The sequence below is a fragment of the Scaptodrosophila lebanonensis genome, unplaced genomic scaffold, assembly GCF_003285725.1.
Source record: "Scaptodrosophila lebanonensis strain 11010-0011.00,11010-0021.00 unplaced genomic scaffold, SlebRS2 tig00000339-arrow-arrow-pilon, whole genome shotgun sequence".
Classification (NCBI taxonomy): Eukaryota; Metazoa; Arthropoda; class Insecta; order Diptera; family Drosophilidae; genus Scaptodrosophila; species Scaptodrosophila lebanonensis.
Genome location: NW_022060654.1, coordinates 1,890 through 146,068, shown reverse-complemented (window position 1 = coordinate 146,068; position 144,179 = coordinate 1,890). Strand labels below are relative to the sequence as shown.

General features: G+C 37.8%; 26 long non-coding RNA genes across 26 annotated transcripts; all 26 read right to left on the bottom strand.

Annotated features, from left to right (window-relative positions):
- Positions 1-39,756: 39,756 nt before the first annotated feature.
- On the bottom strand, positions 39,757-39,987 carry LOC115630183. Its single transcript, XR_003996053.1, has 2 exons — positions 39,925-39,987; positions 39,757-39,865 (listed from the first exon to the last, which is right to left on the bottom strand). It is a non-coding gene; the product is annotated as an uncharacterized LOC115630183 (long non-coding RNA).
- Positions 39,988-46,975: 6,988 nt separating this feature from the next.
- LOC115630151 lies at positions 46,976-47,555 on the bottom strand. Its single transcript, XR_003996022.1, has 2 exons — positions 47,306-47,555; positions 46,976-47,246 (listed from the first exon to the last, which is right to left on the bottom strand). It is a non-coding gene; the product is annotated as an uncharacterized LOC115630151 (long non-coding RNA).
- Positions 47,556-50,703: 3,148 nt separating this feature from the next.
- LOC115630152 lies at positions 50,704-51,270 on the bottom strand. Its single transcript, XR_003996023.1, has 2 exons — positions 51,028-51,270; positions 50,704-50,968 (listed from the first exon to the last, which is right to left on the bottom strand). It is a non-coding gene; the product is annotated as an uncharacterized LOC115630152 (long non-coding RNA).
- A 3,155-nt stretch (positions 51,271-54,425) lies between these two features.
- On the bottom strand, positions 54,426-54,995 carry LOC115630173. Its single transcript, XR_003996043.1, has 2 exons — positions 54,751-54,995; positions 54,426-54,691 (listed from the first exon to the last, which is right to left on the bottom strand). It is a non-coding gene; the product is annotated as an uncharacterized LOC115630173 (long non-coding RNA).
- Positions 54,996-58,145: 3,150 nt separating this feature from the next.
- LOC115630171 lies at positions 58,146-58,719 on the bottom strand. Its single transcript, XR_003996041.1, has 2 exons — positions 58,471-58,719; positions 58,146-58,411 (listed from the first exon to the last, which is right to left on the bottom strand). It is a non-coding gene; the product is annotated as an uncharacterized LOC115630171 (long non-coding RNA).
- Positions 58,720-61,826: 3,107 nt separating this feature from the next.
- On the bottom strand, positions 61,827-62,403 carry LOC115630158. The gene is made up of 2 exons (XR_003996029.1): positions 62,158-62,403; positions 61,827-62,097 (listed from the first exon to the last, which is right to left on the bottom strand). It is a non-coding gene; the product is annotated as an uncharacterized LOC115630158 (long non-coding RNA).
- A 3,149-nt stretch (positions 62,404-65,552) lies between these two features.
- Positions 65,553-66,119, bottom strand: LOC115630166. Its single transcript, XR_003996037.1, has 2 exons — positions 65,877-66,119; positions 65,553-65,817 (listed from the first exon to the last, which is right to left on the bottom strand). It is a non-coding gene; the product is annotated as an uncharacterized LOC115630166 (long non-coding RNA).
- A 3,184-nt stretch (positions 66,120-69,303) lies between these two features.
- Positions 69,304-69,704, bottom strand: LOC115630179. The gene is made up of 2 exons (XR_003996049.1): positions 69,473-69,704; positions 69,304-69,412 (listed from the first exon to the last, which is right to left on the bottom strand). It is a non-coding gene; the product is annotated as an uncharacterized LOC115630179 (long non-coding RNA).
- Positions 69,705-72,878: 3,174 nt separating this feature from the next.
- LOC115630165 lies at positions 72,879-73,441 on the bottom strand. Its single transcript, XR_003996036.1, has 2 exons — positions 73,203-73,441; positions 72,879-73,143 (listed from the first exon to the last, which is right to left on the bottom strand). It is a non-coding gene; the product is annotated as an uncharacterized LOC115630165 (long non-coding RNA).
- Positions 73,442-76,415: 2,974 nt separating this feature from the next.
- On the bottom strand, positions 76,416-76,854 carry LOC115630182. Its single transcript, XR_003996052.1, has 2 exons — positions 76,747-76,854; positions 76,416-76,687 (listed from the first exon to the last, which is right to left on the bottom strand). It is a non-coding gene; the product is annotated as an uncharacterized LOC115630182 (long non-coding RNA).
- A 3,288-nt stretch (positions 76,855-80,142) lies between these two features.
- On the bottom strand, positions 80,143-80,705 carry LOC115630164. The gene is made up of 2 exons (XR_003996035.1): positions 80,467-80,705; positions 80,143-80,407 (listed from the first exon to the last, which is right to left on the bottom strand). It is a non-coding gene; the product is annotated as an uncharacterized LOC115630164 (long non-coding RNA).
- A 3,126-nt stretch (positions 80,706-83,831) lies between these two features.
- On the bottom strand, positions 83,832-84,385 carry LOC115630175. Its single transcript, XR_003996045.1, has 2 exons — positions 84,156-84,385; positions 83,832-84,096 (listed from the first exon to the last, which is right to left on the bottom strand). It is a non-coding gene; the product is annotated as an uncharacterized LOC115630175 (long non-coding RNA).
- A 3,157-nt stretch (positions 84,386-87,542) lies between these two features.
- LOC115630168 lies at positions 87,543-88,109 on the bottom strand. The gene is made up of 2 exons (XR_003996039.1): positions 87,867-88,109; positions 87,543-87,807 (listed from the first exon to the last, which is right to left on the bottom strand). It is a non-coding gene; the product is annotated as an uncharacterized LOC115630168 (long non-coding RNA).
- Positions 88,110-91,163: 3,054 nt separating this feature from the next.
- LOC115630172 lies at positions 91,164-91,736 on the bottom strand. Its single transcript, XR_003996042.1, has 2 exons — positions 91,494-91,736; positions 91,164-91,434 (listed from the first exon to the last, which is right to left on the bottom strand). It is a non-coding gene; the product is annotated as an uncharacterized LOC115630172 (long non-coding RNA).
- Positions 91,737-94,886: 3,150 nt separating this feature from the next.
- LOC115630163 lies at positions 94,887-95,459 on the bottom strand. The gene is made up of 2 exons (XR_003996034.1): positions 95,217-95,459; positions 94,887-95,157 (listed from the first exon to the last, which is right to left on the bottom strand). It is a non-coding gene; the product is annotated as an uncharacterized LOC115630163 (long non-coding RNA).
- Positions 95,460-98,591: 3,132 nt separating this feature from the next.
- Positions 98,592-99,176, bottom strand: LOC115630159. Its single transcript, XR_003996030.1, has 2 exons — positions 98,924-99,176; positions 98,592-98,863 (listed from the first exon to the last, which is right to left on the bottom strand). It is a non-coding gene; the product is annotated as an uncharacterized LOC115630159 (long non-coding RNA).
- Positions 99,177-102,314: 3,138 nt separating this feature from the next.
- Positions 102,315-102,898, bottom strand: LOC115630161. Its single transcript, XR_003996032.1, has 2 exons — positions 102,646-102,898; positions 102,315-102,586 (listed from the first exon to the last, which is right to left on the bottom strand). It is a non-coding gene; the product is annotated as an uncharacterized LOC115630161 (long non-coding RNA).
- A 3,138-nt stretch (positions 102,899-106,036) lies between these two features.
- On the bottom strand, positions 106,037-106,616 carry LOC115630156. The gene is made up of 2 exons (XR_003996027.1): positions 106,367-106,616; positions 106,037-106,307 (listed from the first exon to the last, which is right to left on the bottom strand). It is a non-coding gene; the product is annotated as an uncharacterized LOC115630156 (long non-coding RNA).
- Positions 106,617-109,741: 3,125 nt separating this feature from the next.
- Positions 109,742-110,325, bottom strand: LOC115630162. Its single transcript, XR_003996033.1, has 2 exons — positions 110,073-110,325; positions 109,742-110,013 (listed from the first exon to the last, which is right to left on the bottom strand). It is a non-coding gene; the product is annotated as an uncharacterized LOC115630162 (long non-coding RNA).
- A 2,956-nt stretch (positions 110,326-113,281) lies between these two features.
- Positions 113,282-113,865, bottom strand: LOC115630160. Its single transcript, XR_003996031.1, has 2 exons — positions 113,613-113,865; positions 113,282-113,553 (listed from the first exon to the last, which is right to left on the bottom strand). It is a non-coding gene; the product is annotated as an uncharacterized LOC115630160 (long non-coding RNA).
- Positions 113,866-116,822: 2,957 nt separating this feature from the next.
- On the bottom strand, positions 116,823-117,402 carry LOC115630157. The gene is made up of 2 exons (XR_003996028.1): positions 117,153-117,402; positions 116,823-117,093 (listed from the first exon to the last, which is right to left on the bottom strand). It is a non-coding gene; the product is annotated as an uncharacterized LOC115630157 (long non-coding RNA).
- Positions 117,403-120,525: 3,123 nt separating this feature from the next.
- Positions 120,526-120,946, bottom strand: LOC115630176. The gene is made up of 2 exons (XR_003996046.1): positions 120,694-120,946; positions 120,526-120,634 (listed from the first exon to the last, which is right to left on the bottom strand). It is a non-coding gene; the product is annotated as an uncharacterized LOC115630176 (long non-coding RNA).
- Positions 120,947-123,892: 2,946 nt separating this feature from the next.
- Positions 123,893-124,442, bottom strand: LOC115630169. The gene is made up of 2 exons (XR_003996040.1): positions 124,223-124,442; positions 123,893-124,163 (listed from the first exon to the last, which is right to left on the bottom strand). It is a non-coding gene; the product is annotated as an uncharacterized LOC115630169 (long non-coding RNA).
- Positions 124,443-127,099: 2,657 nt separating this feature from the next.
- On the bottom strand, positions 127,100-127,675 carry LOC115630167. The gene is made up of 2 exons (XR_003996038.1): positions 127,431-127,675; positions 127,100-127,371 (listed from the first exon to the last, which is right to left on the bottom strand). It is a non-coding gene; the product is annotated as an uncharacterized LOC115630167 (long non-coding RNA).
- Positions 127,676-130,803: 3,128 nt separating this feature from the next.
- LOC115630155 lies at positions 130,804-131,386 on the bottom strand. The gene is made up of 2 exons (XR_003996026.1): positions 131,134-131,386; positions 130,804-131,074 (listed from the first exon to the last, which is right to left on the bottom strand). It is a non-coding gene; the product is annotated as an uncharacterized LOC115630155 (long non-coding RNA).
- Positions 131,387-134,511: 3,125 nt separating this feature from the next.
- LOC115630174 lies at positions 134,512-135,084 on the bottom strand. Its single transcript, XR_003996044.1, has 2 exons — positions 134,842-135,084; positions 134,512-134,782 (listed from the first exon to the last, which is right to left on the bottom strand). It is a non-coding gene; the product is annotated as an uncharacterized LOC115630174 (long non-coding RNA).
- Positions 135,085-144,179: the final 9,095 nt, after the last annotated feature.

The following is a 144,179-nucleotide window of genomic DNA, read 5'->3' as shown; positions in this document are numbered from 1 at the left end:
TTTGAGGAGCATTGCAGAGCCCGAATGGCATGACCTTAAAATGATATAAAGGTCTACCTGGTATGGTAAAAGCGGTTTTGTCGCGAGAGGCGGTATCGAGCGGGATTTGCCAAAAAGCATCTTTTAAATCCAAGCTCGTTATAAACATTGCCTTTGGTAGCCTGCTTAGTATGCCATCAATTTGTGGCAAAGGATATGCATCCTTTTGCGTAACTGCGTTCACTTTTCTACTGTCTAAGCAGAGCCGTACTTTGCCAGGCTTTTGGACCAACACCACAGGTGAAGACCAGGCACTATCTGACTCCTCAATGACATTTAGCTTCAACAATCGATCGACCTCAGCATATAAAAGTTTTTCAACCGCTGGCGATACTGGAAAATGTCTTTGCTTCTTGCCTTGGCGTTGCCCACATCTATAGAGTGAGATACCAAATGTGTTTTACCTAAACCTGCTACGGCAAACGATGGAAACTGCTCTATAACATTCTGCAATTCCGATTGCTGAGCCAAAGTCAAATTGTGTGTACCCCTATCTACTTCTGCCAATTGCAAATTAGATGGAAGTAACCCAAAACTGTTCCAAAAGTCTATGCCCAAGTATAAGTCTTGACTAAGAGAAGGTATTATATGGAATACAATTTTCTTTTTCTTATCATTGTATTCAATTGGTAATGTCACTCGTCCCAAAATTGTTTGACTACTGCCGTCCACAGTGCAAGCGTTGCCAAGTATCTTTTTGAGTCCTATCTTGCTACGTATAACTTCCTGGGCCAATTGTCCACTAATACAGCTCATTGATGCTCCTGTATCTAATAAGCCTGAAACAACTCGACCTAATATTTTAATCTCTGCATACGGACGTTGGTCCTTAGCATTTTTGCCAATTGCCGAGATAACTTTCGCTGCATGCCAAAACGATTTTAGTCTGGCTGTGTTGCGCGAACGTTTACCAGGATGAAGATACGTTGGAAAGTTGGCGGATTCTTTTAAAATATGAATTCGGTGAGGCCAGCATGACGTAATGTCAGGCATAGTCTCAAAATGTGGTACGTCCGGTATATTTTCAACAATAGCTGAGTTCGTTTTATTAGGATTCTGGTCTACAACTCCGTGTTTGTCGACCGAGAATGGTGAGCGATCTGAGGCGGTCGACTGCCTTGGGTGTTCGCTTTTGCGTTTTTTGAGCATCGCTGACATGCTGGCTTGTAGGTATTTGCCACTCCACAACCATAACAAAACACTTTCCTTTTGGCAATACAGTCCTGATAGCGGTGACCCTCCTTCCTACAGTTCCAACAGACTAATGCTAACGCTTCTATATCTAAAGCAACTTCGTCTTCACCAAACTCCGAAGCCTCTTCCCAATTACCTCCATTGACTACTTCAGCTACGTTAGTTCTGAACGGAAGTGCTTTACGATAAGTCTGCGTGCAATTAATGCATTCCAAAAAGCATTCGCGCCTGCGACAAATTTCCCGCAACTGCTCAACAGAGTTGATCTGCAGATTCAAAATTTCATGCTGAATTTCTGGTTTTAAGTTGCGCCTCAAAACCTCAAATAACGTTTGCTCCGACAGTGGAGTTTGCAATCGGTCAGTCAGCAGCACAATCGCATCATAAAATGCATCAAAGCTTTCTTTCTCGCGCTGCTTCCTATCGCGTATTAATTCGCGGATATCCACGTCTGTGCGAGTGTCCCTAAATTGTTTGCGTAAGGCCACGCATAACTCTGGCCAACGTATATGTCCACTGGACTTGTGAAAACGCCAGAAGAAATCGCTAGCTTTTCCCTCAAATAGCGTACTAGCATTTCCGAATAATAAATTGAAATTTCCTTCCAAAGTTTGATGAGTCAAAGCCTCAACCCGGTATAAGAAATTATCAATAGACAAACTACTTCGTTCACCAGAAAATCTAAGTTTCCAGCTAGTAATGATTTGGCCAACTTTATCGGGTCTACTCAACAAGCTAGAATTGATCGAACGAGGCGATGCATTAGTTCGCCTTGCCTCACTGGACGTGCTAGCCGAACCTTGTTGTCGAGATTATGCCCTTGTGTTGTAATCCGAAGTTGTTGGCTTTGCCAAAGGCTTACTTATGCAAACCTCTCTGCAAACGGGACATAAATTTGAGGCATGGAAATGCGTTGTAATGCATGCCTTATGGAATATGTGTCCACAAGTCACCCTATATGTTTCCAAATCCTGTAAGTTGCCCTTGCATAAAAAGCAAAGGTCAGTTGCCGATTCGGCACTGGTTTCTGTAGACCGATTTAGTGGCATCTCGAAGCTACTATTAATACTTGCAAGAATAAATACAAAACAGTATCCAGAATCAAAACAGAGAAACTAAAATGTCAACAACACTAAAAGAATGCAGTTGTTGTATGTACGAGAATAAAATTATTGCTGCAGATCATAAGCTGCATAAGTACAACAACCCAAAAGCGAAAAACTAAAAATTAAAACTAAACAATAAATATAGCGAAACGGTAACGATCAAAAACCAAAAGTCTATGATTTCACGCTTAACCATCATCATATGTAGAGATTCTTATCAGTGTTTATCAGCCTGTGTACGTATATGTCTGCTTCCCAAAGCGGGGTAAGAGGAAAGAACACTGGTGTTTGTCGTAAGAACAACAACGCCAAACTCAACGCAAGCCAACGCTTGGCCGCTATAACGGTGTTATTCTGATGCCAAACCTACGTGACCTTGTCTTCATTATGAGCCGTGGCCAGGCGGCAATTACAGAAAATTAACCCAGCCTGTATTCCTAAGCCCCCCATAACGCAAACAAAAAAGTCTTTAGAAACCAATGATATTGAACTTTTTTTTACTATTTGAATGCCTACATTATCCCTGGTCAGTAGTCAGCTCTTAAAGCCGATCGTACTGAATTCCTATGCGTCTAATTGCAGAAACTCATATAATAAAAATAGAAAAAGGAATTGGTATCGCTTTAATTCCTATCAGCCGTGGCCTGCTGACATTTTAAAGAAACTATTCACCAGTATTCCTATGCATCTGACAGTCACCAAAGCGGTACACAAGAAAGGACAGAAGAAATGGTTATAGATATACAGTGTCATTGCAATTTAAACAGTAGCCGTGGTCAGGCGTACCCTCTGTAGAGAACCAATACCCTGCAGTCCAATGACGTTAAAAGAGATTTATTTTTCCTTACGATAGTTGCAATTAAAAGAAAACATAGCGATAACGATAAACAAAAATGTAGCTAAACTACAAAAGGAAAAATAAATTTAATTGCGACTAACGTACGAGAAGCTATTGTTGGAAACGACTAAAGATTTTACTGCAGGAAAGAATGAAAAGTGAATCAGTCATATTTATGTTCTTGTGAAGCCTAACATTTGAAAGCCAAAAATACGAAATAAAATTGACAACTAAAAGTTGGGCGCCAAAATAATAAATTAAATTATATCTTTAACGGGTATAGGGCATATCCCAGTAGAGTAGGCGAGGTGGTGTGTGTATGTTGGAGAGCGCATGCTATATGTTCCGGCTCGGGCTCGTCGGCTAGTGGGTGGTGTTCGATGTCTCTCCAATCATACGGCCTTTCATTAAGCTTATTATTTAAAGTTAAAGCGTGCTATGGTGAAAGCCAAAAAAAACCGGTACAGATATACATGAATATGACTAACAAAAGGATCGCTGGTTGGCAGACCACGTAACACAAGTGAACACACATCTGGTATTCCTCTGTTGGTGTTGAGGAAGTATTGGCCCACCCATCCTTGGTCATTTATACCCAAAAACAATTATGCAAATGACCCCTTTGAACCTCTACCTGCTGTGGCTAGCAGAAATCATAGTTAAGGAGAATTTAAGCGAACATTATAATTTTTATACCCTGTACCCGTAGGGTAAAAAGGGTATATTAGGTTTGTGCAAAGTATGTAACATGCAGAAGGAAGCATTTCCGACCCCATAAAGTATATATATTCTTAATCAGCATGACGAGAAAAATCGATCTAGACATGTCCGTCCGTCTGTCCGTCTGGATGAACGCAAGGATCTCAGAAACTATAAAAGCTAGAATAACCAAAGTTGGCATCCAGATTCTCCTAGGTCCGAGTAAGGACGAGTTTATTTTATTTTTTGAAATTCCCCCCCCCCCCCCCCCTTCCACCGCTACAGAATTTCGTCAATAGCGTCTATATTTCAAATGCTACCTACCAACCAAACTTTGCACACATAATTTATTTATAATTGTCTACTGTTGTTCAAAATTTTATTCAATTCGGTCAATTCTAAGAAAAGTTATTAGCAAAACAAATTCTCGCCAGTACAACCCCCCGAAACTGCAGCAACAACTTCGCTCTTCTTCTTCCTCTTTTTGCTGCTGCTATGGGCGCATATAACTCAGTGACGGAAGTTTACCTGGGTACAGGGTATTAGACTGTCGGGCTTGCTCGGCTGTAGCCATGAAGGCGGGTAATTTTAAGTTCGTGAGTTCTTCTTTTGGTCCCGCCCAACACGCACTGAAGCACGGGCTGCATTTTGGATTCCTTTGAAATAAAACACGTGGAGAAGTTTTGGCATACCGCCCTCTTTTATTTGTTGGACACCTCGGCACTTTGGGGTGCCTAATTTACTAATTTATTTCAGCATACTCTGGCCGGCGAGCATACCCGCGGCAGAGTAACAGCGTTACAAGTGGCGCCTGAGCAGGGACCCCAAAGAAGTTTGAGGTTAGATCCGACCAAGTAGGGAAGGGAGCGTGGACCTACGATGCTACGAACGAGGAAGGAACGGAAGGAAGAGCTCAGCACGGTGCTACGCGAGTTCGACATCGAGGAGACCGGCACCGTGGAGGCGTTGCGGGTGCGGCTGGCAACGTTCGTGAAGTCGGCCCAAGAAGAGTACCGACCCAGCCTGGAAGAACTAGCGGCATATTACGAGAACATGTCGTCGCGTACCGCGGCGACAGGTCAGTTGAGCCCGGTGCCCGGCGGACGGCTGGGAGTCCCGAAACAAGAGGACGTACCGGAGGGGCTGCTCGTCGTGACAGAGGCAAACACGACACCGCTAACTCCTGCGACAGTGCCGACCATTTCGGTAGCGGTCGCGGCCTCGCCGGGAGCTACCACGGCAGCCTCAGCGACGCCAACAGTGGCTCCAGTGCTCTTGACGGCGGACCTGACACAAGCGATTGCCGATTCGGTGACAGTTGCGTTGGCTCAGTACACCCACCGGTTGGCCCAGGCTATGGAGGATGGTTTCCAGAAACTGTCGAGCCAGGTCTGCGCTTCCACCGCGCCTGCTGGTAATGCGCCTGACGAAGATGACCCAACAGCACCGACTCCAGCGTCATCGCTCGCAAGCGCGCAGGCGGTGGCATACAGCCGGGTCCAGGGCGCATCAGAGGGCCCTATCGAGTATGTCCGAGCGATGCAACGACTGATGCGCGGCGCGGAGATGACTGCAGAGGAGCAGCTGAGACTTGTCCACGCCAACGGGCTACCAAAAATACGCGCCAATCTCCGCCTGGCAGGCGAAGAAGTGAGCTCAATCGATGGGTACGTACAGGCGGCACAGGGCGTGCACCAAGCAATCTTAGCACGGTCACAGGCGGCCGGCAATGATGAGACGAATGCCACACACCCTACGCCGATCCCACAGCCGGTGGCGGTTGGCCCAGCGGACACGCATCGTCGCCCACCCATCTGCCGACGTTGCGGGATGGGAGGGTACAGTATGGACGCGTGCCCAAACTCTCAACAGCCAGGGGGGCTCGTCCCACACCAACAGTCGGCGAGCCCACGCAGGCAAATTCCAATTAACAACGACACGCAGGGTAGCGGCCGCGCTACCAGTAGACTGTGATGGTGTACTGGTAGAGGCGGTCGTGGACACCGGAGCGACACGCAGCTTCGCGAGTCCGAGGCTGGCGCAACGCCTGCGGGCGCCAGACGGAGGAAATGTACGGTCCGTGCGCGTGACTGTGTCCATGGCTGACGGGACACAGAAGACGGTCCGTGAAGAAACGAAGGCGACGGTCACGGTGGGCGACAGTCGCGTAGTACTGCCGCTGCTCACACTCCCCGGATGCATAGATGAGCTCACATTGGGACTGGATTATGTCCAAATGGCCAACGGGGCGGTGACTGTGGGCGGCCAAACTGTAGAATTGCGAACGAATGATCCACGGCCACGCAGACGGCGGAGGCGAAATCGCAGAGCCCGACATGCAGCCTTGGTGACAAGCGAACAGGCGGGGCTCACTATAGCCGCTCACCTGACGGAGCAGCAGACCCAGACGGCCGCCAGGTTCCTCGAGGGGGAACTGGCAAGCTTTGAGAGCATCACAGGAGTCTCGTCGGCGGCGGTGCACACAATCCGGATGAAAGACGAGCGTCCCATCAAACAGCGGTACTACCCCCGGGAATCCGGCCATGCAGGCAGTGATCAATCAAGAAGTCGACGAATTGCTGGCAAAGGGCTGCATCGAGCAATCCGACAGTGCCTACAGCGCACCCATCGTGTTGGTGCGCAAGAAGACAGGCGCCTGGAGGATGTGCATCGACTATCGGCAGCTGAACGAACGCTCAGAACCAGATGCGTACCCAATTCCGCGGATCCAGCACATTTTGGAGCAGCTGCGCCAGGCCAAATACATAAGTAGCATCGATTTGCGGAATGGGTACTGGCAGATTCCGATGGAGCGCGAAAGCCAGCGATATACAGCGTTCACGGTGCCAGGACGCGGGCTGTTCCAGTAGCGGGTGATGCCGTTCGGCCTGCATTCTGCGCCCGCAACATTCCAGAGGGCGTTGGACAGCGTCATTGGCCCGGACATGGCACCGCACGCGTTTGCATACCTCGACGACATAGTGGTGGTCGGTAGGACGTTCGAGGAACACTTGAGCAACTTGCGCGAGGTGTTCCGGCGACTGCGAGCGGCCAATCTGCGAATAAATCGAGATAAGTGCGAATTCTTTCGTAAATCCATTAGGTACCTGGGGCACCTGGTGACGGAGGCGGGCATCCAAACGGATCCGGAGAAGGTAGCAGCCATCCACGAGCTGAAGCCGCCATCAAATCTGAAACAATTGCGGCAGTACATTGGAATGGCCTCGTGGTATCGACGCTTCGTACCAAATTTCGCCACAACGGTTGGGCCCCTTACCGAACTGTTGAAGAAGGGCCACAAGTGGAGTTGGGGAAAGCAGCAGCAGGAGGCATTCCAGTGTATCCAGAAGCAGCTGATGGAAGCTCCGGTGTTGGCGTGCCCCGATTTCTCTCGACGACGCCTACAGACGGAAGCCAGCGAGTATGGGCTGGGCGCGGTTCTGACGCAAGACATAGACGGCCACGAACACGTAATTTCCTACGCCAGTAGGAAGCTGCAGAAAGCGGAGGTCAACTACAGCGCCACGGAGAAGGAGTGCCTCGCAATTGTTTGGGGAATCCGAAAACTGCGACACTATTTGGAAGGCTACCATTTCACTGTCGTGACTGATCACTTGGCGTTGCGTTGGCTCAACTCGATTGAGAGCCCCACCGGCCGCATCGCACGCTGGGCTTTGGAGCTGCAGCAGTACACCTTCGATGTCCAGTACCGAAAAGGAGCCTTGAATGTGGTGGCCGACGCACTGTCACGACAACCACGCGAGGTGATCGGCCGTGCACACGTGGAGTCAGAGGCAGCACCAACTTGTAAATGGTTACAGCGGCTGACGGCAGCGGTGTTGGAGAGTCCCAGCAAGTACCCAGATTATGCCATACAGAACGACAGGCTGTACCGCCGCATCGCTCACGTGCTAGGAGAAGATGAGGTGTCACCATGGAGGCTATGCGTGGCCGCGCCTCTACGACTGGAGGTGTTGAGAGAATGCCACGACGACGCAACAGCGGGCCATATGGGAGTACGCCGAACCTGTGCACGCGTTGCAGACCGATACCACTGGCCTGGTCTGTATCGCGACGTAGCGAAGTATGTGCACCAGTGCCTGTTGTGCCAACGCTATAAAGCCCAGCAACAGCTGACGGCAGGCAAGATGCACTTCAAACCAGCGGAGGCAGCGTGGGACGTCGTCTGCGCCGATTTTGTGGGGCCGCTGCCGCGGTCCAAACGGGGCAACGCGTATCTACTGGTCCTGGTCGATAAGTTCAGTAAATGGGCAGAACTGGTCCCCATCCGCAAGGCGACGGCAGCGGCAGTGAAGCTGGCCTTGCGAGAACGGATTCTGGCACGGTTTGGCACACCAAGAAAGCTCATTACAGACAACGGAGCCCAGTTTACGAGCCGCGCGCTGAAGCAGTTCCTCGCCGAGGCAGGCATAAAGCAACAACTGACGGCACCATACACACCTCAGGAGAATCCCACTGAGCGGACCAATAGAACGGTCAAAACATTGATTGCCCAGCTGGCGGACGGGCAGCACAACACGTGGGACGAACAACTGCCGGAAGCACAATTGGCCATTAATACAGCAATTTCAGACGCAACGGGCTACTCACCTGCTTTCATCCTATTTGGGAGAGAACCACGGCATCCACACACACTGTACGGTAGGGATCCTGATGCCCCTGAGGCAGCACCAGGTAGCCCAGAAACACACGCGACGCTGCTACAGTTTGTTGCCCGCATAGCAAGAAGAAACCAAGGGGTGGCCAGCGAGGATCAGGCACCCCAGTACAATCTGCGGAGACGCGAGTGGCGACCCAAACTGGGCGACGAGGTGCTCGTGCGACAACAACACCTGTCCAACGCAGCCGAGCAGTTTGCGGCCAAGCTGGCGCCTTGCTTCGATGGACCATTCACGGTGCGAGCATTTATATCCCCAGTCATAGTGCGTGTGCGACCAGTGGCGGGCGGCAGAGGTAGAACGGCACATGTGCGGGATCTAAAAGCGGTGAATGCAGAAGACAGCGAAGCCGACGAAGGCAACGACGACAGAGGCAGCGACGACAGAGGCAGCGTGAGTATGGTCACCAGGGCCACGCCACCGACAGCTTCACAGCAGCCACAGCAGGCCACTCCTCAGCGTCAACAAAAGCAGCCACAGCGGCAGTCCGGGCAACAAAATCGGCCATATCAACGAGCACGACGACAGCAGCCACGGTCACGACAGCCACGACAGCAGCAACAGCAACCAGGGCTTCGTAGCAGCCACACCGACAACAGCAAAGGCAACACCACCGGCGTCCACCAAAGCGGGAACAGCAAAGCTGCCGTTCTAGCCGAAGAAGATGCCCATGTAAGCCTACAAACATAATTAAACGCAGTTTGTTGTTACGTTTCAGGCCATGTGAAGCGATGTAGATTACCGCACCGCCTGAGATACACACTCAGCGCCGAATATACCAGAGACGCAGCAGATGGGCGGTATGATAATTCCATTGGCGATCCCTAAACAGCTACGGCAACAGCAGCCAGTCCCACAGCAGCCACTACAGCACCCATTACAGAACCCAGAGGATGACGACACGTCAGCACCACGCGGCGGAAATGCAGAAAACAACAATGCGACCGAATGACAGAGCGAACAGCTGACGGTGAAGGTACAGGTGGCGTTGACAGGTGGCCAAACGCGAGGGGTAGCAGCGCTGCCACCCAGCTGCTACGCATCTGCCGTTCGATTATGGCGCGGTGAAGGAAAATTCGAAAAAAACCACCGATCGGGCCGTTCGACCCCTTGGGGAAAGGGGGAGGTGTAACGACGCGTTGCGCAGCAACCAGCTGGGCGTCATTACGAGTAATTTTAAGCTAACAAGTAGTTGTAAAGAATAGTAAGCCATGAAGGCGAGTAATTTTAAGTTCGGCTCTAGTGAGTTCTCTTCTGGCTCATGCCCAACGCGCACTGAAGCGCTCTGCATTATATATTGGAATTAAAGCAACGTTGCAGAAAGAAACACGTGGAGAAGTTTTGGCATACCGCCCTCTTTTATTGGTTGGACACCTCGGCACTTTGGGGTGCCTAATTTATTTCAGCAGACTCTGGCCGGCGAGCATACTCGCGGCAGAGTAACAACGTTACAGTGCAGTAACATATATAGCTGTAGATGAGGAGGACGTCAGATCAATAAGCCCCACACCAAAATCGCCAAATACGGCGTACATAAGCATAGTTTCGGAAGAAGATTCCAAAAGTGGACTTACTCCCAACAACAGCCCCGCAAGAAGCGAAACGGCTGATAACGTTAATTTAGACCCAACTATTTCGCAATTGCCAGATATGTCGCAAACAAAGATTCAGTTTATAAAGACAGCGTCATCGCTGATACCAGAGTTTGATGGCAAGGCCGAAAATTTAAGAAGCTTCGTGGACGCGTTGCAGTTGGTGGACTCAATTAAAGAGACACACGAGGCAACGGCAGTCCAATTGATAAAATCAAAGCTTAAAGGCCACGCACGCAATTTGATTAGCGATGAAAACTCAATTGCACAAATTGTGAGCAAACTGTCTGCGACTGTAAAAGGAGAATCGGTTGAAGTGCTATCAGCCAAACTCCTAAATTTGCAACAAAAGAGCAAAACTGCCAACTTCTATACACAAGAGGTTGAGCAGCTAACAAAAGCCCTTGAAGGCGCTTATATTAATGATGGACTAAATTATGATCTAGCCACCAAATATAGCACAGCTCGAGCGGTTAAGGCAATGACCAAAAACTGCGCAATTGATAGGGTAAAATTTATCATGCAGGCAGGCACATTCAATAACATGAATGATGCCATATCAAAATTTGTTGATAGTTGCACAGAAGCTACAGGGCAAACCAACACTGTCTTGTATTGCCAGAATTACTCTCACCGGGGCGGAAACCGCGGCAGAGGTAATTACAGGGGCCGACCATACAACAGAGGCGGCTTCAGGCACAACAACCAAGGTGGTAATAGGTACAATAGTCACAGCGGCAATCCTCGAGGCACCTCTTACACAGGGGGCCAATATAGAGGACGCGGACAACAGTATCGGATCCGAGTTACACAGAGTAACTCGGAAAACCAGATAAACCCCTTGAGCAACCAACAGTGAAAATTCTGAATATAAATCTAAGTCTCAGTAGTCTCGTTAAAGTAAAAAATGAAAAAAATAATATTCTATTAACATTACTGGTAGATACGGGGCAAATGTATTGATCTTAAAAAACAATAACGTAAATTCAAATATCAATCAAAATTTTAAAACAAATATAACAGGAATTGGACAGGGCACAATACAGTCACTTGGACGATCGACAATTGATCTACTTTTCGATTACTTCGTAAACAGTCACGATTTCCAAATAGTGTACGATGATTTTCCCATACCATGTGATGGAATTCTTGGACTAGACTTCATTAGAAAATTTAATTGTATAATAGATTATCACCAAGATGAATTCATTATGAAACCAAAATCGCTTAATTGTCAAATACATGTACCACTATTGCATACCGATGTTGACAATTCAATATTGTTACCAGCTAGATCAGAGGTAATGAGAAATATTACGCTACTGACAAATGAAGAAATTGTATTAATACCAAACCAGGAAATTCATCCTGGGGTATTAATAGCTAACAGTATAGTAGCTAGTAATAATGCGATGGTTCGTATTTTAAATACAACAAATGAAAATATAAAAATATTGAATCCAAAAATACAATTTGAGTCAGTACAAAATTACGAAATTAAAACACTATTTACAAACAAAGACAAATCAAGTAGATGCAATGAAGTTTTGGAAAAACTAAATTTTCCTGAGCAATTCAAAAAGAAATTAACTGATCTATGTACTGAGTACAGTGACATATTTGGTTTAGAAACAGAACTAATTTCGAGTAATAACTTTTACAAATAGAAATTAAGATTGGCAGACAAAACCCCTGTATATATTAAAAATTACAGAAGCGCAGAGACAGAAAGGCCAGAAATAAGTAGACAGGTTGAAAAACTAATAAAAGATGGTATAGTTGAACCATCTATTTCCGAATATAACAGCCCACTTCTCTTGGTACCCTAGAAATCCCTTCCAAACTCCAAGGAAAAAAAATGGCGTTTAGTAGTTGATTATCGCCAGATAAATAAAAAACTCTTAGCAGACAAATACCCATTACCAAGAATAGAAGAAATCCTAGATCAATTGGGACGAGCTAAATATTTTTCATGTCTCGATCTTATGTCTGGATTTCACCAAATAGAACTAGATGAGAAATCTAGAAATATAACATCATTTTCCACGAACTCCGGTTCTTATCGCTTCACGCGATTACCGTACGGGTTAAAGGTAGCTCCAAATTCGTTTATGCGAATGATGACACTCGCATTTTCCGGTCTTGAACCATCACAAGCATTTCTCTACATGGATGACTTGGTAGTCATTGGCTGTTCTGAACAGCACATGTTTAAAAACTTGTCAAATATTTTTGACCTGTGTAGAAAACACAACTTAAATTTAAACCCAGAGAAATGTTCCTTTTTCATGCATGAAGTTACATTCCTAGGCCATAAATGCACAGACCATGGCATCCTTCCGGATGATAAAAAATACGATGTTATAAAAAACTATCCAGTCCCGACTGATGCAGATAGTGCACGACGATTCGTCGCGTTCTGTAATTATTACAGACGATTTATTCACAATTTCGCACAATATTCACGTCACTTGACTAGATTGTGCAAAAAGAATGTTCAATTCGAATGGACAAAAGAATGCGATGGCGCATTTAATTATTTAAAAAAGGCACTAATGAAGCCAACATTGCTGCAGTACCCTGATTTCAGCAAAGAATTTTGCATAACCACAGATGCAAGTAAACATGCATGTGGTGCAGTACTATCCCAAGAGTACAACGGTATGCAACTACCAATTGCATACGCGTCAAGATCTTTCACACAGGGAGAAAGCAATAAATCAACTACAGAGCAGGAATTAGCTGCAATTCACTGGGCAATAAAACACTTCAGACCATATGTTTACGGCAGGCATTTCTTGGTTAAAACAGATCATAGACCACTAACGTATCTGTTTTCAATGAAAAACCCAACTTCCAAACTAACGAGAATGAGACTAGATTTAGAAGAATACCAATTTACTGTTGAATATCTCAAGGGGAAAGATAATCACGTAGCAGATGCGTTGTCTAGAATTAACATAGACTCGCTAATAGAAATGAATAGGAACATAATTATGGTCCAAACCAGATCATCAATATGACAGGAAAACATCTGCGCAGATGATAAAATAAAATTGCAGAAAAAACAAAAAAAGCCCAATGTCTATGAAGTCTATGAAGTATTAGCAATAATGACGTAAGAAAATTTGTGAAACTAAAAATCGGTAAATCGAATTGTTTGTTTAAGCAAGGAAAACGAATTATTTCACAATTTTCAATTAATAATTTGTACTCCAATGAAAAGTTCGACTTAGGTCAATTTTTTCAAAGGCTTAATTCAGAAGCCGGATTACATAAAATTGTTAATTTACAGTTGTCACAAAGTGAACAAATTTTCGAATTTGTATCACTAAATGAATTTAAAAATATGGGCAATAATTACTTGAAAACATTAAAAGTAGCGCTAATAACAAAAGTGACACACATAGACAAAAATGACGAAAGTCAAATTAATGCAATACTGTCGAAGGAGGCCATACAGGGATTACGTGTACCCTATTAAAAATTAGGAAATACTACTATTGGCCCCAAGACAATTAAAAAGTATGTCAAAACTTGTATGAAATGCCAACAGGCAAAAACTACTAGACATACTAAAGCTCCCATGATATTAACAAATACCCCAAACACAGCATTTGACACTGTTATAATAGATACAATAGGACCATTACCTCGTACAGAGAATGGCCATGAGTACGCAATAACCATATAGTTACAATACCAGTAGCAGATAAAAGTGCGAAAACAGTTGCTAAGGGTATATTTGAATCCTTTGTATTAAAGTACTGTCCTATGAAGACGTTCATAACGGACATGGGTACTGAATACAAGAATTCACTCATAAATGACTTGTGCAAGTATATGAAGATAAATGATATACACTCAACAGCACATCATCACCAGACACTTGGAACAATTGAAAGAAGCCATCGAACATTTAACGAGTTTATTTGTTCATATATTTCAATTGACAAAGACGATTGGGACATATGGTTGAATTATTTCACCTATTGTTTCAATACTCCATCGACAGTACACGAATACTGTCCATACGAACTCGTCTATGGTAGATTACCTAGACAGTTCATAGAATTTAATAATAAAACAAAAATTGACCCCATATATAACATAGATGATTATGCTAAAGAGTTTAAGTTTAGATTGGAAACAGCTTATAAAAGAGAGAAAACTTTAATAGAGTTAGAAAAACAAAAACGAAAGATAGAATATGACAAAAAATTAAATGACATAGAACTAGAGATAGGAACTTTAGTACTATTAAAGAACGATACAGCCCATAAGCTAGAAAAAAATTTAAAGGTCCCTATAAAGTTATAAGTATAGAAGGGGGAAACGGGGGGGAAAACGGAAACCACAGATAGTAAATAAAAACCGGTTAAAATTATTCAAAAGTTAGATTAACCTGAACTAGAATACACTCAAATTTTATGCATGATCGATCAGCCATAAAATAAACAACAAATATATATATAAAAAAAAAAAATAATAATAATAATAATAATTAGAATAAATATATATATATATATTAAAAAAAAAAAATAATAAACAAATGTATTTTCCAAATTATACTTATTAGTACGTAATGTATAATTTTAAGTAAAAATAACTACACTATGTTACGTCATTTTTCAAAAGGAGGGAGATGTAGTATGCGCATATGTCGAGAGTGCACTGTATCCAGTGCCCGTCAAATATATACAACAGCAACACTTTGTTGCTGCATAAACATAATTTAAACAGCGACACTTTCAAGTGCAATGACTTGAAAGTAGCTGGCGCAATTAGCTGCGTCAGCATTCTCATGCATTGACCGCTCATGAGACATATATGCATACCACTCTCTTACGTTATATATAAGGCTGCTCTGCCGCTGCCTTTAGGCGAAGAACATTTTATACATACAATGGAATTGAATAAAAATCACCAAACAAAGCAGAAGTGTGTTTTTAATACTAATCGAAGACCAGACGTATTTCATGACAGCTGCAATCTTCGGATGATGTTATTAATACAGAAGAAACAAGCAAATGGGGAGAGAAAACTCCAGTAAAAAATTAAAGTGAACCCTGCCGTCGATGAAGAAAAAAGCAGCCGCTCTTCTACGGAGGAAAACCTACAGAAAAATGTTGTATGGAAAAAGATGAGAGTGGCATTATAACGCGCTGACCAACTACCACAACAATGGAAGGAATTAAAACAAAAGTCTGAGTGAGTAGAGTGCTAGTGATGTGCCAAGAACAAAAATAATATATATATATATATATATATATATATATATATATATAAATAAAAAAAATGAAAAATAGAAGAGGGGGCGTACGCCGGAAAATAGCTAAAAGAATAGCAGAAATAAAAACGGCTTTGAATACGCAACAACACTTTGTTGCTGCATAAACATAATTTAAACAGCGACACTTTCAAGTGCAATGACTTGAAAGTAGCTGGCGAAATAAGCCGCGTCAGCATTCTCATGCATTGACCGCTCATGAGACATATATGCATACCACTCTCTTACGTTATATATAAGGCTGCTCTGCCGCTGCCTTTAGGCGAAGAACATTTTATACATACAATGGAATTGAATAAAAATCGCGAAATCGCAGAGCCCGACATGCAGCCTTGGTGACAAGCGAACAGGCGGGGCTCACTATAGCCGCTCACCTGACGGAGCAGCAGACCCAGACGGCCGCCAGATTCCTCGAGGGGGAGCTGGCAAGCTTTGAGAGCATCACAGGAGTCTCGTCGGCGGCCGTGCACACAATCCGGATGAAAGACGAGCGTCCCATCAAACAGCGGTACTACCCCCGGAATCCGGCCATGCAGGCAGTGATCAATCAAGAAGTCGACGAATTGCTGGCAAAGGGCTGCATCGAGCAATCCGACAGTGCCTACAGCGCACCCATCGTGTTGGTGCGCAAGAAGACAGGCGCCTGGAGGATGTGCATCGACTATCGGCAGCTGAACGAACGCTCAGAACCAGATGCGTACCCAATTCCGCGGATCCAGCACATTTTGGAGCAGCTGCGCCAGGCCAAATACATAAGTAGCATCGATTTGCGGAATGGGTACTGGCAGATTCCGATGGAGCGCGAAAGCCAGCGATATACAGCGTTCACGGTGCCAGGACGCGGGCTGTTCCAGTAGCGGGTGATGCCGTTCGGCCTGCATTCTGCGCCCGCAACATTCCAGAGGGCGTTGGACAGCGTCATTGGCCCGGACATGGCACCGCACGCGTTTGCATACCTCGACGACATAGTGGTGGTCGGTAGGACGTTCGAGGAACACTTGAGCAACTTGCGCGAGGTGTTCCGGCGACTGCGAGCGGCCAATCTGCGAATAAATCGAGATAAGTGCGAATTCTTTCGTAAATCCATTAGGTACCTGGGGCACCTGGTGACGGAGGCGGGCATCCAAACGGATCCGGAGAAGGTAGCAGCCATCCACGAGCTGAAGCCGCCATCAAATCTAAAACAATTGCGGCAGTACATTGGAATGGCCTCGTGGTATCGACGCTTCGTACCAAATTTCGCCACAACGGTTGGGCCCCTTACCGAACTGTTGAAGAAGGGCCACAAGTGGAGTTGGGGAAAGCAGCAGCAGGAGGCATTCCAGTGTATCCAGAAGCAGCTGATGGAAGCTCCGGTGTTGGCGTGCCCCGATTTCTCTCGACGTTTCTGCCTACAGACGGACGCCAGCGAGTATGGGCTGGGCGCGGTTCTGACGCAAGACATAGACGGCCACGAACACGTAATTTCCTACGCCAGTAGGAAGCTGCAGAAAGCGGAGGTCAACTACAGCGCCACGGAGAAGGAGTGCCTCGCAATTGTTTGGGGAATCCGAAAACTGCGACACTATTTGGAAGGCTACCATTTCACTGTCGTGACTGATCACTTGGCGTTGCGTTGGCTCAACTCGATTGAGAGCCCCACCGGCCGCATCGCACGCTGGGCTTTGGAGCTGCAGCAGTACACCTTCGATGTCCAGTACCGAAAAGGAGCCTTGAATGTGGTGGCCGACGCACTGTCACGACAACCACGCGAGGTGATCGGCCGTGCACACGTGGAGTCAGAGGCAGCACCAACTTGTAAATGGTTACAGCGGCTGACGGCAGCGGTGTTGGAGAGTCCCAGCAAGTACCCAGATTATGCCATACAGAACGACAGGCTGTACCGCCGCATCGCTCACGTGCTAGGAGAAGATGAGGTGTCACCATGGAGGCTATGCGTGGCCGCGCCTCTACGACTGGAGGTGTTGAGAGAATGCCACGACGACGCAACAGCGGGCCATATGGGAGTACGCCGAACCTGTGCACGCGTTGCAGACCGATACCACTGGTCTGGTCTGTATCGCGACGTAGCGAAGTATGTGCACCAGTGCCTGTTGTGCCAACGCTATAAAGCCCAGCAACAGCTGACGGCAGGCAAGATGCACTTCAAACCAGCGGAGGCAGCGTGGGACGTCGTCTGCGCCGATTTTGTGGGGCCGCTGCCGCGGTCCAAACGGGGCAACGCGTATCTACTGGTCCTGGTCGATAAGTTCAGTAAATGGGCAGAACTGGTCCCCATCCGCAAGGCGACGGCAGCGGCAGTGAAGCTGGCCTTGCGAGAACGGATTCTGGCACGGTTTGGCACACCAAGAAAGCTCATTACAGACAACGGAGCCCAGTTTACGAGCCGCGCGCTGAAGCAGTTCCTCGCCGAGGCAGGCATAAAGCAACAACTGACGGCACCATACACACCTCAGGAGAATCCCACTGAGCGGACCAATAGAACGGTCAAAACATTGATTGCCCAGCTGGCGGACGGGCAGCACAACACGTGGGACGAACAACTGCCGGAAGCACAATTGGCCATTAATACAGCAATTTCAGACGCAACGGGCTACTCACCTGCTTTCATCCTATTTGGGAGAGAACCACGGCATCCACACACACTGTACGGTAGGGATCCTGATGCCCCTGAGGCAGCACCAGGTAGCCCAGAAACACACGCGACGCTGCTACAGTTTGTTGCCCGCATAGCAAGAAGAAACCAAGGGGTGGCCAGCGAGGATCAGGCACCCCAGTACAATCTGCGGAGACGCGAGTGGCGACCCAAACTGGGCGACGAGGTGCTCGTGCGACAACAACACCTGTCCAACGCAGCCGAGCAGTTTGCGGCCAAGCTGGCGCCTCGCTTCGATGGACCATTCACGGTGCGAGCATTTATATCCCCAGTCATAGTGCGTGTGCGACCAGTGGCGGGCGGCAGAGGTAGAACGGCACATGTGCGGGATCTAAAAGCGGTGAATGCAGAAGACAGCGAAGCCGACGAAGGCAACGACGACAGAGGCAGCGACGACAGAGGCAGCGTGAGTATGGTCACCAGGGCCACGCCACCGACAGCTTCACAGCAGCCACAGCAGGCCACTCCTCAGCGTCAACAAAAGCAGCCACAGCGGCAGTCCGGGCAACAAAATCGGCCATATCAATGAGCACGACGACAGCAGCCACGGTCACGACAGCCACGACAGCAGCAACAGCAACCAGGGCTTCGTAGCAGCCACACCGACAACAGCAAAGGCAACACCACCGGCGTCCACCAAAGCGGGAACAGCAAAGCTGCCGTTCTAGCCGAAGAAGATGCCCATGTAAGCCTACAAACATAATTAAACGCAGTTTGTTGTTACGTTTCAGGCCATGTGAAGCGATGTAGATTACCGCACCGCCTGAGATACACACTCAGCGCCGAATATACCAGAGACGCAGCAGATGGGCGGTATGATAATTCCATTGGCGATCCCTAAACAGCTACGGCAACAGCAGCCAGTCCCACAGCAGCCACTACAGCACCCATTACAGAACCCAGAGGATGACGACACGTCAGCACCACGCGGCGGAAATGCAGAAAACAACAATGCGACCGAATGACAGAGCGAACAGCTGACGGTGAAGGTACAGGTGGCGTTGACAGGTGGCCAAACGCGAGGGGTAGCAGCGCTGCCACCCAGCTGCTACGCATCTGCCGTTCGATTATGGCGCGGTGAAGGAAAATTCGAAAAAAACCACCGATCGGGCCGTTCGACCCCTTGGGGAAAGGGGGAGGTGTAACGACGCGTTGCGCAGCAACCAGCTGGGCGTCATTACGAGTAATTTTAAGCTAACAAGTAGTTGTAAAGAATAGTAAGCCATGAAGGCGAGTAATTTTAAGTTCGGCTCTAGTGAGTTCTCTTCTGGCTCATGCCCAACGCGCACTGAAGCGCTCTGCATTATATATTGGAATTAAAGCAACGTTGCAGAAAGAAACACGTGGAGAAGTTTTGGCATACCGCCCTCTTTTATTGGTTGGACACCTCGGCACTTTGGGGTGCCTAATTTATTTCAGCAGACTCTGGCCGGCGAGCATACTCGCGGCAGAGTAACAACGTTACAGTGCAGTAACATATATAGCTGTAGATGAGGAGGACGTCAGATCAATAAGCCCCACACCAAAATCGCCAAATACGGCGTACATAAGCATAGTTTCGGAAGAAGATTCCAAAAGTGGACTTACTCCCAACAACAGCCCCGCAAGAAGCGAAACGGCTGATAACGTTAATTTAGACCCAACTATTTCGCAATTGCCAGATATGTCGCAAACAAAGATTCAGTTTATAAAGACAGCGTCATCGCTGATACCAGAGTTTGATGGCAAGGCCGAAAATTTAAGAAGCTTCGTGGACGCGTTGCAGTTGGTGGACTCAATTAAAGAGACACACGAGGCAACGGCAGTCCAATTGATAAAATCAAAGCTTAAAGGCCACGCACGCAATTTGATTAGCGATGAAAACTCAATTGCACAAATTGTGAGCAAACTGTCTGCGACTGTAAAAGGAGAATCGGTTGAAGTGCTATCAGCCAAACTCCTAAATTTGCAACAAAAGAGCAAAACTGCCAACTTCTATACACAAGAGGTTGAGCAGCTAACAAAAGCCCTTGAAGGCGCTTATATTAATGATGGACTAAATTATGATCTAGCCACCAAATATAGCACAGCTCAAGCGGTTAAGGCAATGACCAAAAACTGCGCAATTGATAGGGTAAAATTTATCATGCAGGCAGGCACATTCAATAACATGAATGATGCCATATCAAAATTTGTTGATAGTTGCACAGAAGCTACAGGGCAAACCAACACTGTCTTGTATTGCCAGAATTACTCTCACCGGGGCGGAAACCGCGGCAGAGGTAATTACAGGGGCCGACCATACAACAGAGGCGGCTTCAGGCACAACAACCAAGGTGGTAATAGGTACAATAGTCACAGCGGCAATCCTCGAGGCACCTCTTACACAGGGGGCCAATATAGAGGACGCGGACAACAGTATCGGATCCGAGTTACACAGAGTAACTCGGAAAACCAGATAAACCCCTTGAGCAACCAACAGTGAAAATTCTGAATATAAATCTAAGTCTCAGTAGTCTCGTTAAAGTAAAAAATGAAAAAAATAATATTCTATTAACATTACTGGTAGATACGGGGCAAATGTATTGATCTTAAAAAACAATAACGTAAATTCAAATATCAATCAAAATTTTAAAACAAATATAACAGGAATTGGACAGGGCACAATACAGTCACTTGGACGATCGACAATTGATCTACTTTTCGATTACTTCGTAATCAGTCACGATTTCCAAATAGTGTACGATGATTTTCCCATACCATGTGATGGAATTCTTGGACTAGACTTCATTAGAAAATTTAATTGTATAATAGATTATCACCAAGATGAATTCATTATGAAACCAAAATCGCTTAATTGTCAAATAAATGTACCACTATTGCATACCGATGTTGACAATTCAATATTGTTACCAGCTAGATCAGAGGTAATGAGAAATATTACGCTACTGACAAATGAAGAAATTGTATTAATACCAAACCAGGAAATTCATCCTGGGGTATTAATAGCTAACAGTATAGTAGCTAGTAATAATGCGATGGTTCGTATTTTAAATACAACAAATGAAAATATAAAAATATTGAATCCAAAAATACAATTTGAGTCAGTACAAAATTACGAAATTAAAACACTATTTACAAACAAAGACAATACAAGTAGATGCAATGAAGTTTTGGAAAAACTAAATTTTCCTGAGCAATTCAAAAAGAAATTAACTGATCTATGTACTGAGTACAGTGACATATTTGGTTTAGAAACAGAACTAATTTCGAGTAATAACTTTTACAAACAGAAATTAAGATTGGCAGACAAAACCCCTGTATATATTAAAAATTACAGAAGCGCAGAGACAGAAAGGCCAGAAATAAGTAGACAGGTTGAAAAACTAATAAAAGATGGTATAGTTGAACCATCTATTTCCGAATATAACAGCCCACTTCTCTTGGTACCCTAGAAATCCCTTCCAAACTCCAAGGAAAAAAAATGGCGTTTAGTAGTTGATTATCGCCAGATAAATAAAAAACTCTTAGCAGACAAATACCCATTACCAATAATAGAAGAAATCCTAGATCAATTGGGACGAGCTAAATATTTTTCATGTCTCGATCTTATGTCTGGATTTCACCAAATAGAACTAGATGAGAAATCTAGAAATATAACATCATTTTCCACGAACTCCGGTTCTTATCGCTTCACGCGATTACCGTACGGGTTAAAGGTAGCTCCAAATTCGTTTATGCGAATGATGACACTCGCATTTTCCGGTCTTGAACCATCACAAGCATTTCTCTACATGGATGACTTGGTAGTCATTGGCTGTTCTGAACAGCACATGTTTAAAAACTTGTCAAATATTTTTGACCTGTGTAGAAAACACAACTTAAATTTAAACCCAGAGAAATGTTCCTTTTTCATGCATGAAGTTACATTCCTAGGCCATAAATGCACAGACCATGGCATCCTTCCGGATGATAAAAAATACGATGTTATAAAAAACTATCCAGTCCCGACTGATGCAGATAGTGCACGACGATTCGTCGCGTTCTGTAATTATTACAGACGATTTATTCACAATTTCGCACAATATTCACGTCACTTGACTAGATTGTGCAAAAAGAATGTTCAATTCGAATGGACAAAAGAATGCGATGGCGCATTTAATTATTTAAAAAAGGCACTAATGAAGCCAACATTGCTGCAGTACCCTGATTTCAGCAAAGAATTTTGCATAACCACAGATGCAAGTAAACATGCATGTGGTGCAGTACTATCCCAAGAGTACAACGGTATGCAACTACCAATTGCATACGCGTCAAGATCTTTCACACAGGGAGAAAGCAATAAATCAACTACAGAGCAGGAATTAGCTGCAATTCACTGGGCAATAAAACACTTCAGACCATATGTTTACGGCAGGCATTTCTTGGTTAAAACAGATCATAGACCACTAACGTATCTGTTTTCAATGAAAAACCCAACTTCCAAACTAACGAGAATGAGACTAGATTTAGAAGAATACCAATTTACTGTTGAATATCTCAAGGGGAAAGATAATCACGTAGCAGATGCGTTGTCTAGAATTAACATAGACTCGCTAATAGAAATGAATAGGAACATAATTATGGTCCAAACCAGATCATCAATATGACAGGAAAACATCTGCGCAGATGATAAAATAAAATTGCAGAAAAAACAAAAAAAGCCCAATGTCTATGAAGTCTATGAAGTATTAGCAATAATGACGTAAGAAAATTTGTGAAACTAAAAATCGGTAAATCGAATTGTTTGTTTAAGCAAGGAAAACGAATTATTTCACAATTTTCAATTAATAATTTGTACTCCAATGAAAAGTTCGACTTAGGTCAATTTTTTCAAAGGCTTAATTCAGAAGCCGGATTACATAAAATTGTTAATTTACAGTTGTCACAAAGTGAACAAATTTTCGAATTTGTATCACTAAATGAATTTAAAAATATGGGCAATAATTACTTGAAAACATTAAAAGTAGCGCTAATAACAAAAGTGACACACATAGACAAAAATGACGAAAGTCAAATTAATGCAATACTGTCGAAGGAGGCCATACAGGGATTACGTGTACCCTATTAAAAATTAGGAAATACTACTATTGGCCCCAAGACAATTAAAAAGTATGTCAAAACTTGTATGAAATGCCAACAGGCAAAAACTACTAGACATACTAAAGCTCCCATGATATTAACAAATACCCCAAACACAGCATTTGACACTGTTATAATAGATACAATAGGACCATTACCTCGTACAGAGAATGGCCATGAGTACGCAATAACCATATAGTTACAATACCAGTAGCAGATAAAAGTGCGAAAACAGTTGCTAAGGGTATATTTGAATCCTTTGTATTAAAGTACTGTCCTATGAAGACGTTCATAACGGACATGGGTACTGAATACAAGAATTCACTCATAAATGACTTGTGCAAGTATATGAAGATAAATGATATACACTCAACAGCACATCATCACCAGACACTTGGAACAATTGAAAGAAGCCATCGAACATTTAACGAGTTTATTTGTTCATATATTTCAATTGACAAAGACGATTGGGACATATGGTTGAATTATTTCACCTATTGTTTCAATACTACTCCATCGACAGTACACGAATACTGTCCATACGAACTCGTCTATGGTAGATTACCTAGACAGTTCATAGAATTTAATAATAAAACAAAAATTGACCCCATATATAACATAGATGATTATGCTAAAGAGTTTAAGTTTAGATTGGAAACAGCTTATAAAAGAGAGAAAACTTTAATAGAGTTAGAAAAACAAAAACGAAAGATAGAATATGACAAAAAATTAAATGACATAGAACTAGAGATAGGAACTTTAGTACTATTAAAGAACGATACAGCCCATAAGCTAGAAAAAAATTTAAAGGTCCCTATAAAGTTATAAGTATAGAAGGGGGAAACGGGGGGGGAAAACGGAAACCACAGATAGTAAATAAAAACCGGTTAAAATTATTCAAAAGTTAGATTAACCTGAACTAGAATACACTCAAATTTTATGCATGATCGATCAGCCATAAAATAAACAACAAATATATATATAAAAAAAAAATAATAATAATAATAATAATTAGAATAAATATATATATATATTAAAAAAAAAAAAATAATAAACAAATGTATTTTCCAAATTATACTTATTAGTACGTAATGTATAATTTTAAGTAAAAATAACTACACTATGTTACGTCATTTTTCAAAAGGAGGGAGATGTAGTATGCGCATATGTCGAGAGTGCACTGTATCCAGTGCCCGTCAAATATATACAACAGCAACACTTTGTTGCTGCATAAACATAATTTAAACAGCGACACTTTCAAGTGCAATGACTTGAAAGTAGCTGGCGCAATTAGCTGCGTCAGCATTCTCATGCATTGACCGCTCATGAGACATATATGCATACCACTCTCTTACGTTATATATAAGGCTGCTCTGCCGCTGCCTTTAGGCGAAGAACATTTTATACATTTTATACAATGGAATTGAATAAAAATCGCGAAATCGCAGAGCCCGACATGCAGCCTTGGTGACAAGCGAACAGGCGGGGCTCACTATAGCCGCTCACCTGACGGAGCAGCAGACCCAGACGGCCGCCAGATTCCTCGAGGGGGAGCTGGCAAGCTTTGAGAGCATCACAGGAGTCTCGTCGGCGGCCGTGCACACAATCCGGATGAAAGACGAGCGTCCCATCAAACAGCGGTACTACCCCCGGAATCCGGCCATGCAGGCAGTGATCAATCAAGAAGTCGACGAATTGCTGGCAAAGGGCTGCATCGAGCAATCCGACAGTGCCTACAGCGCACCCATCGTGTTGGTGCGCAAGAAGACAGGCGCCTGGAGGATGTGCATCGACTATCGGCAGCTGAACGAACGCTCAGAACCAGATGCGTACCCAATTCCGCGGATCCAGCACATTTTGGAGCAGCTGCGCCATGCCAAATACATAAGTAGCATCGATTTGCGGAATGGGTACTGGCAGATTCCGATGGAGCGCGAAAGCCAACGATATACAGCGTTCACGGTGCCAGGACGCGGGCTGTTCCAGTGGCGGGTGATGCCGTTCGGCCTGCATTCTGCGCCCGCAACATTCCAGAGGGCGTTGGACAGCGTCATTGGCCCGGACATGGCACCGCACGCGTTTGCATACCTCGACGACATAGTGGTGGTCGGTAGGACGTTCGAGGAACACTTGAGCAACTTGCGCGAGGTGTTCCGGCGACTGCGAGCGGCCAATCTGCGAATAAATCGAGATAAGTGCGAATTCTTTCGTAAATCCATTAGGTACCTGGGGCACCTGGTGACGGAGGCGGGCATCCAAACGGATCCGGAGAAGGTAGCAGCCATCCACGAGCTGAAGCCGCCATCAAATCTAAAACAATTGCGGCAGTACATTGGAATGGCCTCGTGGTATCGACGCTTCGTACCAAATTTCGCCACAACGGTTGGGCCCCTTACCGAACTGTTGAAGAAGGGCCACAAGTGGAGTTGGGGAAAGCAGCAGCAGGAGGCATTCCAGTGTATCCAGAAGCAGCTGATGGAAGCTCCGGTGTTGGCGTGCCCCGATTTCTCTCGACGTTTCTGCCTACAGACGGACGCCAGCGAGTATGGGCTGGGCGCGGTTCTGACGCAAGACATAGACGGCCACGAACACGTAATTTCCTACGCCAGTAGGAAGCTGCAGAAAGCGGAGGTCAACTACAGCGCCACGGAGAAGGAGTGCCTCGCAATTGTTTGGGGAATCCGAAAACTGCGACACTATTTGGAAGGCTACCATTTCACTGTCGTGACTGATCACTTGGCGTTGCGTTGGCTCAACTCGATTGAGAGCCCCACCGGCCGCATCGCACGCTGGGCTTTGGAGCTGCAGCAGTACACCTTCGATGTCCAGTACCGAAAAGGAGCCTTGAATGTGGTGGCCGACGCACTGTCACGACAACCACGCGAGGTGATCGGCCGTGCACACGTGGAGTCAGAGGCAGCACCAACTTGTAAATGGTTACAGCGGCTGACGGCAGCGGTGTTGGAGAGTCCCAGCAAGTACCCAGATTACGCCATACAGAACGACAGGCTGTACCGCCGCATCGCTCACGTGCTAGGAGAAGATGAGGTGTCACCATGGAGGCTATGCGTGGCCGCGCCTCTACGACTGGAGGTGTTGAGAGAATGCCACGACGACGCAACAGCGGGCCATATGGGAGTACGCCGAACCTGTGCACGCGTTGCAGACCGATACCACTGGCCTGGTCTGTATCGCGACGTAGCGAAGTATGTGCACCAGTGCCTGTTGTGCCAACGCTATAAAGCCCAGCAACAGCTGACGGCAGGCAAGATGCACTTCAAACCAGCGGAGGCAGCGTGGGACGTCGTCTGCGCCGATTTTGTGGGGCCGCTGCCGCGGTCCAAACGGGGCAACGCGTATCTACTGGTCCTGGTCGATAAGTTCAGTAAATGGGCAGAACTGGTCCCCATCCGCAAGGCGACGGCAGCGGCAGTGAAGCTGGCCTTGCGAGAACGGATTCTGGCACGGTTTGGCACACCAAGAAAGCTCATTACAGACAACGGAGCCCAGTTTACGAGCCGCGCGCTGAAGCAGTTCCTCGCCGAGGCAGGCATAAAGCAACAACTGACGGCACCATACACACCTCAGGAGAATCCCACTGAGCGGACCAATAGAACGGTCAAAACATTGATTGCCCAGCTGGCGGACGGGCAGCACAACACGTGGGACGAACAACTGCCGGAAGCACAATTGGCCATTAATACAGCAATTTCAGACGCAACGGGCTACTCACCTGCTTTCATCCTATTTGGGAGAGAACCACGGCATCCACACACACTGTACGGTAGGGATCCTGATGCCCCTGAGGCAGCACCAGGTAGCCCAGAAACACACGCGACGCTGCTACAGTTTGTTGCCCGCATAGCAAGAAGAAACCAAGGGGTGGCCAGCGAGGATCAGGCACCCCAGTACAATCTGCGGAGACGCGAGTGGCGACCCAAACTGGGCGACGAGGTGCTCGTGCGACAACAAAACCTGTCCAACGCAGCCGAGCAGTTTGCGGCCAAGCTGGCGCCTCGCTTCGATGGACCATTCACGGTGCGAGCATTTGCATTTGCAGAAAGAAACACGTGGAGAAGTTTTGGCATACCGCCCTCTTTTATTGGTTGGACACCTCGGCACTTTGGGGTGCCTAATTTATTTCAGCAGACTCTGGCCGGCGAGCATACTCGCGGCAGAGTAACAACGTTACAGTGCAGTAACATATATAGCTGTAGATGAGGAGGACGTCAGATCAATAAGCCCCACACCAAAATCGCCAAATACGGCGTACATAAGCATAGTTTCGGAAGAAGATTCCAAAAGTGGACTTACTCCCAACAACAGCCCCGCAAGAAGCGAAACGGCTGATAACGTTAATTTAGACCCAACTATTTCGCAATTGCCAGATATGTCGCAAACAAAGATTCAGTTTATAAAGACAGCGTCATCGCTGATACCAGAGTTTGATGGCAAGGCCGAAAATTTAAGAAGCTTCGTGGACGCGTTGCAGTTGGTGGACTCAATTAAAGAGACACACGAGGCAACGGCAGTCCAATTGATAAAATCAAAGCTTAAAGGCCACGCACGCAATTTGATTAGCGATGAAAACTCAATTGCACAAATTGTGAGCAAACTGTCTGCGACTGTAAAAGGAGAATCGGTTGAAGTGCTATCAGCCAAACTCCTAAATTTGCAACAAAAGAGCAAAACTGCCAACTTCTATACACAAGAGGTTGAGCAGCTAACAAAAGCCCTTGAAGGCGCTTATATTAATGATGGACTAAATTATGATCTAGCCACCAAATATAGCACAGCTCAAGCGGTTAAGGCAATGACCAAAAACTGCGCAATTGATAGGGTAAAATTTATCATGCAGGCAGGCACATTCAATAACATGAATGATGCCATATCAAAATTTGTTGATAGTTGCACAGAAGCTACAGGGCAAACCAACACTGTCTTGTATTGCCAGAATTACTCTCACCGGGGCGGAAACCGCGGCAGAGGTAATTACAGGGGCCGACCATACAACAGAGGCGGCTTCAGGCACAACAACCAAGGTGGTAATAGGTACAATAGTCACAGCGGCAATCCTCGAGGCACCTCTTACACAGGGGGCCAATATAGAGGACGCGGACAACAGTATCGGATCCGAGTTACACAGAGTAACTCGGAAAACCAGATAAACCCCTTGAGCAACCAACAGTGAAAATTCTGAATATAAATCTAAGTCTCAGTAGTCTCGTTAAAGTAAAAAATGAAAAAAATAATATTCTATTAACATTACTGGTAGATACGGGGCAAATGTATTGATCTTAAAAAACAATAACGTAAATTCAAATATCAATCAAAATTTTAAAACAAATATAACAGGAATTGGACAGGGCACAATACAGTCACTTGGACGATCGACAATTGATCTACTTTTCGATTACTTCGTAATCAGTCACGATTTCCAAATAGTGTACGATGATTTTCCCATACCATGTGATGGAATTCTTGGACTAGACTTCATTAGAAAATTTAATTGTATAATAGATTATCACCAAGATGAATTCATTATGAAACCAAAATCGCTTAATTGTCAAATAAATGTACCACTATTGCATACCGATGTTGACAATTCAATATTGTTACCAGCTAGATCAGAGGTAATGAGAAATATTACGCTACTGACAAATGAAGAAATTGTATTAATACCAAACCAGGAAATTCATCCTGGGGTATTAATAGCTAACAGTATAGTAGCTAGTAATAATGCGATGGTTCGTATTTTAAATACAACAAATGAAAATATAAAAATATTGAATCCAAAAATACAATTTGAGTCAGTACAAAATTACGAAATTAAAACACTATTTACAAACAAAGACAAATCAAGTAGATGCAATGAAGTTTTGGAAAAACTAAATTTTCCTGAGCAATTCAAAAAGAAATTAACTGATCTATGTACTGAGTACAGTGACATATTTGGTTTAGAAACAGAACTAATTTCGAGTAATAACTTTTACAAACAGAAATTAAGATTGGCAGACAAAACCCCTGTATATATTAAAAATTACAGAAGCGCAGAGACAGAAAGGCCAGAAATAAGTAGACAGGTTGAAAAACTAATAAAAGATGGTATAGTTGAACCATCTATTTCCGAATATAACAGCCCACTTCTCTTGGTACCCTAGAAATCCCTTCCAAACTCCAAGGAAAAAAAATGGCGTTTAGTAGTTGATTATCGCCAGATAAATAAAAAACTCTTAGCAGACAAATACCCATTACCAATAATAGAAGAAATCCTAGATCAATTGGGACGAGCTAAATATTTTTCATGTCTCGATCTTATGTCTGGATTTCACCAAATAGAACTAGATGAGAAATCTAGAAATATAACATCATTTTCCACGAACTCCGGTTCTTATCGCTTCACGCGATTACCGTACGGGTTAAAGGTAGCTCCAAATTCGTTTATGCGAATGATGACACTCGCATTTTCCGGTCTTGAACCATCACAAGCATTTCTCTACATGGATGACTTGGTAGTCATTGGCTGTTCTGAACAGCACATGTTTAAAAACTTGTCAAATATTTTTGACCTGTGTAGAAAACACAACTTAAATTTAAACCCAGAGAAATGTTCCTTTTTCATGCATGAAGTTACATTCCTAGGCCATAAATGCACAGACCATGGCATCCTTCCGGATGATAAAAAATACGATGTTATAAAAAACTATCCAGTCCCGACTGATGCAGATAGTGCACGACGATTCGTCGCGTTCTGTAATTATTACAGACGATTTATTCACAATTTCGCACAATATTCACGTCACTTGACTAGATTGTGCAAAAAGAATGTTCAATTCGAATGGACAAAAGAATGCGATGGCGCATTTAATTATTTAAAAAGGCACTAATGAAGCCAACATTGCTGCAGTACCCTGATTTCAGCAAAGAATTTTGCATAACCACAGATGCAAGTAAACATGCATGTGGTTGCAGTACTATCCCAAGAGTACAACGGTATGCAACTACCAATTGCATACGCGTCAAGATCTTTCACACAGGGAGAAAGCAATAAATCAACTACAGAGCAGGAATTAGCTGCAATTCACTGGGCAATAAAACACTTCAGACCATATGTTTACGGCAGGCATTTCTTGGTTAAAACAGATCATAGACCACTAACGTATCTGTTTTCAATGAAAAACCCAACTTCCAAACTAACGAGAATGAGACTAGATTTAGAAGAATACCAATTTACTGTTGAATATCTCAAGGGGAAAGATAATCACGTAGCAGATGCGTTGTCTAGAATTAACATAGACTCGCTAATAGAAATGAATAGGAACATAATTATGGTCCAAACCAGATCATCAATATGACAGGAAAACATCTGCGCAGATGATAAAATAAAATTGCAGAAAAAACAAAAAAAGCCCAATGTCTATGAAGTCTATGAAGTATTAGCAATAATGACGTAAGAAAATTAGTGAAACTAAAAATCGGTAAATCGAATTGTTTGTTTAAGCAAGGAAAACGAATTATTTCACAATTTTCAATTAATAATTTGTACTCCAATGAAAAGTTCGACTTAGGTCAATTTTTTCAAAGGCTTAATTCAGAAGCCGGATTACATAAAATTGTTAATTTACAGTTGTCACAAAGTGAACAAATTTTCGAATTTGTATCACTAAATGAATTTAAAAATATGGGCAATAATTACTTGAAAACATTAAAAGTAGCGCTAATAACAAAAGTGACACACATAGACAAAAATGACGAAAGTCAAATTAATGCAATACTGTCGAAGGAGGCCATACAGGGATTACGTGTACCCTATTAAAAATTAGGAAATACTACTATTGGCACCAAGACAATTAAAAATTAAACAATTAAACTTGTATGAAATGCCAACAGGCAAAAACTACTAGACATACTAAAGCTCCCATGATATTAACAAATACCCCAAACACAGCATTTGACACTGTTATAATAGATACAATAGGACCATTACCTCGTACAGAGAATGGCCATGAGTACGCAATAACCATAATATGCGATCTCACTAAATATCTAGTTACAATACCAGTAGCAGATAAAAGTGCGAAAACAGTTGCTAAGGGTATATTTGAATCCTTTGTATTAAAGTACTGTCCTATGAAGACGTTCATAACGGACATGGGTACTGAATACAAGAATTCACTCATAAATGACTTGTGCAAGTATATGAAGATAAATGATATACACTCAACAGCACATCATCACCAGACACTTGGAACAATTGAAAGAAGCCATCGAACATTTAACGAGTTTATTTGTTCATATATTTCAATTGACAAAGACGATTGGGACATATGGTTGAATTATTTCACCTATTGTTTCAATACTACTCCATCGACAGTACACGAATACTGTCCATACGAACTCGTCTATGGTAGATTACCTAGACAGTTCATAGAATTTAATAATAAAACAAAAATTGACCCCATATATAACATAGATGATTATGCTAAAGAGTTTAAGTTTAGATTGGAAACAGCTTATAAAAGAGAGAAAACTTTAATAGAGTTAGAAAAACAAAAACGAAAGATAGAATATGACAAAAAATTAAATGACATAGAACTAGAGATAGGAACTTTAGTACTATTAAAGAACGATACAGCCCATAAGCTAGAAAAAAATTTAAAGGTCCCTATAAAGTTATAAGTATAGAAGGGGGAAACGGGGGGGAAAACGGAAACCACAGATAGTAAATAAAAACCGGTTAAAATTATTCAAAAGTTAGATTAACCTGAACTAGAATACACTCAAATTTTATGCATGATCGATCAGCCATAAAATAAACAACAAATATATATATAAAAAAAAAAATAATAATAATAATAATAATTAGAATAAATATATATATATATTAAAAAAAAAAAAATAATAAACAAATGTATTTTCCAAATTATACTTATTAGTACGTAATGTATAATTTTAAGTAAAAATAACTACACTATGTTACGTCATTTTTCAAAGGAGGGAGATGTAGTATGCGCATATGTCGAGAGTGCACTGTATCCAGTGCCCGTCAAATATATACAACAGCAACACTTTGTTGCTGCATAAACATAATTTAAACAGCGACACTTTCAAGTGCAATGACTTGAAAGTAGCTGGCGCAATTAGCTGCGTCAGCATTCTCATGCATTGACCGCTCATGAGACATATATGCATACCACTCTCTTACGTTATATATAAGGCTGCTCTGCCGCTGCCTTTAGGCGAAGAACATTTTATACATACAATGGAATTGAATAAAAATCGCGAAATCGCAGAGCCCGACATGCAGCCTTGGTGACAAGCGAACAGGCGGGGCTCACTATAGCCGCTCACCTGACGGAGCAGCAGACCCAGACGGCCGCCAGATTCCTCGAGGGGGAGCTGGAAAGCTTTGAGAGCATCACAGGAGTCTCGTCGGCGGCCGTGCACACAATCCGGATGAAAGACGAGCGTCCCATCAAACAGCGGTACTACCCCCGGAATCCGGCCATGCAGGCAGTGATCAATCAAGAAGTCGACGAATTGCTGGCAAAGGGCTGCATCGAGCAATCCGACAGTGCCTACAGCGCACCCATCGTGTTGGTGCGCAAGAAGACAGGCGCCTGGAGGATGTGCATCGACTATCGGCAGCTGAACGAACGCTCAGAACAGATGCGTACCCAATTCCGCGGATCCAGCACATTTTGGAGCAGCTGCGCCATGCCAAATACATAAGTAGCATCGATTTGCGGAATGGGTACTGGCAGATTCCGATGGAGCGCGAAAGCCAACGATATACAGCGTTCACGGTGCCAGGACGCGGGCTGTTCCAGTGGCGGGTGATGCCGTTCGGCCTGCATTCTGCGCCCGCAACATTCCAGAGGGCGTTGGACAGCGTCATTGGCCCGGACATGGCACCGCACGCGTTTGCATACCTCGACGACATAGTGGTGGTCGGTAGGACGTTCGAGGACACTTGAGCAACTTGCGCGAGGTGTTCCGGCGACTGCGAGCGGCCAATCTGCGAATAAATCGAGATAAGTGCGAATTCTTTCGTAAATCCATTAGGTACCTGGGGCACCTGGTGACGGAGGCGGGCATCCAAACGGATCCGGAGAAGGTAGCAGCCATCCACGAGCTGAAGCCGCCATCAAATCTAAAACAATTGCGGCAGTACATTGGAATGGCCTCGTGGTATCGACGCTTCGTACCAAATTTCGCCACAACGGTTGGGCCCCTTACCGAACTGTTGAAGAAGGGCCACAAGTGGAGTTGGGGAAAGCAGCAGCAGGAGGCATTCCAGTGTATCCAGAAGCAGCTGATGGAAGCTCCGGTGTTGGCGTGCCCCGATTTCTCTCGACGTTTCTGCCTACAGACGGACGCCAGCGAGTATGGGCTGGGCGCGGTTCTGACGCAAGACATAGACGGCCACGAACACGTAATTTCCTACGCCAGTAGGAAGCTGCAGAAAGCGGAGGTCAACTACAGCGCCACGGAGAAGGAGTGCCTCGCAATTGTTTGGGGAATCCGAAAACTGCGACACTATTTGGAAGGCTACCATTTCACTGTCGTGACTGATCACTTGGCGTTGCGTTGGCTCAACTCGATTGAGAGCCCCACCGGCCGCATCGCACGCTGGGCTTTGGAGCTGCAGCAGTACACCTTCGATGTCCAGTACCGAAAAGGAGCCTTGAATGTGGTGGCCGACGCACTGTCACGACAACCACGCGAGGTGATCGGCCGTGCACACGTGGAGTCAGAGGCAGCACCAACTTGTAAATGGTTACAGCGGCTGACGGCAGCGGTGTTGGAGAGTCCCAGCAAGTACCCAGATTACGCCATACAGAACGACAGGCTGTACCGCCGCATCGCTCACGTGCTAGGAGAAGATGAGGTGTCACCATGGAGGCTATGCGTGGCCGCGCCTCTACGACTGGAGGTGTTGAGAGAATGCCACGACGACGCAACAGCGGGCCATATGGGAGTACGCCGAACCTGTGCACGCGTTGCAGACCGATACCACTGGCCTGGTCTGTATCGCGACGTAGCGAAGTATGTGCACCAGTGCCTGTTGTGCCAACGCTATAAAGCCCAGCAACAGCTGACGGCAGGCAAGATGCACTTCAACCCAGCGGAGGCAGCGTGGGACGTCGTCTGCGCCGATTTTGTGGGGCCGCTGCCGCGGTCCAACGGGGCAACGCGTATCTACTGGTCCTGGTCGATAAGTTCAGTAAATGGGCAGAACTGGTCCCCATCCGCAAGGCGACGGCAGCGGCAGTGAAGCTGGCCTTGCGAGAACGGATTCTGGCACGGTTTGGCACACCAAGAAAGCTCATTACAGACAACGGAGCCCAGTTACGAGCCGCGCGCTGAAGCAGTTCCTCGCCGAGGCAGGCATAAAGCAACAACTGACGGCACCATACACACCTCAGGAGAATCCCACTGAGCGGACCAATAGAACGGTCAAAACATTGATTGCCCAGCTGGCGGACGGGCAGCACAACACGTGGGACGAACAACTGCCGGAAGCACAATTGGCCATTAATACAGCAACTTCAGACGCAACGGGCTACTCACCGGCTTTCATCCTATTTGGGAGAGAACCCACACACACTGTACGGCAGGGATCCTGATGCCCCTGAGGCAGCACCAGGTAGCCCAGAAACACACGCGACGCTGCTACAGTTTGTTGCCCGCATAGCAAGAAGAAACCAAGGGGTGGCCAGCGAGGATCAGGCGCGCCAGTACAATCTGCGGAGACGCGAGTGGCGACCCAAACTGGGCGACGAGGTGCTCGTGCGACAACATCACCTGTCCAACGCAGCCGAGCAGTTTGCGGCCAAGCTGGCGCCTCGCTTCGATGGACCATTCACGGTGCGAGCATTCATATCCCCAGTTATAGAGCGTGTGCAACCAGTAGCGGGCGGCAGAGGTAGAACGGCACATGTGCGAGATCTAAAAGCGGTGAACGCAGAAGACAGCGAAGCCGACGAAGGCAGCGACGACAGAGGCAGCGTTAGTATGGTCACCAGGGCCACGCCACCGACAGCTTCACAGCAGCCACAGCAGGCCACTCCTCAGCGTCAACAAAAGCAGCCACAGCGGCAGTCCGGGCAACAAAATCGGCCATATCAACGAGCACGACGACAGCAGCCACGGTCACGACAAGCCACGACAGCAGCAAACAGCAACCAGGGCCCTAGCGGCCACACCGACAGCAGCAACAGCAATCCAACCGGCGTCCACCCAAGCGGGAACGGCAGCTTGTTTCAGGCCTGATGAAGCGACGTAAATTACCACACCAGCCGAGATACACAAACAGCGGCGGGCAGCTGGACGAACACAACAACGAGGAGGTTGGGCACAACGCAGGAAAATAGCCCAAGACCGGAAGCCAATCACGACATAAACATGTGGGCGGTGATGACGAATTGCCAGAGCGGCAGGTGGCCGTCAATAATGTGTTATCGAATCCCCTCGATCGGATTCGATAAGTGGCAACACCGGCCACTATCGCATAAGTATGCGAGTGGTAACACCGACGATAGATCGCCAGGCATGGGTAGCACTGGCGGACCGCGAGAGTAATAGGTGGCAGCGCTAACAATACAGCTGTCACAACATCAATACACCCCCGCCAACCGGATCGTGCCCCGCTCAGGAAGGGGGGGACGTATAATGACGCGTTGCGTAGCGGGCAGCCGCGCGGTAAGTTAATAAGTAATTGTAAGAATAGTAAGCCATGAAGGCGGGTAATTTTAAGTTCGTAAGTTCTTCTTTTGGTCCCGCCCAACACGCACTGAAGCACGGGCTGCAAATAAAACACGTGGAGAAGTTTTGGCATACCGCCCCTCTTTTATTTGTTGGACACCTCGGCACTTTGGGGTGCCTAATTTACTAATTTATTTCAGCATACTCTGGCCGGCGAGCATACCCGCGGCAGAGTAACAACGTTACATCCTAATTCTAAATTCACATTTGAGTCTTTTCGTGCCATATTGAGTCAATACGGTCACGCACAAACTCGGAATATGAAACACGGCACTCGTGTCAATGCCGTGCTGCGATGAGCCACGATCAAAAAGCACTGACAATTCTCATCTCAATTTGCTAGAGTAAAAAATAGTGTGTATAGACCAAACAGAAACACTGACTACACTGATTTCTTGAGCATTCTCTCCTCTGTATCCCTGAAGCATAACAATATTGTCCTGGCTGGAGATTTCAATAGCAATATGCTTCTTGAACGACATTTAAAGGACGATATGGTGTCTCTTGGCATGAAGCTAGTAAACTCTACAGTACCTACACATTTCTCTAACACCTCTGATACCCTTCTTGACTTATTTTTTGTAAATGACCCTGAAAAAATTCTACTATTTGACCAGTTGTCCGTACCAGCTTTTTCCAAACATGACTTGATTCTCATAACTTACGATATTTCCCTGGACCACACTCTCCACTCATTTAGTTATAGGGACTTTAGGAACATTGACCATAGACTACTGTTTGACTTTTGTGATAACTTGAATTTTGATGACATTTACCTAAAACCCACCGTAGACGAGCAGCTCCAACTGTTTAATGACAATGTTGAGCTACTGTTCAATACCTTTGTACCGCTGCGGCACATAGTAATCAGGCCTGTAAAACATGAATGGTTTAATAGGGATATCGAATGTGCAATAGAATTCAGGGACGACGCATATAAAAAGTGGAAAAGGTACAAGACAACGGCTCACTTATCGCAATATAAGAAACTGAGACGTAGAGTTGGGCTGAAAATTATGAATGCGAAGCGTGCTCACTTCTCCTTGAAATTTTCATCGGTCACCTCGTCCAGACAAGTTTGGGCCGAAGTTAATAAGTTAGGGATCGGAAAAAGTAGACCTTCTTTATGTATTGATGTCGACGTAAATGAACTAAACAACAAATTTGTACAACTAGCAGTACCTGAAGTCCATGAAAATACGTACCTGAATTCTACCTCGTTATTAAACTGATACTTCTTTTAGTTTTATGTGTGTACGTCAATGTGATGTCTTAGATGCAGTTCTTAAAGTGAAGTCCAACGCCATTGGCCTAGATGAGTTACACCCCAAATTTTTAAAATTATTGCTTCCGAAAGTCTTAAATTATATAACGCACATATTTAACTCAGTGCTTACGACATCGTGCTTTCCGTACAAGTGGAAATCAGGAAAAATTATTCCTATCCCGAAAGGAAGCAATGACTTCAGGCCAATCACAATTATACCATTTCTATCAAAAGCACTTGAACACTTGATGACCAAACAAATTAGCAATTACATGGTAGAAAACTCACTCTTGAGTGATAAACAATCGGGCTTCAGAAGTAATAGAAGTTGTATTACATCATTAATTAAAATTACAGACGATATTAGGAAAGAAATGGACGACAGTAAGGTAACTTTCCTAACCCTACTAGACTACTCAAAAGCTTTGGCTCTGTTAATCATAACATACTGTGTACGAAATTAAAAAGACTTTATAATTTCTCTGACTCAGCTACTAATCTTGTCCAGTCATATTTGTCCTGTCGTCACCAAGCAGTAGTTACTTCGCATAATTTTCGTCTTTTTTATTCATAAGCGTGGAGTCCGTCAGGGGTCTGTCTTAGGGCCACTATTGTTCTCAATTTATGTCAATGATCTTCCATGTTGTGTGTCTAATTCCGAGTTACACATGTATGCTGATGATGTCCAGATGTATGTTAGTCGTCCGTTATGTAGAATAGATGAATGTATACGTGTCTGCAATGATGATCTCTTCAAAATCAGCAAATGGGCAAATATTAACGGATTGGAGGTCAACCCTAAAAAGTCAAAATGTTTAGTAATATATAAAAAAAAAATCAACACACTCAATCTTGAGCAAGTGCGCCTCAACAATGAGCCCATTGCGTATGTAGAGCAGGCAATAAACCTGGGAATAAATATAACCAAACATTAACTTGGTGTGACCATGTCAATAAGGCAGTAGGTAGACTATATAGCGAACTAAGGCGCCTGTCTTTGACGCAGAATTTTCTTCCTATAAAACTAAAGCTCCTTATTGCCAAAACATGCCTGACACCCTTGCTATTTTATGGGATTGAACTTTTTGGATACTGCGATGCAGTAAGTCAAAACAAATTAAAAGTAGCCTTTAATAGCATAGCACGGTACATTTTCAATATTCAAAGAAGAGATTCAATAACGACATACACCAATAAAATATTCAATCTGACCCTTAACTCCTGGATTAAGCTTAAAAACCCTAATCTTCTTGCACAAAATTATTGCACGTAAGGAACCAAATTATCTGCACAACAAAATTGCTTTCACGACATCAAGAAGAACAACATAGTTGCACTAAATTTAAATTAGCAATCTCGGAAAACATTTCTTTATTTCTGCTGTTCGTCTGTGGGATGATCTTCCGCATAACCTAAAAACAAATAGCAGCGATACGCACTTTAGAGTTAAGATTCTAGCACACTTACAAAACATTAACTAAATTAAAATAAAATAAAAATAATAAAATATTAAAAATTATAATATTAACGACACACATAGTTTAGTAGGCAATTTAGATTAAGTATAAACTATCCATTAAACTATCCAATTAAAAATATATAATTACAAAGAATAATGAAAATGTTTAATGTGAAAACTAAAACTATGATTAAATTGTAATGACTAGCGTAATAATTTAAAAGTAACCGATACTTGTAACGCTAGGATAAGGTTAATAAATAAATAAATAAATAAATAAATAAATAAAAAAAAACTTTCGATAGTTGAAGCCACCGATACCATCAAAATATCGAAGTTTGAATGCAATAAGCAGAATATTTAAATAATAAAATCTAATTATTTATTGGATCAATAAAAACAAATTATATACATACATACATCAAATATTGCAAATACCCCCAGTTAGTTAATATGTGTCCGTATGTCAAGTTTCACTATGATAGACCGATTTAACAAGAAGTTATAGCCATAAATATATTTGCTGCTGCAGCGCAGCTCAAGCGCTGCCCGCGGCTGTTGTTGATGTTGCTGTTTGGTTGACTGCACACATGGTTACACAGACACGAATAGATGCGCATAGGCATACATACACTCACACAGACGCAATTGCTATGCAAATGTGCAATTATACACCCTTTACGTGAGTTCGAATACGAAAAGAGGTAAAATCGATCAAAATTTTTTTTTGTTAATTGGTTTTGTAAACATATGTACAGAGTATTTTAAAGTCGGGACACCCGACTTTAGCTTTTTTACTTGTTTTATTTTCACTCAAGGGTACATTGGGGTACAAGGACACACTTGGGATTTCTGTTTATAGTTTCTTCGATGCCTTTGCTTTTACAAATCAACAATAGACAAATCATTCAGCTACTAATCATAAACCCATCGCCAAAGGGAACAACCCGTTTAATAAGTCTTGTACTAGAAAACTTAAGGTAAAAACAGGGGCTTGCTGCTGAAGAAGTAATTCAAAACGTGGTTGACAGTTTTTTTCCAATTCAAGTTCTCGAAGACCGTTTTATGGCGTTCGCTTTGGCGATCTCATTCCTTCTGGGGCAGCATTTGTTAAGCATATTTAAATTTTAAAAACAATAAATCGGTTCAATATGCCGGATCAATTCCAATAGTGATATCTGAAAAAAACAGTTCGGGTATTAGGGGCAAAAGTTGAAAGTGGACTGTTTTACTATACATTTAACTAAGCCGGCAGGATCCCGCACATCGGCCGCAATCTGATCAGAAGTATTTTTAGTCCAGCCTTATTCCGACGAGTTTACGTTTTTTTATAATATATCCTAATTGGATATTCCTGTAGTTAGGATTGTTGTATGTGTATACTTTTCCTATAACTAGGGGGACATCACGGTTCCGCAATTGCATTTTTTAAGCAAATTTTTTATCTTTATTCCAGAATTTCTTGTGTATATTCATTTATAGGAAGTGTTTCGAAGTGTGACTTATCGAGAAATGAATTGTGATGCGATTGGAATGTTCATCATATACCCCCAAATAGGTGGGGATTTCCCAAAGCACTGTACAGCAATTTGCGATCACTTGAAAATTTTAAAAACATCGTGAATATATCAAAAGCCAAACTAACCCTTTTAAAAACGATAGAAAATTTGGGGTAAGAACAGCATGACCAACACTATGTATAAATGTATAAATAGAATAAATAGAATCGGCCAAAATTTCCAAGTTTTTGTTCCATTTTGAGGTCGTATTTTGGTCTATTTACAAATATTGTAATCTAATCAAGAAGTCACTTTTTCCAAATGTGTCACTGACATCATGATTTACTCACATATCATTTATTATATGTATATGGGTGGTATGAGCGTATAACCACGCCCACTTTTTTAAAAATAGTTTATTGTTTGAAGCCTACAGTTTAAATATAGACCTCGCTATAACTAACACTATAGGACCTAGGGATATTAAATTTAAAGTCCAAGATGCCTTATGTGAATACGCAGAAAATGTGTTTTTTAGAATTTCCCTACTTCCCCCCCTCTCCAATGCAATTCGCGATTTTCTCTAACTCCCGTAATTATTGGAATTTCTAACTAAAATTTTGCAAATACCTCCAGTTAGTTATTATGTGTCCGTATGCCATAGTTTCATCATAATAGGTCTTTAACAAGAAGTTATAGCAATAAATATATTTGACTAGCAGGTATTGCCCGTCTTAACCCGGCTCAATATAATGTTTCCAATTGTATTTATTTTGTGTGTGCATAACCTACCCATATGCTTTCACCTTATAAGTTACCAGTAGGAAGGCATTTAAGGTATTTAAATGAACATTTTCTGTTCTTGACAAAAAAATTATTCAGTAGTCCGTTACATTTTTGTTCTTGCCAAAACTATTTGGTTAAACGAACATGACCACTATAACTAATATTTTTTAAAGCTCGTTTTCCCCCCTTTGGAGCTAGAATTTTCCAAAAGCCTTTCTTAGTGTGCTCCTACACTATGATGGATACTTGAGTCCAAATTTCATCTTTTACCGTTTGGGCTGTGCGTTGATCACCAATTAGTCAGGACAAACTGTTTTATATATAACGCAACGTTTAAAGATAAACTATGTGAAAAAAAGGGGAATTATATAATTATAACGGTATATCCTAATTCTAAATTTGAGTCTTTTCGAGCCATATTGAGTCAATACGGTCACGCACAAACTCGGAATATGAAACAACGGCACCCGTGTCAAAAGCACTGACAATTCTCATCTCAATTTGCTAGAGTAAAACTTTCGATAGTTGAAGCCACCGATACCATCAAAATATCGAAGTTTGAATGCAATAAGCAGAATATTTAAATAATAAAATCTAATTATTTATTGAGATTAATAAGAACAAATCATATACATACATACATCTGCCCACAATGCGAAGCAGAATATGCGTAGCTCCGTTATTCGGTTTTGCTTTACTATCGCTTACGCAGTCGTTGCCTAGCGACGGTAACTGTAAACTTTTGGCGTTTTGCCTTTGCAATTAACATAAAAATGGTCGCAACGAAAAAAGAAGAGCGAGCCAAGGACTTGCAGTTGTTGTTGTTTTTAGAGGCATTATTTAGATTTAGTTACGTACATTACATTACCCAAATTTTAAATCGATCGGACTAAATTTATAACACAAACTTTTCATTTGAAATAGTGAATAAATATTAAAACCCCAATAATTGAAGCTCCAACACAAATCTAAGTATGCAGTTTTGTTTGTATTCTTTAATTGATTTTAGAAACTAAGTTTTAAGTCGATCGGTTGAAAAATGCGGGATTTTTCAAACAAACTTTGGAGCTACATTTCCCCCCTTTGGAGCTCAAATTTTCCAAAATCCCTTCTTAGTGCGCATCTACACCATGATATGATACTTGAGCCCAAATTTCAGCAACCTAGCTTTTTACCTTTTGGGCTGTGGGCTGTTGACGCGGTTTCCTTTTGTGCCCCAACATTTTCCCCCCTTTGGAGCTCGAGTTTTCCAAAATCCCCTCTTATTGGGCACCTAGACTATGAAAGGATACTTGAGTCCAAATTTCAGTTTCCTAGCCTTTACCGTTTGGGCTGTGCGTTGATCATCAATCAGTTAGTCAGTCAGTCAGTCAGTCAGTCAGTCAGTCATGACAAACTGTTTTATATATATAGATGCTGCAGCGCTACCCGCGAGTGTTGTGTCTATTCGTGTCTGTGTAACAGACAACCCAAACAGCAACATCAAACACAGCCGCGGGCAGCGCTTGAGCTGCGCTGTAGCAGCAATATATTTATGGCTATAAACTTCTTGTTAAAATCGGTCTATCATAGTGAAACTTGACATACGGACACATATTAAACTAACTGGGGGCATTTGCAAAATATTAGTTCGAAATTCAAGAATTACCAGAGTGAGAGAAAATTGCGATTTGCATTGGAGAGGGGGGGCGGGAGGGAAAATTCCAAAGTACACATTTTCTGCGTATTCACATATGGCATCTGGGACATCACGGTTCCGCAATTGGATTTTTTAAGCAAATTTTTTATCTTTATTCCAGAATTTCTTGTGTATATTCATTTATAGGAAGTGTTTCGAAGTGTGACTTATCGAGACATGAATTGTGATTCGATTGGAATGTTCATCATATACCCCCAAATAGGTGGGGATTTCACCTAAAGCACTGTAGCAGCAATTTGCGATCACTTTAAAATTTTAAAAACATCGTGAATATATCAAAAGCCATACTAACCCTTTTAAAAACGATAGAAAATTTGGGGTAAGAACAGCATGACCAACACTATGTATAAATGTATAAATAGAATAAATAGAATCGGCCAAAATTTCCAAGTTTTTGTTCCATTTTGAGGTCGTATTTTTGGTATATTTACAAATATTGTAATCTAATCAAGAAGTCACTTTTTCCAAATGTGTCACTGACATCATGATTTACTCACATATCATTTAATATATGTATATGGGTGGTATGAGCGTATAACCACGCCCACTTTTTAAAAATAGTTTATTGTTTGAAGCCTAATGTTTAAAATATAGACCTTGCTATAACTAACACTATAGGACCTAGGGATATTAATTTAAAGTCCAAGATGCCTTATGTGAATACGCAGAAAAATGTGTTTTTTAGAATTTCCCTACCTCCCCCCCTCTCCAATGCAAATCGCGATTTCCTCTAACTCCCGTAATTCTTGGAATTTCTAACTAAAATTTTGCAAATACCTCCAGTTAGTTATTATGTGTCCGTATGCCAAGTTTCATCATAATAGGTCTTTAACAAGAAGTTATAGCCATAAATATATTTGACTAGCAGGTATTGCCCGTCTTAACCCGGCTCAATATAATGTTTCCAATTGTATTTATTTTGTGTGTGCATAACCTACCCATATGCTTCCGCATTATAAGTTACCAGTAGGAAGGCATTTAAGGTATATAAATGAACATTTTCTGTTCTTGACAAAAAATTATTCAGTAGTCCGTTACATTTTTGTTCTTGCCAAACTATTTGGTTAAACGAACATGACCACTATAACTAATATTTTTTAAAGCTCGTTTTTCCCCCCTTTGGAGCTAGAATTTTCCAAAAGCCTTTCTTAGTGTGCTCCCTACACTATGAGGGATACTTGAGTCCAAATTTCATCTTTTACCGTTTGGGCTGTGCGTTGATCACCAATTAGTCAGGACAAACTGTTTTATATATAACGCAACGTTTTAAGATAGACTATGTGCAAAAAAGGGGAATAATTCTAAATTCACATTTGAGTCTTTTCGTGCCATATTGAGTCAATACGGTCACGCACAAACTCGGAATATGAAACACGGCACCCGTGTCAAAAAGCACTGACAATTCTCATCTCAATTTGCTAGAGTAAAACTTTCGATAGTTGAAGCCACCGATACCATCAAAATATCGAAGTTTGAATGCAATAAGCAGAATATTTAAATAACAAAATCGAATTATTTATTGACATCAATAAGAACAAATCATATACATACATACATCTGCCCGCAATGCGAAGCAGAATATGCGTAGCTCCGTTATTCGGTTTTTGCTTTACTATCGCTTACGCAGTCGTTGCCTAGTGACGGTAACTGTAAACTTTTGGCGTTTTGCCTTTGCAATTAACATTAAATGGTCACAACGAAAGAAGAAGAGCGAGCCAATGACTTGCAGTTGTTGTTGTTTTTAGAGCATTATTTTTTTTACAATCAAACAACTGTGTTCGATTGCCCAATGTATACATTAATGCGAATGTACATACATGCTATATTCATACAAAGGCATACATACATACATATGTATGTTTCTCTTTACTTTTTCAACCGTACGTAGAGAACCGCACACATAGACACGAACTGTTGCTTGTTGTGTGTGTGAGTGTGTGTATGTGATGTCCCCAACTATTTGATATTTGTTGTTGCTGCATAAAGTTATTAATGCCAAATGCACTAAACAAAGAAAAAATTACTTTTAAAAATGTTATATAATTTTCAATTAATTAACATTTCTTGCTGTGTCAGTGCAAGACGAATGTACATACATACATATGTAGATACATATGTACACACATAGATGTGCACATATGTATGGACATTCACACATTAGTGTCTCACATTTTGCTTTGGCTATTTCAATGTTTGTATGTGTGTATGTATACTTAGTTGTCCCCAACTGTTTGATATTTTGTATTGTTTGTTCTGCATGCTTTTGTAAAATGCATATTTTGAAAATCCATGAATGCAAAGTTGTAGATTTAGTTACGTAGATTACATTACCCAAATTTTAAATCGATCGGACTAAATTTATAACACAAACTTTTCATTTGAAATAGTGAATAAATATTAAAACCCAAATAATTCAAGCTCCAACACAAATCTAAGTATGCAGTTTTGTTTGTATTCTTTAATTGATTTTAGAAACTAAGTTTTAAGTCGATCGGTTGAAAAATGCGGATTTTTCAAACAAACTTTGGAGCTACATTTCCCCCCTTTGGAGCTCGAATTTTCCAAAATCCCTTCTTAGTGCGCATCTACACCATGATAGGATACTTGAGCCCAAATTTCAGCATCCTAGCTTTTACCGTTTGGGCTGTGGGCTGTTGACGCGGTTTCCTTTTGTGCCCCAACATTTTTTTTACAGGACAACTCCCATATTTTGGGCCCCAAAAAAAATATCAAACAAGTAAAAAAGCTAAAGTCGGGTGTCCCGACTTTGAAATACTCTGAACATATGTTTACAATAATTATAGAAAATAAAAAAATTAAGAAAATAAAAAAAAATTTGATCGATTTTACCTCTCTCGGTATTTGAACTCACGTAAAGGGTGTATAATTGAACATTTACATAGCAATTGCGTCTGTGTGAGTGTATGTATGCCTATGCGCATCTATTCGTGTCTGTGTAAGCATTTTCGCAGTCAACCAAACAGCAACATCAACAACAGCCGCGGGCAGCGCTTGAGCTGCGCTGCATCAGCAAATATATTTATGGCTATAACTTCTTGTTAAATCGGTCTATCATAATGAAATTTGGCATACGGACACATATTAACCAACTGGGGGTATTTCCAAAATTTTAGTTCGAAATTCCAAGAATTACGGGAGTTACGATTTGTGGGGTAGAGGGGGGAGGGATGGGAATTCCAAAATATACAATTTCTTCGTATTCACACAAGGCATCTTGGACTAAAATTTGGTGTTCCTAGGTCTTATAGTCTCCGAGATATAGGCGATTATACGAATGGAAAATCGGGAAAACCCCCATAGGGGGGAAGTGGGGGGAAAATCAAAAAAATAAAACAAACTCGTATAGAATACACACATAACGCATCTTTGTGCAAAATTTGGTGTCTCTATCTCTTATAGTCTCTGAGATCCAGGTGTTCATACGGACGGACAGACGGACAGACAGACAGACAGGGCTAGATCGACTCGTCTCGTCATGCTGATCAAGAATATATATACTTTGTGGGGTCTGCCACGCCTCCTTCTGCCTGTTACATTTTTCAGCTCCCGCAAACCTAATATACTCTTGTACATTTCATGTACAGAGTATAAAAACCAAGTATACAGTTTTTCTTGGAATTGTTCTGAGAGTATACAAACTTGTTTGAAGTTGAAAGTTTGAAGTTAATCAGATGAAAACTGTAGATTTTTCATACAAACATTGGAGCCTGTTTTCCCCCCTTTGGAGCTCGAGTTTTCCAAAATCCCTTCTTAGTGGGCAGCTAGACTATGAAAGGATACTTGAGTCCAAATTTCAGCTTCCTAGACTTTACCTTGGGCTGTGCGTTGTGTATGTGTCCCTATGTCAAGTTTTACTATGATAGACCGATTTAACAAGAAGTTATAGCCATAAATATATTTGCTGATGCAGCGCAGCTCAAGCGCTGCCCGCGGCTGTTGTTGATGTTGCTGTTTGGTTGACTGCGAAAATGCTTACACAGACACGAATAGATGCGCATAGGCATACATACACTCACACAGACGCAATTGCTATGCAAATGTGCAATTATACACCCTTTGCGTGAGTTCGAATACGAAAAGAGGTAAAATCGATCAAAACTTTTTTTGTTAATTGGTTTTGTAAACATATGTACATAGTATTTCAAAGTCGGGACACCCGACTTTAGCTTTTTTACTTGTTTTATTTTCACTCAAGGGTACATTGGGGTACAAGGACACACTTGGGAATTCTGTTATAGTTTCTTCGATGACTTTGCTTTTACAAATCAACAATAGACAAATCATTCAGCTACTAATCATAAACCCATCGCCAAAGGGAACAACCCGTTTAATAAGTCTTGTACTAGAAAACTTAAGGTAAAAACAGGGGCTTGCTGCTGAAGAAGTAATTCAAAACGTGGTTGACAGCTTTTTTCCAATTCAAGTTCTCGAAGACCGTTTTTTTGCGTTCGCTTTGGCGATCTCATTCCTTCTGGGGCAGCATTTGTTAAGCATATTTAAATTTTAAAAACAATAAATCGGTTCAATATGCCGGATCAATTCCAATAGTGATATCTGAAAAAAACAGTTCGGGTATTAGGGGCAAAAGTTGAAAGTGGACTGTTTTACTATACATTTAACTAAGCCGGCAGGATCCCGCACATCGGCCGCAATCTGAGCAGAAGTATTTTTTAGTCCAGCCTTATTCCGACGAGTTTTACGTTTTTTATTAATATATCCTAATTGGATATTCCTGTAGTTAGGATTGTTGTATGTGTATACTTTTCCTATAACTAGGGGGACATCACGGTTCCGCAATTGCATTTTTTAAGCAAATTTTTTATCTTTATTCCAGAATTTCTTGTGTATATTCATTTATAGGAAGTGTTTCGAAGTGTGACTTATCGAGAAATGAATTGTGATTCGATTGGAATGTTCATCATATACCCCCAAATAGGTGGGGACTTCCCCAAAGCACTGTACAGCAATTTGCGATCACTTGAAAATTTTAAAAACATCGTGAATATATCAAAGGCCAAACTAACCCTTTTAAAAACGATAGAAAATTTGGGGTAAGAACAGCATGACCAACACTATGTATAAATGTATAAATAGAATAAATAGAATCGGCCAAAATTTCCAAGTTTTTGTTCCATTTTGAGGTCGTATTTTTGGTCTATTTACAAATATTGTAATCTAATCAAGAAGTCACTTTTTCCAAATGTGTCACTGACATCATGATTTACTCACATATCATTTAATATATGTATATGGGTGGTATGAGCGTATAACCACGCCCACTTTTTAAAAATAGTTTATTGTTTGAAGCCTACTGTTTAAAATATAGACCTTGCTATAACTAACACTATAGGACCTAGGGATATTAAATTTAAAGTCCAAGATGCCTTATGTGAATACGCAGAAAATGTGTTTTTTAGAATTTCCCTACCTCCCCCCCTCTCCAATGCAAATCGCGATTATCTCTAACTCCCGTAATTCTTGGAATTTCTAACTAAAATTTTGCAAATACCTCCAGTTAGTTATTATGTGTCCGTATGCCAAGTTTCATCATAATAGGTCTTTAACAAGAAGTTATAGCCATAAATATATTTGACTAGCAGGTATTGCCCGTCTTAACCCGGCTCAATATAATGTTTCCAATTGTATTTATTTTGTGTGTGCATAACCTACCCATATGCTTCCGCATTATAAGTTACCAGTAGGAAGGCATTTAAGGTATATAAATGAACATTTTCTGTTCTTGACAAAAAATTATTCAGTAGTCCGTTACATTTTTGTTCTTGCCAAACTATTTGGTTAAACGAACATGACCACTATAACTAATATTTTTTAAAGCTCGTTTTCCCCCCCTTTGGAGCTAGAATTTTCCAAAAGCCTTTCTTAGTGTGCTCCTACACTATGATGGATACTTGAGTCCAAATTTCATCTTTTACCGTTTGGGCTGTGCGTTGATCACCAATTAGTCAGGACAAACTGTTTTATATATAACGCAACGTTTTAAGATAGACTATGTGCAAAAAAGGGGAATAATTCTAAATTCACATTTGAGTCTTTTCGTGCCATATTGAGTCAATACGGTCACGCACAAACTCGGAATATGAAACACGGCACCCGTGTCAAAAAGCACTGACAATTCTCATCTCAATTTGCTAGAGTAAAACTTTCGATAGTTGAAGCCACCGATACCATCAAAATATCGAAGTTTGAATGCAATAAGCAGAATATTTAAATAACAAAATCGAATTATTTATTGACATCAATAAGAACAAATCATATACATACATACATCTGCCCGCAATGCGAAGCAGAATATGCGTAGCTCCGTTATTCGGTTTTTGCTTTACTATCGCTTACGCAGTCGTTGCCTAGCGACGGTAACTGTAAACTTTTGGCGTTTTGCCTTTGCAATTAACATTAAATGGTCACAACGAAAGAAGAAGAGCGAGCCAATGACTTGCAGTTGTTGTTGTTTTTAGAGCATTATTTTTTTTACAATCAAACAACTGTGTTCGATTGCCCAATGTATACATTAATGCGAATGTACATACATGCTATATTCATACAAAGGCATACATACATACATATGTATGTTTCTCTTTACTTTTTCAACCGTACGTAGAGAACCGCACACATAGACACGAACTGTTGCTTGTTGTGTGTGTGAGTGTGTGTATGTGATGTCCCCAACTATTTGATATTTGTTGTTGCTGCATAAAGTTATTAATGCCAAATGCACTAAACAAAGAAAAAATTACTTTTAAAAATGTTATATAATTTTCAATTAATTAACATTTCTTGCTGTGTCAGTGCAAGACGAATGTACATACATACATATGTAGATACATATGTACACACATAGATGTGCACATATGTATGGACATTCACACATTAGTGTCTCACATTTTGCTTTGGCTATTTCAATGTTTGTATGTGTGTATGTATACTTAGTTGTCCCCAACTGTTTGATATTTTGTATTGTTTGTTCTGCATGCTTTTGTAAAATGCATATTTTGAAAATCCATGAATGCAAAGTTGTAGATTTAGTTACGTAGATTACATTACCCAAATTTTAAATCGATCGGACTAAATTTATAACACAAACTTTTCATTTGAAATAGTGAATAAATATTAAAACCCAAATAATTCAAGCTCCAACACAAATCTAAGTATGCAGTTTTGTTTGTATTCTTTAATTGATTTTAGAAACTAAGTTTTAAGTCGATCGGTTGAAAAATGCGGATTTTTCAAACAAACTTTGGAGCTACATTTCCCCCCTTTGGAGCTCGAATTTTCCAAAATCCCTTCTTAGTGCGCATCTACACCATGATAGGATACTTGAGCCCAAATTTCAGCATCCTAGCTTTTACCGTTTGGGCTGTGGGCTGTTGACGCGGTTTCCTTTTGTGCCCCAACATTTTTTTTTACAGGACAACTCCCATATTTTGGGCCCCAAAAAAAATATCAAACAAGTAAAAAAGCTAAAGTCGGGTGTCCCGACTTTGAAATACTCTGAACATATGTTTACAATAATTATAGAAAATAAAAAAATTAAGAAAATAAAAAAAAATTTGATCGATTTTACCTCTCTCGGTATTTGAACTCACGTAAAGGGTGTATAATTGAACATTTACATAGCAATTGCGTCTGTGTGAGTGTATGTATGCCTATGCGCATCTATTCGTGTCTGTGTAAGCATTTTCGCAGTCAACCAAACAGCAACATCAACAACAGCCGCGGGCAGCGCTTGAGCTGCGCTGCATCAGCAAATATATTTATGGCTATAACTTCTTGTTAAATCGGTCTATCATAATGAAATTTGGCATACGGACACATAATAACCAACTGGGGGTATTTCCAAAATTTTAGTTCGAAATTCCAAGAATTACGAGAGTGAGAGAAAATCGCGATTTGCTTTGGAGAGGGGGGCGGGAGGGAAATTCCAAAATACACATTTGCGGGCAGCGCTTGATGACTTTGCTTTTACAAATCAACAATAGACAAATCATTCAGCTACTAATCCTAAACCCATCGCCAAAGGGAACAACCCGTTTAATAAGTCTTGTACTAGAAAACTTAAGGTAAAAACAGGGGCTTGCTGCTGAAGAAGTAATTCAAAACGTGGTTGACAGCTTTTTTCCAATTCAAGTTCTCGAAGACCGTTTTTTTGCGTTCGCTTTGGCGATCTCATTCCTTCTGGGGCAGCATTTGTTAAGCATATTTAAATTTTAAAAACAATAAATCGGTTCAATATGCCGGATCAATTCCAATAGTGATATCTGAAAAAAACAGTTCGGGTATTAGGGGCAAAAGTTGAAAGTGGACTGTTTTACTATACATTTAACTAAGCCGGCAGGATCCCGCACATCGGCCGCAATCTGAGCAGAAGTATTTTTTAGTCCAGCCTTATTCCGACGAGTTTTACGTTTTTTATTAATATATCCTAATTGGATATTCCTGTAGTTAGGATTGTTGTATGTGTATACTTTTCCTATAACTAGGGGGACATCACGGTTCCGCAATTGCATTTTTTAAGCAAATTTTTTATCTTTATTCCAGAATTTCTTGTGTATATTCATTTATAGGAAGTGTTTCGAAGTGTGACTTATCGAGAAATGAATTGTGATTCGATTGGAATGTTCATCATATACCCCCAAATAGGTGGGGATTTCCCCAAAGCACTGTACAGCAATTTGCGATCACTTGAAAATTTTAAAAACATCGTGAATATATCAAAAGCCAAACTAACCCTTTTAAAAACGATAGAAAATTTGGGGTAAGAACAGCATGACCAACACTATGTATAAATGTATAAATAGAATAAATAGAATCGGCCAAAATTTCCAAGTTTTTGTTCCATTTTGAGGTCGTATTTTTGGTCTATTTACAAATATTGTAATCTAATCAAGAAGTCACTTTTTCCAAATGTGTCACTGACATCATGATTTACTCACATATCATTTAATATATGTATATGGGTGGTATGAGCGTATAACCACGCCCACTTTTTAAAAATAGTTTATTGTTTGAAGCCTACTGTTTAAAATATAGACCTTGCTATAACTAACACTATAGGACCTAGGGATATTAAATTTAAAGTCCAAGATGCCTTATGTGAATACGCAGAAAATGTGTTTTTTAGAATTTCCCTACCTCCCCCCCTCTCCAATGCAAATCGCGATTACCTCTAACTCCCGTAATTCTTGGAATTTCTAACTAAAATTTTGCAAATACCTCCAGTTAGTTATTATGTGTCCGTATGCCAAGTTTCATCATAATAGGTCTTTAACAAGAAGTTATAGCCATAAATATATTTGACTAGCAGGTATTGCCCGTCTTAACCCGGCTCAATATAATGTTTCCAATTGTATTTATTTTGTGTGTGCATAACCTACCCATATGCTTCCGCATTATAAGTTACCAGTAGGAAGGCATTTAAGGTATATAAATGAACATTTTCTGTTCTTGACAAAAAATTATTCAGTAGTCCGTTACATTTTTGTTCTTGCCAAACTATTTGGTTAAACGAACATGACCACTATAACTAATATTTTTTAAAGCTCGTTTTCCCCCCTTTGGAGCTAGAATTTTCCAAAAGCCTTTCTTAGTGTGCTCCTACACTATGATGGATACTTGAGTCCAAATTTCATCTTTTACCGTTTGGGCTGTGCGTTGATCACCAATTAGTCAGGACAAACTGTTTTATATATAACGCAACGTTTTAAGATAGACTATGTGCAAAAAAGGGGAATAATTCTAAATTCACATTTGAGTCTTTTCGTGCCATATTGAGTCAATACGGTCACGCACAAACTCGGAATATGAAACACGGCACCCGTGTCAAAAAGCACTGACAATTCTCATCTCAATTTGCTAGAGTAAAACTTTCGATAGTTGAAGCCACCGATACCATCAAAATATCGAAGTTTGAATGCAATAAGCAGAATATTTAAATAACAAAATCTAATTATTTATTGACATCAATAAGAACAAATCATATACATACATACATCTGCCCGCAATGCGAAGCAGAATATGCGTAGCTCCGTTATTCGGTTTTTGCTTTACTATCGCTTACGCAGTCGTTGCCTAGCGACGGTAACTGTAAACTTTTGGCGTTTTGCCTTTGCAATTAACATTAAATGGTCACAACGAAAGAAGAAGAGCGAGCCAATGACTTGCAGTTGTTGTTGTTTTTAGAGCATTATTTTTTTTACAATCAAACAACTGTGTTCGATTGCCCAATGTATACATTAATGCGAATGTACATACATGCTATATTCATACAAAGGCATACATACATACATATGTATGTTTCTCTTTACTTTTTCAACCGTACGTAGAGAACCGCACACATAGACACGAACTGTTGCTTGTTGTGTGTGTGAGTGTGTGTATGTGATGTCCCCAACTATTTGATATTTGTTGTTGCTGCATAAAGTTATTAATGCCAAATGCACTAAACAAAGAAAAAATTACTTTTAAAAATGTTATATAATTTTCAATTAATTAACATTTCTTGCTGTGTCAGTGCAAGACGAATGTACATACATACATATGTAGATACATATGTACACACATAGATGTGCACATATGTATGGACATTCACACATTAGTGTCTCACATTTTGCTTTGGCTATTTCAATGTTTGTATGTGTGTATGTATACTTAGTTGTCCCCAACTGTTTGATATTTTGTATTGTTTGTTCTGCATGCTTTTGTAAAATGCATATTTTGAAAATCCATGAATGCAAAGTTGTAGATTTAGTTACGTAGATTACATTACCCAAATTTTAAATCGATCGGACTAAATTTATAACACAAACTTTTCATTTGAAATAGTGAATAAATATTAAAACCCAAATAATTCAAGCTCCAACACAAATCTAAGTATGCAGTTTTGTTTGTATTCTTTAATTGATTTTAGAAACTAAGTTTTAAGTCGATCGGTTGAAAAATGCGGATTTTTCAAACAAACTTTGGAGCTACATTTCCCCCCTTTGGAGCTCGAATTTTCCAAAATCCCTTCTTAGTGCGCATCTACACCATGATAGGATACTTGAGCCCAAATTTCAGCATCCTAGCTTTTACCGTTTGGGCTGTGGGCTGTTGACGCGGTTTCCTTTTGTGCCCCAACATTTTTTTTTACAGGACAACTCCCATATTTTGGGCCCCAAAAAAAATATCAAACAAGTAAAAAAGCTAAAGTCGGGTGTCCCGACTTTGAAATACTCTGAACATATGTTTACAATAATTATAGAAAATAAAAAAATTAAGAAAATAAAAAAAAAATTTGATCGATTTTACCTCTCTCGGTATTTGAACTCACGGGAAGGGTGTATAATTGAACATTTACATAGCAATTGCGTCTGTGTGAGTGTATGTATGCCTATGCGCATCTATTCGTGTCTGTGTAAGCATTTTCGCAGTCAACCAAACAGCAACATCAACAACAGCCGCGGGCAGCGCTTGAGCTGCGCTGCATCAGCAAATATATTTATGGCTATAACTTCTTGTTAAATCGGTCTATCATAATGAAATTTGGCATACGGACACATAATAACCAACTGGGGGTATTTCCAAAATTTTAGTTCGAAATTCCAAGAATTACGAGAGTGAGAGAAAATCGCGATTTGCTTTGGAGAGGGGGGCGGGAGGGAAATTCCAAAATACACATTTGCGGGCAGCGCTTGATGACTTTGCTTTTACAAATCAACAATAGACAAATCATTCAGCTACTAATCCTAAACCCATCGCCAAAGGGAACAACCCGTTTAATAAGTCTTGTACTAGAAAACTTAAGGTAAAAACAGGGGCTTGCTGCTGAAGAAGTAATTCAAAACGTGGTTGACAGCTTTTTTCCAATTCAAGTTCTCGAAGACCGTTTTTTTTGCGTTCGCTTTGGCGATCTCATTCCTTCTGGGGCAGCATTTGTTAAGCATATTTAAATTTTAAAAACAATAAATCGGTTCAATATGCCGGATCAATTCCAATAGTGATATCTGAAAAAAACAGTTCGGGTATTAGGGGCAAAAGTTGAAAGTGGACTGTTTTACTATACATTTAACTAAGCCGGCAGGATCCCGCACATCGGCCGCAATCTGAGCAGAAGTATTTTTTAGTCCAGCCTTATTCCGACGAGTTTTACGTTTTTTATTAATATATCCTAATTGGATATTCCTGTAGTTAGGATTGTTGTATGTGTATACTTTTCCTATAACTAGGGGGACATCACGGTTCCGCAATTGCATTTTTTAAGCAAATTTTTTATCTTTATTCCAGAATTTCTTGTGTATATTCATTTATAGGAAGTGTTTCGAAGTGTGACTTATCGAGAAATGAATTGTGATTCGATTGGAATGTTCATCATATACCCCCAAATAGGTGGGGATTTCCCCAAAGCACTGTACAGCAATTTGCGATCACTTGAAAATTTTAAAAACATCGTGAATATATCAAAGCCAAACTAACCCTTTTAAAAACGATAGAAAATTTGGGGTAAGAACAGCATGACCAACACTATGTATAAATGTATAAATAGAATAAATAGAATCGGCCAAAATTTCCAAGTTTTTGTTCCATTTTGAGGTCGTATTTTTGGTCTATTTACAAATATTGTAATCTAATCAAGAAGTCACTTTTTCCAAATGTGTCACTGACATCATGATTTACTCACATATCATTTAATATATGTATATGGGTGGTATGAGCGTATAACCACGCCCACTTTTTAAAAATAGTTTATTGTTTGAAGCCTACTGTTTAAAATATAGACCTTGCTATAACTAACACTATAGGACCTAGGGATATTAAATTTAAAGTCCAAGATGCCTTATGTGAATACGCAGAAAATGTGTTTTTTAGAATTTCCCTACCTCCCCCCCTCTCCAATGCAAATCGCGATTACCTCTAACTCCCGTAATTCTTGGAATTTCTAACTAAAATTTTGCAAATACCTCCAGTTAGTTATTATGTGTCCGTATGCCAAGTTTCATCATAATAGGTCTTTAACAAGAAGTTATAGCCATAAATATATTTGACTAGCAGGTATTGCCCGTCTTAACCCGGCTCAATATAATGTTTCCAATTGTATTTATTTTGTGTGTGCATAACCTACCCATATGCTTCCGCATTATAAGTTACCAGTAGGAAGGCATTTAAGGTATATAAATGAACATTTTCTGTTCTTGACAAAAAATTATTCAGTAGTCCGTTACATTTTTGTTCTTGCCAAACTATTTGGTTAAACGAACATGACCACTATAACTAATATTTTTTAAAGCTCGTTTTCCCCCCTTTGGAGCTAGAATTTTCCAAAAGCCTTTCTTAGTGTGCTCCTACACTATGATGGATACTTGAGTCCAAATTTCATCTTTTACCGTTTGGGCTGTGCGTTGATCACCAATTAGTCAGGACAAACTGTTTTATATATAACGCAACGTTTTAAGATAGACTATGTGCAAAAAAGGGGAATAATTCTAAATTCACATTTGAGTCTTTTCGTGCCATATTGAGTCAATACGGTCACGCACAAACTCGGAATATGAAACACGGCACCCGTGTCAAAAAGCACTGACAATTCTCATCTCAATTTGCTAGAGTAAAACTTTCGATAGTTGAAGCCACCGATACCATCAAAATATCGAAGTTTGAATGCAATAAGCAGAATATTTAAATAACAAAATCTAATTATTTATTGACATCAATAAGAACAAATCATATACATACATACATCTGCCCGCAATGCGAAGCAGAATATGCGTAGCTCCGTTATTCGGTTTTTGCTTTACTATCGCTTACGCAGTCGTTGCCTAGCGACGGTAACTGTAAACTTTTGGCGTTTTGCCTTTGCAATTAACATTAAATGGTCACAACGAAAGAAGAAGAGCGAGCCAATGACTTGCAGTTGTTGTTGTTTTTAGAGCATTATTTTTTTTACAATCAAACAACTGTGTTCGATTGCCCAATGTATACATTAATGCGAATGTACATACATGCTATATTCATACAAAGGCATACATACATACATATGTATGTTTCTCTTTACTTTTTCAACCGTACGTAGAGAACCGCACACATAGACACGAACTGTTGCTTGTTGTGTGTGTGAGTGTGTGTATGTGATGTCCCCAACTATTTGATATTTGTTGTTGCTGCATAAAGTTATTAATGCCAAATGCACTAAACAAAGAAAAAATTACTTTTAAAAATGTTATATAATTTTCAATTAATTAACATTTCTTGCTGTGTCAGTGCAAGACGAATGTACATACATACATATGTAGATACATATGTACACACATAGATGTGCACATATGTATGGACATTCACACATTAGTGTCTCACATTTTGCTTTGGCTATTTCAATGTTTGTATGTGTGTATGTATACTTAGTTGTCCCCAACTGTTTGATATTTTGTATTGTTTGTTCTGCATGCTTTTGTAAAATGCATATTTTGAAAATCCATGAATGCAAAGTTGTAGATTTAGTTACGTAGATTACATTACCCAAATTTTAAATCGATCGGACTAAATTTATAACACAAACTTTTCATTTGAAATAGTGAATAAATATTAAAACCCAAATAATTCAAGCTCCAACACAAATCTAAGTATGCAGTTTTGTTTGTATTCTTTAATTGATTTTAGAAACTAAGTTTTAAGTCGATCGGTTGAAAAATGCGGATTTTTCAAACAAACTTTGGAGCTACATTTCCCCCCTTTGGAGCTCGAATTTTCCAAAATCCCTTCTTAGTGCGCATCTACACCATGATAGGATACTTGAGCCCAAATTTCAGCATCCTAGCTTTTACCGTTTGGGCTGTGGGCTGTTGACGCGGTTTCCTTTTGTGCCCCAACATTTTTTTTACAGGACAACTCCCATATTTTGGGCCCCAAAAAAAATATCAAACAAGTAAAAAAGCTAAAGTCGGGTGTCCCGACTTTGAAATACTCTGAACATATGTTTACAATAATTATAGAAAATAAAAAAATTAAGAAAATAAAAAAAAATTTGATCGATTTTACCTCTCTCGGTATTTGAACTCACGTAAAGGGTGTATAATTGAACATTTACATAGCAATTGCGTCTGTGTGAGTGTATGTATGCCTATGCGCATCTATTCGTGTCTGTGTAAGCATTTTCGCAGTCAACCAAACAGCAACATCAACAACAGCCGCGGGCAGCGCTTGAGCTGCGCTGCATCAGCAAATATATTTATGGCTATAACTTCTTGTTAAATCGGTCTATCATAATGAAATTTGGCATACGGACACATAATAACCAACTGGGGGTATTTCCAAAATTTTAGTTCGAAATTCCAAGAATTACGAGAGTGAGAGAAAATCGCGATTTGCTTTGGAGAGGGGGGCGGGAGGGAAATTCCAAAATACACATTTGCGGGCAGCGCTTGATGACTTTGCTTTTACAAATCAACAATAGACAAATCATTCAGCTACTAATCCTAAACCCATCGCCAAAGGGAACAACCCGTTTAATAAGTCTTGTACTAGAAAACTTAAGGTAAAAACAGGGGCTTGCTGCTGAAGAAGTAATTCAAAACGTGGTTGACAGCTTTTTTCCAATTCAAGTTCTCGAAGACCGTTTTTTTTGCGTTCGCTTTGGCGATCTCATTCCTTCTGGGGCAGCATTTGTTAAGCATATTTAAATTTTAAAAACAATAAATCGGTTCAATATGCCGGATCAATTCCAATAGTGATATCTGAAAAAAACAGTTCGGGTATTAGGGGCAAAAGTTGAAAGTGGACTGTTTTACTATACATTTAACTAAGCCGGCAGGATCCCGCACATCGGCCGCAATCTGAGCAGAAGTATTTTTTAGTCCAGCCTTATTCCGACGAGTTTTACGTTTTTTATTAATATATCCTAATTGGATATTCCTGTAGTTAGGATTGTTGTATGTGTATACTTTTCCTATAACTAGGGGGACATCACGGTTCCGCAATTGCATTTTTTAAGCAAATTTTTTATCTTTATTCCAGAATTTCTTGTGTATATTCATTTATAGGAAGTGTTTCGAAGTGTGACTTATCGAGAAATGAATTGTGATTCGATTGGAATGTTCATCATATACCCCCAAATAGGTGGGGACTTCCCCAAAGCACTGTACAGCAATTTGCGATCACTTGAAAATTTTAAAAACATCGTGAATATATCAAAAGCCAAACTAACCCTTTTAAAAACGATAGAAAATTTGGGGTAAGAACAGCATGACCAACACTATGTATAAATGTATAAATAGAATAAATAGAATCGGCCAAAATTTCCAAGTTTTTGTTCCATTTTGAGGTCGTATTTTTGGTCTATTTACAAATATTGTAATCTAATCAAGAAGTCACTTTTTCCAAATGTGTCACTGACATCATGATTTACTCACATATCATTTAATATATGTATATGGGTGGTATGAGCGTATAACCACGCCCACTTTTTAAAAATAGTTTATTGTTTGAAGCCTACTGTTTAAAATATAGACCTTGCTATAACTAACACTATAGGACCTAGGGATATTAAATTTAAAGTCCAAGATGCCTTATGTGAATACGCAGAAAATGTGTTTTTTAGAATTTCCCTACCTCCCCCCCTCTCCAATGCAAATCGCGATTACCTCTAACTCCCGTAATTCTTGGAATTTCTAACTAAAATTTTGCAAATACCTCCAGTTAGTTATTATGTGTCCGTATGCCAAGTTTCATCATAATAGGTCTTTAACAAGAAGTTATAGCCATAAATATATTTGACTAGCAGGTATTGCCCGTCTTAACCCGGCTCAATATAATGTTTCCAATTGTATTTATTTTGTGTGTGCATAACCTACCCATATGCTTCCGCATTATAAGTTACCAGTAGGAAGGCATTTAAGGTATATAAATGAACATTTTCTGTTCTTGACAAAAAATTATTCAGTAGTCCGTTACATTTTTGTTCTTGCCAAACTATTTGGTTAAACGAACATGACCACTATAACTAATATTTTTTAAAGCTCGTTTTCCCCCCTTTGGAGCTAGAATTTTCCAAAAGCCTTTCTTAGTGTGCTCCTACACTATGATGGATACTTGAGTCCAAATTTCATCTTTTACCGTTTGGGCTGTGCGTTGATCACCAATTAGTCAGGACAAACTGTTTTATATATAACGCAACGTTTTAAGATAGACTATGTGCAAAAAAGGGGAATAATTCTAAATTCACATTTGAGTCTTTTCGTGCCATATTGAGTCAATACGGTCACGCACAAACTCGGAATATGAAACACGGCACCCGTGTCAAAAAGCACTGACAATTCTCATCTCAATTTGCTAGAGTAAAACTTTCGATAGTTGAAGCCACCGATACCATCAAAATATCGAAGTTTGAATGCAATAAGCAGAATATTTAAATAACAAAATCTAATTATTTATTGACATCAATAAGAACAAATCATATACATACATACATCTGCCCGCAATGCGAAGCAGAATATGCGTAGCTCCGTTATTCGGTTTTTGCTTTACTATCGCTTACGCAGTCGTTGCCTAGCGACGGTAACTGTAAACTTTTGGCGTTTTGCCTTTGCAATTAACATTAAATGGTCACAACGAAAGAAGAAGAGCGAGCCAATGACTTGCAGTTGTTGTTGTTTTTAGAGCATTATTTTTTTTACAATCAAACAACTGTGTTCGATTGCCCAATGTATACATTAATGCGAATGTACATACATGCTATATTCATACAAAGGCATACATACATACATATGTATGTTTCTCTTTACTTTTTCAACCGTACGTAGAGAACCGCACACATAGACACGAACTGTTGCTTGTTGTGTGTGTGAGTGTGTGTATGTGATGTCCCCAACTATTTGATATTTGTTGTTGCTGCATAAAGTTATTAATGCCAAATGCACTAAACAAAGAAAAAATTACTTTTAAAAATGTTATATAATTTTCAATTAATTAACATTTCTTGCTGTGTCAGTGCAAGACGAATGTACATACATACATATGTAGATACATATGTACACACATAGATGTGCACATATGTATGGACATTCACACATTAGTGTCTCACATTTTGCTTTGGCTATTTCAATGTTTGTATGTGTGTATGTATACTTAGTTGTCCCCAACTGTTTGATATTTTGTATTGTTTGTTCTGCATGCTTTTGTAAAATGCATATTTTGAAAATCCATGAATGCAAAGTTGTAGATTTAGTTACGTAGATTACATTACCCAAATTTTAAATCGATCGGACTAAATTTATAACACAAACTTTTCATTTGAAATAGTGAATAAATATTAAAACCCAAATAATTCAAGCTCCAACACAAATCTAAGTATGCAGTTTTGTTTGTATTCTTTAATTGATTTTAGAAACTAAGTTTTAAGTCGATCGGTTGAAAAATGCGGATTTTTCAAACAAACTTTGGAGCTACATTTCCCCCCTTTGGAGCTCGAATTTTCCAAAATCCCTTCTTAGTGCGCATCTACACCATGATAGGATACTTGAGCCCAAATTTCAGCATCCTAGCTTTTACCGTTTGGGCTGTGGGCTGTTGACGCGGTTTCCTTTTGTGCCCCAACATTTTTTTTACAGGACAACTCCCATATTTTGGGCCCCAAAAAAAATATCAAACAAGTAAAAAAGCTAAAGTCGGGTGTCCCGACTTTGAAATACTCTGAACATATGTTTACAATAATTATAGAAAATAAAAAAATTAAGAAAATAAAAAAAAAATTTGATCGATTTTACCTCTCTCGGTATTTGAACTCACGTAAAGGGTGTGAGTGTATGTATGCCTATGCGCATCTATTCGTGTCTGTGTAAGCATTTTCGCAGTCAACCAAACAGCAACATCAACAACAGCCGCGGGCAGCGCTTGAGCTGCGCTGCATCAGCAAATATATTTATGGCTATAACTTCTTGTTAAATCGGTCTATCATAATGAAATTTGGCATACGGACACATAATAACCAACTGGGGGTATTTCCAAAATTTTAGTTCGAAATTCCAAGAATTACGAGAGTGAGAGAAAATCGCGATTTGCTTTGGAGAGGGGGGCGGGAGGGAAATTCCAAAATACACATTTGCGGGCAGCGCTTGATGACTTTGCTTTTACAAATCAACAATAGACAAATCATTCAGCTACTAATCATAAACCCATCGCCAAAGGGAACAACCCGTTTAATAAGTCTTGTACTAGAAAACTTAAGGTAAAAACAGGGGCTTGCTGCTGAAGAAGTAATTCAAAACGTGGTTGACAGCTTTTTTCCAATTCAAGTTCTCGAAGACCGTTTTTTTGCGTTCGCTTTGGCGATCTCATTCCTTCTGGGGCAGCATTTGTTAAGCATATTTAAATTTTAAAAACAATAAATCGGTTCAATATGCCGGATCAATTCCAATAGTGATATCTGAAAAAAAACAGTTCGGGTATTAGGGGCAAAAGTTGAAAGTGGACTGTTTTACTATACATTTAACTAAGCCGGCAGGATCCCGCACATCGGCCGCAATCTGAGCAGAAGTATTTTTTAGTCCAGCCTTATTCCGACGAGTTTTACGTTTTTTATTAATATATCCTAATTGGATATTCCTGTAGTTAGGATTGTTGTATGTGTATACTTTTCCTATAACTAGGGGGACATCACGGTTCCGCAATTGCATTTTTTAAGCAAATTTTTTATCTTTATTCCAGAATTTCTTGTGTATATTCATTTATAGGAAGTGTTTCGAAGTGTGACTTATCGAGAAATGAATTGTGATTCGATTGGAATGTTCATCATATACCCCCAAATAGGTGGGGACTTCCCCAAAGCACTGTACAGCAATTTGCGATCACTTGAAAATTTTAAAAACATCGTGAATATATCAAAAGCCAAACTAACCCTTTTAAAAACGATAGAAAATTTGGGGTAAGAACAGCATGACCAACACTATGTATAAATGTATAAATAGAATAAATAGAATCGGCCAAAATTTCCAAGTTTTTGTTCCATTTTGAGGTCGTATTTTTGGTCTATTTACAAATATTGTAATCTAATCAAGAAGTCACTTTTTCCAAATGTGTCACTGACATCATGATTTACTCACATATCATTTAATATATGTATATGGGTGGTATGAGCGTATAACCACGCCCACTTTTTAAAAATAGTTTATTGTTTGAAGCCTACTGTTTAAAATATAGACCTTGCTATAACTAACACTATAGGACCTAGGGATATTAAATTTAAAGTCCAAGATGCCTTATGTGAATACGCAGAAAATGTGTTTTTTAGAATTTCCCTACCTCCCCCCCTCTCCAATGCAAATCGCGATTACCTCTAACTCCCGTAATTCTTGGAATTTCTAACTAAAATTTTGCAAATACCTCCAGTTAGTTATTATGTGTCCGTATGCCAAGTTTCATCATAATAGGTCTTTAACAAGAAGTTATAGCCATAAATATATTTGACTAGCAGGTATTGCCCGTCTTAACCCGGCTCAATATAATGTTTCCAATTGTATTTATTTTGTGTGTGCATAACCTACCCATATGCTTCCGCATTATAAGTTACCAGTAGGAAGGCATTTAAGGTATATAAATGAACATTTTCTGTTCTTGACAAAAAATTATTCAGTAGTCCGTTACATTTTTGTTCTTGCCAAACTATTTGGTTAAACGAACATGACCACTATAACTAATATTTTTTAAAGCTCGTTTTCCCCCCTTTGGAGCTAGAATTTTCCAAAAGCCTTTCTTAGTGTGCTCCTACACTATGATGGATACTTGAGTCCAAATTTCATCTTTTACCGTTTGGGCTGTGCGTTGATCACCAATTAGTCAGGACAAACTGTTTTATATATAACGCAACGTTTTAAGATAGACTATGTGCAAAAAAGGGGAATAATTCTAAATTCACATTTGAGTCTTTTCGTGCCATATTGAGTCAATACGGTCACGCACAAACTCGGAATATGAAACACGGCACCCGTGTCAAAAAGCACTGACAATTCTCATCTCAATTTGCTAGAGTAAAACTTTCGATAGTTGAAGCCACCGATACCATCAAAATATCGAAGTTTGAATGCAATAAGCAGAATATTTAAATAACAAAATCTAATTATTTATTGACATCAATAAGAACAAATCATATACATACATACATCTGCCCGCAATGCGAAGCAGAATATGCGTAGCTCCGTTATTCGGTTTTTGCTTTACTATCGCTTACGCAGTCGTTGCCTAGCGACGGTAACTGTAAACTTTTGGCGTTTTGCCTTTGCAATTAACATTAAATGGTCACAACGAAAGAAGAAGAGCGAGCCAATGACTTGCAGTTGTTGTTGTTTTTAGAGCATTATTTTTTTTACAATCAAACAACTGTGTTCGATTGCCCAATGTATACATTAATGCGAATGTACATACATGCTATATTCATACAAAGGCATACATACATACATATGTATGTTTCTCTTTACTTTTTCAACCGTACGTAGAGAACCGCACACATAGACACGAACTGTTGCTTGTTGTGTGTGTGAGTGTGTGTATGTGATGTCCCCAACTATTTGATATTTGTTGTTGCTGCATAAAGTTATTAATGCCAAATGCACTAAACAAAGAAAAAATTACTTTTAAAAATGTTATATAATTTTCAATTAATTAACATTTCTTGCTGTGTCAGTGCAAGACGAATGTACATACATACATATGTAGATACATATGTACACATAGATGTGCACATATGTATGGACATTCACACATTAGTGTCTCACATTTTGCTTTGGCTATTTCAATGTTTGTATGTGTGTATGTATACTTAGTTGTCCCCAACTGTTTGATATTTTGTATTGTTTGTTCTGCATGCTTTTGTAAAATGCATATTTTGAAAATCCATGAATGCAAAGTTGTAGATTTAGTTACGTAGATTACATTACCCAAATTTTAAATCGATCGGACTAAATTTATAACACAAACTTTTCATTTGAAATAGTGAATAAATATTAAAACCCAAATAATTCAAGCTCCAACACAAATCTAAGTATGCAGTTTTGTTTGTATTCTTTAATTGATTTTAGAAACTAAGTTTTAAGTCGATCGGTTGAAAAATGCGGATTTTTCAAACAAACTTTGGAGCTACATTTCCCCCCTTTGGAGCTCGAATTTTCCAAAATCCCTTCTTAGTGCGCATCTACACCATGATAGGATACTTGAGCCCAAATTTCAGCATCCTAGCTTTTACCGTTTGGGCTGTGGGCTGTTGACGCGGTTTCCTTTTGTGCCCCAACATTTTTTTTTACAGGACAACTCCCATATTTTGGGCCCCAAAAAAAATATCAAACAAGTAAAAAAGCTAAAGTCGGGTGTCCCGACTTTGAAATACTCTGAACATATGTTTACAATAATTATAGAAAATAAAAAAATTAAGAAAATAAAAAAAAATTTGATCGATTTTACCTCTCTCGGTATTTGAACTCACGTAAAGGGTGTATAATTGAACATTTACATAGCAATTGCGTCTGTGTGAGTGTATGTATGCCTATGCGCATCTATTCGTGTCTGTGTAAGCATTTTCGCAGTCAACCAAACAGCAACATCAACAACAGCCGCGGGCAGCGCTTGAGCTGCGCTGCATCAGCAAATATATTTATGGCTATAACTTCTTGTTAAATCGGTCTATCATAATGAAATTTGGCATACGGACACATAATAACCAACTGGGGGTATTTCCAAAATTTTAGTTCGAAATTCCAAGAATTACGAGAGTGAGAGAAAATCGCGATTTGCTTTGGAGAGGGGGGCGGGAGGGAAATTCCAAAATACACATTTGCGGGCAGCGCTTGATGACTTTGCTTTTACAAATCAACAATAGACAAATCATTCAGCTACTAATCCTAAACCCATCGCCAAAGGGAACAACCCGTTTAATAAGTCTTGTACTAGAAAACTTAAGGTAAAAACAGGGGCTTGCTGCTGAAGAAGTAATTCAAAACGTGGTTGACAGCTTTTTTCCAATTCAAGTTCTCGAAGACCGTTTTTTTGCGTTCGCTTTGGCGATCTCATTCCTTCTGGGGCAGCATTTGTTAAGCATATTTAAATTTTAAAAACAATAAATCGGTTCAATATGCCGGATCAATTCCAATAGTGATATCTGAAAAAAACAGTTCGGGTATTAGGGGCAAAAGTTGAAAGTGGACTGTTTTACTATACATTTAACTAAGCCGGCAGGATCCCGCACATCGGCCGCAATCTGAGCAGAAGTATTTTTTAGTCCAGCCTTATTCCGACGAGTTTTACGTTTTTTATTAATATATCCTAATTGGATATTCCTGTAGTTAGGATTGTTGTATGTGTATACTTTTCCTATAACTAGGGGGACATCACGGTTCCGCAATTGCATTTTTTAAGCAAATTTTTTATCTTTATTCCAGAATTTCTTGTGTATATTCATTTATAGGAAGTGTTTCGAAGTGTGACTTATCGAGAAATGAATTGTGATTCGATTGGAATGTTCATCATATACCCCCAAATAGGTGGGGATTTCCCCAAAGCACTGTACAGCAATTTGCGATCACTTGAAAATTTTAAAAACATCGTGAATATATCAAAAGCCAAACTAACCCTTTTAAAAACGATAGAAAATTTGGGGTAAGAACAGCATGACCAACACTATGTATAAATGTATAAATAGAATAAATAGAATCGGCCAAAATTTCCAAGTTTTTGTTCCATTTTGAGGTCGTATTTTTGGTCTATTTACAAATATTGTAATCTAATCAAGAAGTCACTTTTTCCAAATGTGTCACTGACATCATGATTTACTCACATATCATTTAATATATGTATATGGGTGGTATGAGCGTATAACCACGCCCACTTTTTAAAAATAGTTTATTGTTTGAAGCCTACTGTTTAAAATATAGACCTTGCTATAACTAACACTATAGGACCTAGGGATATTAAATTTAAAGTCCAAGATGCCTTATGTGAATACGCAGAAAATGTGTTTTTTAGAATTTCCCTACCTCCCCCCCTCTCCAATGCAAATCGCGATTACCTCTAACTCCCGTAATTCTTGGAATTTCTAACTAAAATTTTGCAAATACCTCCAGTTAGTTATTATGTGTCCGTATGCCAAGTTTCATCATAATAGGTCTTTAACAAGAAGTTATAGCCATAAATATATTTGACTAGCAGGTATTGCCCGTCTTAACCCGGCTCAATATAATGTTTCCAATTGTATTTATTTTGTGTGTGCATAACCTACCCATATGCTTCCGCATTATAAGTTACCAGTAGGAAGGCATTTAAGGTATATAAATGAACATTTTCTGTTCTTGACAAAAAATTATTCAGTAGTCCGTTACATTTTTGTTCTTGCCAAACTATTTGGTTAAACGAACATGACCACTATAACTAATATTTTTTAAAGCTCGTTTTCCCCCCTTTGGAGCTAGAATTTTCCAAAAGCCTTTCTTAGTGTGCTCCTACACTATGATGGATACTTGAGTCCAAATTTCATCTTTTACCGTTTGGGCTGTGCGTTGATCACCAATTAGTCAGGACAAACTGTTTTATATATAACGCAACGTTTTAAGATAGACTATGTGCAAAAAAGGGGAATAATTCTAAATTCACATTTGAGTCTTTTCGTGCCATATTGAGTCAATACGGTCACGCACAAACTCGGAATATGAAACACGGCACCCGTGTCAAAAAGCACTGACAATTCTCATCTCAATTTGCTAGAGTAAAACTTTCGATAGTTGAAGCCACCGATACCATCAAAATATCGAAGTTTGAATGCAATAAGCAGAATATTTAAATAACAAAATCTAATTATTTATTGACATCAATAAGAACAAATCATATACATACATACATCTGCCCGCAATGCGAAGCAGAATATGCGTAGCTCCGTTATTCGGTTTTTGCTTTACTATCGCTTACGCAGTCGTTGCCTAGCGACGGTAACTGTAAACTTTTGGCGTTTTGCCTTTGCAATTAACATTAAATGGTCACAACGAAAGAAGAAGAGCGAGCCAATGACTTGCAGTTGTTGTTGTTTTTAGAGCATTATTTTTTTTACAATCAAACAACTGTGTTCGATTGCCCAATGTATACATTAATGCGAATGTACATACATGCTATATTCATACAAAGGCATACATACATACATATGTATGTTTCTCTTTACTTTTTCAACCGTACGTAGAGAACCGCACACATAGACACGAACTGTTGCTTGTTGTATGTGATGTCCCCAACTATTTGATATTTGTTGTTGCTGCATAAAGTTATTAATGCCAAATGCACTAAACAAAGAAAAAATTACTTTTAAAAATGTTATATAATTTTCAATTAATTAACATTTCTTGCTGTGTCAGTGCAAGACGAATGTACATACATAAATATGTAGATACATATGTACACACATAGATGTGCACATATGTATGGACATTCACACATTAGTGTCTCACATTTTGCTTTGGCTATTTCAATGTTTGTATGTGTGTATGTATACTTAGTTGTCCCCAACTGTTTGATATTTTGTATTGTTTGTTCTGCATGCTTTTGTAAAATGCATATTTTGAAAATCCATGAATGCAAAGTTGTAGATTTAGTTACGTAGATTACATTACCCAAATTTTAAATCGATCGGACTAAATTTATAACACAAACTTTTCATTTGAAATAGTGAATAAATATTAAAACCCAAATAATTCAAGCTCCAACACAAATCTAAGTATTTTTCAAACAAACTTTGGAGCTACATTTCCCCCCTTTGGAGCTCGAATTTTCCAAAATCTTCTTAGTGCGCATCTACACCATGATAGGATACTTGAGCCCAAATTTCAGCATCCTAGCTTTTACCGTTTGGGCTGTGGGCTGTTGACGCGGTTTCCTTTTGTGCCCCAACATTTTTTTACAGGACAACTCCCATATTTTGGGCCCCAAAAAAAATATCAAACAAGTAAAAAAGCTAAAGTCGGGTGTCCCGACTTTGAAATACTCTGAACATATGTTTACAATAATTATAGAAAATAAAAAAAAATTTGATCGATTTTACCTCTCTCGGTATTTGAACTCACGTAAAGGGTGTATAATTGAACATTTACATAGCAATTGCGTCTGTGTGAGTGTATTCGTGTCTGTGTAAGCATTTTCGCAGTCAACCAAACAGCAACATCAACAACAGCCGCGGGCAGCGCTTGAGCTGCGCTGCATCAGCAAATATATTTATGGCTATAACTTCTTGTTAAATCGGTCTATCATAATGAAATTTGGCATACGGACACATAATAACCAACTGGGGGTATTTCCAAAATTTTAGTTCGAAATTCCAAGAATTACGAGAGTGAGAGAAAATCGCGATTTGCTTTGGAGAGGGGGGCGGGAGGGAAATTCCAAAATACACATTTGCGGGCAGCGCTTGATGACTTTGCTTTTACAAATCAACAATAGACAAATCATTCAGCTACTAATCATGAACCCATCGCCAAAGGGAACAACCCGTTTAATAAGTCTTGTACTAGAAAACTTAAGGTAAAAACAGGGGCTTGCTGCTGAAGAAGTAATTCAAAACGTGGTTGACAGCTTTTTTTCCAATTCAAGTTCTCGAAGACCGTTTTTTTGGCGTTCGCTTTGGCGATCTCATTCCTTCTGGGGCAGCATTTGTTAAGCATATTTAAATTTTAAAAACAATAAATCGGTTCAATATGCCGGATCAATTCCAATAGTGATATCTGAAAAAAAACAGTTCGGGTATTAGGGGCAAAAGTTGAAAGTGGACTGTTTTACTATACATTTAACTAAGCCGGCAGGATCCCGCACATCGGCCGCAATCTGAGCAGAAGTATTTTTTAGTCCAGCCTTATTCCGACGAGTTTTACGTTTTTTATTAATATATCCTAATTGGATATTCCTGTAGTTAGGATTGTTGTATGTGTATACTTTTCCTATAACTAGGGGGACATCACGGTTCCGCAATTGCATTTTTTAAGCGAATTTTTTATCTTTATTCCAGAATTTCTTGTGTATATTCATTTATAGGAAGTGTTTCGAAGTGTGACTTATCGAGAAATGAATTGTGATTCGATTGGAATGTTCATCATATACCCCCAAATAGGTGGGGATTTCCCCAAAGCACTGTACAGCAATTTGCGATCACTTGAAAATTTTAAAAACATCGTGAATATATCAAAAGCCAAACTAACCCTTTTAAAAACGATAGAAAATTTGGGTTAAGAACAGCATGACCAACACTATGTATAAATGTATAAATAGAATAAATAGAATCGGCCAAAATTTCCAAGTTTTTGTTCCATTTTGAGGTCGTATTTTTGGTCTATTTACAAATATTGTAATCTAATCAAGAAGTCACTTTTTCCAAATGTGTCACTGACATCATGATTTACTCACATATCATTTAATATATGTATATGGGTGGTATGAGCGTATAACCACGCCCACTTTTTAAAAATAGTTTATTGTTTGAAGCCTACTGTTTAAAATATAGACCTTGCTATAACTAACACTATAGGACCTAGGGATATTAAATTTAAAGTCCAAGATGCCTTATGTGAATACGCAGAAAATGTGTTTTTTAGAATTTCCCTACCTCCCCCCCTCTCCAATGCAAATCGCGATTACCTCTAACTCCCGTAATTCTTGGAATTTCTAACTAAAATTTTGCAAATACCTCCAGTTAGTTATTATGTGTCCGTATGCCAAGTTTCATCATAATAGGTCTTTAACAAGAAGTTATAGCCATAAATATATTTGACTAGCAGGTATTGCCCGTCTTAACCCGGCTCAATATAATGTTTCCAATTGTATTTATTTTGTGTGTGCATAACCTACCCATATGCTTCCGCATTATAAGTTACCAGTAGGAAGGCATTTAAGGTATATAAATGAACATTTTCTGTTCTTGACAAAAAATTATTCAGTAGTCCGTTACATTTTTGTTCTTGCCAAACTATTTGGTTAAACGAACATGACCACTATAACTAATATTTTTTAAAGCTCGTTTTCCCCCCCTTTGGAGCTAGAATTTTCCAAAAGCCTTTCTTAGTGTGCTCCTACACTATGATGGATACTTGAGTCCAAATTTCATCTTTTACCGTTTGGGCTGTGCGTTGATCACCAATTAGTCAGGACAAACTGTTTTATATATAACGCAACGTTTTAAGATAGACTATGTGCAAAAAAGGGGAATAATTCTAAATTCACATTTGAGTCTTTTCGTGCCATATTGAGTCAATACGGTCACGCACAAACTCGGAATATGAAACACGGCACCCGTGTCAAAAAGCACTGACAATTCTCATCTCAATTTGCTAGAGTAAAACTTTCGATAGTTGAAGCCACCGATACCATCAAAATATCGAAGTTTGAATGCAATAAGCAGAATATTTAAATAACAAAATCGAATTATTTATTGACATCAATAAGAACAAATCATATACATACATACATCTGCCCGCAATGCGAAGCAGAATATGCGTAGCTCCGTTATTCGGTTTTTGCTTTACTATCGCTTACGCAGTCGTTGCCTAGCGACGGTAACTGTAAACTTTTGGCGTTTTGCCTTTGCAATTAACATTAAATGGTCACAACGAAAGAAGAAGAGCGAGCCAATGACTTGCAGTTGTTGTTGTTTTTAGAGCATTATTTTTTTTACAATCAAACAACTGTGTTCGATTGCCCAATGTATACATTAATGCGAATGTACATACATGCTATATTCATACAAAGGCATACATACATACATATGTATGTTTCTCTTTACTTTTTCAACCGTACGTAGAGAACCGCACACATAGACACGAACTGTTGCTTGTTGTGTGTGTGAGTGTGTGTATGTGATGTCCCCAACTATTTGATATTTGTTGTTGCTGCATAAAGTTATTAATACCAAATGCACTAAACAAAGAAAAAATTACTTTTAAAAATGTTATATAATTTTCAATTAATTAACATTTCTTGCTGTGTCAGTGCAAGACGAATGTACATACATACATATGTAGATACATATGTACACATATAGATGTGCACATATGTATGGACATTCACACATTAGTGTCTCACATTTTGCTTTGGCTATTTCAATGTTTGTATGTGTGTATGTATACTTAGTTGTCCCCAACTGTTTGATATTTTGTATTGTTTGTTCTGCATGCTTTTGTAAAATGCATATTTTGAAAATCCATGAATGCAAAGTTGTAGATTTAGTTACGTAGATTACATTACCCAAATTTTAAATCGATCGGACTAAATTTATAACACAAACTTTTCATTTGAAATAGTGAATAAATATTAAAACCCAAATAATTCAAGCTCCAACACAAATCTAAGTATGCAGTTTTGTTTGTATTCTTTAATTGATTTTAGAAACTAAGTTTTAAGTCGATCGGTTGAAAAATGCGGATTTTTCAAACAAACTTTGGAGCTACATTTCCCCCCTTTGGAGCTACATTTTTCAATTTTCAAAAATCCCTTCTTAGTGCGCATCTACACCATGATAGGATACTTGAGCCCAAATTTCAGCATCCTAGCTTTTACCGTTTGGGCTGTGGGCTGTTGACGCGGTTTCCTTTTGTGCCCCAACATTTTTTTTTACAGGACAACTCCCATATTTTGGGCCCCAAAAAAAATATCAAACAAGTAAAAAAGCTAAAGTCGGGTGTCCCGACTTTGAAATACTCTGAACATATGTTTACAATAATTATAGAAAATAAAAAAATTAAGAAAATAAATAAAAAATTTGATCGATTTTACCTCTCTCGGTATTTGAACTCACGTAAAGGGTGTATAATTGAACATTTACATAGCAATTGCGTCTGTGTGAGTGTATGTATGCCTATGCGCATCTATTCGTGTCTGTGTAAGCATTTTCGCAGTCAACCAAACAGCAACATCAACAACAGCCGCGGGCAGCGCTTGAGCTGCGCTGCATCAGCAAATATATTTATGGCTATAACTTCTTGTTAAATCGGTCTATCATAATGAAATTTGGCATACGGACACATAATAACCAACTGGGGGTATTTCCAAAATTTTAGTTCGAAATTCCAAGAATTACGAGAGTGAGAGAAAATCGCGATTTGCTTTGGAGAGGGGGGCGGGAGGGAAATTCCAAAATACACATTTGCGGGCAGCGCTTGATGACTTTGCTTTTACAAATCAACAATAGACAAATCATTCAGCTACTAATCCTAAACCCATCGCCAAAGGGAACAACCCGTTTAATAAGTCTTGTACTAGAAAACTTAAGGTAAAAACAGGGGCTTGCTGCTGAAGAAGTAATTCAAAACGTGGTTGACAGCTTTTTTCCAATTCAAGTTCTCGAAGACCGTTTTTTTGCGTTCGCTTTGGCGATCTCATTCCTTCTGGGGCAGCATTTGTTAAGCATATTTAAATTTTAAAAACAATAAATCGGTTCAATATGCCGGATCAATTCCAATAGTGATATCTGAAAAAAACAGTTCGGGTATTAGGGGCAAAAGTTGAAAGTGGACTGTTTTACTATACATTTAACTAAGCCGGCAGGATCCCGCACATCGGCCGCAATCTGAGCAGAAGTATTTTTTAGTCCAGCCTTATTCCGACGAGTTTTACGTTTTTTATTAATATATCCTAATTGGATATTCCCGTAGTTAGGATTGTTGTATGTGTATACTACCTATAACTAGGGGGACATCACGGTTCCGCAATTGCATTTTTTAAGCGAATTTTTTATCTTTATTCCAGAATTTCTTGTGTATATTCATTTATAGGAAGTGTTTCGAAGTGTGACTTATCGAGAAATGAATTGTGATTCGATTGGAATAGGTGGGGATTTCCCCAAAGCACTGTACAGCAATTTGCGATCACTTGAAAATTTTAAAAACATCGTGAATATATCAAAAGCCAAACTAACCCTTTTAAAAACGATAGAAAATTTGGGGTAAGAACAGCATGACCAACACTATGTATAAATGTATAAATAGAATCGGCCAAAATTTCCAAGTTTTTGTTCCATTTTGAGGTCGTATTTTTGGTCTATTTACAAATATTGTAATCTAATCAAGAAGTCACTTTTTCCAAATGTGTCACTGACATCATGATTTACTCACATATCATTTAATATATGTATATGGGTGGTATGAGCGTATAACCACGCCCACTTTTTAAAAATAGTTTATTGTTTGAAGCCTACTGTTTAAAATATAGACCTTGCTATAACTAACACTATAGGACCTAGGGATATTAAATTTAAAGTCCAAGATGCCTTATGTGAATACGCAGAAAATGTGTTTTTTAGAATTTCCCTACCTCCCCCCTCTCCAATGCAAATCGCGATTACCTCTAACTCCCGTAATTCTTGGAATTTCTAACTAAAATTTTGCAAATACCTCCAGTTAGTTATTATGTGTCCGTATGCCAAGTTTCATCATAATAGGTCTTTGACAAGAAGTTATAGCCATAAATATATTTGACTAGCAGGTATTGCCCGTCTTAACCCGGCTCAATATAATGTTTCCAATTGTATTTATTTTGTGTGTGCATAACCTACCCATATGCTTCCGCATTATAAGTTACCAGTAGGAAGGCATTTAAGGTATATAAATGAACATTTTCTGTTCTTGACAAAAAATTATTCAGTAGTCCGTTACATTTTTGTTCTTGCCAAACTATTTGGAGCTAGAATTTTCCAAAAGCCTTTCTTAGTGTGCTCCTACACTATGATGGATACTTGAGTCCAAATTTCATCTTTTACCGTTTGGGCTGTGCGTTGATCACCAATTAGTCAGGACAAACTGTTTTATATATAACGCAACGTTTTAAGATAGACTATGTGCAAAAAAGGGGAATAATTCTAAATTCACATTTGAGTCTTTTCGTGCCATATTGAGTCAATACGGTCACGCACAAACTCGGAATATGAAACACGGCACCCGTGTCAAAAAGCACTGACAATTCTCATCTCAATTTGCTAGAGTAAAACTTTCGATAGTTGAAGCCACCGATACCATCAAAATATCGAAGTTTGAATGCAATAAGCAGAATATTTAAATAACAAAATCGAATTATTTATTGACATCAATAAGAACAAATCATATACATACATACATCTGCCCGCAATGCGAAGCAGAATATGCGTAGCTCCGTTATTCGGTTTTTGCTTTACTATCGCTTACGCAGTCGTTGCCTAGCGACGGTAACTGTAAACTTTTGGCGTTTTGCCTTTGCAATTAACATTAAATGGTCACAACGAAAGAAGAAGAGCGAGCCAATGACTTGCAGTTGTTGTTGTTTTTAGAGCATTATTTTTTTTACAATCAAACAACTGTGTTCGATTGCCCAATGTATACATTAATGCGAATGTACATACATGCTATATTCATACAAAGGCATACATACATACATATGTATGTTTCTCTTTACTTTTTCAACCGTACGTAGAGAACCGCACACATAGACACGAACTGTTGCTTGTTGTGTGTGTGAGTGTGTGTATGTGATGTCCCCAACTATTTGATATTTGTTGTTGCTGCATAAAGTTATTAATACCAAATGCACTAAACAAAGAAAAAATTACTTTTAAAAATGTTATATAATTTTCAATTAATTAACATTTCTTGCTGTGTCAGTGCAAGACGAATGTACATACATACATATGTAGATACATATGTACACACATAGATGTGCACATATGTATGGACATTCACACATTAGTGTCTCACATTTTGCTTTGGCTATTTCAATGTTTGTATGTGTGTATGTATACTTAGTTGTCCCCAACTGTTTGATATTTTGTATTGTTTGTTCTGCATGCTTTTGTAAAATGCATATTTTGAAAATCCATGAATGCAAAGTTGTAGATTTAGTTACGTAGATTACATTACCCCAAATTTTAAATCGATCGGACTAAATTTATAACACAAACTTTTCATTTGAAATAGTGAATAAATATTAAAACCCAAATAATTCAAGCTCCAACACAAATCTAAGTATTTTTCAAACAAACTTTGACTTTGGAGCTACATTTCCCCCCTTTGGAGCTCGAATTTTCCAAAATCTTCTTAGTGCGCATCTACACCATGATAGGATACTTGAGCCCAAATTTCAGCATCCTAGCTTTTACCGTTTGGGCTGTGGGCTGTTGACGCGGTTTCCTTTTGTGCCCCAACATTTTTTTTACAGGACAACTCCCATATTTTGGGCCCCAAAAAAAATATCAAACAAGTAAAAAAGCTAAAGTCGGGTGTCCCGACTTTGAAATACTCTGAACATATGTTTACAATAATTATAGAAAATAAAAAAATTAAGAAAATAAAAAAAAATTTGATCGATTTTACCTCTCTCGGTATTTGAACTCACGTAAAGGGTGTATAATTGAACATTTACATAGCAATTGCGTCTGTGTGAGTGTATTCGTGTCTGTGTAAGCATTTTCGCAGTCAACCAAACAGCAACATCAACAACAGCCGCGGGCAGCGCTTGAGCTGCGCTGCATCAGCAAATATATTTATGGCTATAACTTCTTGTTAAATCGGTCTATCATAATGAAATTTGGCATACGGACACATAATAACCAACTGGGGGTATTTCCAAAATTTTAGTTCGAAATTCCAAGAATTACGAGAGTGAGAGAAAATCGCGATTTGCTTTGGAGAGGGGGGCGGGAGGGAAATTCCAAAATACACATTTGCGGGCAGCGCTTGATGACTTTGCTTTTACAAATCAACAATAGACAAATCATTCAGCTACTAATCATGAACCCATCGCCAAAGGGAACAACCCGTTTAATAAGTCTTGTACTAGAAAACTTAAGGTAAAAACAGGGGCTTGCTGCTGAAGAAGTAATTCAAAACGTGGTTGACAGCTTTTTTCCAATTCAAGTTCTCGAAGACCGTTTTTTTTGCGTTCGCTTTGGCGATCTCATTCCTTCTGGGGCAGCATTTGTTAAGCATATTTAAATTTTAAAAACAATAAATCGGTTCAATATGCCGGATCAATTCCAATAGTGATATCTGAAAAAAACAGTTCGGGTATTAGGGGCAAAAGTTGAAAGTGGACTGTTTTACTATACATTTAACTAAGCCGGCAGGATCCCGCACATCGGCCGCAATTTGAGCAGAAGTATTTTTTAGTCCAGCCTTATTCCGACGAGTTTTACGTTTTTTATTAATATATCCTAATTGGATATTCCTGTAGTTAGGATTGTTGTATGTGTATACTTCCTATAACTAGGGGGACATCACGGTTCCGCAATTGCATTTTTTAAGCGAATTTTTTATCTTTATTCCAGAATTTCTTGTGTATATTCATTTATAGGAAGTGTTTCGAAGTGTGACTTATCGAGAAATGAATTGTGATTCGATTGGAATGTTCATCATATACCCCCAAATAGGTGGGGATTTCCCCAAAGCACTGTACAGCAATTTGCGATCACTTGAAAATTTTAAAAACATCGTGAATATATCAAAAGCCAAACTAACCCTTTTAAAAACGATAGAAAATTTGGGGTAAGAACAGCATGACCAACACTATGTATAAATGTATAAATAGAATAAATAGAATCGGCCAAAATTTCCAAGTTTTTGTTCCATTTTGAGGTCGTATTTTTGGTCTATTTACAAATATTGTAATCTAATCAAGAAGTCACTTTTTCCAAATGTGTCACTGACATCATGATTTACTCACATATCATTTAATATATGTATATGGGTGGTATGAGCGTATAACCACGCCCACTTTTTAAAAATAGTTTATTGTTTGAAGCCTACTGTTTAAAATATAGACCTTGCTATAACTAACACTATAGGACCTAGGGATATTAAATTTAAAGTCCAAGATGCCTTATGTGAATACGCAGAAAATGTGTTTTTTAGAATTTCCCTACCTCCCCCCCTCTCCAATGCAAATCGCGATTACCTCTAACTCCCGTAATTCTTGGAATTTCTAACTAAAATTTTGCAAATACCTCCAGTTAGTTATTATGTGTCCGTATGCCAAGTTTCATCATAATAGGTCTTTAACAAGAAGTTATAGCCATAAATATATTTGACTAGCAGGTATTGCCCGTCTTAACCCGGCTCAATATAATGTTTCCAATTGTATTTATTTTGTGTGTGCATAACCTACCCATATGCTTCCGCATTATAAGTTACCAGTAGGAAGGCATTTAAGGTATATAAATGAACATTTTCTGTTCTTGACAAAAAATTATTCAGTAGTCCGTTACATTTTTGTTCTTGCCAAACTATTTGGTTAAACGAACATGACCACTATAACTAATATTTTTTAAAGCTCGTTTTCCCCCCTTTGGAGCTAGAATTTTCCAAAAGCCTTTCTTAGTGTGCTCCTACACTATGATGGATACTTGAGTCCAAATTTCATCTTTTACCGTTTGGGCTGTGCGTTGATCACCAATTAGTCAGGACAAACTGTTTTATATATAACGCAACGTTTTAAGATAGACTATGTGCAAAAAAGGGGAATAATTCTAAATTCACATTTGAGTCTTTTCGTGCCATATTGAGTCAATACGGTCACGCACAAACTCGGAATATGAAACACGGCACCCGTGTCAAAAAGCACTGACAATTCTCATCTCAATTTGCTAGAGTAAAACTTTCGATAGTTGAAGCCACCGATACCATCAAAATATCGAAGTTTGAATGCAATAAGCAGAATATTTAAATAACAAAATCGAATTATTTATTGACATCAATAAGAACAAATCATATACATACATACATCTGCCCGCAATGCGAAGCAGAATATGCGTAGCTCCGTTATTCGGTTTTTGCTTTACTATCGCTTACGCAGTCGTTGCCTAGCGACGGTAACTGTAAACTTTTGGCGTTTTGCCTTTGCAATTAACATTAAATGGTCACAACGAAAGAAGAAGAGCGAGCCAATGACTTGCAGTTGTTGTTGTTTTTAGAGCATTATTTTTTTTACAATCAAACAACTGTGTTCGATTGCCCAATGTATACATTAATGCGAATGTACATACATGCTATATTCATACAAAGGCATACATACATACATATGTATGTTTCTCTTTACTTTTTCAACCGTACGTAGAGAACCGCACACATAGACACGAACTGTTGCTTGTTGTGTGTGTGAGTGTGTGTATGTGATGTCCCCAACTATTTGATATTTGTTGTTGCTGCATAAAGTTATTAATGCCAAATGCACTAAACAAAGAAAAAATTACTTTTAAAAATGTTATATAATTTTCAATTAATTAACATTTCTTGCTGTGTCAGTGCAAGACGAATGTACATACATACATATGTAGATACATATGTACACACATAGATGTGCACATATGTATGGACATTCACACATTAGTGTCTCACATTTTGCTTTGGCTATTTCAATGTTTGTATGTGTGTATGTATACTTAGTTGTCCCCAACTGTTTGATATTTTGTATTGTTTGTTCTGCATGCTTTTGTAAAATGCATATTTTGAAAATCCATGAATGCAAAGTTGTAGATTTAGTTACGTAGATTACATTACCCAAATTTTAAATCGATCGGACTAAATTTATAACACAAACTTTTCATTTGAAATAGTGAATAAATATTAAAACCCAAATAATTCAAGCTCCAACACAAATCTAAGTATGCAGTTTTGTTTGTATTCTTTAATTGATTTTAGAAACTAAGTTTTAAGTCGATCGGTTGAAAAATGCGGATTTTTCAAACAAACTTTGGAGCTACATTTCCCCCCTTTGGAGCTCGAATTTTCCAAAATCCCTTCTTAGTGCGCATCTACACCATGATAGGATACTTGAGCCCAAATTTCAGCATCCTAGCTTTTACCGTTTGGGCTGTGGGCTGTTGACGCGGTTTCCTTTTGTGCCCCAACATTTTTTTTTACAGGACAACTCCCATATTTTGCGCCCCAAAAAAAATATCAAACAAGTAAAAAAGCTAAAGTCGGGTGTCCCGACTTTGAAATACTCTGAACATATGTTTACAATAATTATAGAAAATAAAAAAATTAAGAAAATAAAAAAAAAATTTGATCGATTTTACCTCTCTCGGTATTTGAACTCACGTAAAGGGTGTATAATTGAACATTTACATAGCAATTGCGTCTGTGTGAGTGTATGTATGCCTATGCGCATCTATTCGTGTCTGTGTAAGCATTTTCGCAGTCAACCAAACAGCAACATCAACAACAGCCGCGGGCAGCGCTTGAGCTGCGCTGCATCAGCAAATATATTTATGGCTATAACTTCTTGTTAAATCGGTCTATCATAATGAAATTTGGCATACGGACACATAATAACCAACTGGGGGTATTTCCAAAATTTTAGTTCGAAATTCCAAGAATTACGAGAGTGAGAGAAAATCGCGATTTGCTTTGGAGAGGGGGGCGGGAGGGAAATTCCAAAATACACATTTGCGGGCAGCGCTTGATGACTTTGCTTTTACAAATCAACAATAGACAAATCATTCAGCTACTAATCCTAAACCCATCGCCAAAGGGAACAACCCGTTTAATAAGTCTTGTACTAGAAAACTTAAGGTAAAAACAGGGGCTTGCTGCTGAAGAAGTAATTCAAAACGTGGTTGACAGCTTTTTTCCAATTCAAGTTCTCGAAGACCGTTTTTTTGCGTTCGCTTTGGCGATCTCATTCCTTCTGGGGCAGCATTTGTTAAGCATATTTAAATTTTAAAAACAATAAATCGGTTCAATATGCCGGATCAATTCCAATAGTGATATCTGAAAAAAACAGTTCGGGTATTAGGGGCAAAAGTTGAAAGTGGACTGTTTTACTATACATTTAACTAAGCCGGCAGGATCCCGCACATCGGCCGCAATCTGAGCAGAAGTATTTTTTAGTCCAGCCTTATTCCGACGAGTTTTACGTTTTTTATTAATATATCCTAATTGGATATTCCCGTAGTTAGGATTGTTGTATGTGTATACTACCTATAACTAGGGGGACATCACGGTTCCGCAATTGCATTTTTTAAGCGAATTTTTTATCTTTATTCCAGAATTTCTTGTGTATATTCATTTATAGGAAGTGTTTCGAAGTGTGACTTATCGAGAAATGAATTGTGATTCGATTGGAATAGGTGGGGATTTCCCCAAAGCACTGTACAGCAATTTGCGATCACTTGAAAATTTTAAAAACATCGTGAATATATCAAAAGCCAAACTAACCCTTTTAAAAACGATAGAAAATTTGGGGTAAGAACAGCATGACCAACACTATGTATAAATGTATAAATAGAATCGGCCAAAATTTCCAAGTTTTTGTTCCATTTTGAGGTCGTATTTTTGGTCTATTTACAAATATTGTAATCTAATCAAGAAGTCACTTTTTCCAAATGTGTCACTGACATCATGATTTACTCACATATCATTTAATATATGTATATGGGTGGTATGAGCGTATAACCACGCCCACTTTTTAAAAATAGTTTATTGTTTGAAGCCTACTGTTTAAAATATAGACCTTGCTATAACTAACACTATAGGACCTAGGGATATTAAATTTAAAGTCCAAGATGCCTTATGTGAATACGCAGAAAATGTGTTTTTTAGAATTTCCCTACCTCCCCCCTCTCCAATGCAAATCGCGATTACCTCTAACTCCCGTAATTCTTGGAATTTCTAACTAAAATTTTGCAAATACCTCCAGTTAGTTATTATGTGTCCGTATGCCAAGTTTCATCATAATAGGTCTTTGACAAGAAGTTATAGCCATAAATATATTTGACTAGCAGGTATTGCCCGTCTTAACCCGGCTCAATATAATGTTTCCAATTGTATTTATTTTGTGTGTGCATAACCTACCCATATGCTTCCGCATTATAAGTTACCAGTAGGAAGGCATTTAAGGTATATAAATGAACATTTTCTGTTCTTGACAAAAAATTATTCAGTAGTCCGTTACATTTTTGTTCTTGCCAAACTATTTGGTTAAACGAACATGACCACTATAACTAATATTTTTTAAAGCTCGTTTTCCCCCCTTTGGAGCTAGAATTTTCCAAAAGCCTTTCTTAGTGTGCTCCTACACTATGATGGATACTTGAGTCCAAATTTCATCTTTTACCGTTTGGGCTGTGCGTTGATCACCAATTAGTCAGGACAAACTGTTTTATATATAACGCAACGTTTTAAGATAGACTATGTGCAAAAAAGGGGAATAATTCTAAATTCACATTTGAGTCTTTTCGTGCCATATTGAGTCAATACGGTCACGCACAAACTCGGAATATGAAACACGGCACCCGTGTCAAAAAGCACTGACAATTCTCATCTCAATTTGCTAGAGTAAAACTTTCGATAGTTGAAGCCACCGATACCATCAAAATATCGAAGTTTGAATGCAATAAGCAGAATATTTAAATAACAAAATCGAATTATTTATTGACATCAATAAGAACAAATCATATACATACATACATCTGCCCGCAATGCGAAGCAGAATATGCGTAGCTCCGTTATTCGGTTTTTGCTTTACTATCGCTTACGCAGTCGTTGCCTAGCGACGGTAACTGTAAACTTTTGGCGTTTTGCCTTTGCAATTAACATTAAATGGTCACAACGAAAGAAGAAGAGCGAGCCAATGACTTGCAGTTGTTGTTGTTTTTAGAGCATTATTTTTTTTACAATCAAACAACTGTGTTCGATTGCCCAATGTATACATTAATGCGAATGTACATACATGCTATATTCATACAAAGGCATACATACATACATATGTATGTTTCTCTTTACTTTTTCAACCGTACGTAGAGAACCGCACACATAGACACGAACTGTTGCTTGTTGTGTGTGTGAGTGTGTGTATGTGATGTCCCCAACTATTTGATATTTGTTGTTGCTGCATAAAGTTATTAATACCAAATGCACTAAACAAAGAAAAAATTACTTTTAAAAATGTTATATAATTTTCAATTAATTAACATTTCTTGCTGTGTCAGTGCAAGACGAATGTACATACATACATATGTAGATACATATGTACACACATAGATGTGCACATATGTATGGATATTCACACATTAGTGTCTCACATTTTGCTTTGGCTATTTCAATGTTTGTATGTGTGTATGTATACTTAGTTGTCCCCAACTGTTTGATATTTTGTATTGTTTGTTCTGCATGCTTTTGTAAAATGCATATTTTGAAAATCCATGAATGCAAAGTTTTAGATTTAGTTACGTAGATTACATTACCCAAATTTTAAATCGATCGGACTAAATTTATAACACAAACTTTTCATTTGAAATAGTGAATAAATATTAAAACCCAAATAATTCAAGCTCCAACACAAATCTAAGTATGCAGTTTTGTTTGTATTCTTTAATTGATTTTAGAAACTAAGTTTTAAGTCGATCGGTTGAAAAATGCGGATTTTTCAAACAAACTTTGGAGCTACATTTCCCCCCTTTGGAGCTCGAATTTTCCAAAATCCCTTCTTAGTGCGCATCTACACCATGATAGGATACTTGAGCCCAAATTTCAGCATCCTAGCTTTTACCGTTTGGGCTGTGGGCTGTTGACGCGGTTTCCTTTTGTGCCCCAACATTTTTTTTTACAGGACAACTCCCATATTTTGGGCCCCAAAAAAAATATCAAACAAGTAAAAAAGCTAAAGTCGGGTGTCCCGACTTTGAAATACTCTGAACATATGTTTACAATAATTATAGAAAATAAAAAAATTAAGAAAATAAAAAAAAAATTTGATCGATTTTACCTCTCTCGGTATTTGAACTCACGTAAAGGGTGTATAATTGAACATTTACATAGCAATTGCGTCTGTGTGAGTGTATGTATGCCTATGCGCATCTATTCGTGTCTGTGTAAGCATTTTCGCAGTCAACCAAACAGCAACATCAACAACAGCCGCGGGCAGCGCTTGAGCTGCGCTGCATCAGCAAATATATTTATGGCTATAACTTCTTGTTAAATCGGTCTATCATAATGAAATTTGGCATACGGACACATAATAACCAACTGGGGGTATTTCCAAAATTTTAGTTCGAAATTCCAAGAATTACGAGAGTGAGAGAAAATCGCGATTTGCTTTGGAGAGGGGGGCGGGAGGGAAATTCCAAAATACACATTTGCGGGCAGCGCTTGATGACTTTGCTTTTACAAATCAACAATAGACAAATCATTCAGCTACTAATCCTAAACCCATCGCCAAAGGGAACAACCCGTTTAATAAGTCTTGTACTAGAAAACTTAAGGTAAAAACAGGGGCTTGCTGCTGAAGAAGTAATTCAAAACGTGGTTGACAGCTTTTTTCCAATTCAAGTTCTCGAAGACCGTTTTTTTGCGTTCGCTTTGGCGATCTCATTCCTTCTGGGGCAGCATTTGTTAAGCATATTTAAATTTTAAAAACAATAAATCGGTTCAATATGCCGGATCAATTCCAATAGTGATATCTGAAAAAAACAGTTCGGGTATTAGGGGCAAAAGTTGAAAGTGGACTGTTTTACTATACATTTAACTAAGCCGGCAGGATCCCGCACATCGGCCGCAATCTGAGCAGAAGTATTTTTTAGTCCAGCCTTATTCCGACGAGTTTTACGTTTTTTATTAATATATCCTAATTGGATATTCCTGTAGTTAGGATTGTTGTATGTGTATACTTTTCCTATAACTAGGGGGACATCACGGTTCCGCAATTGCATTTTTTAAGCGAATTTTTTATCTTTATTCCAGAATTTCTTGTGTATATTCATTTATAGGAAGTGTTTCGAAGTGTGACTTATCGAGAAATGAATTGTGATTCGATTGGAATGTTCATCATATACCCCCAAATAGGTGGGGATTTCCCCAAAGCACTGTACAGCAATTTGCGATCACTTGAAAATTTTAAAAACATCGTGAATATATCAAAAGCCAAACTAACCCTTTTAAAAACGATAGAAAATTTGGGGTAAGAACAGCATGACCAACACTATGTATAAATGTATAAATAGAATAAATAGAATCGGCCAAAATTTCCAAGTTTTTGTTCCATTTTGAGGTCGTATTTTTGGTCTATTTACAAATATTGTAATCTAATCAAGAAGTCACTTTTTCCAAATGTGTCACTGACATCATGATTTACTCACATATCATTTAATATATGTATATGGGTGGTATGAGCGTATAACCACGCCCACTTTTTAAAAATAGTTTATTGTTTGAAGCCTACTGTTTAAAATATAGACCTTGCTATAACTAACACTATAGGACCTAGGGATATTAAATTTAAAGTCCAAGATGCCTTATGTGAATACGCAGAAAATGTGTTTTTTAGAATTTCCCTACCTCCCCCCCTCTCCAATGCAAATCGCGATTACCTCTAACTCCCGTAATTCTTGGAATTTCTAACTAAAATTTTGCAAATACCTCCAGTTAGTTATTATGTGTCCGTATGCCAAGTTTCATCATAATAGGTCTTTAACAAGAAGTTATAGCCATAAATATATTTGACTAGCAGGTATTGCCCGTCTTAACCCGGCTCAATATAATGTTTCCAATTGTATTTATTTTGTGTGTGCATAACCTACCCATATGCTTCCGCATTATAAGTTACCAGTAGGAAGGCATTTAAGGTATATAAATGAACATTTTCTGTTCTTGACAAAAAATTATTCAGTAGTCCGTTACATTTTTGTTCTTGCCAAACTATTTGGTTAAACGAACATGACCACTATAACTAATATTTTTTAAAGCTCGTTTTCCCCCCTTTGGAGCTAGAATTTTCCAAAAGCCTTTCTTAGTGTGCTCCTACACTATGATGGATACTTGAGTCCAAATTTCATCTTTTACCGTTTGGGCTGTGCGTTGATCACCAATTAGTCAGGACAAACTGTTTTATATATAACGCAACGTTTTAAGATAGACTATGTGCAAAAAAGGGGAATAATTCTAAATTCACATTTGAGTCTTTTCGTGCCATATTGAGTCAATACGGTCACGCACAAACTCGGAATATGAAACACGGCACCCGTGTCAAAAAGCACTGACAATTCTCATCTCAATTTGCTAGAGTAAAACTTTCGATAGTTGAAGCCACCGATACCATCAAAATATCGAAGTTTGAATGCAATAAGCAGAATATTTAAATAACAAAATCGAATTATTTATTGACATCAATAAGAACAAATCATATACATACATACATCTGCCCGCAATGCGAAGCAGAATATGCGTAGCCTCCGTTATTCGGTTTTTGCTTTACTATCGCTTACGCAGTCGTTGCCTAGCGACGGTAACTGTAAACTTTTGGCGTTTTGCCTTTGCAATTAACATTAAATGGTCACAACGAAAGAAGAAGAGCGAGCCAATGACTTGCAGTTGTTGTTGTTTTTAGAGCATTATTTTTTTTACAATCAAACAACTGTGTTCGATTGCCCAATGTATACATTAATGCGAATGTACATACATGCTATATTCATACAAAGGCATACATACATACATATGTATGTTTCTCTTTACTTTTTCAACCGTACGTAGAGAACCGCACACATAGACACGAACTGTTGCTTGTTGTGTGTGTGAGTGTGTGTATGTGATGTACCCAACTATTTGATATTTGTTGTTGCTGCATAAAGTTATTAATGCCAAATGCACTAAACAAAGAAAAAATTACTTTTAAAAATGTTATATAATTTTCAATTAATCAACATTTCTTGCTGTGTCAGTGCAAGACGAATGTACATACATACATATGTATATACATAGATGTGCACATATGTATGGACATTCACACATTAGTGTCTCACATTTTGCTTTGGCTATTTCAATGTTTGTATGTGTGTATGTATACTTAGTTGTCCCCAACTGTTTGATATTTTGTATTGTTTGTTCTGCATGCTTTTGTAAAATGCATATTTTGAAAATCCATGAATGCAAAGTTGTAGATTTAGTTACGTAGATTACATTACCCAAATTTTAAATCGATCGGACTAAATTTATAACACAAACTTTTCATTTGAAATAGTGAATAAATATTAAAACCCAAATAATTCAAGCTCCAACACAAATCTAAGTATGCAGTTTTGTTTGTATTCTTTAATTGATTTTAGAAACTAAGTTTTAAGTCGATCGGTTGAAAAATGCGGATTTTTCAAACAAACTTTGGAGCTACATTTCCCCCCTTTGGAGCTCGAATTTTCCAAAATCCCTTCTTAGTGCGCATCTACACCATGATAGGATACTTGAGCCCAAATTTCAGCATCCTAGCTTTTACCGTTTGGGCTGTGGGCTGTTGACGCGGTTTCCTTTTGTGCCCCAACATTTTTTTTTACAGGACAACTCCCATATTTTGGGCCCCAAAAAAAATATCAAACAAGTAAAAAAGCTAAAGTCGGGTGTCCCGACTTTGAAATACTCTGAACATATGTTTACAATAATTATAGAAAATAAAAAAATTAAGAAAATAAAAAAAAAATTTGATCGATTTTACCTCTCTCGGTATTTGAACTCACGGGAAGGGTGTATAATTGAACATTTACATAGCAATTGCGTCTGTGTGAGTGTATGTATGCCTATGCGCATCTATTCGTGTCTGTGTAAGCATTTTCGCAGTCAACCAAACAGCAACATCAACAACAGCCGCGGGCAGCGCTTGAGCTGCGCTGCATCAGCAAATATATTTATGGCTATAACTTCTTGTTAAATCGGTCTATCATAATGAAATTTGGCATACGGACACATAATAACCAACTGGGGGTATTTCCAAAATTTTAGTTCGAAATTCCAAGAATTACGAGAGTGAGAGAAAATCGCGATTTGCTTTGGAGAGGGGGGCGGGAGGGAAATTCCAAAATACACATTTGCGGGCAGCGCTTGATGACTTTGCTTTTACAAATCAACAATAGACAAATCATTCAGCTACTAATCCTAAACCCATCGCCAAAGGGAACAACCCGTTTAATAAGTCTTGTACTAGAAAACTTAAGGTAAAAACAGGGGCTTGCTGCTGAAGAAGTAATTCAAAACGTGGTTGACAGCTTTTTTCCAATTCAAGTTCTCGAAGACCGTTTTTTTGCGTTCGCTTTGGCGATCTCATTCCTTCTGGGGCAGCATTTGTTAAGCATATTTAAATTTTAAAAACAATAAATCGGTTCAATATGCCGGATCAATTCCAATAGTGATATCTGAAAAAAACAGTTCGGGTATTAGGGGCAAAAGTTGAAAGTGGACTGTTTTACTATACATTTAACTAAGCCGGCAGGATCCCGCACATCGGCCGCAATCTGAGCAGAAGTATTTTTTAGTCCAGCCTTATTCCGACGAGTTTTACGTTTTTTATTAATATATCCTAATTGGATATTCCTGTAGTTAGGATTGTTGTATGTGTATACTTTTCCTATAACTAGGGGGACATCACGGTTCCGCAATTGCATTTTTTAAGCAAATTTTTTATCTTTATTCCAGAATTTCTTGTGTATATTCATTTATAGGAAGTGTTTCGAAGTGTGACTTATCGAGAAATGAATTGTGATTCGATTGGAATGTTCATCATATACCCCCAAATAGGTGGGGATTTCCCCAAAGCACTGTACAGCAATTTGCGATCACTTGAAAATTTTAAAAACATCGTGAATATATCAAAAGCCAAACTAACCCTTTTAAAAACGATAGAAAATTTGGGGTAAGAACAGCATGACCAACACTATGTATAAATGTATAAATAGAATAAATAGAATCGGCCAAAATTTCCAAGTTTTTGTTCCATTTTGAGGTCGTATTTTTGGTCTATTTACAAATATTGTAATCTAATCAAGAAGTCACTTTTTCCAAATGTGTCACTGACATCATGATTTACTCACATATCATTTAATATATGTATATGGGTGGTATGAGCGTATAACCACGCCCACTTTTTAAAAATAGTTTATTGTTTGAAGCCTACTGTTTAAAATATAGACCTTGCTATAACTAACACTATAGGACCTAGGGATATTAAATTTAAAGTCCAAGATGCCTTATGTGAATACGCAGAAAATGTGTTTTTTAGAATTTCCCTACCTCCCCCCCTCTCCAATGCAAATCGCGATTACCTCTAACTCCCGTAATTCTTGGAATTTCTAACTAAAATTTTGCAAATACCTCCAGTTAGTTATTATGTGTCCGTATGCCAAGTTTCATCATAATAGGTCTTTAACAAGAAGTTATAGCCATAAATATATTTGACTAGCAGGTATTGCCCGTCTTAACCCGGCTCAATATAATGTTTCCAATTGTATTTATTTTGTGTGTGCATAACCTACCCATATGCTTCCGCATTATAAGTTACCAGTAGGAAGGCATTTAAGGTATATAAATGAACATTTTCTGTTCTTGACAAAAAATTATTCAGTAGTCCGTTACATTTTTGTTCTTGCCAAACTATTTGGTTAAACGAACATGACCACTATAACTAATATTTTTTAAAGCTCGTTTTCCCCCCTTTGGAGCTAGAATTTTCCAAAAGCCTTTCTTAGTGTGCTCCTACACTATGATGGATACTTGAGTCCAAATTTCATCTTTTACCGTTTGGGCTGTGCGTTGATCACCAATTAGTCAGGACAAACTGTTTTATATATAACGCAACGTTTTAAGATAGACTATGTGCAAAAAAGGGGAATAATTCTAAATTCACATTTGAGTCTTTTCGTGCCATATTGAGTCAATACGGTCACGCACAAACTCGGAATATGAAACACGGCACCCGTGTCAAAAAGCACTGACAATTCTCATCTCAATTTGCTAGAGTAAAACTTTCGATAGTTGAAGCCACCGATACCATCAAAATATCGAAGTTTGAATGCAATAAGCAGAATATTTAAATAACAAAATCTAATTATTTATTGACATCAATAAGAACAAATCATATACATACATACATCTGCCCGCAATGCGAAGCAGAATATGCGTAGCTCCGTTATTCGGTTTTTGCTTTACTATCGCTTACGCAGTCGTTGCCTAGCGACGGTAACTGTAAACTTTTGGCGTTTTGCCTTTGCAATTAACATTAAATGGTCACAACGAAAGAAGAAGAGCGAGCCAATGACTTGCAGTTGTTGTTGTTTTTAGAGCATTATTTTTTTTACAATCAAACAACTGTGTTCGATTGCCCAATGTATACATTAATGCGAATGTACATACATGCTATATTCATACAAAGGCATACATACATACATATGTATGTTTCTCTTTACTTTTTCAACCGTACGTAGAGAACCGCACACATAGACACGAACTGTTGCTTGTTGTGTGTGTGAGTGTGTGTATGTGATGTCCCCAACTATTTGATATTTGTTGTTGCTGCATAAAGTTATTAATGCCAAATGCACTAAACAAAGAAAAAATTACTTTTAAAAATGTTATATAATTTTCAATTAATTAACATTTCTTGCTGTGTCAGTGCAAGACGAATGTACATACATAAATATGTAGATACATATGTACACACATAGATGTGCACATATGTATGGACATTCACACATTAGTGTCTCACATTTTGCTTTGGCTATTTCAATGTTTGTATGTGTGTATGTATACTTAGTTGTCCCCAACTGTTTGATATTTTGTATTGTTTGTTCTGCATGCTTTTGTAAAATGCATATTTTGAAAATCCATGAATGCAAAGTTGTAGATTTAGTTACGTAGATTACATTACCCAAATTTTAAATCGATCGGACTAAATTTATAACACAAACTTTTCATTTGAAATAGTGAATAAATATTAAAACCCAAATAATTCAAGCTCCAACACAAATCTAAGTATTTTTCAAACAAACTTTGGAGCTACATTTCCCCCCTTTGGAGCTCGAATTTTCCAAAATCTTCTTAGTGCGCATCTACACCATGATAGGATACTTGAGCCCAAATTTCAGCATCCTAGCTTTTACCGTTTGGGCTGTGGGCTGTTGACGCGGTTTCCTTTTGTGCCCCAACATTTTTTTTACAGGACAACTCCCATATTTTGGGCCCCAAAAAAAATATCAAACAAGTAAAAAAGCTAAAGTCGGGTGTCCCGACTTTGAAATACTCTGAACATATGTTTACAATAATTATAGAAAATAAAAAAATTAAGAAAATAAAAAAAAATTTGATCGATTTTACCTCTCTCGGTATTTGAACTCACGTAAAGGGTGTATAATTGAACATTTACATAGCAATTGCGTCTGTGTGAGTGTATTCGTGTCTGTGTAAGCATTTTCGCAGTCAACCAAACAGCAACATCAACAACAGCCGCGGGCAGCGCTTGAGCTGCGCTGCATCAGCAAATATATTTATGGCTATAACTTCTTGTTAAATCGGTCTATCATAATGAAATTTGGCATACGGACACATAATAACCAACTGGGGGTATTTCCAAAATTTTAGTTCGAAATTCCAAGAATTACGAGAGTGAGAGAAAATCGCGATTTGCTTTGGAGAGGGGGGCGGGAGGGAAATTCCAAAATACACATTTGCGGGCAGCGCTTGATGACTTTGCTTTTACAAATCAACAATAGACAAATCATTCAGCTACTAATCATGAACCCATCGCCAAAGGGAACAACCCGTTTAATAAGTCTTGTACTAGAAAACTTAAGGTAAAAACAGGGGCTTGCTGCTGAAGAAGTAATTCAAAACGTGGTTGACAGCTTTTTTCCAATTCAAGTTCTCGAAGACCGTTTTTTTGCGTTCGCTTTGGCGATCTCATTCCTTCTGGGGCAGCATTTGTTAAGCATATTTAAATTTTAAAAACAATAAATCGGTTCAATATGCCGGATCAATTCCAATAGTGATATCTGAAAAAAACAGTTCGGGTATTAGGGGCAAAAGTTGAAAGTGGACTGTTTTACTATACATTTAACTAAGCCGGCAGGATCCCGCACATCGGCCGCAATCTGAGCAGAAGTATTTTTTAGTCCAGCCTTATTCCGACGAGTTTTACGTTTTTTATTAATATATCCTAATTGGATATTCCTGTAGTTAGGATTGTTGTATGTGTATACTTTTCCTATAACTAGGGGGACATCACGGTTCCGCAATTGCATTTTTTAAGCAAATTTTTTATCTTTATTCCAGAATTTCTTGTGTATATTCATTTATAGGAAGTGTTTCGAAGTGTGACTTATCGAGAAATGAATTGTGATTCGATTGGAATGTTCATCATATACCCCCAAATAGGTGGGGATTTCCCCAAAGCACTGTACAGCAATTTGCGATCACTTGAAAATTTTAAAAACATCGTGAATATATCAAAAGGCCAAACTAACCCTTTTAAAAACGATAGAAAATTTGGGGTAAGAACAGCATGACCAACACTATGTATAAATGTATAAATAGAATAAATAGAATCGGCCAAAATTTCCAAGTTTTTGTTCCATTTTGAGGTCGTATTTTTGGTCTATTTACAAATATTGTAATCTAATCAAGAAGTCACTTTTTCCAAATGTGTCACTGACATCATGATTTACTCACATATCATTTAATATATGTATATGGGTGGTATGAGCGTATAACCACGCCCACTTTTTAAAAATAGTTTATTGTTTGAAGCCTACTGTTTAAAATATAGACCTTGCTATAACTAACACTATAGGACCTAGGGATATTAAATTTAAAGTCCAAGATGCCTTATGTGAATACGCAGAAAATGTGTTTTTTAGAATTTCCCTACCTCCCCCCCTCTCCAATGCAAATCGCGATTACCTCTAACTCCCGTAATTCTTGGAATTTCTAACTAAAATTTTGCAAATACCTCCAGTTAGTTATTATGTGTCCGTATGCCAAGTTTCATCATAATAGGTCTTTAACAAGAAGTTATAGCCATAAATATATTTGACTAGCAGGTATTGCCCGTCTTAACCCGGCTCAATATAATGTTTCCAATTGTATTTATTTTGTGTGTGCATAACCTACCCATATGCTTCCGCATTATAAGTTACCAGTAGGAAGGCATTTAAGGTATATAAATGAACATTTTCTGTTCTTGACAAAAAATTATTCAGTAGTCCGTTACATTTTTGTTCTTGCCAAACTATTTGGTTAAACGAACATGACCACTATAACTAATATTTTTTAAAGCTCGTTTTCCCCCCTTTGGAGCTAGAATTTTCCAAAAGCCTTTCTTAGTGTGCTCCTACACTATGATGGATACTTGAGTCCAAATTTCATCTTTTACCGTTTGGGCTGTGCGTTGATCACCAATTAGTCAGGACAAACTGTTTTATATATAACGCAACGTTTTAAGATAGACTATGTGCAAAAAAGGGGAATAATTCTAAATTCACATTTGAGTCTTTTCGTGCCATATTGAGTCAATACGGTCACGCACAAACTCGGAATATGAAACACGGCACCCGTGTCAAAAAGCACTGACAATTCTCATCTCAATTTGCTAGAGTAAAACTTTCGATAGTTGAAGCCACCGATACCATCAAAATATCGAAGTTTGAATGCAATAAGCAGAATATTTAAATAACAAAATCGAATTATTTATTGACATCAATAAGAACAAATCATATACATACATACATCTGCCCGCAATGCGAAGCAGAATATGCGTAGCTCCGTTATTCGGTTTTTGCTTTACTATCGCTTACGCAGTCGTTGCCTAGCGACGGTAACTGTAAACTTTTGGCGTTTTGCCTTTGCAATTAACATTAAATGGTCACAACGAAAGAAGAAGAGCGAGCCAATGACTTGCAGTTGTTGTTGTTTTTAGAGCATTATTTTTTTTACAATCAAACAACTGTGTTCGATTGCCCAATGTATACATTAATGCGAATGTACATACATGCTATATTCATACAAAGGCATACATACATACATATGTATGTTTCTCTTTACTTTTTCAACCGTACGTAGAGAACCGCACACATAGACACGAACTGTTGCTTGTTGTGTGTGTGAGTGTGTGTATGTGATGTCCCCAACTATTTGATATTTGTTGTTGCTGCATAAAGTTATTAATGCCAAATGCACTAAACAAAGAAAAAATTACTTTTAAAAATGTTATATAATTTTCAATTAATTAACATTTCTTGCTGTGTCAGTGCAAGACGAATGTACATACATACATATGTAGATACATATGTACACACATAGATGTGCACATATGTATGGACATTCACACATTAGTGTCTCACATTTTGCTTTGGCTATTTCAATGTTTGTATGTGTGTATGTATACTTAGTTGTCCCCAACTGTTTGATATTTTGTATTGTTTGTTCTGCATGCTTTTGTAAAATGCATATTTTGAAAATCCATGAATGCAAAGTTGTAGATTTAGTTACGTAGATTACATTACCCAAATTTTAAATCGATCGGACTAAATTTATAACACAAACTTTTCATTTGAAATAGTGAATAAATATTAAAACCCAAATAATTCAAGCTCCAACACAAATCTAAGTATGCAGTTTTGTTTGTATTCTTTAATTGATTTTAGAAACTAAGTTTTAAGTCGATCGGTTGAAAAATGCGGATTTTTCAAACAAACTTTGGAGCTACATTTCCCCCCTTTGGAGCTCGAATTTTCCAAAATCCCTTCTTAGTGCGCATCTACACCATGATAGGATACTTGAGCCCAAATTTCAGCATCCTAGCTTTTACCGTTTGGGCTGTGGGCTGTTGACGCGGTTTCCTTTTGTGCCCCAACATTTTTTTTACAGGACAACTCCCATATTTTGGGCCCCAAAAAAAAATATCAAACAAGTAAAAAAGCTAAAGTCGGGTGTCCCGACTTTGAAATACTCTGAACATATGTTTACAATAATTATAGAAAATAAAAAAATTAAGAAAATAAATAAAAAATTTGATCGATTTTACCTCTCTCGGTATTTGAACTCACGTAAAGGGTGTATAATTGAACATTTACATAGCAATTGCGTCTGTGTGAGTGTATGTATGCCTATGCGCATCTATTCGTGTCTGTGTAAGCATTTTCGCAGTCAACCAAACAGCAACATCAACAACAGCCGCGGGCAGCGCTTGAGCTGCGCTGCATCAGCAAATATATTTATGGCTATAACTTCTTGTTAAATCGGTCTATCATAATGAAATTTGGCATACGGACACATAATAACCAACTGGGGGTATTTCCAAAATTTTAGTTCGAAATTCCAAGAATTACGAGAGTGAGAGAAAATCGCGATTTGCTTTGGAGAGGGGGGCGGGAGGGAAATTCCAAAATACACATTTGCGGGCAGCGCTTGATGACTTTGCTTTTACAAATCAACAATAGACAAATCATTCAGCTACTAATCATAAACCCATCGCCAAAGGGAACAACCCGTTTAATAAGTCTTGTACTAGAAAACTTAAGGTAAAAACAGGGGCTTGCTGCTGAAGAAGTAATTCAAAACGTGGTTGACAGCTTTTTTCCAATTCAAGTTCTCGAAGACCGTTTTTTTGCGTTCGCTTTGGCGATCTCATTCCTTCTGGGGCAGCATTTGTTAAGCATATTTAAATTTTAAAAACAATAAATCGGTTCAATATGCCGGATCAATTCCAATAGTGATATCTGAAAAAAACAGTTCGGGTATTAGGGGCAAAAGTTGAAAGTGGACTGTTTTACTATACATTTAACTAAGCCGGCAGGATCCCGCACATCGGCCGCAATCTGAGCAGAAGTATTTTTTAGTCCAGCCTTATTCCGACGAGTTTTACGTTTTTTATTAATATATCCTAATTGGATATTCCTGTAGTTAGGATTGTTGTATGTGTATACTTTTCCTATAACTAGGGGGACATCACGGTTCCGCAATTGCATTTTTTAAGCAAATTTTTTATCTTTATTCCAGAATTTCTTGTGTATATTCATTTATAGGAAGTGTTTCGAAGTGTGACTTATCGAGAAATGAATTGTGATTCGATTGGAATGTTCATCATATACCCCCAAATAGGTGGGGATTTCCCCAAAGCACTGTACAGCAATCTGCGATCACTTGAAAATTTTAAAAACATCGTGAATATATCAAAGGCCAAACTAACCCTTTTAAAAACGATAGCAAATTTGGGGTAAGAACAGCATGACCAACACTATGTATAAATGTATAAATAGAATAAATAGAATCGGCCAAAATTTCCAAGTTTTTGTTCCATTTTGAGGTCGTATTTTTGGTCTATTTACAAATATTGTAATCTAATCAAGAAGTCACTTTTTCCAAATGTGTCACTGACATCATGATTTACTCACATATCATTTAATATATGTATATGGGTGGTATGAGCGTATAACCACGCCCACTTTTTAAAAATAGTTTATTGTTTGAAGCCTACTGTTTAAAATATAGACCTTGCTATAACTAACACTATAGGACCTAGGGATATTAAATTTAAAGTCCAAGATGCCTTATGTGAATACGCAGAAAATGTGTTTTTTAGAATTTCCCTACCTCCCCCCCTCTCCAATGCAAATCGCGATTACCTCTAACTCCCGTAATTCTTGGAATTTCTAACTAAAATTTTGCAAATACCTCCAGTTAGTTATTATGTGTCCGTATGCCAAGTTTCATCATAATAGGTCTTTAACAAGAAGTTATAGCCATAAATATATTTGACTAGCAGGTATTGCCCGTCTTAACCCGGCTCAATATAATGTTTCCAATTGTATTTATTTTGTGTGTGCATAACCTACCCATATGCTTCCGCATTATAAGTTACCAGTAGGAAGGCATTTAAGGTATATAAATGAACATTTTCTGTTCTTGACAAAAAATTATTCAGTAGTCCGTTACATTTTTGTTCTTGCCAAACTATTTGGTTAAACGAACATGACCACTATAACTAATATTTTTTAAAGCTCGTTTTCCCCCCTTTGGAGCTAGAATTTTCCAAAAGCCTTTCTTAGTGTGCTCCTACACTATGATGGATACTTGAGTCCAAATTTCATCTTTTACCGTTTGGGCTGTGCGTTGATCACCAATTAGTCAGGACAAACTGTTTTATATATAACGCAACGTTTTAAGATAGACTATGTGCAAAAAAGGGGAATAATTCTAAATTCACATTTGAGTCTTTTCGTGCCATATTGAGTCAATACGGTCACGCACAAACTCGGAATATGAAACACGGCACCCGTGTCAAAAAGCACTGACAATTCTCATCTCAATTTGCTAGAGTAAAACTTTCGATAGTTGAAGCCACCGATACCATCAAAATATCGAAGTTTGAATGCAATAAGCAGAATATTTAAATAACAAAATCTAATTATTTATTGACATCAATAAGAACAAATCATATACATACATACATCTGCCCGCAATGCGAAGCAGAATATGCGTAGCTCCGTTATTCGGTTTTTGCTTTACTATCGCTTACGCAGTCGTTGCCTAGCGACGGTAACTGTAAACTTTTGGCGTTTTGCCTTTGCAATTAACATTAAATGGTCACAACGAAAGAAGAAGAGCGAGCCAATGACTTGCAGTTGTTGTTGTTTTTAGAGCATTATTTTTTTTACAATCAAACAACTGTGTTCGATTGCCCAATGTATACATTAATGCGAATGTACATACATGCTATATTCATACAAAGGCATACATACATACATATGTATGTTTCTCTTTACTTTTTCAACCGTACGTAGAGAACCGCACACATAGACACGAACTGTTGCTTGTTGTATGTGATGTCCCCAACTATTTGATATTTGTTGTTGCTGCATAAAGTTATTAATGCCAAATGCACTAAACAAAGAAAAAATTACTTTTAAAAATGTTATATAATTTTCAATTAATTAACATTTCTTGCTGTGTCAGTGCAAGACGAATGTACATACATACATATGTAGATACATATGTACACACATAGATGTGCACATATGTATGGACATTCACACATTAGTGTCTCACATTTTGCTTTGGCTATTTCAATGTTTGTATGTGTGTATGTATACTTAGTTGTCCCCAACTGTTTGATATTTTGTATTGTTTGTTCTGCATGCTTTTGTAAAATGCATATTTTGAAAATCCATGAATGCAAAGTTGTAGATTTAGTTACGTAGATTACATTACCCAAATTTTAAATCGATCGGACTAAATTTATAACACAAACTTTTCATTTGAAATAGTGAATAAATATTAAAACCCAAATAATTCAAGCTCCAACACAAATCTAAGTATGCAGTTTTGTTTGTATTCTTTAATTGATTTTAGAAACTAAGTTTTAAGTCGATCGGTTGAAAAATGCGGATTTTTCAAACAAACTTTGGAGCTACATTTCCCCCCTTTGGAGCTCGAATTTTCCAAAATCCCTTCTTAGTGCGCATCTACACCATGATAGGATACTTGAGCCCAAATTTCAGCATCCTAGCTTTTACCGTTTGGGCTGTGGGCTGTTGACGCGGTTTCCTTTTGTGCCCCAATATTTTTTTTACAGGACAACTCCCATATTTTGGGCCCCAAAAAAAATATCAAACAAGTAAAAAAGCTAAAGTCGGGTGTCCCGACTTTGAAATACTCTGAACATATGTTTACAATAATTATAGAAAATAAAAAAATTAAGAAAATAAATAAAAAATTTGATCGATTTTACCTCTCTCGGTATTTGAACTCACGTAAAGGGTGTATAATTGAACATTTACATAGCAATTGCGTCTGTGTGAGTGTATGTATGCCTATGCGCATCTATTCGTGTCTGTGTAAGCATTTTCGCAGTCAACCAAACAGCAACATCAACAACAGCCGCGGGCAGCGCTTGAGCTGCGCTGCATCAGCAAATATATTTATGGCTATAACTTCTTGTTAAATCGGTCTATCATAATGAAATTTGGCATACGGACACATAATAACCAACTGGGGGTATTTCCAAAATTTTAGTTCGAAATTCCAAGAATTACGAGAGTGAGAGAAAATCGCGATTTGCTTTGGAGAGGGGGGCGGGAGGGAAATTCCAAAATACACATTTGCGGGCAGCGCTTGATGACTTTGCTTTTACAAATCAACAATAGACAAATCATTCAGCTACTAATCATAAACCCATCGCCAAAGGGAACAACCCGTTTAATAAGTCTTGTACTAGAAAACTTAAGGTAAAAACAGGGGCTTGCTGCTGAAGAAGTAATTCAAAACGTGGTTGACAGCTTTTTTCCAATTCAAGTTCTCGAAGACCGTTTTTTTTGCGTTCGCTTTGGCGATCTCATTCCTTCTGGGGCAGCATTTGTTAAGCATATTTAAATTTTAAAAACAATAAATCGGTTCAATATGCCGGATCAATTCCAATAGTGATATCTGAAAAAAAACAGTTCGGGTATTAGGGGCAAAAGTTGAAAGTGGACTGTTTTACTATACATTTAACTAAGCCGGCAGGATCCCGCACATCGGCCGCAATCTGAGCAGAAGTATTTTTTAGTCCAGCCTTATTCCGACGAGTTTTACGTTTTTTATTAATATATCCTAATTGGATATTCCTGTAGTTAGGATTGTTGTATGTGTATACTTTTCCTATAACTAGGGGGACATCACGGTTCCGCAATTGCATTTTTTAAGCAAATTTTTTATCTTTATTCCAGAATTTCTTGTGTATATTCATTTATAGGAAGTGTTTCGAAGTGTGACTTATCGAGAAATGAATTGTGATTCGATTGGAATGTTCATCATATACCCCCAAATAGGTGGGGACTTCCCCAAAGCACTGTACAGCAATTTGCGATCACTTGAAAATTTTAAAAACATCGTGAATATATCAAAGGCCAAACTAACCCTTTTAAAAACGATAGAAAATTTGGGGTAAGAACAGCATGACCAACACTATGTATAAATGTATAAATAGAATAAATAGAATCGGCCAAAATTTCCAAGTTTTTGTTCCATTTTGAGGTCGTATTTTTGGTCTATTTACAAATATTGTAATCTAATCAAGAAGTCACTTTTTCCAAATGTGTCACTGACATCATGATTTACTCACATATCATTTAATATATGTATATGGGTGGTATGAGCGTATAACCACGCCCACTTTTTAAAAATAGTTTATTGTTTGAAGCCTACTGTTTAAAATATAGACCTTGCTATAACTAACACTATAGGACCTAGGGATATTAAATTTAAAGTCCAAGATGCCTTATGTGAATACGCAGAAAATGTGTTTTTTAGAATTTCCCTACCTCCCCCCCTCTCCAATGCAAATCGCGATTACCTCTAACTCCCGTAATTCTTGGAATTTCTAACTAAAATTTTGCAAATACCTCCAGTTAGTTATTATGTGTCCGTATGCCAAGTTTCATCATAATAGGTCTTTAACAAGAAGTTATAGCCATAAATATATTTGACTAGCAGGTATTGCCCGTCTTAACCCGGCTCAATATAATGTTTCCAATTGTATTTATTTTGTGTGTGCATAACCTACCCATATGCTTCCGCATTATAAGTTACCAGTAGGAAGGCATTTAAGGTATATAAATGAACATTTTCTGTTCTTGACAAAAAATTATTCAGTAGTCCGTTACATTTTTGTTCTTGCCAAACTATTTGGTTAAACGAACATGACCACTATAACTAATATTTTTTAAAGCTCGTTTTCCCCCCTTTGGAGCTAGAATTTTCCAAAAGCCTTTCTTAGTGTGCTCCTACACTATGATGGATACTTGAGTCCAAATTTCATCTTTTACCGTTTGGGCTGTGCGTTGATCACCAATTAGTCAGGACAAACTGTTTTATATATAACGCAACGTTTTAAGATAGACTATGTGCAAAAAAGGGGAATAATTCTAAATTCACATTTGAGTCTTTTCGTGCCATATTGAGTCAATACGGTCACGCACAAACTCGGAATATGAAACACGGCACCCGTGTCAAAAAGCACTGACAATTCTCATCTCAATTTGCTAGAGTAAAACTTTCGATAGTTGAAGCCACCGATACCATCAAAATATCGAAGTTTGAATGCAATAAGCAGAATATTTAAATAACAAAATCTAATTATTTATTGACATCAATAAGAACAAATCATATACATACATACATCTGCCCGCAATGCGAAGCAGAATATGCGTAGCTCCGTTATTCGGTTTTTGCTTTACTATCGCTTACGCAGTCGTTGCCTAGTGACGGTAACTGTAAACTTTTGGCGTTTTGCCTTTGCAATTAACATTAAATGGTCACAACGAAAGAAGAAGAGCGAGCCAATGACTTGCAGTTGTTGTTGTTTTTAGAGCATTATTTTTTTTACAATCAAACAACTGTGTTCGATTGCCCAATGTATACATTAATGCGAATGTACATACATGCTATATTCATACAAAGGCATACATACATACATATGTATGTTTCTCTTTACTTTTTCAACCGTACGTAGAGAACCGCACACATAGACACGAACTGTTGCTTGTTGTGTGTGTGAGTGTGTGTATGTGATGTCCCCAACTATTTGATATTTGTTGTTGCTGCATAAAGTTATTAATGCCAAATGCACTAAACAAAGAAAAAATTACTTTTAAAAATGTTATATAATTTTCAATTAATTAACATTTCTTGCTGTGTCAGTGCAAGACGAATGTACATACATACATATGTAGATACATATGTACACACATAGATGTGCACATATGTATGGACATTCACACATTAGTGTCTCACATTTTGCTTTGGCTATTTCAATGTTTGTATGTGTGTATGTATACTTAGTTGTCCCCAACTGTTTGATATTTTGTATTGTTTGTTCTGCATGCTTTTGTAAAATGCATATTTTGAAAATCCATGAATGCAAAGTTGTAGATTTAGTTACGTAGATTACATTACCCAAATTTTAAATCGATCGGACTAAATTTATAACACAAACTTTTCATTTGAAATAGTGAATAAATATTAAAACCCAAATAATTCAAGCTCCAACACAAATCTAAGTATGCAGTTTTGTTTGTATTCTTTAATTGATTTTAGAAACTAAGTTTTAAGTCGATCGGTTGAAAAATGCGGATTTTTCAAACAAACTTTGGAGCTACATTTCCCCCCTTTGGAGCTCGAATTTTCCAAAATCCCTTCTTAGTGCGCATCTACACCATGATAGGATACTTGAGCCCAAATTTCAGCATCCTAGCTTTTACCGTTTGGGCTGTGGGCTGTTGACGCGGTTTCCTTTTGTGCCCCAACATTTTTTTTACAGGACAACTCCCATATTTTGGGCCCCAAAAAAAATATCAAACAAGTAAAAAAGCTAAAGTCGGGTGTCCCGACTTTGAAATACTCTGAACATATGTTTACAATAATTATAGAAAATAAAAAAATTAAGAAAATAAATAAAAAATTTGATCGATTTTACCTCTCTCGGTATTTGAACTCACGTAAAGGGTGTATAATTGAACATTTACATAGCAATTGCGTCTGTGTGAGTGTATGTATGCCTATGCGCATCTATTCGTGTCTGTGTAAGCATTTTCGCAGTCAACCAAACAGCAACATCAACAACAGCCGCGGGCAGCGCTTGAGCTGCGCTGCATCAGCAAATATATTTATGGCTATAACTTCTTGTTAAATCGGTCTATCATAATGAAATTTGGCATACGGACACATAATAACCAACTGGGGGTATTTCCAAAATTTTAGTTCGAAATTCCAAGAATTACGAGAGTGAGAGAAAATCGCGATTTGCTTTGGAGAGGGGGGCGGGAGGGAAATTCCAAAATACACATTTGCGGGCAGCGCTTGATGACTTTGCTTTTACAAATCAACAATAGACAAATCATTCAGCTACTAATCATAAACCCATCGCCAAAGGGAACAACCCGTTTAATAAGTCTTGTACTAGAAAACTTAAGGTAAAAACAGGGGCTTGCTGCTGAAGAAGTAATTCAAAACGTGGTTGACAGCTTTTTTCCAATTCAAGTTCTCGAAGACCGTTTTTTTTGCGTTCGCTTTGGCGATCTCATTCCTTCTGGGGCAGCATTTGTTAAGCATATTTAAATTTTAAAAACAATAAATCGGTTCAATATGCCGGATCAATTCCAATAGTGATATCTGAAAAAAACAGTTCGGGTATTAGGGGCAAAAGTTGAAAGTGGACTGTTTTACTATACATTTAACTAAGCCGGCAGGATCCCGCACATCGGCCGCAATCTGAGCAGAAGTATTTTTTAGTCCAGCCTTATTCCGACGAGTTTTACGTTTTTTATTAATATATCCTAATTGGATATTCCTGTAGTTAGGATTGTTGTATGTGTATACTTTTCCTATAACTAGGGGGACATCACGGTTCCGCAATTGCATTTTTTAAGCAAATTTTTTATCTTTATTCCAGAATTTCTTGTGTATATTCATTTATAGGAAGTGTTTCGAAGTGTGACTTATCGAGAAATGAATTGTGATTCGATTGGAATGTTCATCATATACCCCCAAATAGGTGGGGACTTCCCCAAAGCACTGTACAGCAATTTGCGATCACTTGAAAATTTTAAAAACATCGTGAATATATCAAAGGCCAAACTAACCCTTTTAAAAACGATAGAAAATTTGGGGTAAGAACAGCATGACCAACACTATGTATAAATGTATAAATAGAATAAATAGAATCGGCCAAAATTTCCAAGTTTTTGTTCCATTTTGAGGTCGTATTTTTGGTCTATTTACAAATATTGTAATCTAATCAAGAAGTCACTTTTTCCAAATGTGTCACTGACATCATGATTTACTCACATATCATTTAATATATGTATATGGGTGGTATGAGCGTATAACCACGCCCACTTTTTAAAAATAGTTTATTGTTTGAAGCCTACTGTTTAAAATATAGACCTTGCTATAACTAACACTATAGGACCTAGGGATATTAAATTTAAAGTCCAAGATGCCTTATGTGAATACGCAGAAAATGTGTTTTTTAGAATTTCCCTACCTCCCCCCCTCTCCAATGCAAATCGCGATTACCTCTAACTCCCGTAATTCTTGGAATTTCTAACTAAAATTTTGCAAATACCTCCAGTTAGTTATTATGTGTCCGTATGCCAAGTTTCATCATAATAGGTCTTTAACAAGAAGTTATAGCCATAAATATATTTGACTAGCAGGTATTGCCCGTCTTAACCCGGCTCAATATAATGTTTCCAATTGTATTTATTTTGTGTGTGCATAACCTACCCATATGCTTCCGCATTATAAGTTACCAGTAGGAAGGCATTTAAGGTATATAAATGAACATTTTCTGTTCTTGACAAAAAATTATTCAGTAGTCCGTTACATTTTTGTTCTTGCCAAACTATTTGGTTAAACGAACATGACCACTATAACTAATATTTTTTAAAGCTCGTTTTCCCCCCTTTGGAGCTAGAATTTTCCAAAAGCCTTTCTTAGTGTGCTCCTACACTATGATGGATACTTGAGTCCAAATTTCATCTTTTACCGTTTGGGCTGTGCGTTGATCACCAATTAGTCAGGACAAACTGTTTTATATATAACGCAACGTTTTAAGATAGACTATGTGCAAAAAAGGGGAATAATTCTAAATTCACATTTGAGTCTTTTCGTGCCATATTGAGTCAATACGGTCACGCACAAACTCGGAATATGAAACACGGCACCCGTGTCAAAAAGCACTGACAATTCTCATCTCAATTTGCTAGAGTAAAACTTTCGATAGTTGAAGCCACCGATACCATCAAAATATCGAAGTTTGAATGCAATAAGCAGAATATTTAAATAACAAAATCGAATTATTTATTGACATCAATAAGAACAAATCATATACATACATACATCTGCCCGCAATGCGAAGCAGAATATGCGTAGCTCCGTTATTCGGTTTTTGCTTTACTATCGCTTACGCAGTCGTTGCCTAGTGACGGTAACTGTAAACTTTTGGCGTTTTGCCTTTGCAATTAACATTAAATGGTCACAACGAAAGAAGAAGAGCGAGCCAATGACTTGCAGTTGTTGTTGTTTTTAGAGCATTATTTTTTTTACAATCAAACAACTGTGTTCGATTGCCCAATGTATACATTAATGCGAATGTACATACATGCTATATTCATACAAAGGCATACATACATACATATGTATGTTTCTCTTTACTTTTTCAACCGTACGTAGAGAACCGCACACATAGACACGAACTGTTGCTTGTTGTGTGTGTGAGTGTGTGTATGTGATGTCCCCAACTATTTGATATTTGTTGTTGCTGCATAAAGTTATTAATGCCAAATGCACTAAACAAAGAAAAAATTACTTTTAAAAATGTTATATAATTTTCAATTAATTAACATTTCTTGCTGTGTCAGTGCAAGACGAATGTACATACATACATATGTAGATACATATGTACACACATAGATGTGCACATATGTATGGACATTCACACATTAGTGTCTCACATTTTGCTTTGGCTATTTCAATGTTTGTATGTGTGTATGTATACTTAGTTGTCCCCAACTGTTTGATATTTTGTATTGTTTGTTCTGCATGCTTTTGTAAAATGCATATTTTGAAAATCCATGAATGCAAAGTTGTAGATTTAGTTACGTAGATTACATTACCCAAATTTTAAATCGATCGGACTAAATTTATAACACAAACTTTTCATTTGAAATAGTGAATAAATATTAAAACCCAAATAATTCAAGCTCCAACACAAATCTAAGTATGCAGTTTTGTTTGTATTCTTTAATTGATTTTAGAAACTAAGTTTTAAGTCGATCGGTTGAAAAATGCGGATTTTTCAAACAAACTTTGGAGCTACATTTCCCCCCTTTGGAGCTCGAATTTTCCAAAATCCCTTCTTAGTGCGCATCTACACCATGATAGGATACTTGAGCCCAAATTTCAGCATCCTAGCTTTTACCGTTTGGGCTGTGGGCTGTTGACGCGGTTTCCTTTTGTGCCCCAATATTTTTTTTACAGGACAACTCCCATATTTTGGGCCCCAAAAAAAATATCAAACAAGTAAAAAAGCTAAAGTCGGGTGTCCCGACTTTGAAATACTCTGAACATATGTTTACAATAATTATAGAAAATAAAAAAATTAAGAAAATAAATAAAAAATTTGATCGATTTTACCTCTCTCGGTATTTGAACTCACGTAAAGGGTGTATAATTGAACATTTACATAGCAATTGCGTCTGTGTGAGTGTATGTATGCCTATGCGCATCTATTCGTGTCTGTGTAAGCATTTTCGCAGTCAACCAAACAGCAACATCAACAACAGCCGCGGGCAGCGCTTGAGCTGCGCTGCATCAGCAAATATATTTATGGCTATAACTTCTTGTTAAATCGGTCTATCATAATGAAATTTGGCATACGGACACATAATAACCAACTGGGGGTATTTCCAAAATTTTAGTTCGAAATTCCAAGAATTACGAGAGTGAGAGAAAATCGCGATTTGCTTTGGAGAGGGGGGCGGGAGGGAAATTCCAAAATACACATTTGCGGGCAGCGCTTGATGACTTTGCTTTTACAAATCAACAATAGACAAATCATTCAGCTACTAATCATAAACCCATCGCCAAAGGGAACAACCCGTTTAATAAGTCTTGTACTAGAAAACTTAAGGTAAAAACAGGGGCTTGCTGCTGAAGAAGTAATTCAAAACGTGGTTGACAGCTTTTTTCCAATTCAAGTTCTCGAAGACCGTTTTTTTGCGTTCGCTTTGGCGATCTCATTCCTTCTGGGGCAGCATTTGTTAAGCATATTTAAATTTTAAAAACAATAAATCGGTTCAATATGCCGGATCAATTCCAATAGTGATATCTGAAAAAAACAGTTCGGGTATTAGGGGCAAAAGTTGAAAGTGGACTGTTTTACTATACATTTAACTAAGCCGGCAGGATCCCGCACATCGGCCGCAATCTGAGCAGAAGTATTTTTTAGTCCAGCCTTATTCCGACGAGTTTTACGTTTTTTATTAATATATCCTAATTGGATATTCCTGTAGTTAGGATTGTTGTATGTGTATACTTTTCCTATAACTAGGGGGACATCACGGTTCCGCAATTGCATTTTTTAAGCAAATTTTTTATCTTTATTCCAGAATTTCTTGTGTATATTCATTTATAGGAAGTGTTTCGAAGTGTGACTTATCGAGAAATGAATTGTGATTCGATTGGAATGTTCATCATATACCCCCAAATAGGTGGGGACTTCCCCAAAGCACTGTACAGCAATTTGCGATCACTTGAAAATTTTAAAAACATCGTGAATATATCAAAGGCCAAACTAACCCTTTTAAAAACGATAGAAAATTTGGGGTAAGAACAGCATGACCAACACTATGTATAAATGTATAAATAGAATAAATAGAATCGGCCAAAATTTCCAAGTTTTTGTTCCATTTTGAGGTCGTATTTTTGGTCTATTTACAAATATTGTAATCTAATCAAGAAGTCACTTTTTCCAAATGTGTCACTGACATCATGATTTACTCACATATCATTTAATATATGTATATGGGTGGTATGAGCGTATAACCACGCCCACTTTTTAAAAATAGTTTATTGTTTGAAGCCTACTGTTTAAAATATAGACCTTGCTATAACTAACACTATAGGACCTAGGGATATTAAATTTAAAGTCCAAGATGCCTTATGTGAATACGCAGAAAATGTGTTTTTTAGAATTTCCCTACCTCCCCCCCTCTCCAATGCAAATCGCGATTACCTCTAACTCCCGTAATTCTTGGAATTTCTAACTAAAATTTTGCAAATACCTCCAGTTAGTTATTATGTGTCCGTATGCCAAGTTTCATCATAATAGGTCTTTAACAAGAAGTTATAGCCATAAATATATTTGACTAGCAGGTATTGCCCGTCTTAACCCGGCTCAATATAATGTTTCCAATTGTATTTATTTTGTGTGTGCATAACCTACCCATATGCTTCCGCATTATAAGTTACCAGTAGGAAGGCATTTAAGGTATATAAATGAACATTTTCTGTTCTTGACAAAAAATTATTCAGTAGTCCGTTACATTTTTGTTCTTGCCAAACTATTTGGTTAAACGAACATGACCACTATAACTAATATTTTTTAAAGCTCGTTTTCCCCCCTTTGGAGCTAGAATTTTCCAAAAGCCTTTCTTAGTGTGCTCCTACACTATGATGGATACTTGAGTCCAAATTTCATCTTTTACCGTTTGGGCTGTGCGTTGATCACCAATTAGTCAGGACAAACTGTTTTATATATAACGCAACGTTTTAAGATAGACTATGTGCAAAAAAGGGGAATAATTCTAAATTCACATTTGAGTCTTTTCGTGCCATATTGAGTCAATACGGTCACGCACAAACTCGGAATATGAAACACGGCACCCGTGTCAAAAAGCACTGACAATTCTCATCTCAATTTGCTAGAGTAAAACTTTCGATAGTTGAAGCCACCGATACCATCAAAATATCGAAGTTTGAATGCAATAAGCAGAATATTTAAATAACAAAATCTAATTATTTATTGACATCAATAAGAACAAATCATATACATACATACATCTGCCCGCAATGCGAAGCAGAATATGCGTAGCTCCGTTATTCGGTTTTTGCTTTACTATCGCTTACGCAGTCGTTGCCTAGTGACGGTAACTGTAAACTTTTGGCGTTTTGCCTTTGCAATTAACATTAAATGGTCACAACGAAAGAAGAAGAGCGAGCCAATGACTTGCAGTTGTTGTTGTTTTTAGAGCATTATTTTTTTTACAATCAAACAACTGTGTTCGATTGCCCAATGTATACATTAATGCGAATGTACATACATGCTATATTCATACAAAGGCATACATACATACATATGTATGTTTCTCTTTACTTTTTCAACCGTACGTAGAGAACCGCACACATAGACACGAACTGTTGCTTGTTGTATGTGATGTCCCCAACTATTTGATATTTGTTGTTGCTGCATAAAGTTATTAATGCCAAATGCACTAAACAAAGAAAAAATTACTTTTAAAAATGTTATATAATTTTCAATTAATTAACATTTCTTGCTGTGTCAGTGCAAGACGAATGTACATACATACATATGTAGATACATATGTACACACATAGATGTGCACATATGTATGGACATTCACACATTAGTGTCTCACATTTTGCTTTGGCTATTTCAATGTTTGTATGTGTGTATGTATACTTAGTTGTCCCCAACTGTTTGATATTTTGTATTGTTTGTTCTGCATGCTTTTGTAAAATGCATATTTTGAAAATCCATGAATGCAAAGTTGTAGATTTAGTTACGTAGATTACATTACCCAAATTTTAAATCGATCGGACTAAATTTATAACACAAACTTTTCATTTGAAATAGTGAATAAATATTAAAACCCAAATAATTCAAGCTCCAACACAAATCTAAGTATGCAGTTTTGTTTGTATTCTTTAATTGATTTTAGAAACTAAGTTTTAAGTCGATCGGTTGAAAAATGCGGATTTTTCAAACAAACTTTGGAGCTACATTTCCCCCCTTTGGAGCTCGAATTTTCCAAAATCCCTTCTTAGTGCGCATCTACACCATGATAGGATACTTGAGCCCAAATTTCAGCATCCTAGCTTTTACCGTTTGGGCTGTGGGCTGTTGACGCGGTTTCCTTTTGTGCCCCAATATTTTTTTTACAGGACAACTCCCATATTTTGGGCCCCAAAAAAAATATCAAACAAGTAAAAAAGCTAAAGTCGGGTGTCCCGACTTTGAAATACTCTGAACATATGTTTACAATAATTATAGAAAATAAAAAAATTAAGAAAATAAATAAAAAATTTGATCGATTTTACCTCTCTCGGTATTTGAACTCACGTAAAGGGTGTATAATTGAACATTTACATAGCAATTGCGTCTGTGTGAGTGTATGTATGCCTATGCGCATCTATTCGTGTCTGTGTAAGCATTTTCGCAGTCAACCAAACAGCAACATCAACAACAGCCGCGGGCAGCGCTTGAGCTGCGCTGCATCAGCAAATATATTTATGGCTATAACTTCTTGTTAAATCGGTCTATCATAATGAAATTTGGCATACGGACACATAATAACCAACTGGGGGTATTTCCAAAATTTTAGTTCGAAATTCCAAGAATTACGAGAGTGAGAGAAAATCGCGATTTGCTTTGGAGAGGGGGGCGGGAGGGAAATTCCAAAATACACATTTGCGGGCAGCGCTTGATGACTTTGCTTTTACAAATCAACAATAGACAAATCATTCAGCTACTAATCATAAACCCATCGCCAAAGGGAACAACCCGTTTAATAAGTCTTGTACTAGAAAACTTAAGGTAAAAACAGGGGCTTGCTGCTGAAGAAGTAATTCAAAACGTGGTTGACAGCTTTTTTCCAATTCAAGTTCTCGAAGACCGTTTTTTTTGCGTTCGCTTTGGCGATCTCATTCCTTCTGGGGCAGCATTTGTTAAGCATATTTAAATTTTAAAAACAATAAATCGGTTCAATATGCCGGATCAATTCCAATAGTGATATCTGAAAAAAACAGTTCGGGTATTAGGGGCAAAAGTTGAAAGTGGACTGTTTTACTATACATTTAACTAAGCCGGCAGGATCCCGCACATCGGCCGCAATCTGAGCAGAAGTATTTTTTAGTCCAGCCTTATTCCGACGAGTTTTACGTTTTTTATTAATATATCCTAATTGGATATTCCTGTAGTTAGGATTGTTGTATGTGTATACTTTTCCTATAACTAGGGGGACATCACGGTTCCGCAATTGCATTTTTTAAGCAAATTTTTTATCTTTATTCCAGAATTTCTTGTGTATATTCATTTATAGGAAGTGTTTCGAAGTGTGACTTATCGAGAAATGAATTGTGATTCGATTGGAATGTTCATCATATACCCCCAAATAGGTGGGGACTTCCCCAAAGCACTGTACAGCAATTTGCGATCACTTGAAAATTTTAAAAACATCGTGAATATATCAAAGGCCAAACTAACCCTTTTAAAAACGATAGAAAATTTGGGGTAAGAACAGCATGACCAACACTATGTATAAATGTATAAATAGAATAAATAGAATCGGCCAAAATTTCCAAGTTTTTGTTCCATTTTGAGGTCGTATTTTTGGTCTATTTACAAATATTGTAATCTAATCAAGAAGTCACTTTTTCCAAATGTGTCACTGACATCATGATTTACTCACATATCATTTAATATATGTATATGGGTGGTATGAGCGTATAACCACGCCCACTTTTTAAAAATAGTTTATTGTTTGAAGCCTACTGTTTAAAATATAGACCTTGCTATAACTAACACTATAGGACCTAGGGATATTAAATTTAAAGTCCAAGATGCCTTATGTGAATACGCAGAAAATGTGTTTTTTAGAATTTCCCTACCTCCCCCCCTCTCCAATGCAAATCGCGATTACCTCTAACTCCCGTAATTCTTGGAATTTCTAACTAAAATTTTGCAAATACCTCCAGTTAGTTATTATGTGTCCGTATGCCAAGTTTCATCATAATAGGTCTTTAACAAGAAGTTATAGCCATAAATATATTTGACTAGCAGGTATTGCCCGTCTTAACCCGGCTCAATATAATGTTTCCAATTGTATTTATTTTGTGTGTGCATAACCTACCCATATGCTTCCGCATTATAAGTTACCAGTAGGAAGGCATTTAAGGTATATAAATGAACATTTTCTGTTCTTGACAAAAAATTATTCAGTAGTCCGTTACATTTTTGTTCTTGCCAAACTATTTGGTTAAACGAACATGACCACTATAACTAATATTTTTTAAAGCTCGTTTTCCCCCCTTTGGAGCTAGAATTTTCCAAAAGCCTTTCTTAGTGTGCTCCTACACTATGATGGATACTTGAGTCCAAATTTCATCTTTTACCGTTTGGGCTGTGCGTTGATCACCAATTAGTCAGGACAAACTGTTTTATATATAACGCAACGTTTTAAGATAGACTATGTGCAAAAAAGGGGAATAATTCTAAATTCACATTTGAGTCTTTTCGTGCCATATTGAGTCAATACGGTCACGCACAAACTCGGAATATGAAACACGGCACCCGTGTCAAAAAGCACTGACAATTCTCATCTCAATTTGCTAGAGTAAAACTTTCGATAGTTGAAGCCACCGATACCATCAAAATATCGAAGTTTGAATGCAATAAGCAGAATATTTAAATAACAAAATCTAATTATTTATTGACATCAATAAGAACAAATCATATACATACATACATCTGCCCGCAATGCGAAGCAGAATATGCGTAGCTCCGTTATTCGGTTTTTGCTTTACTATCGCTTACGCAGTCGTTGCCTAGTGACGGTAACTGTAAACTTTTGGCGTTTTGCCTTTGCAATTAACATTACTTTTTCAACCGTACGTAGAGAACCGCACACATAGACACGAACTGTTGCTTGTTGTGTGTGTGAGTGTGTGTATGTGATGTCCCCAACTATTTGATATTTGTTGTTGCTGCATAAAGTTATTAATGCCAAATGCACTAAACAAAGAAAAAATTACTTTTAAAAATGTTATATAATTTTCAATTAATTAACATTTCTTGCTGTGTCAGTGCAAGACGAATGTACATACATACATATGTAGATACATATGTACACATATAGATGTGCACATATGTATGGACATTCACACATTAGTGTCTCACATTTTGCTTTGGCTATTTCAATGTTTGTATGTGTGTATGTATACTTAGTTGTCCCCAACTGTTTGATATTTTGTATTGTTTAGTTCTGCATGCTTTTGTAAAATGCATATTTTGAAAATCCATGAATGCAAAGTTGTAGATTTAGTTACGTAGATTACATTACCCAAATTTTAAATCGATCGGACTAAATTTATAACACAAACTTTTCATTTGAAATAGTGAATAAATATTAAAACCCAAATAATTCAAGCTCCAACACAAATCTAAGTATGCAGTTTTGTTTGTATTCTTTAATTGATTTTAGAAACTAAGTTTTAAGTCGATCGGTTGAAAAATGCGGATTTTTCAAACAAACTTTGGAGCTACATTTCCCCCCTTTGGAGCTCGAATTTTCCAAAATCCCTTCTTAGTGCGCATCTACACCATGATAGGATACTTGAGCCCAAATTTCAGCATCCTAGCTTTTACCGTTTGGGCTGTGGGCTGTTGACGCGGTTTCCTTTTGTGCCCCAATATTTTTTTTACAGGACAACTCCCATATTTTGGGCCCCAAAAAAAATATCAAACAAGTAAAAAAGCTAAAGTCGGGTGTCCCGACTTTGAAATACTCTGAACATATGTTTACAATAATTATAGAAAATAAAAAAATTAAGAAAATAAATAAAAAATTTGATCGATTTTACCTCTCTCGGTATTTGAACTCACGTAAAGGGTGTATAATTGAACATTTACATAGCAATTGCGTCTGTGTGAGTGTATGTATGCCTATGCGCATCTATTCGTGTCTGTGTAAGCATTTTCGCAGTCAACCAAACAGCAACATCAACAACAGCCGCGGGCAGCGCTTGAGCTGCGCTGCATCAGCAAATATATTTATGGCTATAACTTCTTGTTAAATCGGTCTATCATAATGAAATTTGGCATACGGACACATAATAACCAACTGGGGGTATTTCCAAAATTTTAGTTCGAAATTCCAAGAATTACGAGAGTGAGAGAAAATCGCGATTTGCTTTGGAGAGGGGGGCGGGAGGGAAATTCCAAAATACACATTTGCGGGCAGCGCTTGATGACTTTGCTTTTACAAATCAACAATAGACAAATCATTCAGCTACTAATCATAAACCCATCGCCAAAGGGAACAACCCGTTTAATAAGTCTTGTACTAGAAAACTTAAGGTAAAAACAGGGGCTTGCTGCTGAAGAAGTAATTCAAAACGTGGTTGACAGCTTTTTTCCAATTCAAGTTCTCGAAGACCGTTTTTTTTGCGTTCGCTTTGGCGATCTCATTCCTTCTGGGGCAGCATTTGTTAAGCATATTTAAATTTTAAAAACAATAAATCGGTTCAATATGCCGGATCAATTCCAATAGTGATATCTGAAAAAAACAGTTCGGGTATTAGGGGCAAAAGTTGAAAGTGGACTGTTTTACTATACATTTAACTAAGCCGGCAGGATCCCGCACATCGGCCGCAATCTGAGCAGAAGTATTTTTTAGTCCAGCCTTATTCCGACGAGTTTTACGTTTTTTATTAATATATCCTAATTGGATATTCCTGTAGTTAGGATTGTTGTATGTGTATACTTTTCCTATAACTAGGGGGACATCACGGTTCCGCAATTGCATTTTTTAAGCAAATTTTTTATCTTTATTCCAGAATTTCTTGTGTATATTCATTTATAGGAAGTGTTTCGAAGTGTGACTTATCGAGAAATGAATTGTGATTCGATTGGAATGTTCATCATATACCCCCAAATAGGTGGGGACTTCCCCAAAGCACTGTACAGCAATTTGCGATCACTTGAAAATTTTAAAAACATCGTGAATATATCAAAGGCCAAACTAACCCTTTTAAAAACGATAGAAAATTTGGGGTAAGAACAGCATGACCAACACTATGTATAAATGTATAAATAGAATAAATAGAATCGGCCAAAATTTCCAAGTTTTTGTTCCATTTTGAGGTCGTATTTTTGGTCTATTTACAAATATTGTAATCTAATCAAGAAGTCACTTTTTCCAAATGTGTCACTGACATCATGATTTACTCACATATCATTTAATATATGTATATGGGTGGTATGAGCGTATAACCACGCCCACTTTTTAAAAATAGTTTATTGTTTGAAGCCTACTGTTTAAAATATAGACCTTGCTATAACTAACACTATAGGACCTAGGGATATTAAATTTAAAGTCCAAGATGCCTTATGTGAATACGCAGAAAATGTGTTTTTTAGAATTTCCCTACCTTCCCCCCCTCTCCAATGCAAATCGCGATTACCTCTAACTCCCGTAATTCTTGGAATTTCTAACTAAAATTTTGCAAATACCTCCAGTTAGTTATTATGTGTCCGTATGCCAAGTTTCATCATAATAGGTCTTTAACAAGAAGTTATAGCCATAAATATATTTGACTAGCAGGTATTGCCCGTCTTAACCCGGCTCAATATAATGTTTCCAATTGTATTTATTTTGTGTGTGCATAACCTACCCATATGCTTCCGCATTATAAGTTACCAGTAGGAAGGCATTTAAGGTATATAAATGAACATTTTCTGTTCTTGACAAAAAATTATTCAGTAGTCCGTTACATTTTTGTTCTTGCCAAACTATTTGGTTAAACGAACATGACCACTATAACTAATATTTTTTAAAGCTCGTTTTCCCCCCCTTTGGAGCTAGAATTTTCCAAAAGCCTTTCTTAGTGTGCTCCTACACTATGATGGATACTTGAGTCCAAATTTCATCTTTTACCGTTTGGGCTGTGCGTTGATCACCAATTAGTCAGGACAAACTGTTTTATATATAACGCAACGTTTTAAGATAGACTATGTGCAAAAAAGGGGAATAATTCTAAATTCACATTTGAGTCTTTTCGTGCCATATTGAGTCAATACGGTCACGCACAAACTCGGAATATGAAACACGGCACCCGTGTCAAAAAGCACTGACAATTCTCATCTCAATTTGCTAGAGTAAAACTTTCGATAGTTGAAGCCACCGATACCATCAAAATATCGAAGTTTGAATGCAATAAGCAGAATATTTAAATAACAAAATCTAATTATTTATTGACATCAATAAGAACAAATCATATACATACATACATCTGCCCGCAATGCGAAGCAGAATATGCGTAGCTCCGTTATTCGGTTTTTGCTTTACTATCGCTTACGCAGTCGTTGCCTAGTGACGGTAACTGTAAACTTTTGGCGTTTTGCCTTTGCAATTAACATTACTTTTTCAACCGTACGTAGAGAACCGCACACATAGACACGAACTGTTGCTTGTTGTGTGTGTGAGTGTGTGTATGTGATGTCCCCAACTATTTGATATTTGTTGTTGCTGCATAAAGTTATTAATGCCAAATGCACTAAACAAAGAAAAAATTACTTTTAAAAATGTTATATAATTTTCAATTAATTAACATTTCTTGCTGTGTCAGTGCAAGACGAATGTACATACATACATATGTAGATACATATGTACACATATAGATGTGCACATATGTATGGACATTCACACATTAGTGTCTCACATTTTGCTTTGGCTATTTCAATGTTTGTATGTGTGTATGTATACTTAGTTGTCCCCAACTGTTTGATATTTTGTATTGTTTATTCTGCATGCTTTTGTAAAATGCATATTTTGAAAATCCATGAATGCAAAGTTGTAGATTTAGTTACGTAGATTACATTACCCAAATTTTAAATCGATCGGACTAAATTTATAACACAAACTTTTCATTTGAAATAGTGAATAAATATTAAAACCCAAATAATTCAAGCTCCAACACAAATCTAAGTATGCAGTTTTGTTTGTATTCTTTAATTGATTTTAGAAACTAAGTTTTAAGTCGATCGGTTGAAAAATGCGGATTTTTCAAACAAACTTTGGAGCTACATTTCCCCCCTTTGGAGCTCGAATTTTCCAAAATCCCTTCTTAGTGCGCATCTACACCATGATAGGATACTTGAGCCCAAATTTCAGCATCCTAGCTTTTACCGTTTGGGCTGTGGGCTGTTGACGCGGTTTCCTTTTGTGCCCCAATATTTTTTTTACAGGACAACTCCCATATTTTGGGCCCCAAAAAAAATATCAAACAAGTAAAAAAGCTAAAGTCGGGTGTCCCGACTTTGAAATACTCTGAACATATGTTTACAATAATTATAGAAAATAAAAAAATTAAGAAAATAAATAAAAAATTTGATCGATTTTACCTCTCTCGGTATTTGAACTCACGTAAAGGGTGTATAATTGAACATTTACATAGCAATTGCGTCTGTGTGAGTGTATGTATGCCTATGCGCATCTATTCGTGTCTGTGTAAGCATTTTCGCAGTCAACCAAACAGCAACATCAACAACAGCCGCGGGCAGCGCTTGAGCTGCGCTGCATCAGCAAATATATTTATGGCTATAACTTCTTGTTAAATCGGTCTATCATAATGAAATTTGGCATACGGACACATAATAACCAACTGGGGGTATTTCCAAAATTTTAGTTCGAAATTCCAAGAATTACGAGAGTGAGAGAAAATCGCGATTTGCTTTGGAGAGGGGGGCGGGAGGGAAATTCCAAAATACACATTTGCGGGCAGCGCTTGATGACTTTGCTTTTACAAATCAACAATAGACAAATCATTCAGCTACTAATCATAAACCCATCGCCAAAGGGAACAACCCGTTTAATAAGTCTTGTACTAGAAAACTTAAGGTAAAAACAGGGGCTTGCTGCTGAAGAAGTAATTCAAAACGTGGTTGACAGCTTTTTTCCAATTCAAGTTCTCGAAGACCGTTTTTTTGCGTTCGCTTTGGCGATCTCATTCCTTCTGGGGCAGCATTTGTTAAGCATATTTAAATTTTAAAAACAATAAATCGGTTCAATATGCCGGATCAATTCCAATAGTGATATCTGAAAAAAACAGTTCGGGTATTAGGGGCAAAAGTTGAAAGTGGACTGTTTTACTATACATTTAACTAAGCCGGCAGGATCCCGCACATCGGCCGCAATCTGAGCAGAAGTATTTTTTAGTCCAGCCTTATTCCGACGAGTTTTACGTTTTTTATTAATATATCCTAATTGGATATTCCTGTAGTTAGGATTGTTGTATGTGTATACTTTTCCTATAACTAGGGGGACATCACGGTTCCGCAATTGCATTTTTTAAGCAAATTTTTTATCTTTATTCCAGAATTTCTTGTGTATATTCATTTATAGGAAGTGTTTCGAAGTGTGACTTATCGAGAAATGAATTGTGATTCGATTGGAATGTTCATCATATACCCCCAAATAGGTGGGGACTTCCCCAAAGCACTGTACAGCAATTTGCGATCACTTGAAAATTTTAAAAACATCGTGAATATATCAAAGGCCAAACTAACCCTTTTAAAAACGATAGAAAATTTGGGGTAAGAACAGCATGACCAACACTATGTATAAATGTATAAATAGAATAAATAGAATCGGCCAAAATTTCCAAGTTTTTGTTCCATTTTGAGGTCGTATTTTTGGTCTATTTACAAATATTGTAATCTAATCAAGAAGTCACTTTTTCCAAATGTGTCACTGACATCATGATTTACTCACATATCATTTAATATATGTATATGGGTGGTATGAGCGTATAACCACGCCCACTTTTTAAAAATAGTTTATTGTTTGAAGCCTACTGTTTAAAATATAGACCTTGCTATAACTAACACTATAGGACCTAGGGATATTAAATTTAAAGTCCAAGATGCCTTATGTGAATACGCAGAAAATGTGTTTTTTAGAATTTCCCTACCTTCCCCCCCTCTCCAATGCAAATCGCGATTACCTCTAACTCCCGTAATTCTTGGAATTTCTAACTAAAATTTTGCAAATACCTCCAGTTAGTTATTATGTGTCCGTATGCCAAGTTTCATCATAATAGGTCTTTAACAAGAAGTTATAGCCATAAATATATTTGACTAGCAGGTATTGCCCGTCTTAACCCGGCTCAATATAATGTTTCCAATTGTATTTATTTTGTGTGTGCATAACCTACCCATATGCTTCCGCATTATAAGTTACCAGTAGGAAGGCATTTAAGGTATATAAATGAACATTTTCTGTTCTTGACAAAAAATTATTCAGTAGTCCGTTACATTTTTGTTCTTGCCAAACTATTTGGTTAAACGAACATGACCACTATAACTAATATTTTTTAAAGCTCGTTTTCCCCCCTTTGGAGCTAGAATTTTCCAAAAGCCTTTCTTAGTGTGCTCCTACACTATGATGGATACTTGAGTCCAAATTTCATCTTTTACCGTTTGGGCTGTGCGTTGATCACCAATTAGTCAGGACAAACTGTTTTATATATAACGCAACGTTTTAAGATAGACTATGTGCAAAAAAGGGGAATAATTCTAAATTCACATTTGAGTCTTTTCGTGCCATATTGAGTCAATACGGTCACGCACAAACTCGGAATATGAAACACGGCACCCGTGTCAAAAAGCACTGACAATTCTCATCTCAATTTGCTAGAGTAAAACTTTCGATAGTTGAAGCCACCGATACCATCAAAATATCGAAGTTTGAATGCAATAAGCAGAATATTTAAATAACAAAATCTAATTATTTATTGACATCAATAAGAACAAATCATATACATACATACATCTGCCCGCAATGCGAAGCAGAATATGCGTAGCTCCGTTATTCGGTTTTTGCTTTACTATCGCTTACGCAGTCGTTGCCTAGTGACGGTAACTGTAAACTTTTGGCGTTTTGCCTTTGCAATTAACATTACTTTTTCAACCGTACGTAGAGAACCGCACACATAGACACGAACTGTTGCTTGTTGTGTGTGTGAGTGTGTGTATGTGATGTCCCCAACTATTTGATATTTGTTGTTGCTGCATAAAGTTATTAATGCCAAATGCACTAAACAAAGAAAAAATTACTTTTAAAAATGTTATATAATTTTCAATTAATTAACATTTCTTGCTGTGTCAGTGCAAGACGAATGTACATACATACATATGTAGATACATATGTACACATATAGATGTGCACATATGTATGGACATTCACACATTAGTGTCTCACATTTTGCTTTGGCTATTTCAATGTTTGTATGTGTGTATGTATACTTAGTTGTCCCCAACTGTTTGATATTTTGTATTGTTTGTTCTGCATGCTTTTGTAAAATGCATATTTTGAAAATCCATGAATGCAAAGTTGTAGATTTAGTTACGTAGATTACATTACCCAAATTTTAAATCGATCGGACTAAATTTATAACACAAACTTTTCATTTGAAATAGTGAATAAATATTAAAACCCAAATAATTCAAGCTCCAACACAAATCTAAGTATGCAGTTTTGTTTGTATTCTTTAATTGATTTTAGAAACTAAGTTTTAAGTCGATCGGTTGAAAAATGCGGATTTTTCAAACAAACTTTGGAGCTACATTTCCCCCCTTTGGAGCTCGAATTTTCCAAAATCCCTTCTTAGTGCGCATCTACACCATGATAGGATACTTGAGCCCAAATTTCAGCATCCTAGCTTTTACCGTTTGGGCTGTGGGCTGTTGACGCGGTTTCCTTTTGTGCCCCAATATTTTTTTTACAGGACAACTCCCATATTTTGGGCCCCAAAAAAAATATCAAACAAGTAAAAAAGCTAAAGTCGGGTGTCCCGACTTTGAAATACTCTGAACATATGTTTACAATAATTATAGAAAATAAAAAAATTAAGAAAATAAATAAAAAATTTGATCGATTTTACCTCTCTCGGTATTTGAACTCACGTAAAGGGTGTATAATTGAACATTTACATAGCAATTGCGTCTGTGTGAGTGTATGTATGCCTATGCGCATCTATTCGTGTCTGTGTAAGCATTTTCGCAGTCAACCAAACAGCAACATCAACAACAGCCGCGGGCAGCGCTTGAGCTGCGCTGCATCAGCAAATATATTTATGGCTATAACTTCTTGTTAAATCGGTCTATCATAATGAAATTTGGCATACGGACACATAATAACCAACTGGGGGTATTTCCAAAATTTTAGTTCGAAATTCCAAGAATTACGAGAGTGAGAGAAAATCGCGATTTGCTTTGGAGAGGGGGGCGGGAGGGAAATTCCAAAATACACATTTGCGGGCAGCGCTTGATGACTTTGCTTTTACAAATCAACAATAGACAAATCATTCAGCTACTAATCATAAACCCATCGCCAAAGGGAACAACCCGTTTAATAAGTCTTGTACTAGAAAACTTAAGGTAAAAACAGGGGCTTGCTGCTGAAGAAGTAATTCAAAACGTGGTTGACAGCTTTTTTTCCAATTCAAGTTCTCGAAGACCGTTTTTTTTGCGTTCGCTTTGGCGATCTCATTCCTTCTGGGGCAGCATTTGTTAAGCATATTTAAATTTTAAAAACAATAAATCGGTTCAATATGCCGGATCAATTCCAATAGTGATATCTGAAAAAAACAGTTCGGGTATTAGGGGCAAAAGTTGAAAGTGGACTGTTTTACTATACATTTAACTAAGCCGGCAGGATCCCGCACATCGGCCGCAATCTGAGCAGAAGTATTTTTTAGTCCAGCCTTATTCCGACGAGTTTTACGTTTTTTATTAATATATCCTAATTGGATATTCCTGTAGTTAGGATTGTTGTATGTGTATACTTTTCCTATAACTAGGGGGACATCACGGTTCCGCAATTGCATTTTTTAAGCAAATTTTTTATCTTTATTCCAGAATTTCTTGTGTATATTCATTTATAGGAAGTGTTTCGAAGTGTGACTTATCGAGAAATGAATTGTGATTCGATTGGAATGTTCATCATATACCCCCAAATAGGTGGGGACTTCCCCAAAGCACTGTACAGCAATTTGCGATCACTTGAAAATTTTAAAAACATCGTGAATATATCAAAGGCCAAACTAACCCTTTTAAAAACGATAGAAAATTTGGGGTAAGAACAGCATGACCAACACTATGTATAAATGTATAAATAGAATAAATAGAATCGGCCAAAATTTCCAAGTTTTTGTTCCATTTTGAGGTCGTATTTTTGGTCTATTTACAAATATTGTAATCTAATCAAGAAGTCACTTTTTCCAAATGTGTCACTGACATCATGATTTACTCACATATCATTTAATATATGTATATGGGTGGTATGAGCGTATAACCACGCCCACTTTTTAAAAATAGTTTATTGTTTGAAGCCTACTGTTTAAAATATAGACCTTGCTATAACTAACACTATAGGACCTAGGGATATTAAATTTAAAGTCCAAGATGCCTTATGTGAATACGCAGAAAATGTGTTTTTTAGAATTTCCCTACCTCCCCCCCTCTCCAATGCAAATCGCGATTACCTCTAACTCCCGGTAATTCTTGGAATTTCTAACAAATACCTCCAGTTAGTTATTATGTGTCCGTATGCCAAGTTTCATCATAATAGGTCTTTAACAAGAAGTTATAGCCATAAATATATTTGACTAGCAGGTATTGCCCGTCTTAACCCGGCTCAATATAATGTTTCCAATTGTATTTATTTTGTGTGTGCATAACCTACCCATATGCTTCCGCATTATAAGTTACCAGTAGGAAGGCATTTAAGGTATATAAATGAACATTTTCTGTTCTTGACAAAAAATTATTCAGTAGTCCGTTACATTTTTGTTCTTGCCAAACTATTTGGTTAAACGAACATGACCACTATAACTAATATTTTTTAAAGCTCGTTTTCCCCCCCTTTGGAGCTAGAATTTTCCAAAAGCCTTTCTTAGTGTGCTCCTACACTATGATGGATACTTGAGTCCAAATTTCATCTTTTACCGTTTGGGCTGTGCGTTGATCACCAATTAGTCAGGACAAACTGTTTTATATATAACGCAACGTTTTAAGATAGACTATGTGCAAAAAAGGGGAATAATTCTAAATTCACATTTGAGTCTTTTCGTGCCATATTGAGTCAATACGGTCACGCACAAACTCGGAATATGAAACACGGCACCCGTGTCAAAAAGCACTGACAATTCTCATCTCAATTTGCTAGAGTAAAACTTTCGATAGTTGAAGCCACCGATACCATCAAAATATCGAAGTTTGAATGCAATAAGCAGAATATTTAAATAACAAAATCTAATTATTTATTGACATCAATAAGAACAAATCATATACATACATACATCTGCCCGCAATGCGAAGCAGAATATGCGTAGCTCCGTTATTCGGTTTTTGCTTTACTATCGCTTACGCAGTCGTTGCCTAGTGACGGTAACTGTAAACTTTTGGCGTTTTGCCTTTGCAATTAACATTACTTTTTCAACCGTACGTAGAGAACCGCACACATAGACACGAACTGTTGCTTGTTGTGTGTGTGAGTGTGTGTATGTGATGTCCCCAACTATTTGATATTTGTTGTTGCTGCATAAAGTTATTAATGCCAAATGCACTAAACAAAGAAAAAATTACTTTTAAAAATGTTATATAATTTTCAATTAATTAACATTTCTTGCTGTGTCAGTGCAAGACGAATGTACATACATACATATGTAGATACATATGTACACATATAGATGTGCACATATGTATGGACATTCACACATTAGTGTCTCACATTTTGCTTTGGCTATTTCAATGTTTGTATGTGTGTATGTATACTTAGTTGTCCCCAACTGTTTGATATTTTGTATTGTTTGTTCTGCATGCTTTTGTAAAATGCATATTTTGAAAATCCATGAATGCAAAGTTGTAGATTTAGTTACGTAGATTACATTACCCAAATTTTAAATCGATCGGACTAAATTTATAACACAAACTTTTCATTTGAAATAGTGAATAAATATTAAAACCCAAATAATTCAAACTCCAACACAAATCTAAGTATGCAGTTTTGTTTGTATTCTTTAATTGATTTTAGAAACTAAGTTTTAAGTCGATCGGTTGAAAAATGCGGATTTTTCAAACAAACTTTGGAGCTACATTTCCCCCCTTTGGAGCTCGAATTTTCCAAAATCCCTTCTTAGTGCGCATCTACACCATGATAGGATACTTGAGCCCAAATTTCAGCATCCTAGCTTTTACCGTTTGGGCTGTGGGCTGTTGACGCGGTTTCCTTTTGTGCCCCAATATTTTTTTTACAGGACAACTCCCATATTTTGGGCCCCAAAAAAAATATCAAACAAGTAAAAAAGCTAAAGTCGGGTGTCCCGACTTTGAAATACTCTGAACATATGTTTACAATAATTATAGAAAATAAAAAAATTAAGAAAATAAATAAAAAATTTGATCGATTTTACCTCTCTCGGTATTTGAACTCACGTAAAGGGTGTATAATTGAACATTTACATAGCAATTGCGTCTGTGTGAGTGTATGTATGCCTATGCGCATCTATTCGTGTCTGTGTAAGCATTTTCGCAGTCAACCAAACAGCAACATCAACAACAGCCGCGGGCAGCGCTTGAGCTGCGCTGCATCAGCAAATATATTTATGGCTATAACTTCTTGTTAAATCGGTCTATCATAATGAAATTTGGCATACGGACACATAATAACCAACTGGGGGTATTTCCAAAATTTTAGTTCGAAATTCCAAGAATTACGAGAGTGAGAGAAAATCGCGATTTGCTTTGGAGAGGGGGGCGGGAGGGAAATTCCAAAATACACATTTGCGGGCAGCGCTTGATGACTTTGCTTTTACAAATCAACAATAGACAAATCATTCAGCTACTAATCATAAACCCATCGCCAAAGGGAACAACCCGTTTAATAAGTCTTGTACTAGAAAACTTAAGGTAAAAACAGGGGCTTGCTGCTGAAGAAGTAATTCAAAACGTGGTTGACAGCTTTTTTCCAATTCAAGTTCTCGAAGACCGTTTTTTTGCGTTCGCTTTGGCGATCTCATTCCTTCTGGGGCAGCATTTGTTAAGCATATTTAAATTTTAAAAACAATAAATCGGTTCAATATGCCGGATCAATTCCAATAGTGATATCTGAAAAAAACAGTTCGGGTAATAGGGGCAAAAGTTGAAAGTGGACTGTTTTACTATACATTTAACTAAGCCGGCAGGATCCCGCACATCGGCCGCAATCTGAGCAGAAGTATTTTTTAGTCCAGCCTTATTCCGACGAGTTTTACGTTTTTTATTAATATATCCTAATTGGATATTCCTGTAGTTAGGATTGTTGTATGTGTATACTTTTCCTATAACTAGGGGGACATCACGGTTCCGCAATTGCATTTTTTAAGCAAATTTTTTATCTTTATTCCAGAATTTTTGGTCTATTTACAAATATTGTAATCTAATCAAGAAGTCACTTTTTCCAAATGTGTCACTGACATCATGATTTACTCACATATCATTTAATATATGTATATGGGTGGTATGAGCGTATAACCACGCCCACTTTTTAAAAATAGTTTATTGTTTGAAGCCTACTGTTTAAAATATAGACCTTGCTATAACTAACACTATAGGACCTAGGGATATTAAATTTAAAGTCCAAGATGCCTTATGTGAATACGCAGAAAATGTGTTTGTTAGAATTTCCCTACCTCCCCCCCTCTCCAATGCAAATCGCGATTACCTCTAACTCCGGTAATTCTTGGAATTTCTAACTAAAATTTTGCAAATACCTCCAGTTAGTTATTATGTGTCCGTATGCCAAGTTTCATCATAATAGGTCTTTAACAAGAAGTTATAGCCATAAATATATTTGACTAGCAGGTATTGCCCGTCTTAACCCGGCTCAATATAATGTTTCCAATTGTATTTATTTTGTGTGTGCATAACCTACCCATATGCTTCCGCATTATAAGTTACCAGTAGGAAGGCATTTAAGGTATATAAATGAACATTTTCTGTTCTTGACAAAAAATTATTCAGTAGTCCGTTACATTTTTGTTCTTGCCAAACTATTTGGTTAAACGAACATGACCACTATAACTAATATTTTTTAAAGCTCGTTTTCCCCCCTTTGGAGCTAGAATTTTCCAAAAGCCTTTCTTAGTGTGCTCCTACACTATGATGGATACTTGAGTCCAAATTTCATCTTTTACCGTTTGGGCTGTGCGTTGATCACCAATTAGTCAGGACAAACTGTTTTATATATAACGCAACGTTTTAAGATAGACTATGTGCAAAAAAGGGGAATAATTCTAAATTCACATTTGAGTCTTTTCGTGCCATATTGAGTCAATACGGTCACGCACAAACTCGGAATATGAAACACGGCACCCGTGTCAAAAAGCACTGACAATTCTCATCTCAATTTGCTAGAGTAAAACTTTCGATAGTTGAAGCCACCGATACCATCAAAATATCGAAGTTTGAATGCAATAAGCAGAATATTTAAATAACAAAATCTAATTATTTATTGACATCAATAAGAACAAATCATATACATACATACATCTGCCCGCAATGCGAAGCAGAATATGCGTAGCTCCGTTATTCGGTTTTTGCTTTACTATCGCTTACGCAGTCGTTGCCTAGTGACGGTAACTGTAAACTTTTGGCGTTTTGCCTTTGCAATTAACATTACTTTTTCAACCGTACGTAGAGAACCGCACACATAGACACGAACTGTTGCTTGTTGTGTGTGTGAGTGTGTGTATGTGATGTCCCCAACTATTTGATATTTGTTGTTGCTGCATAAAGTTATTAATGCCAAATGCACTAAACAAAGAAAAAATTACTTTTAAAAATGTTATATAATTTTCAATTAATTAACATTTCTTGCTGTGTCAGTGCAAGACGAATGTACATACATACATATGTAGATACATATGTACACATATAGATGTGCACATATGTATGGACATTCACACATTAGTGTCTCACATTTTGCTTTGGCTATTTCAATGTTTGTATGTGTGTATGTATACTTAGTTGTCCCCAACTGTTTGATATTTTGTATTGTTTGTTCTGCATGCTTTTGTAAAATGCATATTTTGAAAATCCATGAATGCAAAGTTGTAGATTTAGTTACGTAGATTACATTACCCAAATTTTAAATCGATCGGACTAAATTTATAACACAAACTTTTCATTTGAAATAGTGAATAAATATTAAAACCCAAATAATTCAAGCTCCAACACAAATCTAAGTATGCAGTTTTGTTTGTATTCTTTAATTGATTTTAGAAACTAAGTTTTAAGTCGATCGGTTGAAAAATGCGGATTTTTCAAACAAACTTTGGAGCTACATTTCCCCCCTTTGGAGCTCGAATTTTCCAAAATCCCTTCTTAGTGCGCATCTACACCATGATAGGATACTTGAGCCCAAATTTCAGCATCCTAGCTTTTACCGTTTGGGCTGTGGGCTGTTGACGCGGTTTCCTTTTGTGCCCCAATATTTTTTTTACAGGACAACTCCCATATTTTGGGCCCCAAAAAAAATATCAAACAAGTAAAAAAGCTAAAGTCGGGTGTCCCGACTTTGAAATACTCTGAACATATGTTTACAATAATTATAGAAAATAAAAAAATTAAGAAAATAAATAAAAAATTTGATCGATTTTACCTCTCTCGGTATTTGAACTCACGTAAAGGGTGTATAATTGAACATTTACATAGCAATTGCGTCTGTGTGAGTGTATTCGTGTCTGTGTAAGCATTTTCGCAGTCAACCAAACAGCAACATCAACAACAGCCGCGGGCAGCGCTTGAGCTGCGCTGCATCAGCAAATATATTTATGGCTATAACTTCTTGTTAAATCGGTCTATCATAATGAAATTTGGCATACGGACACATAATAACCAACTGGGGGTATTTCCAAAATTTTAGTTCGAAATTCCAAGAATTACGAGAGTGAGAGAAAATCGCGATTTGCTTTGGAGAGGGGGGCGGGAGGGAAATTCCAAAATACACATTTGCGGGCAGCGCTTGATGACTTTGCTTTTACAAATCAACAATAGACAAATCATTCAGCTACTAATCATAAACCCATCGCCAAAGGGAACAACCCGTTTAATAAGTCTTGTACTAGAAAACTTAAGGTAAAAACAGGGGCTTGCTGCTGAAGAAGTAATTCAAAACGTGGTTGACAGCTTTTTTCCAATTCAAGTTCTCGAAGACCGTTTTTTTTGCGTTCGCTTTGGCGATCTCATTCCTTCTGGGGCAGCATTTGTTAAGCATATTTAAATTTTAAAAACAATAAATCGGTTCAATATGCCGGATCAATTCCAATAGTGATATCTGAAAAAAACAGTTCGGGTATTAGGGGCAAAAGTTGAAAGTGGACTGTTTTACTATACATTTAACTAAGCCGGCAGGATCCCGCACATCGGCCGCAATCTGAGCAGAAGTATTTTTTAGTCCAGCCTTATTCCGACGAGTTTTACGTTTTTTATTAATATATCCTAATTGGATATTCCTGTAGTTAGGATTGTTGTATGTGTATACTTTTCCTATAACTAGGGGGACATCACGGTTCCGCAATTGCATTTTTTAAGCAAATTTTTTATCTTTATTCCAGAATTTCTTGTGTATATTCATTTATAGGAAGTGTTTCGAAGTGTGACTTATCGAGAAATGAATTGTGATTCGATTGGAATGTTCATCATATACCCCCAAATAGGTGGGGATTTCCCCAAAGCACTGTACAGCAATTTGCGATCACTTGAAAATTTTAAAAACATCGTGAATATATCAAAAGCCAAACTAACCCTTTTAAAAACGATAGAAAATTTGGGGTAAGAACAGCATGACCAACACTATGTATAAATAGAATAAATAGAATCGGCCAAAATTTCCAAGTTTTTGTTCCATTTTGAGGTCGTATTTTTGGTCTATTTACAAATATTGTAATCTAATCAAGAAGTCACTTTTTCCAAATGTGTCACTGACATCATGATTTACTCACATATCATTTAATATATGTATATGGGTGGTATGAGCGTACTTTTTTAAAAATAGTTTATTGTTTGAAGCCTACTGTTTAAAATATAGACCTTGCTATAACTAACACTATAGGACCTAGGGATATTAAATTTAAAGTCCAAGATGCCTTATGTGAATACGCAGAAAATGTGTTTTTTAGAATTTCCCTACTTCCCCCCCTCTCCAATGCAAATCGCGATTACCTCTAACTCCGGTAATTCTTGGAATTTCTAACTAAAATTTTGCAAATACCTCCAGTTAGTTATTATGTGTCCGTATGCCAAGTTTCATCATAATAGGTCTTTAACAAGAAGTTATAGCCATAAATATATTTGACTAGCAGGTATTGCCCGTCTTAACCCGGCTCAATATAATGTTTCCAATTGTATTTATTTTGTGTGTGCATAACCTACCCATATGCTTCCGCATTATAAGTTACCAGTAGGAAGGCATTTAAGGTATATAAATGAACATTTTCTGTTCTTGACAAAAAATTATTCAGTAGTCCGTTACATTTTTGTTCTTGCCAAACTATTTGGTTAAACGAACATGACCACTATAACTAATATTTTTTAAAGCTCGTTTTCCCCCCTTTGGAGCTAGAATTTTCCAAAAGCCTTTCTTAGTGTGCTCCTACACTATGATGGATACTTGAGTCCAAATTTCATCTTTTACCGTTTGGGCTGTGCGTTGATCACCAATTAGTCAGGACAAACTGTTTTATATATAACGCAACGTTTTAAGATAGACTATGTGCAAAAAAGGGGAATAATTCTAAATTCACATTTGAGTCTTTTCGTGCCATATTGAGTCAATACGGTCACGCACAAACTCGGAATATGAAACACGGCACCCTGTGTCAAAAAGCACTGACAATTCTCATCTCAATTTGCTAGAGTAAAACTTTCGATAGTTGAAGCCACCGATACCATCAAAATATCGAAGTTTGAATGCAATAAGCAGAATATTTAAATAACAAAATCTAATTATTTATTGACATCAATAAGAACAAATCATATACATACATACATCTGCCCGCAATGCGAAGCAGAATATGCGTAGCTCCGTTATTCGGTTTTTGCTTTACTATCGCTTACGCAGTCGTTGCCTAGCGACGGTAACTGTAAACTTTTGGCGTTTTGCCTTTGCAATTAACATTAAATGGTCACAACGAAAGAAGAAGAGCGAGCCAATGACTTGCAGTTGTTGTTGTTTTTAGAGCATTATTTTTTTTACAATCAAACAACTGTGTTCGATTGCCCAATGTATACATTAATGCGAATGTACATACATGCTATATTCATACAAAGGCATACATACATACATATGTATGTTTCTCTTTACTTTTTCAACCGTACGTAGAGAACCGCACACATAGACACGAACTGTTGCTTGTTGTGTGTGAGTGTGTGTATGTGATGTCCCCAACTATTTGATATTTGTTGTTGCTGCATAAAGTTATTAATGCCAAATGCACTAAACAAAGAAAAAATTACTTTTAAAAATGTTATATAATTTTCAATTAATTAACATTTCTTGCTGTGTCAGTGCAAGACGAATGTACATACATACATATGTAGATACATATCTACACATATAGATGTGCACATATGTATGGACATTCACACATTAGTGTCTCACATTTTGCTTTGGCTATTTCAATGTTTGTATGTGTGTATGTATACTTAGTTGTCCCCAACTGTTTGATATTTTGTATTGTTTGTTCTGCATGCTTTTGTAAAATGCATATTTTGAAAATCCATGAATGCAAAGTTGTAGATTTAGTTACGTAGATTACATTACCCAAATTTTAAATCGATCGGACTAAATTTATAACACAAACTTTTCATTTGAAATAGTGAATAAATATTAAAACCCAAATAATTCAAGCTCCAACACAAATCTAAGTATGCAGTTTTGTTTGTATTCTTTAATTGATTTTAGAAACTAAGTTTTAAGTCGATCGGTTGAAAAATGCGGATTTTTCAAACAAACTTTGGAGCTACATTTCCCCCCTTTGGAGCTCGAATTTTCCAAAATCCCTTCTTAGTGCGCATCTACACCATGATAGGATACTTGAGCCCAGCATTTCAGCATCCTAGCTTTTACCGTTTGGGCTGTGGGCTGTTGACGCGGTTTCCTTTTGTGCCCCAACATTTTTTTTTACAGGACAACTCCCATATTTTGGGCCCCAAAAAAAATATCAAACAAGTAAAAAAGCTAAAGTCGGGTGTCCCGACTTTGAAATACTCTGAACATATGTTTACAATAATTATAGAAAATAAAAAAATTAAGAAAATAAATAAAAAATTTGATCGATTTTACCTCTCTCGGTATTTGAACTCACGTAAAGGGTGTATAATTGAACATTTACATAGCAATTGCGTCTGTGTGAGTGTATGTATGCCTATGCGCATCTATTCGTGTCTGTGTAAGCATTTTCGCAGTCAACCAAACAGCAACATCAACAACAGCCGCGGGCAGCGCTTGAGCTGCGCTGCATCAGCAAATATATTTATGGCTATAACTTCTTGTTAAATCGGTCTATCATAATGAAATTTGGCATACGGACACATAATAACCAACTGGGGGTATTTCCAAAATTTTAGTTCGAAATTCCAAGAATTACGAGAGTGAGAGAAAATCGCGATTTGCTTTGGAGAGGGGGGCGGGAGGGAAATTCCAAAATACACATTTGCGGGCAGCGCTTGATGACTTTGCTTTTACAAATCAACAATAGACAAATCATTCAGCTACTAATCATAAACCCATCGCCAAAGGGAACAACCCGTTTAATAAGTCTTGTACTAGAAAACTTAAGGTAAAAACAGGGGCTTGCTGCTGAAGAAGTAATTCAAAACGTGGTTGACAGCTTTTTTCCAATTCAAGTTCTCGAAGACCGTTTTTTTGCGTTCGCTTTGGCGATCTCATTCCTTCTGGGGCAGCATTTGTTAAGCATATTTAAATTTTAAAAACAATAAATCGGTTCAATATGCCGGATCAATTCCAATAGTGATATCTGAAAAAAACAGTTCGGGTATTAGGGGCAAAAGTTGAAAGTGGACTGTTTTACTATACATTTAACTAAGCCGGCAGGATCCCGCACATCGGCCGCAATCTGAGCAGAAGTATTTTTTAGTCCAGCCTTATTCCGACGAGTTTTACGTTTTTTATTAATATATCCTAATTGGATATTCCTGTAGTTAGGATTGTTGTATGTGTATACTTTTCCTATAACTAGGGGGACATCACGGTTCCGCAATTGCATTTTTTAAGCAAATTTTTTATCTTTATTCCAGAATTTCTTGTGTATATTCATTTATAGGAAGTGTTTCGAAGTGTGACTTATCGAGAAATGAATTGTGATTCGATTGGAATGTTCATCATATACCCCCAAATAGGTGGGGACTTCCCCAAAGCACTGTACAGCAATTTGCGATCACTTGAAAATTTTAAAAACATCGTGAATATATCAAAGGCCAAACTAACCCTTTTAAAAACGATAGAAAATTTGGGGTAAGAACAGCATGACCAACACTATGTATAAATGTATAAATAGAATAAATAGAATCGGCCAAAATTTCCAAGTTTTTGTTCCATTTTGAGGTCGTATTTTTGGTCTATTTACAAATATTGTAATCTAATCAAGAAGTCACTTTTTCCAAATGTGTCACTGACATCATGATTTACTCACATATCATTTAATATATGTATATGGGTGGTATGAGCGTATAACCACGCCCACTTTTTAAAAATAGTTTATTGTTTGAAGCCTACTGTTTAAAATATAGACCTTGCTATAACTAACACTATAGGACCTAGGGATATTAAATTTAAAGTCCAAGATGCCTTATGTGAATACGCAGAAAATGTGTTTTTTAGAATTTCCCTACTTCCCCCCCTCTCCAATGCAAATCGCGATTACCTCTAACTCCCGTAATTCTTGGAATTTCTAACTAAAATTTTGCAAATACCTCCAGTTAGTTATTATGTGTCCGTATGCCAAGTTTCATCATAATAGGTCTTTAACAAGAAGTTATAGCCATAAATATATTTGACTAGCAGGTATTGCCCGTCTTAACCCGGCTCAATATAATGTTTCCAATTGTATTTATTTTGTGTGTGCATAACCTACCCATATGCTTCCGCATTATAAGTTACCAGTAGGAAGGCATTTAAGGTATATAAATGAACATTTTCTGTTCTTGACAAAAAATTATTCAGTAGTCCGTTACATTTTTGTTCTTGCCAAACTATTTGGTTAAACGAACATGACCACTATAACTAATATTTTTTAAAGCTCGTTTTCCCCCCTTTGGAGCTAGAATTTTCCAAAAGCCTTTCTTAGTGTGCTCCTACACTATGATGGATACTTGAGTCCAAATTTCATCTTTTACCGTTTGGGCTGTGCGTTGATCACCAATTAGTCAGGACAAACTGTTTTATATATAACGCAACGTTTTAAGATAGACTATGTGCAAAAAAGGGGAATAATTCTAAATTCACATTTGAGTCTTTTCGTGCCATATTGAGTCAATACGGTCACGCACAAACTCGGAATATGAAACACGGCACCCGTGTCAAAAAGCACTGACAATTCTCATCTCAATTTGCTAGAGTAAAACTTTCGATAGTTGAAGCCACCGATACCATCAAAATATCGAAGTTTGAATGCAATAAGCAGAATATTTAAATAACAAAATCGAATTATTTATTGACATCAATAAGAACAAATCATATACATACATACATCTGCCCGCAATGCGAAGCAGAATATGCGTAGCTCCGTTATTCGGTTTTTGCTTTACTATCGCTTACGCAGTCGTTGCCTAGCTGACGGTAACTGTAAACTTTTGGCGTTTTGCCTTTGCAATTAACATTAAATGGTCACAACGAAAGAAGAAGAGCGAGCCAATGACTTGCAGTTGTTGTTGTTTTTAGAGCATTATTTTTTTTACAATCAAACAACTGTGTTCGATTGCCCAATGTATACATTAATGCGAATGTACATACATGCTATATTCATACAAAGGCATACATACATACATATGTATGTTTCTCTTTACTTTTTCAACCGTACGTAGAGAACCGCACACATAGACACGAACTGTTGCTTGTTGTGTGTGTGAGTGTGTGTATGTGATGTCCCCAACTATTTGATATTTGTTGTTGCTGCATAAAGTTATTAATGCCAAATGCACTAAACAAAGAAAAAATTACTTTTAAAAATGTTATATAATTTTCAATTAATTAACATTTCTTGCTGTGTCAGTGCAAGACGAATGTACATACATACATATGTAGATACATATGTACACACATAGATGTGCACATATGTATGGACATTCACACATTAGTGTCTCACATTTTGCTTTGGCTATTTCAATGTTTGTATGTGTGTATGTATACTTAGTTGTCCCCAACTGTTTGATATTTTGTATTGTTTGTTCTGCATGCTTTTGTAAAATGCATATTTTGAAAATCCATGAATGCAAAGTTGTAGATTTAGTTACGTAGATTACATTACCCAAATTTTAAATCGATCGGACTAAATTTATAACACAAACTTTTCATTTGAAATAGTGAATAAATATTAAAACCCAAATAATTCAAGCTCCAACACAAATCTAAGTATGCAGTTTTGTTTGTATTCTTTAATTGATTTTAGAAACTAAGTTTTAAGTCGATCGGTTTGAAAAATGCGGATTTTTCAAACAAACTTTGGAGCTACATTTCCCCCCTTTGGAGCTCGAATTTTCCAAAATCCCTTCTTAGTGCGCATCTACACCATGATAGGATACTTGAGCCCAAATTTCAGCATCCTAGCTTTTACCGTTTGGGCTGTGGGCTGTTGACGCGGTTTCCTTTTGTGCCCCAACATTTTTTTTTACAGGACAACTCCCATATTTTGGGCCCCAAAAAAAATATCAAACAAGTAAAAAAGCTAAAGTCGGGTGTCCCGACTTTGAAATACTCTGAACATATGTTTACAATAATTATAGAAAATAAAAAATAAAATTTGATCGATTTTACCTCTCTCGGTATTTGAACTCACGTAAAGGGTGTATAATTGAACATTTACATAGCAATTGCGTCTGTGTGAGTGTATGTATGCCTATGCGCATCTATTCGTGTCTGTGTAAGCATTTTCGCAGTCAACCAAACAGCAACATCAACAACAGCCGCGGGCAGCGCTTGAGCTGCGCTGCATCAGCAAATATATTTATGGCTATAACTTCTTGTTAAATCGGTCTATCATAATGAAATTTGGCATACGGACACATAATAACCAACTGGGGGTATTTCCAAAATTTTAGTTCGAAATTCCAAGAATTACGAGAGTGAGAGAAAATCGCGATTTGCTTGGAGAGGGGGGGCGGGAGGGAAATTCCAAAATACACATTTGCGGGCAGCGCTTGATGACTTTGCTTTTACAAATCAACAATAGACAAATCATTCAGCTACTAATCATAAACCCATCGCCAAAGGGAACAACCCGTTTAATAAGTCTTGTACTAGAAAACTTAAGGTAAAAACAGGGGCTTGCTGCTGAAGAAGTAATTCAAAACGTGGTTGACAGCTTTTTTCCAATTCAAGTTCTCGAAGACCGTTTTTTTGCGTTCGCTTTGGCGATCTCATTCCTTCTGGGGCAGCATTTGTTAAGCATATTTAAATTTTAAAAACAATAAATCGGTTCAATATGCCGGATCAATTCCAATAGTGATATCTGAAAAAAACAGTTCGGGTATTAGGGGCAAAAGTTGAAAGTGGACTGTTTTACTATACATTTAACTAAGCCGGCAGGATCCCGCACATCGGCCGCAATCTGAGCAGAAGTATTTTTTAGTCCAGCCTTATTCCGACGAGTTTTACGTTTTTTATTAATATATCCTAATTGGATATTCCTGTAGTTAGGATTGTTGTATGTGTATACTTTTCCTATAACTAGGGGGACATCACGGTTCCGCAATTGCATTTTTTAAGCAAATTTTTTATCTTTATTCCAGAATTTCTTGTGTATATTCATTTATAGGAAGTGTTTCGAAGTGTGACTTATCGAGAAATGAATTGTGATTCGATTGGAATGTTCATCATATACCCCCAAATAGGTGGGATTTCCCCAAAGCACTGTACAGCAATTTGCGATCACTTGAAAATTTTAAAAAACATCGTGAATATATCAAAAGCCAAACTAACCCTTTTAAAAACGATAGAAAATTTGGGGTAAGAACAGCATGACCAACACTATGTATAAATGTATAAATAGAATAAATAGAATCGTATTTTTGGTCTATTTACAAATATTGTAATCTAATCAAGAAGTCACTTTTTCCAAATGTGTCACTGACATCATGATTTACTCACATATCATTTAATATATGTATATGGGTGGTATGAGCGTATAACCACGCCCACTTTTTAAAAATAGTTTATTGTTTGAAGCCTACTGTTTAAAATATAGACCTTGCTATAACTAACACTATAGGACCTAGGGATATTAAATTTAAAGTCCAAGATGCCTTATGTGAATACGCAGAAAATGTGTTTTTTAGAATTTCCCTACCTCCCCCCCTCTCCAATGCAAATCGCGATTACCTCTAACTCCCGTAATTCTTGGAATTTCTAACTAAAATTTTGCAAATACCTCCAGTTAGTTATTATGTGTCCGTATGCCAAGTTTCATCATAATAGGTCTTTAACAAGAAGTTATAGCCATAAATATATTTGACTAGCAGGTATTGCCCGTCTTAACCCGGCTCAATATAATGTTTCCAATTGTATTTATTTTGTGTGTGCATAACCTACCCATATGCTTCCGCATTATAAGTTACCAGTAGGAAGGCATTTAAGGTATATAAATGAACATTTTCTGTTCTTGACAAAAAATTATTCAGTAGTCCGTTACATTTTTGTTCTGCCAAACTATTTGGTTAAACGAACATGACCACTATAACTAATATTTTTTAAAGCTCGTTTTCCCCCCTTTGGAGCTAGAATTTTCCAAAAGCCTTTCTTAGTGTGCTCCTACACTATGATGGATACCTGAGTCCAAATTTCATCTTTTACCGTTTGGGCTGTGCGTTGATCACCCATTAGTCAGGACAAACTGTTTTAAGATAGACTATGTGCAAAAAAGGGGAATAATTCTAAATTCACATTTGAGTCTTTTCGTGCCATATTGAGTCAATACGGTCACGCACAAACTCGGAATATGAAACACGGCACCCGTGTCAAAAGCACTGACAATTCTCATCTCAATTTGCTAGAGTAAAACTTTCGATAGTTGAAGCCACCGATACCATCAAAATATCGAAGTTTGAATGCAATAAGCAGAATATTTAAATAACAAAATCGAATTATTTATTGACATCAATAAGAACAAATCATATACATACATACATCTGCCCGCAATGCGAAGCAGAATATGCGTAGCTCCGTTATTCGGTTTTTGCTTTACTATCGCTTACGCAGTCGTTGCCTAGCGACGGTAACTGTAAACTTTTGGCGTTTTTGCCTTTGCAATTAACATTAAATGGTCACAACGAAAGAAGAAGAGCGATGCCAATGACTTGCAGTTGTTGTTGTTTTTAGAGCATTATTTTTTTTACAATCAAACAACTGTGTTCGATTGCCCAATGTATACATTAATGCGAATGTACATACATGCTATATTCATACAAAGGCATACATACATACATATGTATGTTTCTCTTTACTTTTTCAACCGTACGTAGAGAACCGCACACATAGACACGAACTGTTGCTTGTTGTGTGTGTGAGTGTGTGTATGTGATGTCCCAACTATTTGATATTTGTTGTTGCTGCATAAAGTTATTAATGCCAAATGCACTAAACAAAGAAAAATTACTTTTAAAAATGTTATATAATTTTCAATTAATCAACATTTCTTGCTGTGTCAGTGCAAGACGAATGTACATACATACATATGTATATACATAGATGTGCACATATGTATGGACATTCACACATTAGTGTCTCACATTTTGCTTTGGCTATTTCAATGTTTGTATGTGTGTATGTATACTTAGTTGTCCCCAACTGTTTGATATTTTGTATTGTTTGTTCTGCATGCTTTTGTAAAATGCATATTTTGAAAATCCATGAATGCAAAGTTGTAGATTTAGTTACGTAGATTACATTACCCAAATTTTAAATCGATCGGACTAAATTTATAACACAAACTTTTCATTTGAAATAGTGAATAAATATTAAAACCCAAATAATCAAGCTCCAACACAAATCTAAGTATGCAGTTTTGTTTGTATTCTTTAATTGATTTTAGAAACTAAGTTTTAAGTCGATCGGTTGAAAAATGCGGATTTTTCAAACAAACTTTGGAGCTACATTTCCCCCCTTTGGAGCTCGAATTTTCCAAAATCCCTTCTTAGTGCGCATCTACACCATGATAGGATACTTGAGCCCAAATTTCAGCATCCTAGCTTTTACCGTTTGGGCTGTGGGCTGTTGACGCGGTTTCCTTTTGTGCCCCAACATTTTTTTTACAGGACAACTCCCATATTTTGGGCCCCAAAAAAAAATATCAAACAAGTAAAAAAGCTAAAGTCGGGTGTCCCGACTTTGAAATACTCTGAACATATGTTTACAATAATTATAGAAAATAAAAAATTAAGAAAATAAAAAAAAAAATTTGATCGATTTTACCTCTCGGTATTTGAACTCACGGGAAGGGTGTATAATTGAAACATTTACATAGCAATTGCGTCTGTGTGAGTGTATGTATGCCTATGCGCATCTATTTCGTGTCTGTGTAAGCATTTTCGCAGTCAACCAAACAGCAACATCAACAACAGCCGCGGGCAGCGCTTGAGCTGCGCTGCATCAGCAAATATATTTATGGCTATAACTTCTGTTAAATCGGTCTATCATAATGGAAATTTGGCATACGGACACATAATAACCAACTGGGGGTTATTTCCAAAATTTAGTTCGAAATTCCAAGAATTACGAGAGTGAGAGAAAATCGCGATTTGCTTGGAGAGGGGGGGCTGGGAGGGAAAATCCAACATAATACACATTTGGGCAGGGCAATCGCTTGATGGACTTTGGCTTTTCACACATCAACAATAGACAAATCATTCAGTACTAATCCTAAACCCATCGCCAAAGGGAACAACACCGTTTAATAAGTCTTGTTACTAGAAAATTAAGGTAAAAACAGGGGGCTTGCTGCTGAATAGAAGGTAATTCAAAACGTGGTTGACAGCTTTTTTCCAATTCAAGTTCTCGAAGACCGTTTTTTTGCGTTTCGCTTTGGCGATCTCATTCATTCTGGGGCAGCATTTGTCAGCATATTTAATTTTAAAAACAATATACGGTTCAATATGCCGGATCATATTCCCAATAGTGATATCTGAAAAAAAACAGTTCGGGTATAGGGGCAAAAGTTGAAAGTGGACTGTTTTACTTACATTTAACTAAGCCGGCCAGGATCCCGCACATCGGCCGCAATCTGAGCAGAAGTATTTTTTAGTCAGCCTTATTCCGACGAGTTTTACGTTTTTTATTAATATATCCTAATTGGATATTCCTGTAGTTAGGATTGTGTATGTGTATACTTTTCCTATAACTAGGGGGACATCACGGTCCGCAATTGCATTTTTTAAGCGAATTTTTTATCTTTATTCCAGAATTTCTTGGTATATTCATTTATAGGAAGGTTTCGAAGTGTGACTTATCGAGAAATGAATTGTGATTCGATTTGGAATGTTCATCATATACCCCCAAATAGGGGGGGATTTCCCCCAAAGCACTGTACAGCAATTTGCGATCACTTGAAAATTTTAAAACATCGTGGAATATATCAAAAGCCAAACTAACCCTTTTAAAACGATAGAAAATTGGTGGTAAGAACAGCATGACCAACATAGTATAAATGTATAAATAGAATAAATAGAATCGGCCAAAATTTCAAGTTTTTGTTCCATTTTGAGGCTATTATTTTGGTCTATTACAAATATTGTAATCTAATCAAGAAGTCACTTTTTCCAAATGTGTCACTGACATCATGATTTACTCACATATCATTTAATATATGTATATGGGTGGTTATGAGCGTATAACCACGCCCACTTTTTAAAAATAGTTTATTGTTTGAAGCCTACTGTTTAAAATATAGACCTTGCTATAACTAACACTATAGGACCTAGGGATATTAAATTTAAAGTCCAAGATGCCTTATGTGAATACGCAGAAAATGTGTTTTTTTAGAATTTCCCTACCTCCCCCCTCTCCAATGCAAATCGCGATTACCTCTAACTCCCGTAATTCTTGGAATTTCTAACTAAAATTTTGCAAATACCTCCAGTTAGTTATTATGTGTCCGTATGCCAAGTTTCATCATAATAGGTCTTTAACAAGAAGTTATAGCCATAAATATATTTGACTAGCAGGTATTGCCCGTCTTAACCCGGCTCAATATAATGTTTCCAATTGTATTTATTTTGTGTGTGCATAACCTACCCATATGCTTCCGCATTATAAGTTACCAGTAGGAAGGCATTTAAGGTATATAAATGAACATTTTCTGTTCTTGACAAAAAATTATTCAGTAGTCCGTTACATTTTTGTTCTTGCCAAACTATTTGGTTAAACGAACATGACCACTATACTAATTTTTTAAAGCTCGTTTTCCCCCCTTTGGAGCTAGAATTTTCCAAAAGCCTTTCTTAGTGTGCTCCTACACTATGATGGATACTGAGTCCAAATTTCATCTTTTACCGTTTGGGCTGTGCGTTGATCACCAATTAGTCAGGACAAACTGTTTTATATAAACGCAACGTTTTAAGATAGACTATGTGCAAAAAGGGGAATAATTCTAAATTCACATTTGAGTCTTTTCGTGCCATATTGAGTCAATACGGTCACGCACAAACTCGGAATATGAAACACGGCACCCGTGTCAAAAAGCACTGACAATTCTCATCTCAATTGCTAGAGTAAAACTTTCGATAGTTGAAGCCACCGATACCATCAAAATATCGAAGTTTGAATGCAATAAGCAGAATATTTAAATAACAAAATCTAATTATTTATTGACATCAATAAGAACAAATCATATACATACATACATCTGCCCGCAATGCGAAGCAGAATATGCGTAGCTCCGTTATTCGGTTTTTGCTTTACTATCGCTTACGCAGTCGTTGCCTAGCGACGGTAACTGTAACTTTTGGCGTTTTGCCTTTGCAATTAACATTAAATGGTCACAACGAAAGAAGAAGAGCGAGCCAATGACTTGCAGTTGTTGTGTTTTTAGAGCATTATTTTTTTACAATCAAACAACTGTGTTCGATTGCCCAATGTATACATTAATGCGAATGTACATACATGCTATATTCATACAAAGGCATACATACATACATATGTATGTTTCTCTTTACTTTTTCAACCGTACGTAGAGAACCGCACACATAGACACGAACTGTTGTTGTGTGTGATGTGATGTCCCCAACTATTTGATATTTGTTGTTGCTGCATAAAGTTATTAATGCCAATGCACTAAACAAAGAAAAAATTACTTTTAAAAATGTTATATAATTTTCAATTAATTAACATTTCTTGCTGTGTCAGTGCAAGACGAATGTACATACATAAATATGTAGATACATATGTACACACATAGATGTGCACATATGTATGGACATTCACACATTAGTGTCTCACATTTTGCTTTGGCTATTTCAATGTTTGTATGTTGTATGTATACTTAGTTGTCCCCAACTGTTTGATATTTTGTATTGTTTGTTCTGCATGCTTTTGTAAAATGCATATTTTGAAAATCCATGAATGCAAAGTTGTAGATTTAGTTACGTAGATTACATTACCCAAATTTTAAATCGATCGGACTAATTTATAACACAAACTTTTCATTTGAAATAGTGAATAAATATTAAAACCCAAATAATCCAAGCTCCAACACAAATATAAGTATTTTCAAACAAACTTTGGAGCTACATTTCCCCCTTTGGAGCTCGAATTTTCCAAAATCCCTTCTTAGTGCGCATCTACACCATGATAGGATACTTGAGCCCAAATTTCAGCATCCTAGCTTTTACCGTTTGGGCTGTGGGCTGTTGACGCGGTTTCCTTTTGTGCCCCAACATTTTTTTACAGGACAACTCCCATATTTTGGGCCCCAAAAAAAATATCAAACAAGTAAAAAAGCTAAGTCGGGTGTCCCGACTTTGAAATACTCTGAACATATGTTTACAATAATTATAGAAAATAAAAAAATTAAGAAAATAAAAAAAATTGATCGATTTTACCTCTCTCGGTATTTGAACTCACGTAAAGGGTGTATAATTGAACATTACATAGCAATTGCGTCTGTGTGAGTGTATTAGTGTCTGTGTGTAAGCATTTTCGCAGTCAACCAAACAGCAACATCAACAACAGCCGCGGGCAGCGCTTGAGCTGCGCTGCATCAGCAAATATATTTATGGCTATAACTTCTTGTTAAATCGGTCTATCATAATGAAATTTGGCATACGGACACATAATAACCAACTGGGGGTATTTCCAAAATTTTAGTTCGAAATTCCAAGAATTACGAGAGTGAGAGAAAATCGCGATTGCTTTGGAGAGGGGGGCGGGAGGGAAATTCCAAAATACACATTTGCGGGCAGCGCTTGATGACTTTGCTTTTACAAATCAACAATAGACAAATCATTCAGCTACTAATCATAAACCCATCGCCAAAGGGAACAACCCGTTTAATAAGTCTTGTACTAGAAAACTTAAGGTAAAAACAGGGGCTTGCTGCTGAAGAAGTAATTCAAAACGTGGTTGACAGCTTTTTTCCAATTCAAGTTCTCGAAGACCGTTTTTTTGCGTTCGCTTTGGCGATCTCATTCCTTCTGGGCAGCATTTGTTAAGCATATTTAAATTTAAAAAACATAAATCGGTTCAATATGCCGGATCAATTCCAATAGTGATATCTGAAAAAAAAACAGTTCGGGTATTAGGGGCAAAAGTTGAAAGTGGACTGTTTTACTATACATTTAACTAAGCCGGCAGGATCCCGCACATCGGCCGCAATCTGAGCAGAAGTATTTTTTAGTCCAGCCTTATTCCGACGAGTTTTACGTTTTTATTAATATATCCTAATGGATATTCCTGTAGTTAGGATTGTTGTATGTATACTTTTCCTATAACTAGGGGGACATCACGGTTCCGCAATTGCATTTTTTAAGCAAATTTTTTATCTTTATTCCAGAATTTCTTGTGTATATTCATTTATAGGAAGTGTTTCGAAGTGTGACTTATCGAGAAATGAATTGTGATTCGATTGGAATGTTCATCATATACCCCCAAATAGGTGGGGATTTCCCCAAAGCACTGTACAGCAATTTGCGATCACTTGAAAATTTTAAAAACATCGTGAATATATCAAAAGCCAAACTAACCCTTTTAAAAAACGATAGAAAATTTGGGGTAAGAACAGCATGACCAACACTATGTATAAATGTATAAATAGAATAAATAGAATCGGCCAAAATTTCCAAGTTTTTGTTCCATTTTGAGGTCGTATTTTTGGTCTATTTACAAATATTGTAATCTAATCAAGAAGTCACTTTTTCCAAATGTGTCACTGACATCATGATTTACTCACATATCATTTAATATATGTATATGGGTGGTATGAGCGTATAACCACGCCCACTTTTTAAAAATAGTTTATTGTTTGAAGCCTACTGTTTAAAATATAGACCTTGCTATAACTAACACTATAGGACCTAGGGATATTAAATTTAAAGTCCAAGATGCCTTATGTGAATACGCAGAAAATGTGTTTTTTAGAATTTCCCTACCTCCCCCCCTCTCCAATGCAAATCGCGATTACCTCTAACTCCCGTAATTCTTGGAATTTCTAACTAAAATTTTGCAAATACCTCCAGTTAGTTATTATGTGTCCGTATGCCAAGTTTCATCATAATAGGTCTTTAACAAGAAGTTATAGCCATAAATATATTTGACTAGCAGGTATTGCCCGTCTTAACCCGGCTCAATAAATGTTTCCAATGTATTATTTTGTGTGTGCATAACCTACCCATATGCTTCCGCATTATAAGTTACCAGTAGGAAGGCATTTAAGGTATATAAATGAACATTTCTGTTCTTGACAAAAAATTATTCAGTAGTCCGTTACTTTTTGTTCTTGCCAAACTATTTGGTAAACGAACATGACCACTATAACTAATATTTTTAAAGCTCGTTTTCCCCCCTTTGGAGCTAGAATTTTCCAAAGCCTTTCTTAGTGTGCTCCTACACTATGATGGATACTTGAGTCCAAATTTCATCTTTTACCGTTTGGGCTGTGCGTTGATCACCAATAGTCAGGACAAACTGTTTTATATATAACGCAACGTTTTAAGATAGACTATGTGCAAAAAAGGGGAATAATTCTAAATTCACATTTGAGTCTTTTCGTGCCATATTGAGTCAATACGGTCACGCACAAACTCGGAATATGAAACACGGCACCCGTGTCAAAAAGCACTGACAATTCTCATCTCAATTTGCTAGAGTAAAACTTTCGATAGTTGAAGCCACCGATACCATCAAAATATCGAAGTTTGAATGCAATAAGCAGAATATTTAAATAACAAAATCTAATTATTTATTGACATCAATAAGAACAAATCATATACATACATACATCTGCCCGCAATGCGAAGCAGAATATGCGTAGCTCCGTTATTCGGTTTTTGCTTTACTATCGCTTACGCAGTCGTTGCCTAGCGACGGTAACTGTAAACTTTTGGCGTTTTGCCTTTGCAATTAACATTAAATGGTCACAACGAAAGAAGAAGAGCGAGCCAATGACTTGCAGTTGTGTTGTTTTTAGAGCATTATTTTTTTTACAATCAAACAACTGTGTTCGATTGCCCAATGTATACATTAATGCGAATGTACATACATGCTATATTCATACAAAGGCATACATACATACATATGTATGTTCTCTTTACTTTTTAACCGTACGTAGAGAACCGCACACATAGACACGAACTGTGCTTGTGTGTGTGTGATGTGTGTGTATGTGATGCCCCAACTATTTGATATTTGTTGTTGCTGCATAA